The 110,582-nt window shown below is 43.4% G+C and overlaps 2 protein-coding genes across 5 annotated transcripts; one reads left to right on the top strand and one right to left on the bottom strand.

Moving 5' to 3' along the window:
* The first annotated feature begins 7,365 nt into the window (after positions 1 to 7,365).
* On the top strand, positions 7,366 to 8,821 carry SCGB3A1 (secretoglobin family 3A member 1). Its single transcript, XM_028528992.2, has 3 exons — positions 7,366 to 7,518; positions 8,025 to 8,320; positions 8,679 to 8,821. The coding sequence occupies exons 1-3, from the start codon at positions 7,464 to 7,466 to the stop codon at positions 8,700 to 8,702; spliced, it is 375 nt and encodes a 124-aa protein (XP_028384793.1). The 5' UTR covers positions 7,366 to 7,463; the 3' UTR covers positions 8,703 to 8,821.
* Positions 8,822 to 23,482: 14,661 nt separating this feature from the next.
* Positions 23,483 to 80,093, bottom strand: CNOT6 (CCR4-NOT transcription complex subunit 6). Of its 4 annotated transcripts, none has more exons than XM_036014206.1 (13): positions 79,824 to 80,093; positions 63,709 to 63,901; positions 56,910 to 57,023; positions 44,535 to 44,721; positions 42,583 to 42,668; positions 36,110 to 36,214; positions 35,960 to 36,028; positions 34,817 to 34,974; positions 33,624 to 33,778; positions 32,868 to 33,022; positions 31,724 to 31,954; positions 30,075 to 30,277; positions 23,483 to 28,096 (listed from the first exon to the last, which is right to left on the bottom strand). In XM_036014206.1, exons 1-13 carry the CDS (start codon positions 79,902 to 79,904, stop codon positions 27,884 to 27,886), a joined length of 1,950 nt encoding a protein of 649 aa, XP_035870099.1. In that variant the 5' UTR covers positions 79,905 to 80,093; the 3' UTR covers positions 23,483 to 27,883. The 4 variants fall into 4 exon arrangements, with proteins under 4 accessions (XP_035870099.1, XP_028383376.2, XP_035870100.1 ...); XM_028527575.2 differs by having other exon boundaries at positions 36,125 to 36,214; XM_036014207.1 differs by having other exon boundaries at positions 44,535 to 44,628.
* Between the last annotated feature and the right edge of the window lie 30,489 nt (positions 80,094 to 110,582).

Here is a 110,582-nt window from a genome sequence, read left to right as displayed (position 1 = left end):
GAGGGCTGGCACGGCGGTGACTGCAGACAAGGCCTGACACTGGCCATCTGCATGTGGCCTGTGAACACTTCCTGGGAAGGGCTGACCCAGCAACAGTCCCAGGGGCTCAGGAGGGAAAGCCAGCGATGACACCTGGACAGGGCCGTGGCTGCAGCCAGGCGCATGGGGCACGGGCGGGGCTGTCAGCACAGTCCCACGTGCAACAGAGCCCAGCCAAGGTCAGGAGCCAGAGGCCACCTTGTGGGCCAGGCCCTGTGCCTTCCCTACCCCAGCCTCTCCCACTCCTCTGGGGCCCAGGGCCTGCGAGGTGCCTGCCCTGCACCCAACCCACGCACCCCTGGTGTGACACCCACAGCTCAAGCCTCGTTTTCAACTCTAGTGGGAGGAGGTGGTAGATTTGCTGTTTTTACTTCTACAATAAATGTAAATGTGAGTACAGGAAAGACTGCCCTCCCATTGGGTTTGGACAGCTGGACTCTGCAAGGACATGGGCGGACTTTAGCCGCCTTCCGGGCCTGCATGCCTCAGCCCTGGCATAGGTGTTGGCATGGCAGCCCCAGCGCACCCTGCGGTGGGTCCACGCCCACGTGCCTGCTTCAGCTGGGCTGCACTCACACCTCAGGGCTCCTCAGATCCGGCGTGGGCTGGATGCTCAGGCTGCACTCGGAGTCCCAGCCACACCTCACTCTCACTCCCCAGTGAGACTCCAGCAGGACTCCAGTGAGAACCAGAACTCTGCCACCAGGAGGGGCGTGGGGGGCATGCTGCGCAGCCTCCGCTGCTCTCATCCTGCGGTCCCTCGGCTCCTCCTGCCTACAGGGAATCTTCTCCCCACCTCCCGGTCCTCCTTTCAGGCCCAAGCTCTCCAGGGGGTGCCCACCCACACCCCTCTTCTGCCAGAGACACGAGATTCCAGTCCTTCAGGAGAGGTCAAAGGTGTATTTGAACATCCCCTGATGCTGGTGATTCCATCCCCACCTCCCACTGCCCTAGGCATCAGGAGGGGTTCCTGGGCCCTGCTCTGAGCTACACATAGTGTCCTGGGCCCTGACGGAGTCACTGTCCCCCCAGGGAGCTCACAGGCCAGAGACCCTGCACAGGAGGAAGGGGCTGCGAAGGCCAGCTCAGGGTGCAGGAGGAGCCAGGACAGCGAGAAGGGAGGGAGCAGAGGAGGAGTTGGCAAGGGCCCATCCCAGAGGGCCTAGAAGCCCCGATTGGGAGTTGGATTCTTACTTGAAGGCCAGAGAGAACTCAACTCAGCCACCCACTCCTCCCTCAGACACCTTCTCATCCACCCATCCCCACATCCACCCATCCATCCACCCATTGCCCATCCCCCTACTCACAGACACCACCCCCAGAAACACCCTGTCAGGGACCACAGAGACCCTTTGGGACTGCAGCCATTGAGGATAAGGAAAGAGGCGTTCTCCGCTAATGTAGGGTCTTCGGTGAAGACAACAGGTAGGGGAGGTGAGAAGCCTGTTTCTTTTTCTTTAATTGATTCCAGAGAGAGGGGAAGGGAGGGAGAAAGAGAGGTAGAGAAACATTGATTGGTTGCCTCTTGCACATGCCACAATTGGGGACTGAACCCACACCCCAGACATGTGCCCTGACTGAGAATCAAACCCATGACCTTTCACTCTGCAGGATGACACCCAACCCACTGAACCACACTGGCCAGGGCGGGAAGCCTGTTTTTAGAAGGAAGTGCATTAAAGTGACATTAGTAGGGAAAATGCACTCCTTGTATGAGCCCTGCCAGGGAGTTCTGGAAGCAAGTGAACACCCCTGTGCTCCTCACAGATGTGGGAGTTGCTGGCTGCAGCTGGCACTGCCCAGCGTGTCACTGTCCCGGGCCTCATTGGCTGGCATGTCCCACTATCCTTCAGAGTCCGTGTTTGAAGGGAGAGAGACCCCTTTCCTCTCCAGCTGGAGCCAGAGGTGGCATAGTGTGCCCCAAAGCGCGTGTGGGTGTGGGGTATCAGAAGGGGCTACTGCAGGGGCTGAGGGAGGAGCTCACGAGAGCCCCAGGAGAGAGAATCGAGGGGCTAGGGAGGCGACGGGGCAGCCTCCGTGATGGTGCAGTGAGCCAGGGTGGGTAAGGCTCCCAGGGGCCACATCAGCCCTGCTCCAGCACCCCAGGACCCTGGGGCCCCTCCGGAGTCTGTCAGAGCTGCTTTTGTGCTTCTGGGCCACCAAGCGTGGCCCCCTCGGAAAGGTCTGCTCTTCTTCCCAAGAACAGAGGGCCTGGCCCCCTGGACACAGCCAGGTACCAAGGCCCCTTCTGCGGCCTCTCAGAGATGGAAATGACAGGGCAGGCTGCTGCTACCCCCTGCGGTTTAGTGAGCAGAATCAGCTTCGAACAGGTCCCGCTTCAGGGTGGCCGTGAGTACATCGCTCTGTGGGTGGGGCCATGGTCTGGAGTCTGGGCTGGGACACACGCCACTCACCTGGCAGGTGGCTCCTCTCAGCCCAGGTGCCTTCCAGTCCTGAGCAGCACCAGGCCTGGGAAGAGACCCAGGGGACCTTGTGAAGGTCACCAATGTTCTGAGCTCTGTTTCTTCCTTGGGAGGGTGATACAACCCACACCCCCAGCCCCACTGCAGCTAGGGAACGAGTGCTGGTGGCACCTCCAATCCATGGGGGGTGGGGCCCCACCCAAGCCCAGGCCGACACGCACATGTAAACTGGACCTAACTGTGCAGGACATGGCTTGGCCAGCACAGCCACTCAGAGTAGGAGACGCCGTGAAACCTCATGGGAGGCACCGGGGGACAGCAGCCGTTCCCCTGAGCCTGAACCGGCCCCACTGTAACCCTGAGGAAGACAGCTCTCGGTCTGCCCTGCAGTTAAGCCGCGCTGTCCAATCACATTCACCCGGGGCCCATGTGGGCAGCAGCGGGCCCCGCCCCGCCCCCCAAGGCAGGGCTCTGGTCAGGGAAGGGGCAGAAGGAAGCGCTCCCAGAGCCGGGTCAATATTGACCCAAGTGAAGGTGCCCACAGAGGCAGGAAGAGGACACGCCGGTGACACTGCCTAGAGCCCCAGGGCTCAGATGACCGAGCTATGAGGAAGAGGAAGGAACCGAGGTGGGTGGTGGCAAAGTCATGGTGTGACCCCTGGGCAGGGCACCAACTCTGTACCTGGCGGGTGAGCCCCGCCACCCTCCCACTCCAGCCCTGACCCTGGCCTGCTCCTCTCAGGGCCACATCCAGGCTCCATGGAGATGGCCTTGTCTCAGCTCCCAGGAGAGCCCTGCACATGCCCACAGGCCCCTCTGTCCTCGTGGCGATGACTCACGGCTGGAGGGTGGGTCTCCTCTTGGCTGCTGGCCTGGAAGGGCTTCCAGGGGAGGGCGGTCGTGTGACTGGGGGGGCGCTGTCTTCAGGCTGCCCCCACTCCGTGCCCACCGTCTGTAGCTCAAGGGGGTTGTTTCTAGGCCTGTGTGGGCCTCAGCCACACAGACTGAAACAGGAGCAGGTAATGCTTGAGTGACACTGCAGACTTGTGCCAGACCCCAGACCATAGCGCCGAGCAGGGCCGGCCACACCAGCCCCAGCTCGAGTGGCTGCACGGGGATCACATGAGGGCAAGTTACAGAGCGGGCAGCCGGGGAGGGTGCCTCCAGGACCCCAGGAAAACTCTGATGATGCTCACTAGCCAAGTTGATTGCCGGGACTGAGGGCCCACACCTGTGGCTCAGAGTGGCCACATCCTCACGAAGAGGGAAACTGGGGTCCTCAACCACAGAGAGGACTCAGAAGCAGGGACACGGGTCAGGCAGGAAGAAAGAGAAGAGGCCAGGAAAGTCCCAGGACCTGGGAGTGCCATGCCTGGCGGCCCCAGCCAGACAAAAAAGGTTTACTGGCCTTGCTGCCTGTGTCACGGAGCGGGGACCACTGCCACAAACCCTCTGAAGGTGCTTGCTGACGTCAGAGCCACACGGGAGGCCCAGGTTTTGGCTGCTGGCACGGGCCTCAGCTGCACCCCGCCTGAGCGCCGGCTCCCAGGGCCCGTGAGCCCCGTGGCCCTTCCACAGCTCAGTTTGGTGTTGGGTCCATGCCCCGGGGCCGCCGATGTTCTCATCTACCTCTAGCGCCTCATTCCCGGAGGGACAAGCCAGGGGCCCGTGTTTGCTTTGGCACCCTGCAAGGAGGCCCTGCAAACACTGCCCAGGATGGGCTGGCCGAGAGTCTGCAGGAAAGCACCTTGGGGTCAGCCCAGCCTCTCCCCAGTGGAGGGAAGCGAGCAGCAGGGACTGGGGGCCCCTGCGGCCACTGCCCTCCCTGCACCTGCTCCTGGCATCGGCTGGTGGGGATACCCACCCACTAGCCTGGAACGGGAGGAAGCCACCCAGCTTGGGGTGCGGTAGGCTTAGGAGCACCCCACAGCTATCCAGGACCAAACTCCTGAGCCTGTGCCACCGTTAACAGACAAAGAGTCTCGGCAAAGGTGAAGCTGTAATTTATCATGAGATGAGGTTATAGCCTCAATTATCCGGTGCACTCTGAATGCAATTACATGTGATCATAGAGAGGCTGAGAGAGACTTCAGAGACAGAGGTGGGCAGGGGTGGGGGGAGCACCCTGGGACCACAGAGGTAGAGACTGCAGTGATGTGGCCACAGCCAAGCAGAGGGGGGCCTCCATGAGCCGAGAGGCCAGAGCCCCAGGGGAGCCAAGCCTGAAGCCCCTCAGTTCCAGCCCGGTGACACTGGCTTCTGGCTCCAGCTCTGCAGGTGAGGAAGTGCGTTTAGTGTTCAGTCCCTGAGGGTGTGGTCAGTCATTAGCTGCCCAGGGAAACAAATGTAGAGGTGTCTCAGGGCCACGAGGCTGGCTCCCAGGCTCAACCTGCCCCCCAGCTGCCCCCAACCCTGCCGCAGATGGTTCAGAAGCGGCAGCATGGAGGCCTGGTGTGGGGCAAGGGGCTGGGCCAGCCTGGACTGAGTCCCAGCCTTGACCATCAGGACTCAGGAGCCAGAGGCAAGTCCCTTGGTCTCCTTGGTGGAGAAATGGGGACACAATGAGATGCACTTTGCTGGATATCCGGGGAGGAGGGGTGTACTGGTGGAATCAGAAATTTGGGGTGCACATGAGGAGGCTTACCATCACTGTGCAGGTTCACAGGAAGCCAGCGACAGGCCCCCACTAACCACGGTGGACGAGAGTGGGGTGGGGGTTGCTTTAGAGATAAAGAGGGCCAGGAAGGCTAGGCAGGGGACCGCTGGGCGCTTGCGACCAAGAGCCAGCGCTGCTGGGAACGCACAGCTGGCAGCCTCCGCCTCCTCCTGGCCTCTGGCTGCATCCTGGTCAGTCCCACCTGCTTCAGCTTTCTCTGGTTCCGTCTGCTCAGTGGCAGGTGTCCCAGGTCGGCTCCCAGTGAACCCCTGCCCTGATGTCTTCGGCCCCAGCATGCAGGGACTCGCTCCCAGGCAGGACTTGATCCAGAGGGGAGCAGTCCCACCCAGCACCCCCACACACGGTCCCTGAAGAATGCCTGACTCTGGTCCCCACAATGAAAGGATACCCCAGGGGTCTGAGGTCTATCAGCTGTGTCCCTGGGAGCTGCCCTGCCTCCCCCCAACCTCACATTGGCGGGGACCATGCCCCTTGCAAAGACCCTGTCCCCAAATTTCAAAGGGACAAGAGGACAAATGAGAACATTCCGGCACCCTCCCCACCTCCACACACACCCACTTAGGAAACTTACAATTCTCAGCTGCCCCAGCAGCTTCTCCTGAGGGCAGGTGCCCCCACCAAGCAGAGGCAGCGCTCCGGAAGGGGCCGCGGTGCAGGGCTGCCATAGCCCTGCATCCGGCCCGAGGGTGCTCAGAGACTTGTGTTGCCACAGGAAGAGGCAGGGGCCGGACACAGTCTCCTGGGTTCTCGTCGGGAAGAGCTGCTTGGCCGCATCCACGTGGTCCTCATCCCCCTTGTGCAGACATCTTGTCACCCCCGAACCAGCCTCCACCCTGGGGAGCCCTGCTGCCGCCGCGGGGCCACAGCGAACCCCCCCCCCCCCCCGCCCCCTGCCTTGCCCAGGCTCCAGGACCCCTGCTTATCGGGAAGACGGCAGCCACAAGGCTGGCTCAGGCTTTTCGGGAGGGCGTTGGCCAGAGCTGTGTCCTTCAGCAAGTGCTCCTGGAGAGGACGAGGCCGGGCACCATGGGTAGTGAGGCCACCAGACTGCCGGCCCCCACCCTGCTGCACCACGGCTGCGTCCTGGCCCTGCCTGGTGAGCAAGCAGCCTTCCCTCAATGAAATCCCTTAGAAGGTGAATTTTTACAAGTTGAAATGCATGTTCTATTAAAATTACTCCCACAGCAGCCAACAAAACACACATTTATGACGCAAACCTCCCAAACCAGTCACGGAAAAAGGACGAAAGGAACGAAGATGCCGTGCGCATGCACACACACGAGTAACCAGGGCCACCAGTCAGCCACGCCCTCTGCAGGCAGGAGAGCAGGGATGCCGGGCCCCAGGGGCTCCCGGCTGGGCCGGGGCGGGGGCGGGGGCGGTGGGGGGGGGGGGTGCTGGAGACCCCTGGTGACCTGGGTTGGGAGTGTCCTAGGACTCTCCCTGAAATGGCTTGTCCCCTGGTAAACCACATCATGGGTTAAGTATATTTTGCTCTGCAGGAGACAGATGTGTGAAACTCATCATGCCAGGGCTGATTTCAGCTCTGGCCGGGCAGCTCAGTTCATTACAGCATCATCCTGATAGGCCAAGGTTGTGGGTTCAATCCCCAGTCAGGGCACCAGAGCACATACAGGAATCAACCAATGAGTGCATCAATATGTGGAAAAACAAATTGACATTTCTCTCCCTCTCTCTCTCTCTCTCTCCAGTCCCGCAAAATCAATCAAGAAAAAAAAATACTACTTTCAAAGATGGAAAATGTCTCAGGTCTTTCTGTTGGCACTGATAGCTGCCCCATGGCCCCACCAGGGAGGCAGCCAGGAGGCCCAAGCACCCCACCTGCACGGCCTCCCCAGGACCAGCAGGAGCTGGGGGACCCCACTGCATGATCCTCCCAGGCCCTGAGAACAGGGAGGGTCTGGGGTCACAGCCCTGCCCCTTCCTCCACTGCCCATCCCCAACCCCAGACTGCGGAGGCCAGGTGGGGCCAGGCCAGGAAGCTCATGGGCAGGGCAGAGGCCTGGCTGGGCCCGGTGCAGACAAAGCCCAGCCTCGCTGCTGCCCTCACAAAGGACCTGGCCAAGAGGAAGTCCCGCACCCCGGGGCAGGTGAGGGGCGCGAACTTCCCAGGGCCCACCAGCCTGAGCAGGAAGTTGGCCAGGGCTTTGCCTATTAGCTGAGCAAACAACACCTTTCTCAGGAGGACTGGGTGGGGGAGGCCCGGCCCTGGGGAGGGGCGAGGGTGGGGTATATGAAGCCCACAGCCCCAGGCTCTGGGCAACGTCTTGGGTTCCAGGAGCATCCCCTGAGCCCCTGGCACCATGAAGCTCACCGCCGTGTTGCCGGTGCTCTGCGTGGCCCTGCTCAGCCAGTGCAGTGAGTGTCCTCCAGCCTCGGTCCCCACTCGCCATGGGCCCCGCAGCCCCAGTCCAGCCAGTTTTGACCCTGTTGCCTCCACTGGGGGTACCAGGCCCCTCAGGCCAGTCCTCTGGGGTATCCCGCCTGAGTCCTCAGGCCTCCTCTCACGGCCCTGCCTGCCCCGGTTTCTCTTCCTCCCCCAACCAGAGGCTCTCCCAGCCTTGGGCTGGTGTGAGCACTGGCCTGGGTGGGAACATCACCTGCCCTCTGCGTCACCCTCCAAGGCCCAGTGCCCTCCTCGGGAAGCCTGTCCAGGCCCCCCTCAGGGGGACTCTGACCCTGTGTTCAGCCAGCTCCCTGCTGGGCCACAGCTCTGTGCAGTCATTGAGCGAGGGGGAGGGTGGCTGCGAGTGCTGGCAGGTCCCAAAGGCCCCGGTCCCCTCCCGGAGGACAGGGGCCCTCAGCAGTTCCCCTGGGGGCCTGGGCAGGCACAGGTGGGCCACTCTTCTCTGTTGTGTTTGCAGCCACAGCCTTCTTCATGGGCTCGAGGATCAAGCCTGAGGTCCCGGCTGTGCCCGTCCTCACCCCTGCCCTAGAGGCTGGGGCTGGGGCCCTGGAGACTGGGGCCGGGGCCCTGGCTGGGGCTGGGGCCCTGGCTGGGGAACTGCCCGTTCCCTCCCTCAACAGCTTCGGCCCCCTCATGCTCCTGAAGCTCTTGCTGACCAATCTGGGCATCCCGGTGCATCATCTGGTGGAGGGCTCCAGGAAGTGTGTAACTGAGCTGGGCCCCGAGACTGTGGGGGCCCTGAAGTCACTGCTGGTAAAGGGGGCATCTGCCACCCCTCTGTGTGCGCTGCCCTTCCCCCTGGACACATGCCCTCCACTCCTGTAAACCCACAACAGGACCACCTTTTCCCCACCCCCGGGAGCTTGGTGGCCTCGGGTGGGAACCGGGTGGATCAACCATATCTGAACAATGTGGCACTGCAGAGGGCCCAAGGGGGTTAGGTGGGGATGCGCCCGTCAAGGGGACACCACCCATGTCTGTCCCAGCACAGCAGGCAGCGTGAGCCCCACAGAAACCTGGCCAGGGCATCAGCGGTGCCTCTCCCAACAGCCCCCAGCTGCACGGGCCTCCCTGCTCTGGGGACACACTCACTCTTGGCTTCTCCTTCCAGGGAGCCCTGACGTTCTTGGGCTGAGCAGCGGCTGAGTATCCCTGCCTTGGGGCAAGATGCTGCCACCTTCAGGCCGGGCACCCACACCAGCCCCAGCCCCGCACCCTTTCCTCCTGTCAATAAACAGTTAAGAGCAGCTCTGGGCTGATGCCTTCTTGCCTTCACCCTCCACCCCCCTTCATCCCTGCTGGGAGCAACAGTGCTGCAGGAGGAGGGGCCTGGGCCTGGGCCTGGACTGGGAAGGGGTGAAGACTGCCCCTACTCCTCAGGAGGGCCGTGTGTATGTGTGTGTGTGTGTGTGTGTGTGCCTGGTGTGTGTGTGTGTGTGAGAGAGAGAGACAAACCACTGATATTGGCATGGGGCAGAGCCAGCAATTAGAGGAGACAGATTGGGCAAGTATCAAGGTAGACTGGGTTTAAAAACTAAATTGAGAATTTTTTTTTGCCATTATGGTCTGTAATGGTTTATGAAGCACGGGAATTATCTAACTTTTGAAGAGTGGCAAGAACTCTCCCAACAAACAAAGCCCTTTGTTGCTAATATGTGAAAATGTTTTCCTCCCTTACTGCTGATTTCTCCCCTGGAAGGGGCAGGGCTGAGGCCCACAGGAAGTCTACCGAGGGTTTGCATCCCTGTTGTTCAGGGGCAAAGCCCCTGGCTGCGACCCCTCTGCTATGCCAGAGGGCTGACTGACCCTGGTGCTGGTGAGGTGTCCAGACACGGGGGTCTGTCTCAGGGAGCACATCCCACGAGCACGCCCCAGCCAACACCTGTGCCACTGATAAGTGACAGCCCTGTAAGAAGCACGCGTCCACTTCAGGTTTCCTGGGAAGGCCCCTCCCTGTCTCGCCTCTCAACACCTGAAGACAAACTGATTCATTTTACCTATTTTACATTAAAGCATGGGTCTGGCCTTTTTCTGTCCTTATTTTGACAAAAAAATTCAGGGATTTAATTTTTGGCCATTTTGACATATTCATAGTCAAGCTACTACAGGGAGGCCGCTTGGATCCAGATTCAGTGTAAATCTCAAAATAAAATAAAATAAAATAAATTTTACCATCATACATTGCCCTGAGACTCTCACGGGTCCTGAGTCTGCAAAGGTCTGGTCTAGACAAAGATGCAGCAGTGTTAGATGGGTCTCTGAGCATCTGTGGGGAAGAAGGTGGAAGGACAGGACCTGGCTCATCCATCGCTGCCAAGGTGTCACATCCGGGCTCTCGGCAGGTTGTCTGATATGAGCTTCACAGTTAACACAGTGGGTTAAAATACTCAGCAAAATCACTGAAGCACATCGTCTGCTACAGGAACTGTTGAGATTGCTGGCGGGCTTGGGGCCTAGATGAAGGTCCATCCTGAGACAGCCCGGCCACTGGCCACCTGGGGAGCCTTCCCAGGAAAAGCCTAGAGGGGAATCTCCCTGCCTCCCAGAGGAGGAAGACCAGGAGCACTGTTTGAAGCCTCAAGGCTACCTGCCACTGTCGATCGCCGATCCCACTGTCAGCAGATTCCCGAGGAGACGAGACCAACTGTGATCATGGGGAAGGGGAGATATGGGGGAGAAAAAGCTATTTAAATATCATAGTTTGCCACCCTGGCCAGGTGACTCAATTGGTTAAAACCTCATCCTGTGCAACAAAAGGTTGCAGGTTCGATCCCCAGTGGGGGCGTGTGTGGGAAGCAACTGATCACTGTTTCCCTCCCAAATCAATTAAAAAAAAAAGTCCCCAGGTTAGGATTAAAAATAAATACCTTATTTTGCTAATTTCACTTAGTAACCATGTAATGATTATACATGATATAAAAGACCAAAGAGACTTCCGGCCAAGAGGGAGGCATAGGTAGACACACTGGGCCTCCTCGCACAATCAAAAGAAGGACAACAATACATTTAAAAACAAAAAGCAACCAGAACTGACAGAAAGTCAAACTGTATGGAAGTTCGACAACCAAGGAGTTAAAGAAGGAACACCCACCCAGATGGCAGGAGGGGCGGAGACAGGCAGCAGCTCAGAGAGGACTGGAGGCAAGGCAGAGGCTGGAGTGGCAGCTGGAGGACCGGGTCCCACATTCGTGTGCAGATAAACCGGGAGAAACAACTGGGGAATGAGACAGACCCACAACCCAGGATCCCAGTGGAGAAATAAAGCCTCAAACCTCTGACTGAAAACACCTGTGGGGGTTGAGGTGGCAGCAGGAGAAACTCCCAGCCTCACAGGAGATTCATTGGAGACACCCACAGGGTCCAAGAATGTATACAAACCCACCCACCCGGGAATCATCACCAGAAGGGCCCACTTTGCTTGTGGGAAGCAGGGGAAGTGACTGAAAGCTGACAGAGAGCAGAGCAAGTGGCACTGTTCCCTCTTGGACCCACCCCCATGTACAGCCTCACAATGTAGCAACGTGGGGTGCCCTGCCCTGCTGAACACCTAAATCTCTACCCCTTTCTACATAACAGGCCTGGGAGGCCACCCCCCCAAAAAATTGCCCAAATGAAAGATCAGATCAAAGCTCTAGGAAAAATACAACTAAGCCATGAAAAGATAGTCAATCTGTCAGATGCACAGTTCAAAACACTGGTAATCAGGAAGCTCACAGAATTGGTTAAATATGGTCACAAATTAGAGGTAAAAATGAAGGCTATGCTAAGTGAAATAAAGGAAAATGTATACAGAACCAACAGTGAAGGGAAGGAAACTGGGACTCAAATCAACGATTTGGATCAGAAAAAAGAAAGAAACATTCAACCAGAACAGAATGAAGAAACAAGAATTCAAACAAATGAGGAGAGGCTTAAGAATCTCCAGGACATCTTTAAACATTCCAACATCCGGATCATGAGGTTGCCAGAAGAAGAGGAAGAGCAAGAAATTGAAAACTTATTTGAACAAATAATGAAGGAGAACTTCCCCAATCTGGCAAAGGAAATAGACTTCCAGGAAGTCCAAGAAGCTCAGAGAGTCCTGAAGAAGTTGGACTCAAGGAGGAACACACCAAGGTACATTGTAATTACATTAGACAAGATTAAAGAGGGGAGAATCTTAAAAGCAGCAAGAGAAAAGGGGATAGTTACCTACAAAGGAGTGACCATGAGACTATCAGCTGATTTCTCAAAAGAAACCCTGTAGGCCAGAAGGGGCTGGAAAAAAGTATTCCAGGTCATAAAGGGCAAGGAGGACCTACATCCAAGATTGCTCTATCCAGCGAAGCTATCATTTAGAATGGAAGGGCAGATAAAGTGCTTCCCAGATAAGGTCAAGTTAAAGGAGTTCATCATCACCAAGTCCTTATTATATGAAATGTTAAAGGGATTTATCTAAGAAAAAGAACAATAAAAAATATGAACAGTAAAGAGACAATAAAGTCATAGTTATTAACAGCCAAATGTAAAATAAAAACAAACTAAGCAAACAACTAGAACAGGAACAGAACCACAGAAATGGAGATCACATGGAGGCTTATCAACAGGGGAGTGGGAAGGGGAGAGAGGGGGAAAAGGTACAGGGAATAAGTAGCATAGATGGTAAGTAGAAGATAGATGGGGGAGGTCAAGAATAGTATGGTAAATGTAGAAGCCAAAGAACTTATATGTATGACCCATGGACATGAACTACAGGGGGGGGAATGTGGGTGGGAGGGGGTGCACAGGGCAGAGGGGAATAAAGGGGGGGGGAATGGGACAACTGTAATAGCATAATCAATAAAATATATTAAAAATCAATAAAACAAATAAAAGACCAAATAAACAATTTTAAAGCAATGGCCAGTTCCAGGTCTTGAGCAGCAAATGTTAAAGATGAACCTAGGACATTTCTTCACACCCGAATAGAAGGAGGCCTTCCATTCTGTGCTTGAAAGACACAGGGACCGGTTTGAATCAAGCTCCCACTGGCCAGTGATGGGGTAATTTGAACATAATAAGGCAAATCCTTTACCCACAGTTCATTGAATATGATTAAATATCATGTCTTTTAATACCATGTTTTTCATGCAGGGAATAAAGTCTGTATGGTAATTTTCAGAGAACACAAGGAATCAACCCATTATTTTGAAAACTGGTAAATATATTTTTAAAGATTTTATTTATTTATTTTTAGAGAGGGAAGGAAGGGAGGGGGAGAGGGAGAGAGAGAGAGAGAGAGAGAGAGAGAGAGAGAGAGAAGCATCAGTGTGCGGTTGCTGGGGGTTATGGCCTGCAACCCAGGAATGTACCCTGGCTGGGAATCGAACCTGGGACACTTTGGTTCCCAGCCCACGTTCAATCCACTGAGCTACGCCAGCCAGGGCGAAAACTGGTAAATATTTTTTAAAGAATGCTTAGCACTTTGAAATATACACAGAAATACTTACAGATGAAATGATAGGACGCCTGGACTTTGTTTCACAATAGCCCAGCGTGGGCACCACAGAGGGCTGGCTGAATCCAGGGGGGCCACTTGGGGGGAACGGGGAATTGCCAGGAAGTCGTTCTCTGCACTCTGGTGTATGTCAGAGACACTTCAAAATGCAACGTTTAAAAAGGAGAGATGAAAAGAAAACATGCACATGCGTGATAAGGGACAAGTAGTCTGAGAATGTAAAGAATTAGGAGTCAACTGGAAAAAAAGTAAAATCCTCAAGAGGCACAAAATCATAAGGAGAACCTAAAAGAGCCAAAAAATGTGCCTTTTATTAATAAGGGTAATATAAATTGAAATACTATTATACCTACTAGATTACCAAAACTTAAGTCGGAAAACGAAACAAGCATTGGCAAAGTTGTGGAACAATGAAAAAAAGTCCCGTGAACTGCTGCGGGGAGAGTAAAGGCAACACACGCTTTGGACGGGGTGAAGCAATGCAACAGAGCACCCTGTGCACGCCCCACCATCCAGCAAGCCCCACCCTCCCATTCATACTCCAGAGAAGCCCTTAGGGCCGCACCTACCAGGAGGTTCTGAGCAGAATCCTGTGCAAAGGGGCAGGGAAGGAGGAAGGAAATTATAAACCACTCAAGAATATTTGCAGAGAAGAACGGCTAGATACATTTTGGAATATTCATACAATGCAATATCACACTAGAAGGAAAATAAATTAACTATAGGTATTACAAATTCATGCATTTATGTGAATGAATCTCAACATATCAACCAAATAATTCAAGCCCCCACAAAAATGATACACACACAAGATTTCGTTTGTGTATGCTTTTTCATACTGTATATACCATCAACACCCACCTCTTCAAATGGAATTTAGAGGTTTTTAGACTACCCAGTGTTATACAACCATCATCACTGGCTAATTTTAGAACATTTTTTAGCACCCCAGAAAGAAACTCCATACCTATTAGTGAATTCTCTGGAGAAGTCACATACTTCATCCATTTTTAAAACTGGGTTATTTGTCTTTTCATTGTTTAATTATGAGTTCTTTATGTATTCTGGAGGCTAGGGTTATCAAATATATGATTTGCAAATATTTTCTCCCATTCTATGAGTTGTCATTTTACCTTTGAAGCACAGGTTTTCAGTTTTCTATTAAAGTTATTGGGGTGACATTGGTTAATAGGATCGCATAGGTTTCAGATGTCTATTTCTATGATACTGATCTGCACTGCATTGTACATTGCACTGTGTGCACACCACCCAAAATCAAATCATCCTCCATCACCATTTATTTGGCCCCAGTTACCCTTTATTGCCCACCACCCCCACCCCTCTGGTAACTACCATCCTGTTGTCTGTATCTTTGAGTTTCAGTTTTATATCCCAAATATGAGTGAAATCCTAAGGGTTGTTAGCTTTTTCTCACTGGCTTTACTACACTTAGCATAATGTTCTCAAGATCCACCCATGCTATTGCAAATGACAGTATTTTGTTTTTTCTTAGGGATGAGTAGTATTCCATTGTGTATATGTACATCTTTTTTATCCAGTCCTCTCTCAAAAGACACTTTGGTTGTCTGCATGCCTTAGCCACGGTAAATAATGCTGTAATGAACACAGGAGTGCATAAGTCTTTGTGAACACATGTTTTTCCAGGTTTTTGGGTAGGTACCCAGGAGAGGGATTGTTGGGTTACATGATAACTCTATTCTTAATATTTTTAGAAACTTGCCAGTGTTTTCCATAGTGGCGGTACCAGTCTACATTCTTACCAGCAGTGAAAATTAGGGTGTTTTTTTTCTCCGCCACCTGTCCAACACTTGTTATTACTTGTCTTTTGGTAACAGCCATTCTAACAGGTGTGAGGTGGTATCTCATTTGCATTTCCCTAATAGCTAGTGAAGCTGAGTATCTTTTCATGTATCTATCTGTTGGCCATTTGTATGTCTTCTTGGGAGAAGTGTCTGTTCAGGTCCTCTGCCCATTTTTTAATTGGTTTGTTTGGTGTAGATGTGTGTAAGTTCTTTATATATTTTGGATATTAAACCCTTGTTGGAGCTGTTGCAAATATCACCTCCCACTCGGTTTTTGTGCTGTGCAGATGCTTTTTAGTTTGATATAGTCCCATTTATTTATTTTTGCTTTACTTTTCCTGCCTTTGAGGTCAAATTCATAAAATGTCCTCTATGACCAAGGTCCATAAGGTTAGTGCCTGTTTTCTTCTAGGTAATTTATTGTTTCAGGTCTTATATTCAGTCCTTTGATCTATTTTGAATTAACTTTTGTTCACGAGGACAAACTGTAATCTAGTTTCATTCTTTTGCATGTGGCTTTCCAATTTTCCCAGCACCATGCATTGAAGAGGCTTTCTTTTGTCCATTGCGTATTTTTGGCAAAAAATTATTCATCCATATGCATGTGGTTTTATTTTCTGGGATCTCAATTCTGTTCCATTGGTCTGTTTTTCTGCCAATACCATGCTGTCTTGATTATTGTAGGTCTGTGATGTGATTTGAAGTCAAGTAGTGTGATACCTCCAGGTTTGTTCTTTTTTTCCCCCCTCAGGATTGCTCTGGCTATTTGGAGTCTTTTGTGGTTCCATTCAAATCTGATGATTTTTTGTTCTATTTCTTCAAAAAAAAGTGACATTGGGATTTTGATGGAGATTGCATTAAATCTGTATTTTGTTTTGGATAATATGGCCACTGTAACTATGTTGATTCTTCCAATCCATAAACACAGAATATCTTTCCATTTCATTGTGTCTTTTTCAATCTTTTTAACTAGTGCCCAAGTAAACTAGTCTTTTTCTTTGGTTGCTTATGCTTTAAGATGTCTCGTCTAAGAAACTAGTGCCAAAACCAAGGTCATGAAAAATTTATATCTATGTATTTTTCTAAGGATTTTAAAGTTTTAGCTCTTATATTTAAATTTTTGATTCATTTTGAATTTTTATATATGGTATGAGGTAGGGGTCCAGCTTCATTCTTTTGCTTATAGAATTCCAGCTGTCCAGCACCATTTGTTGAAGGCACTACTCTCTCCCCTATTGAAGTGTCTTGGAAACTTCATCACAAGTAAAGTGGCCATAAATATAAGGGTTAATTCTGGGCTCTCAATTCAATGCCATTGATCCATCCATACGACATCCTTATGCCAATATCACATGGTCATATAACACTGTGGCTTTCTGATAAATACATTTTAAAACCAAGAAGTTTACATCCTTCAACTTTGTGTTTTCAAAATTTGTCTATTTGGGGGAGGGGCTTTGAATTTCCACATGAATTTTAACATCAGTTTGTCAATTTCTACCACAAACAGCAGACTGACCAGCAGGGCTTCTGAGAGGTATTGCATTGAACCTGTAGATTAATTTGGGCAGTGTCACCGTCTCAATAGTATCAAGCATTTCAGTCCGTGAACATGAACTGTCTTTCCATTAATTTACATCTTCTTTCAATGTCCTATTCTTCTCAGGGTACAAGTTTTGTTTTTGTTTATTAAATTTATTTCCAAGTACTTACTCTGTTATTGCAAATAAAATTATTTTTCTTAATTTTTTTTCTGGTCTGTTCATTGCTAGTAAATGATTGATTTCTATGTATTGACCTCATATCCTCTAAACTTGCTGAACTCACTTATTAGTTCTAATACGTTTTCTGGTGAATGGATTACCTAGAATTTTCTAGGTACAAGGTCATGTCATCTGCAAATAGTTTTACTTCTTCTTTTCCAAGCTGGATACCTTTTATTTCCCTTTTTGGCCTAATTTCCCTGGCTAGACTCCCGGTACAGTATTGAGTAGAAGTGGCAAGTGGCCATGTTGTCTCTTTTCTCATCTTCAGGCAAATCCTTCCGTCTTTCGCCACTAAGTAGGATGTTAGCTGTGGGTTCTTTGTATATGGCCTTTATCAGGTTAAAGAAGTTCTTGCATTCCTAGCTTGGCATTTTTGTTATTTTTAAGTGAAGGATTGCAGACTTTTGTCAAATACCTTTTCTGTGTCTAATGAGCTGATCTTGTCATTTTGTCCTTTTTCCTGTTGCTACAGTATGTGGTGCTACAGACATTAAGTGGCAATACTGTGCCAGCTTTGGATCCTGGGACAAACCTCACTTGGTCATGGCGTACAATCCTTTTTTACAAATTGCTGGATTCAGTTTTGCTAGTATTGTGTTGAGGATTTTGCATCCATATCCATACATGATTCTTAGTATGTAGTTTTCTTTCCTTGTGATATCTTTGGTTAAGATAGCAGGGTAATATTGGCCTCATAGAGTTAAGAAGTGTTTCCTCTTCTAAAGTTTAGGGGAGTTTGTGAGGAATTGATATTTATTTATGGATTTGGTAGAACTCACCAATGAAGCCATTTGGGTCTACAATTTTCTTTCCATGTATTTTTCATTCCTAATTCAGTCTCATAAATTTGTTCAGATTTTCTATTTCTACTTGAGTCAGTTTTGGTAGTTTCTTTCTAGAAATTTGTCTATTTCATCAGTATAATCTAATTCACTGGCATACAAGTTGCCCATAGTATTCCATAACTCTTATTTTGGAAGGTTGATAATGTTCCACTTTCACTCCTGATTTTAGTAAACTCTTTTTTGTTGTTGTTCCATAGAAAGGCTCATCACTTTTGCCTGTCTTTCCAAAGATGTTGTTGATTTCTCTATTATTTTATGCTCTAACTAATCCTTAGTTTTCCTTCTTCCGCTTGTGTTTACTTTGTGCTTTATTTTCCAGTGTCTTCAAGTTAGGATATTGCTTGGAGATATTATTTAATGGAGGTATTTATAGCTATAAATGTCCTTTTAAGCACTGCTTTCACTGCATCTCGTAAGTTCTGGTATGTTGTGTCTTCACTTATTTCAAAGTATCTCCTAATTTCCCTTTCATACACTGGCTATTTAGGAGTATATAGTATGATTTCCATGTATTTCCAACTTCCCTTCTATTTTTACTTCCTTATAATTGGAGAATATTCTTTGAACAATTTCAATTCTTTTAAATCTGTTGAGGCTTCTCTTATGGCACAACTCATAATCTCCCGGGACACATTCCACATACACTTGAGAAGAACGCGTACTCTGCTGTTAAGGCAGTGTTTTCTAAGTCTGGTAGGTCTAGTTGGTCTATAGTGTTGTTCAAGTCTATTTCCTTGATCTTTTGCCTAGCTGTCCTATCAATTGACAATGGGCTGTTGAAATCTCCCATTGTCCACTTCTTCCTTTCACTATGTCAGTTTCTACCTCATGACGCTGAGAGTTGCTTATCATTGTTTAGCGTTGGCTATTATTATAAAATGTCCCATTTAACTCTAGTAACATTTTTTGTTTTCACGTGGCCTACAGTCCTCCGCTCTACCAGCTGAGCTATCGAAGGGCGCCATTTTTTGTTTTCAAGTCTATTTTGTCTATTAGTATAGTTATTCAAACTTTGTAAGTTTGCATGAAAGCTTCCTCCATCCTTTTACTATCAACCTACTTGTACCTTTGAATCTACATCTTCTGTACAAAGCACGTAGTTGGACTGCTTTTTATTCGTTCTGGTCTTTTGCTGGACTGTTAATCTGCTCACATTTAATGTTATTGGATTTATGTCTGCCATTTTACTTTCTTGAACGTCATGTCTTTCGTTTCTCTATTCCTCCTTTACTACTATTCTTTACATTAGTAGTTTCTAATGTAACATTTTTTAAAAAGATTTTATTTAGAGAGAGAGAGAAATGGAAGGAGAAAGAGAGGGACAGAAACATCAATGTGTAGCTGGTTTTCACACGCCCCCTACCAGGGACCTGGCCCACAGCCCAGGCATGTGCCCTGACTGGGAAACGAACCAGCAACTCTTTGGTTCTCGGGCTATCGCTCAATTCACTGAGCCACACCAGCCAGGGCTCTAGTGTAACATTCTAATTTTTTTATAAATTTTACACTCAGTTTAATAAAATATAATTGAAAAAGTAGATTCATATACCTTAATTGCACCAAATGTGCTCAAGTTTTTCCATAATGGAATTAAATCCTCAAAAATCATTAAAATCTCTTTTGGATCCATATCAAGGAAACTTTTCTCTTGTTCAGATAAATCTATTTAATTTTATAACAAAAACTTACCAATTTTTCTCCAAATTAAGAACTTGCCTATCCAAGTACTGATTCTGTCAACTCTAGATTAACATCAGATTCCAAGGGGCACTTACATAATTTGAAAAGCAACTCTAAACTTACCAAGTGTTCTTCAGACCTTTCTTGTACACTTTGCAGTCAATTTACAAAATGTTGTAAGTTAAAATCTGTGTTAGAAAATGTGTCAGTATTTATGATGAAGTTTTAACATAAAATTCTTCTGTCTGTGAAAGTGACAAGTTAGTATTTCCATTCTTTGGAGCTTTAATTTTAGCTCCTATGCAGTGTGATAGCAGTGAGAAAATGTGTTATCCCACTGACAAGTTTTGCTTTTGATTACTGGTACTTGATAAGCATTCCTTTTGTTTCAAGATAATCTTAAATTGGAATTGTGAACAAAAATAGGGCCACATACTAAACCTATAAAGCTCAGGAGAGGCCTGTACGGTGACCTTATAAATTCAGACACCAGAAGTAACCACACAGGATGGCCTGCACGTAAGAATGTCTAAAAGCATGTGGCAGTCATGTCCTCAGCCTGCAGCTTCCTTGACAAAGGTTAGTCCTCACCTGAAGTAGCCTATTGTCATTTTGCATCGAGGATAACTAACCCTAACCCTTTTCAGACCCCTCATTGCAATCTGCTCCCTGCATATTATCACCATGTGCTGTAAATGTAACTACCCTGTACCCACACATGTATGTGTTTCGCCTTTTTACCTTTTACCCAGTTCTTGAAAGTTCCCCGTTTGGCTCTCTCCTGCCTCCTTAACCTACCAATGGGTGTCATTAACCCAACCTTAGATTTCTTCCTTTGATTCTAATGGATAAAACAAGCAGCAAAACTGCTATTCTTGGGAGTAGTTTCTCAATCCATGGAGATTTTGCTTCCTGGCAACTGCCATCAGCTTGGCTCAAATAAACATAAAAAATTCTCTACAGGTTTGGATGTTTTTTACATTGACAGAACAGTAAGCCATGGTTAAAATTCCTTCATACTTCAACCAGGGAACGTTAGTGCAAAGCACAAAATCATTCCACTTGTCTTTCATTTCTATTCCTCTGAGCAGTTTCCACAAACTGGTGCTAGTCCTTGATGTAAACCTACACACACTGAACAATGTTAACAACTGTGACACTTTTCACAGTCTGTTCCAGAAAATTGAGTGCAACTATTTTCAGTAAGTATCATAAGGTTTTTAAAAAAGGGTGGGGGTATGTACGGGGTGCAGTCCCCATTAAACACCCCAGTCACTCAGGCTTTTTTACCTAGCATGGCCAGAGCACTATCCCTAGTGAGATGACTTTTTTCCATATTGAGCAGAAACTCTTTGGCAGATGTGAAGTATGCAAAATACTTAAGCCAGGGGTGTCAAACACATTTTCACCGGGGCCACATCAGCCTCACGGTCACCTTCAAAGGGTTGAATGTAATTTTAGGACTGTATAAATGTGACTACTACCCAACAGTTAAGCGAGAGCTCCGAGCTGCTGCCAGGTAGAAACAAGGCGAAGGGCTGGATAAAACAAGGTAGAGGGCTGGATTTGGCTCGCGGGCCTTCTGTTTGCCACCTGTCTCTTGTTAAATTACTTTAGGGTCAGAACTCACATTTCTTTATAAACTTGGAAGTGGAAGTCCTTTAAGACAAAATATATACCAAGTACCAACTGGACAGTGCCTTTTATATCACAGTGACTTTTAGCTCACCTAAACCTAACAAGTACTTTCAACTGCTAGCTTAACTGAAGAAATTTAGTCTTTTCCTTTTAATTTTCTAACAAAATTCCCATAATACTTAAGAAAAGCATCTCCATTAAATTTTTTCTGTACAAGAATACAAGCCAAATATACAAGCTCATATCCTGTTATAAATTGTTTAAAAGCTTTGTTGGACATTTCAGGTAATTAATTTCATCTATTCTCTTTTGAGGAAACATTCATTTTTCTCTTTTGCTCTGGTGCAACAAATTGCAGTGGTCACTCCCCATGAAATTTGTAATACACCAAATTCCAGTCTTTTCCAGTTGTGGTACTATCGCAGTTCTGCATCAGAACTGACTTTCAATTCAATTATTTGTCCATACATATCTTACATAGGTATGGTTAACCGATGCTGCTTGCACAAAATATTCAACTAGCACATTATAATGTTACTTCGGTAAGTAAGACATTGTTAGAGTGGAATCAAATATCTGACACCAACTGGTGACGTTTATGTGGAATACAAACAAGCAACACACTAGTTCCACAATGCAACAGGTAAAGCAAAATATGGCCTTATCAAAATAATGTTTCATGTAACAGAAACACATTCCACAGTCCCAGTCCCATTAGCCGTATTTCAAGTGCTCCAAATCCACTTGTGGCAAAAAGCTACCACATTGAACATCAGTCTAATCTGTTGCACAAGGGGAACTTAACTGGTTCTGGAATTCTTGGGCCTTTCCCATTTGTTGTGTGTTGTTTTATTAACAAGTACCTTGTAATGCCTAGTCTCACCTAGTAACCTCTGAAGGGCAGTCTTTATGCACTTAAATCATTTTCAAGAATATAAAAGAGTATACAGGAGACAGGCTAAAAAATTAAATTAGCATCAAATACTTTGTTTTCTGGATTTACTCAACTGTTTAGTAGAGGTATATTGCATGTTTTGTAGACTAAAATCTGAATGGAAAAAAAGGGAAATAGTTAAAATGTACCCCGAGAAACAAAATCCTTCGACCTCATGTTTTTGTCAGCTCAGCAAAGGAAAAACGAAAGCCTTACTGGTAGGGACATGAAATGTTCAGCCAGTCTGCCTGATAGTGCGCTCACATTCCTGTCTTTTCTCACACCAGGGCGTGAGGCAGGAATTGAAGTCCCTACTGCTTCTATTTCCTAAACATTTAAAATTCCCTTCCTTTCTACTTACTGCCCTGCAAGCTGTCCTCAGCTTATCTTCTCTCAACGGAAACATGCCAGAATCCAGCTAGCCAGTCTTATTCTTTTAATTTATCCTCTGCAGTGCTGCTACAGACAGGGACTTTTCTAAAAGGCATGGCTAGTGATGCTACTTACATTTCAAACTCAGTGTGGCTCTTTACCGCCCCCCATAGGATGCAGCAAATGGTTCAGGGTTTAAAGGTACCGCCCACTGTGCTCTGGCCACTCCGGTGACTCTCCACCAGAAGACCACGGCATACACAGGGGCACACGTTTCGTATATCCCTTTCTTGCACCACTGCCGGAGAGTGGGCCAGCTGCACCAGTGTGAATATTGAACAGGAAGCAAGTTCTGAGTTTTGCAGATTTCCTTAATCTGGCTTCGGTCACACCACTGTATCTATTTTCAGTGTATTTCACGGGCCCAGCTTTCAAGAGTCGGGTCAACTTTGGATACAAAGAGCACCAGCAGCAAGACTGCTCTGAAGGGGAGACAGAGCAGTCAGCAGGGCCGCAGGCTGGTGGGGAGAAGCCACCAGCTAAGGAGGCAGCCTATGGACCTGTAGGCCACTCTCCCCGCGTTGGAGGGCTCAGGCACCAGGGGTGGGGTGGGGTGATTGGGGTGAGGGGGCTCGAGGCTGCGCGCCATGGTCCTTGTGGCAGGCCCAGAATAATTTCAAGTGCTTTCAAGAAGATTAGAATGACTTTAAGGTTTGCAGTTCAAAGAAAATGATAAAACTGGTATCTCCTTACTCATTTGATCAAAAAATGTAAAGGTTGCTAAGGAAATCGTAGAAACTGGTCTTCAAGGTACCTTGCAATCCAGCAGTTTTCCCAATTCCTAGCTTTAGACTAGTTGGTTAGACTCATCTGGGGAAAAATCTATGTAGAACACGTTGTATTTTATTACGTGGAGGAAGTTAACTTACATGAATATTCCTCAAATTCTTGTGAAATTCTAGATTCTTCTAATATATAACTTGGATATACTAAAATGGTCTTTACAGTATTTGTGAATTATTTTAAAAATCATTCTAGATTTTAATACCTAATTACTACTCCAAAAAGAGAATTCTCAGTATATATAACATCGTTACCTAAAATCTGAAAACTTTATTCTAAATATATTCCAGTTAATGTTTCCTTAGGTATTTGTTCCTCTAAAGAACATTAACTAGGAATTTATAAAGTAATATAGAGATACTTCATTAATTTTAAATGTATTTTTTGACAGTTATATGGTGGAGCAAGACTTCTGTTATAGAGGTAAAATTATATATTAAGATACAGGTAGAAAATGACTACTTTAAAAACTGGACATGTCAGCAAACATTAATTTTATCTAAATTGTCTTCTGATTTGAAATAAGTTTTCCAGCCTCTACATAAAAATTTACATTTATTTGTTATAGAAGGTAGTTTCTATAAAGCAAATGGAGATAATATCCTGAAGAGTTGGGAAGTCACATATTTTAAAAGTTTATATACAACAAAACATACATGTAACAAGTAAAACATTTAATTAGTATAATCCCACCAACACAATGTTCGCTACTATATTTAAAAGCATTTATTTAAAATGTCAACCTCCTTCCAAAAGATGGAAGACTTACGAGCTCATTATGAGGTATATGGTAACAACAACAATCCTAAATGCAGAAGGACCATCAGTTGCCTAAATATAAAGCTGAACTTTGGCAAAGATATAGATGCTAACACAGAATAACACAGCCATTAAGGAAATCTTTACGTTTATACCATTTCTACAATATTATGGCCTGACCCAAATCACTCTTCCCTTTCAAAGGGTGAGTTGTAACCCTGTCCCAGATGACAGCATTTTAAGTATGTGGTCTGCTGATTAACATTTTTCTCAAACCTCAGTACTACAGCTATACAAATTACACTTAAAATATTTGAAACAGATACTGAATTTATTGGTCGGCTATGAGTAGGAAAATACATCGGTAAAGAAAAGAGACCCTGTATATAAATATAATACTAGCTAGTTACAATTTGACCAAGAAGGTTCTGCTGAAAAGAACAGTAAAAGCCCTTGTCACCTCTGGTCCATAGGTACATACTCGGTTTCCCATCACCCTTACCAAAGAGCTGCCTGGGCAAATGCGACATTCTTTGAGCTTTAGTGCAGATAATGTGCTGGGTTTTGTTACATGAATGGTAAACAAAAGTTAGTCCAGTGCATTACACAACATAATGTACTGTGAATAAAAACTAGATACTCTATTTTAGATACTACTTCAACACACTGGTTATTAAAACTTATGTAACCAACGAGAAGAGGAAAAGCGAACATCCTGAAATACTGTTTAGGAGTGGGGGAGAAACGCTTGCTAAAGGTGTTCTGTGAATCATCTGTAGCGTTTGTTCTGGGCACTGACCGGTTCGCTGAAAGAACAAGCTGCTGTGACTGCTTTGCCTTGGGTGGCTTTGTCCTCATATGACATGACCCCCAAACCTTAAAAATCACCATGGAAACAAATCCCATGAGTTTAAATAGTAAAAAATGGAATACTAAAACTGAAATTTATTAGTGAAAACCTGCATATTAGAAGAGCTTTGAAATTTTAATTTCAACATTTAGAAGTGCATTCACCCTATTATTAATGTTCTCAGGTTTCAAAGTGCTAACTCAAAATAAGTTTTCCTGGCTGTCACCAAATCAGGTAAAAATAAAAACACACATTTCTTGGAGATGTTCCTTGCCTATCTTCTAGGATGATTCAAGTTGCAACCAACATTCTATATCTACATCTTTAGTTTAAATTATGCCACAAATTAATTTTTATGAACATAATTTAAATTCTCAAAGTATAAATAATTACCACTAACAGGGTAAACTGTACTTCAAGAGATTTACAGCAAGGAACTGAGTGCCTCCAAATTTCTGATCATTAAAACAGAAAACACAGCCCAAGTTTTCTGTAAAACATTCATAAGATGGATTTATCCAGCAAGAACAATGAAATTACAGTATGGCAATACCACATTAAATGTATTTGTTACAGAATCTTTGAAAAAAATCTATACTGTGACAACATACTAGTTTTTCATTGCATTTCAGGGAGTATGGATTATTGGAAATTATTCAGGACACAGAAGTATTTAAAACACAAAACTCTGCTTAACAAAAGTATCACAATCTATTTTGGTGTTACTGTTTATTCCCTACAGATCCAAAATATTTCTTTCTCTTTTGAAGGTTATAGTTGTAAATCCACACTCTTGGTTCAATTTATCACTATCTCAGTAAGGTGGAGAAGCTGCTCAAACTGACCCACACAATGCAGTACGCCCAGAAGAGGCAAGAACAAACATTTTCAAGACATAACAGGCCATTGTATCTTACCATCCTGCCCCCCAATTCGAATATATTGAAGACAATTAACAAATACAGATGAAAACATTTTCCGTAAAGCTCAAACCTTTAGCATCTAACAAGTGCACTCTAGTTCCAGCATCTATGAAAAGAATACATCCTCCGCGAACAAATACAAAATGAGTAAGTGCCGCTCCCACCCCTTCCATAAAGCTCTCTGGACCTGTTATTACATAATGCAGATCAGAGGAAAAGCAGTCTCCTTTGTCTTCTCAGTCCAACCAGCTCCAGCTCCAGCTCGCCCTTGCTGGACATTGTCATGATGCACATTACAACACAGTGTTTAGGAAAAATGAGTAAACACACCTTTATTCACACTTTATAAAAAAATAAAACAAAAAACCCATAAAAAGTTATGCATTGGTTTTATATCAATAATACCAACTATTCAATGTACTGATTATAAACTGGACATGTTTGGTGTCAGCACAACTTAAACAAAAAGCAAAAAAAAAAAAAAAAAAATCCATCACAACAAAATCTTTAAAAAAACCTTAAAGAAGAAACCAGGTCCCAAAGATTCAAGATCAACAGTTTTAGGAGAATTTTTTTAAAGAAAAAAAAAATTCATTTATTTAAACAGTATGTAAATTTTATTTTCTCTTAAAAACAGAATAAGCACATTTAAGTGCTGAAAATTTTTTCATAAAATTTTAAGTCATTATCCGAAATGACTCATTCTCTTGTAAAAATTGTTAATTAACTCTACAGTTTTCCCTAATGTTCACGTGGTGTCCTTTTGCTGCTCCCTTGCCTGCAGCTGAAACAAAAGCAGGTGGAACAACTTCTCTCTGAATTCATTTGATTTTTGAGACAAAAATAAATGAATGTGACGAGAATATATACAAGTTAATTTTGCAAAATTAGAGCTGGCTTCAATCTCTAATCTATTAATGGCACTATGGGCAAAACACACAGGGTACAATGTAACTTTCATCTTGGTTGACATATTAAAATGACTTAGTCACTTAAAAACTGATCTGAAGAACTGTCTTAAGGACCTGTTTTGAAAAAAACATCTCATTTATACTGCTTCATAAACGGAAAATTAGTTAAGAAAAAAAAGAGGAATGATTAAAAAAATGAAACATGGAGACCAAGGGACTACAAGGATGACCAGGAGAATTCACATGATAGCGGTGTTCCGGGGACGGCACGGTGCAGTGACACCGAGACACAACGTGTGGGTCTGGGGAGCACAAACCCAGGGACTCACCCTGCAAACATGTCCCAAAATGTGATATTCGATGCTTCTCAATGGGAAGAAAGTCACAGCTCATACAAAAGCATTTTCATAAAATTCTCACAAATGTTCAACAGTATTTAAAAACTGTAAAAGAGGACGCACAGATTTTCTCTGCGTGCACAGGCAGTGTTTGGTGAGGACAATTCAGGCAGGCACGGTGGAGATAGACAGGAGGTGTCTCAAAAAGCAGTTAAAAAGCTGTACCTAAGCAGCTGTAATTTTTTAACTTAAAAAAGTTAAAAGTTTAAAAATATCAGAATGTACAAATATCAACCATTACATTCAGTCCATAAATGCCTACAGATCATCACTGCTCAGCTTATCTGTCCTGGTAGATAGTTTTTGTAAAAACCCAGGAATTCACAAATAAGGTTACCTCTGGTCTGAAAAAATGTCCTAAGCTTTAAACAGGTTTAAAAAGCAATCAATGTTCTCCATTTAAAAACAAAGTAGTACAAAAGGGCCAAGAAAACCCTAACAGTGCAAATCATCAGCAGAGAAAGTCTGTTGCAACTTCTTTTACAAGCTGGCCTTTAAAATACATGAAACAGGTAAAAAACAAAAAACAGAAACAAACAAACAAAAAAACACACCTTAGCCTTAGTACAATACAATCATTTCCAAATCTGATTTTTAGTACAAAATTTCATAAATCAGGTCTTCTGTGGATCATATACAATCATAAAGGCTAAATTCAAATTCTGTATTTTACAAACATGTCTGAAAAAGGAGGGAGTAAAGTATGGAACAATTGGTCTCTGGATGTTATTACTGGCCTCAAAAAAGCAGTGCTACAGATTTCTGTGCAAAGAGAATATGCTGTTCAAACATTTTCCTATTTCAAGGCATGAAAATATTATTTTGGATAGAAGAAACAGGAAAATTACTTGTAACAAATTAAAGACAGGTGCGAACACACCGATCCCTGTCTAACAGTATATAAAGCATACTGGGCTCAGAATTTGTCCACTGCTAGCACCTGGCTTTCTAACTACATCCTTATGGAATAATCAGACTGAGAACTCAAATCATCATCAAGAAAAAAAAATCCCTAGTGGCCATACCTCACTCCCCTGTATTCAGATTTTTTTTATAAGTTTACAAGTGAAATTGAGGTCATCTGCTGAAGGTACTTGACTACCTCCTGCTGGGAAGGTGAATGCCGTTAACTTGGGGCAGGAAAGGCAGTAAGAGCTCCAGTTGTGCAAAAAGTGAGAAGTGGTCGGAGGGTATGAGTGGGTGAGGGCAGCCGCTGATGTTGTTCTCAACTAGCCAATGGTGGTCCAGAGGTCCCAGGATGCCTAGTGTGTTCAGCTGAGGCTTAGAATAGAAGATGTAGTCAATTATACCCTGAAATCAGAAGGAAATAAAAGACAAGATTCCACATAAGACAAGTCCGAAATACTGAAGGCTCTCAAAACATACCCTTACAGTCATGTTTAGTAAACAAAGAAACTCAGCAGTGTGTAGGAACAGTACACTACCTAACACAAATGGTCCCCCAAACATCCAATCCCACAGAATGCAGGCAGACAGTTTAGGCATGGCACTCATGCATTCTTCCTCCTATCTGGATCCTTCCAGAATTTTTAATGGGACCTAAAGGATTTTTCATGATATGGCCTATGCTTCTGTTTGCTCACTTAATTGATGCCACTTTCCCTTCCTCACTACCACTTCTGGGGGGTGAGGGTGGGGTGGGGGTTAGGAACTGGGGGCACATCCTTCACACGTGCCAGTCTCCTTCCTGCCCAGGGCTTTCACACATGCTTCACCCTTGCCTCAAACACTTCTTCTATTTGTCACCTGGTTAATTCCTTCTCAACCTTCAAGTGTCAATCATTTTCCAAAGACCTTTGTCATCCACTTAATACCTCCTACCACCACCAATTCTCTTCCCTTGCCCACGTGCACCCCACTACACATTTCATTTATGTGGCTGAGTCTGGGCTGTCCCTGTCCTGCGTGTCCTCAGTAGCACCTGGCACACACAGCCCAGCACCTCTTGGTTTGCCCTGTCCTTCCCGTAACTCACCTCTCCACTATATATGTTCTTGGCCAAAAGTATGTAAGCACATTCAAATGTCCCCTTTCTATCTCTACACCACAAACAGGAAAAAGAGAAGAAAAATCCCCAATTTCTCCCATGTTCTGGTTATCGCCCTTACCTCTTTAAGAACCTCCGAATTGGTTGTTACTATCTCATCAGTAATTTTTCAACTCCTGCATGCTAGTCTTTCCGCCCAGCTCTCCAGGAAAATCTCTCTCACCCACATCTTCCTGAAACTTACTCCTCACTCGTCTTTCCAATAAAGGACTTATTTCTTTGGCAGTTAAATTCCTACAGTCCTGGTTTTGGTCCTCTTTGGTTATTGTCATTTACACGTCAGTTTTCCCAGGTCCACTCCAGCCTCTCTTCAACTTGACACACTCATCTGTTCCCAGGATTCAATCATTAGAGTACTGGGAATCCCCCAAAGGCAAATTAAAAAACCATCAATTTTCAAAAATCTTTAGAGTCTAAAAAGCTCTCTCCTCCAAAATTAAGAACCAGTCAACACCAGTTATCTGCAGTCTAGTAGACAATCTAACCTGAACAATTCTGGTTCCAGCAGGGTAGAGGTGGAAAAAGTAGGATTGAAGAAAGTAGAAATGCCAAAGTGGCTAAAAAGGACAATTGAACATAAGCCCTAAACAACCACTGATAGCAAAAATGAGAAGACTCACTAATGAAAGGCTCACACTATAGGCTGTTAACTGTAAGAAGGTCTATAAATATATTCTAGCAACTTAAAAACAGCCAATAAACCAAATGTCCTCACTCAAGGAGTAGGTTCCAGTTAAATTAACATTACAGACTGAACACATCACCCAAACTGACACCAACTTAGATACAGTTAAGTCCGTACTTAACAGCTTGATAGGTTCTGTGACTTGAAGCAGAACAACACATAATGAAAACAGTTTTAATACAGGCTAGTTGATACAAACAACAGTTAAGCTCCCGTGGCATCTCATCAACACTGTAATGAAATGATGTTGAGAGAACCAACATTCTCTGGGACCTGCTGTGCGGTGGCACTGCCAACCCAGCCATCAGTACTGAGTCTATGAGAAACACAATTGCCCCCAAAAGGTGAGACAGTTAACTCAGGACTTACTATAATTACTTCATCTGATTTCTTACCCTGGAAAGGATTCTAACATATACTAACTCAATATGGCCTACTGTGAACACACACTCACATTTTAAAGACATGACAAAGGAGCAAAACTCTCCTTAAAAAAAAATGGAGGTTTAAAAGTTCATCGATGTCAAAAAGCTCACCTTGAAATCAAACGTGTAGTTTGTGTAAGGCATCAGGCCACTCTCATAGGCACTCTTTAACTTGAAACCATGAGTGATCCTTCCATTGGTTGTCCCATTTTTCCCATTACAGCTGAAGTTTGTAAGACTTTCATTATATCTCAGTTCCTTAAAGTCCTTATGATTTGTTTCTACTCCACCAGTGCTCAAATATTCTACAACACCTAGAATGAAAATAAATGGACTCTTCGATTGTCAAGTATAACACCATACAAAACATAACTATGCATAAAATACTCCTACTTTTTAAAATGGTTTTATACATTTGCCAGACTTGTCTAAATCCATTTTACACGGGTTTCATAACAGTATACTGAGTATCTTATGTTTTGCTTTACTATTTCACATGAACTTATATGTGCTCTCAATTACCTTTTTAAAATGGTTTCACAATACCACAGGCAGGGCTGGTGTATAACATTTGTTAAACTAGTTTCTCATTTTCTTAAAAACAAAACAAAACAAAAACAAAAACAAAACGCAGGCTGCTTCTACTTTTTAAAAAGAGTTAATACCACAATCAACATCTTAATATGTAGATTTCTACTTATGCTAAATTATTTGCTTGGTATAATACACCAAGATTAGTATTCATTGTCCCATTATATAAAGGCAACTACAGAAGAGAATGTCAGTTGGTAACAGAGCAAGTTCACCATCCCTGAACACTATTTTTCCCAATTTCCTAAACACAACCATCCATGGAAAAATATTCAAGAATAAAGCTTTCTGTATTCTTCTACTTTGTGATTAAAAAAAAAACAAAACTTTTTTTTTAATCACTTGCCTGATCTGTATAAATGAAGAATTTCAATTTCTACCTGAGGTGGATTTTTCTAATGAAGACCTCCCAAATTCAAAATTTTGTAATATATGGTTAAATTTAAACTGGATAGCACATGTTGGAATACCAAAGAAGCTATCTCAAAGCCCCTGCAGTCTAGATCACATGCATATACAGGGGTGGGCAAAAGTAAGTTTACAGTGTGAATACATGGCAGAGTTTATTCTTGTACAATTTATTAATTATATGACTTTCCATATGAACAAATGTAAACCTACTTTTGCCAACCCCTATATACTGTGAACATAATGAAATCTAATTTTATGTTCTCTTTTGTTATTATCTATGCATTGTTATTCAAAGATGATTAACGTCCTTCCCCCTGAGGTTTTCATGACACCTTTTCATTTTCAAAATGTAACCACTACTCCACACAAAAAATTTTAAATCTGATTCCTGGCTGCCACTACAAACTGAATTTGTTTTCACCAACTTTGGAATTATCAGAAATAAGGCATTGTAAAAACATTCAAGTCTAAAAGCATTCTACATAAACTAACATTCTGCCCTGGCCAGTGGCGCTCAGTTGGCTGGGCATCACATCTCGCAAAGCAAAGAGGCTGTCAATTTGATTCCTGGTCAAGGCACATGCCTGGGTTGTGGGTTTGGTCTGGTGGGGGGTGGCGAGCAGGTGGACGGTAGGAGAGGTAACCAATCAATGTTCTTTCTTATATCAATGTTTCACTGGTTCTTTTTCTCCCTCCCTTCCCCACTCTCTAAAAATAAATAAAATCTCTAAAAAATAAAAATGACATTTTTTTCTTACCAGAGTCTGGCAAAGAATTGAGATCTGCACACAACACTAGTGGAATATTTCCAAATTCTCCCAATACACTGGACTGGAGGCTTCGTGAGGCTTTGTCAATAATGTTTTTCACTTCTGAGAGAAACATCATTGTCTGAACTAATTTCACATCAGAGTACTCAGGGTCCCAGTGCATATGAGCATTAGCCACGAGAATAAGTTGTTTCTCTGTTCCAAGATGTGGCTTTCCAGCTACACCAGATAAAAAGAAAACAGACAGAACCTGTCTATGAGTTCTCAGAGTATGAAAGCAAGTAGTATTTCCTTAGGGTCTTAGGGATAAAAAAGGACCCTAAAATTTACTTAATTTCTCACCCAATGACTGAACCTACCCTACAATAAACCTGAGAAATAGACATTTAAACTTCAGCATGTGTACTTTTAGCACTGAGTATTCATTACTTAATCAAAGACAGCTCATTCTATTTGGGACACCTTGTTTTTAAACAGCTATGTCTCCTTGAAGCTTCTGATCTTAGCCTAGATGTACTAAATTGACCCTCACAAAATGGAATCTACACGCCTTTCCTTAGCTATATTTAAGATGGCCACTAAATTACATCTTTCATCTTTCTATCCTTCAGGTTAAACGGCCTCAGTGCCAACTGTTCCCTGGGTGACAGAAATTTCAGTTCTCAGCATGATGATCACTCTAAATAACCCTCTGTCATTTGAAGTAAGTGGTAGATTTCTCCAAAACTTGAGACCTTTAAAATAATGATTACAAGTAGGCCAGGAAGAGAAGTTAGTTTACATATCCTTGCTGTCAAGAAATTATAGAAAATGCATGGAGTTCTCTCTGAGCAGTTATTTTAACAAATTATTACTTCAACCTTTCTTTTATGTGAAAAATTCTTGGGAACAAAAGAAGTGTTTGGTTTTTTTCCTTTGGCTTTATGCCTTTCACGATTTGAAATACTTTTCTTGGCAATGATTTCTCGTCTTAAGCTTTTTGGTAGAGAAAATGGGATACGGTATTTTAGAAAAGATTTACATTCTCACTGAGTTTCTTCAGGTGTTATACAACACTATTATTATACGAGTTATTTTTTTTTCCTATTAAATTTCGGAGGTCAATTTCACAGGAAGTGAAAAGGTCACTCACATGACATCTCAATCAACTCCTTCCGCAGCTCCAGCAGCACTGCGACTCCAATGTTATCCTTTGTCATGACTCTGTTCAGCATGGCTTCCGACCCTTCTGAATTCGCCATTGCCAGCTGATTAAACTCCACAGTGTGTTTCTGAACCAAAATAAATCTAAAACAAGACACACACCAATTGTGTTTACACAATTGGGAAAACCAGGATATTAGCTTTGTGACAAATGCAGATTTCTCAAACTCCTTAACAGATATATAATGGCATGTACATCACATTATAGAAAATCCTCCATACCTAAAACCAACTTCCCACACTCATTTAAAGTTCTTCTCAGTCTGTTACTGATACAAGTAACATCTTGATTTCAACTTTTACAACTTAATGTAGTCATCTTCTGTTTAGGTTTTGTATTGGAATATTTCATCTTGTAATTTTCAAACTTTCTTTTCCAAAGTATGGGTTTAAGAATTCCTTTACCATCCTGCAGGGAAGGTCACCTTGCCTGGAGGCAAGGTGTTTCAATGAACAATTGGAGTGAAATCCCACTAAACACATGAAGAAATAGCAGTATTTCCAACATGTCTCCAAAACAAGATTATTTCTGATGATTCAAAACAACAAGTATTGTCTAAGTCAAAAGTATTGTTTCCTTAAGTGCTAATACAATGCCTCATTCTCTTACTTTCCAACTAATTTCCATACTCTTGGTCCCCACTTTGCAAGGAAGATTTTCTGCTTTACAAGTTAAATGACTCACTTTTCTGTCTTGAAGAATATTGCACAGCCATCAACGTGCTTTCTTTCTTGTTCAGACATTGTCCTGGCTCTAGATTTGGGACTAAAGAATCCATTATAGCCACGTTCTTTCAGTTCTACCAGAAAAAAACTATAATACTGTTCTGTTTCAACCTCCTGAAAAATTGTAAACAGCAAAGTTATTTCATAAGACAGAATCAGTCATATGCATTAACTTTATACAGGTGGAAACTTAAAATCATGTCAAAATACTGATCTGCAGAATAAAGAATGAAGTACTATCTTCTCAATTTATCTGAAACCAATCAGAACACCTACTTATCGATTTGACAGATACCAGCTGACAAAGTCAAATCTTTGTTGTTTAGGAGTAAAGACTGGAAAGACATACATCTTTATGCATGTACATTTCCTTATATTTTAGAGGTGATATAGAACAAGAATTCAGAGAAGTAGAAGGAACTTCACAGATACTAATTTCAGGCCACAGGGAGAGAGGGACTGTGAGGTCCTGTAAGTTATAAGATAGACTAAGAACCCAAAGTTACTGTGTACCCAGGCTTAATGCTCTCTCCACTTCGCCCTGATTATTGCGTTATCACTGCTAATAAAACAAAGTCATACCTCGGCAACGTCACAATTTCAGTAACATTGCCACCCACTTCAAAAACAGTGTGCAGGGACATTTGGGAGGGAAAGGTGAGTACTTAGCTTTCATAGTAAATGCTTAAAACCCAGCTTAACCCATCTGCTTAATTTGGCAACACAGTGCTGCAGAACAAAGCAGGCAGGGAATGCTCCCAGGATTCACTGAAAACAGAAAAAACCACTGTTTTAAGAATTGCTGCCCTGGTATGCAATTCCTGGTATGGCTCAGTGGGTTGAGCCCCAGCCTGCCAACCGAAGGGTGGCCAGATCATTCCTGGTCAGGGCACATGCCTGCACTGCGGGACAGACCGCCCCCCCCCCAATTGGGGGTGTGAGAGAGGCAATCGATGGATGTTTCCCTCTCTTTCTCGCTCCCTTCCCCCTCTCTAAAAATAAACAAAATCTTCTAAAAAAGAAAAAGAAAAAAAGAATTGCTAAAGGCAGGACTTCAAATGCATCAATGCGATGCATTCCTAGGTTGCTCCTTGCTTTAATCAATGTTGGGGCATTTATGCAATTTAAACAAATACTTTTATGATGATTTACCTGAAGACTTATGATGTCAGCATTGCAGCTCAAAATTTCTTGAATAATGGCCTTTTTCCTGTAATCCCAATTTAGTGCCCATGATGGACAGTAGCCGTATAACTGGCGGGTCGCATATTTATCACAAAGAACATTATAGCACATGACAGAAAACAAAGCTGTAGGAAAGATAACTTTACTTATTCAACACTGGCAGGAAAAAAAGCACACAATTACTTTTCAATAGTCTTCACTTAAATGCTAAGTTTGACTTTATTCATTCAATATATATTCTCTGAAAAACTACCAAATGCCAGACATGGTGGATATAAATAAAGTTGAATGAGGAAGGACAGATACATGAACGTATTATGAAATGTGTGTTACCAGCTAGAGGTACATGTGAAAGGTTCAGAAGCTAACAGCCTGAGATCATGAGCCCTCAGCCTCTCAGCCCAGGGCCCCTCATTTCTGTGCCCACTCCACCACTTCATTCACTATCCACATAGAATGTGGAAATTAAACAGGTGTTTTCTCAGTGGATAAAAAGTAGGGGCATCACAGACCACATCTTGTTATACCTATCACACAAGCTCCCAGACTATTTCCATACAATTTAAGTTAAAAGAAGATTAAAGGTCATTAATTCAATCTTAAAGGTGTTGTGGCTGTCCTACAATTCTGTAGTATCAAATATATTTGGAACCTACTAGGGTTTAGAAACTTCCAATATAAAAAGATTTTTGTATAGTTATTATAACTGAATTTGATCAATACTTGATTGGTTTCTCAGCAGAGGCACTAGCACCATCGTGGGTGGTAACTCTGTGTTGTGGCGGTTGTGCTGTGCACTGTAGGGCGCTTCAGAGCATCTCTGAATGCCAGCAGCACTTCCCCAGTTGTGACAATCAAAATGTTTCTGGATATTGCCAAATGTCCCCTAGGGCATACAGTCACCTCTGGTTGAGGAGCACTGCTTTACAGCATACTTTCTACAGCATAGCTGAGAGGCTAGGAGAGCAAAAATTCTTTATTATTATCTCCCAAACAGATCAACTATAAGCATCCTACTGCAACACTGACCATCATCTAAAAGCATGCCAACAATACTGTTAGGTTTATAAAGATGAAGCAAAAAAGTAAAAAAAAAATAAGGTTACCTACCAGTTGGCCTTGTTCTGTCTGGTTCTTGTAACATAATCCAAGATCTTGGAGGTGGCTGTTCTGTTGAAACTAGTTGAATATAAAACACAAAATTAAGCAATATTCTTACATGTCTTACTAAAAACATGGTTTAAACAAGTGACCACTTACTTCTTTTTGCAGTACCTGCCAAATTATCAAGCAAATAGTTTAGTAGCCTTTTTGTTCCATCTGGTTCCAGATAGAGGTTCAATATATCCTGGGTAAGTGGATTTCCTGGAAATATTTTTAAAATAGGTAAAATGAAACCAAGTACTAAAATATTTCAAAATGGAAAAATATACCAAAGTCATCAGATCATTCATAACAATGTATATAGTTACTACTAACATACTAGGGAAAATATTATTTTTTCTGTTTTTGATGTGAAAAATGAAAATGCTCTACACTACATTCTACAGAGTATCCAAAGACAATTGTTGCCGGGTGATGCCAATGTGGGAGAGACCCCTCAGTGCCCTGCCTCAGCACTTTCACAGTGACCAAAGTGAGCGAAAGCGGACTGGGGAGGAGCAGAGAGAAGGACTGGGTGCAGTAAGAGTAATGGCCGGCAGGGAAAGTCAGAGAATCTACATTTAGGAACACAACAAAGCTACAAGAAGACTTCCTAAAAAAACAAATATAGTCTAGCACCTAGACTTTAAACAGTTCTACTGAATAGAGGGGGCAGACTTGGTTTAAGAATAAGTCACTAAAGAAGGGGAAAAACCCAGGGCTGTGACCCACCTATAAATCCAGTAACTGTTTTGGTGTTAATCACCAAAAGTGAAAGTAAAAGAAATGACTGACGTGTAGGAATCCCAATCCTCTCAGAACAACTTCTTACACACATGAGAAAAAACACCACACTGCACTGTTTACTGTAGCTCCCATTCACACCACACAAATGGTGCTTTAGTTCAACTCAAAGACTAATAAATTCTACAGATTGAAGGCAGCTGAAATGAAGGAACATCTTAACCATGCTAAATGAAAAACAACAACAAAAGGATGTAGAATATCAGAATGATCACAGCTCAGAGAGAAAAGGTTTTTATTTTATCTTCTTTTGTGAAAGACAAGACTCAAATGGCAGAATGAAGACCAAGGGAAAGGACCTAACAGAAAGCCAGCTCGGAACAGAGGAGGCTGGCAAACATGGGAACTATTTAAGATGCAGTGCCCTCTCCGTGAGGTAGCAAAGCAGCCTCTCTACAGCTGAATCACATAGAAGGGAAGAAGTTTCTAAGAATTAGGAAGGTGCAAATTTGCTCCTGCAAGTGCAGAGCCCGTCTCTGCAGGAAGACAGTTACAAAGGCACCACTCCTCACATGCACACAGTCCCCGACAGCTACTAAAGCCCTGAAACTTCCATGTACTCACAGTGCTGTGAGGCAGGCACAGTCACAACCTGCGAGTTAAGAGGGCCACCTGTTAAAGAGAGCTTGCAAAAATGAAGTCAACTACAAACTTCTCAGTAGCAGGTACACAGCCCACTCTAACCAGACCTATATTAATGTTATCTTTTTACTACTCTCTAGTAATATTTAGAGGCAATCACTGACTACTTACAACTATGTGACCCTCCCTTCTAAGATCTTTATGAATTAAAAACCACCCCCCAACACCAGCATCTATTTATGACTAATAAATACAATCGAAGCCAGTGTATTTCCCCCAATGTCTGCTTGCTTTTGGGGATTCCTTTAAATTTAAAACTAATCTGCTCTTCATTGCGTGGAAAAATAAAATACTGGGGTGGACTAAAGTAGGTTTACAGTTGTAACAAAAATAAATATAAATACAATAATTAATAAATAATAATATAAGAATAAACTCACATACAATTGTAAATCTACTTGTGCACGCCCACGTAGACAGGATAAAGTTAACAACAACAACACGATTCTAAAATTGAAACATGACCTTGAGGTGAATAACAGAAGTCACTTCTGGAACGATGGAGCAGCCCCACTCTTCCCTAGTCCTCTCACTAAACACAAGAAAAACCCCTGGACCTTAGGTGTAAATGAACATCAGGAGCCTGGCGTGCGGTGAGGCGGCGGAGTAGCTAGAGACCCAGGACCTGAGGAACACCGTAGTGATGGATTCCCTGGGTTTAACTTTTGCCTCAATATCCCAGACACAGAGCCGAGAAGCTAGCAACATTGAAATACCAATGAGTACAGAAAAAAAATGCCAGCAAAAGCCAAAGGACAGCCTAACAAGACAAAACTTTTAGATAATACCAGGTCTGCTCCACCTAAACACCAAGAAACATAGTTCCTTTGTCAATAAAGGCTAACAATCAGGGAACTCAGAACCACCCCTTGTGGGGAAGTGAGGAGGACCCAACATCCCTAGCAAGGGGGTAGCACCAGAGAAGGCCAAAGAGGGAGCTGGGGCTTCTGTCTCCTCTGGGTAGCAGGGCCTCCTCTTCCCCATCCTGTGGTGTCAGCAGACAGCACGAGCGGAGCCTTGACTTCCACCTCAGCCTGCCATAGGAGGTGGCTCTCCACATTCCTTCTGGGAATGATGTCAGAGGAGGCCGAGGAGAGTCCTCCCAGCAGTAATGAGGTCGCCTCCATGGAGTCACTGTGGAGACGCACAGAAAGCCAAAACTGCCACCTTCATCCAGCTGACCCTCAAGGGGAATCTGAACTCTGACCTCCCTTGGCAGTAAGGAGATAGTGTCCCGCACTTTCCCTGCCAGTGCAGTGTTAGAGACAGTCAGCAAAACCAGATCACTTAAATAACATAACATTATTACATCCAGTTTCAAATGAAAATCACTCATATCAAGAACCAGGAAGATTTCAAACCGAATGAAAAAAGGATAAAAAATTCCAACACTGAGATGACAGAACATAAGAACAACCCAATCAAACCAGAGTGAACATGGTAAAATGCTTCAATGACAAATTATAAGCATGCTTGAGATAAATGAAAAAAAAAAAAAAAAAAAAGAAAAGAAAGCCTCAGCAAAGAAAAAGAAAATTTTGACAAAACATTTTAAAAAATGAAAATATTAAAGCTGAAAAAAAATGAAATAAAAACTTCAAAGTCATGGAAGTAAAGGACAAAGAACACAGGACTGAAAAAGTACTTGAAGAACTAATGGCTGAAAACTCCTCAAATACATCAAAACAGGACAAACCCAAAGGAATCCACACCAAGCCACATCATAATTAAACTTTTGAAAACTAAAGACAAATAAAAAAATTTGAAGACAGAGAAAAAGAGAGGTGAGCCTATAGGGGGAAAACAATTTGAATAACAGCTGATTTGTCACCAGAAACTATGGTGGCGAGAAGAAAGTGGCACAATATTTTTCAAGTGCTGAAAGAAAAGAACTGTCAACCCAGAATCCTATACCCAGTGAAAATATCCTTTAGGAAGAAAGGAAAAAAATAAAGACATTCCCAGATGAAAATAAAAATCAAGAGAATCTGTTCCAGTAGATCTACCCTAAAAGAACCATTAATGGAAATTCTCTCAATAGAAAGGAAATGATAAAAGAAGGAACCCTGAAACATTAGGGAGAGATAAAAGAATATGGTTATAAAAAGGGGTAGGGTAGCAAATATAATAAATAGGTTTTACTTATCTTAATTTTTCTAAATCATCGTTAAAATTTATTTGTCACACTCATTTGTTTCTAAGTGTATGTAGAGAAAACATTTAAGAGTATCATAAATAGAGGGGAAATATTATAGAAGGCCATAAAGATTACAGAAGATCATAAAGACAGTTAAGGTTTCTATACTTCTAACTAGCAATAACTCCAGCAGACTATAAGTTGTATACATATATAAAGCAATACCTACAGCAACTACTAAAAAAAGATATACAAAAAGGTATTTCAAACACACTACCAAGTGAAAATGTAAAGGATATTTAAATAATCCACAGGAAGGTAAAAAACAAAATGAAACAACAGAAAAAGGGAGAACTAGAAAACAATATATATATAACGCAGACAAAGTCCTAACACATCAATAATTACATGAAGTGTAAATCATCTGAATATACCAATTGTAAAAGACTCGCAGAGGGGACTTAAAAACATAACCCGACTATATTCTGTCCATAAGAAACTTACTTCAAGTATAATAATATAAGTGAGATGAAAGGAAAAAAATGGAAAAAATGTATAAATCAACAACAACAAAAAGATACGTCATACAAATATTAACTTAAAAAGGTGGAAGTGGTTACATCAATATAAAAAAATTGAATTTCAGAGGAAGTAAAATTACCAGTGACAGAGTACCATCATATAATGTTAAAAGAAGACATAGCAATTCTAAAAGTGTATGGTGTTCACCAAACAGCAGAACTACAAAATATTTTAGACAAAAACTGACAACGGAAAGGACAATCATAATTGCAGATTTTTCTACCCCTCTCTAAATGGTTGACAGAACTAAACAAAAAAGTCCAGAACATCATTCTATTCATTTAGAGGCAAATACATAGTCTTGTCCAGTGCTCAAGGGACAAACACTAGGACAGACCATATCCTGGGCCATAAATTTAACAGAACTGAAATTATATAGAATATATATTCTTCAACTACAACAGACTCACACTAAAAATTGATAACCAAAAGACAACAGGAGAATCTGCAAACACTTTGAAAATTCTAAATAATCCATGGATGAAAAAGAAATTTTCATAGGAAATTTTAAAATGCATTGAGCTACTGAAAATAAAAATAAACTACATCAAAACTTGTGGCTGGACATAGCTAAAGCTAAGAGGGAATGATGATGTGTTCCATCATCAACTGAAACATTATTATGTGATGCGTGCCAGTAGTGGAGGAATTGGCCTATCCTATATCAAGACATCATTTCAAGGCGTACACCCTATTTCGAGTTTCAAGTAACCATGAGGCATTCATCTGCAGAGGGACACACACATAGCTCAATGGAGCAGAATAGAGAATACAGAAATAGATCCACACAGATATGTCCAACAACTTTTCAAAAAGTTGCAAAAATAAAACCAATTCAATTGAGGACAGACTTTTCAATAAATGGTGCTGAAGAAATTGGACCATCCATCCACAGACCAGGAGGGAAAAAGAACCTTGACGTACAACTCACTCCTTTCAACTTGATTTTAACCCAAAATGGATCACAGACTTAAATGCAAGGCATAAAACCATAAAACTTAATACAAAACATAGACTCTTTGGGATCTAGAGCTATTCAAAGAGTTCTCAGACTTGATATCCAAAGCAGAATCGATAAAAGAAAAAACTGATAAACTGGACTTCCTTGAAATTTTTGTTATGTAAAAGACTCTGTATTAAGCTGTGATTTTTATAATAAGAAATATACAGGGGACAGGGAAGCAGATTTACAGCTGTGAGTACACAAAACAGACTTTATTCTATATTATCTATCTATCAATCTCTGTATCATGGTCCATGAGAACTGTAAGCCTCCTTTTACCCCACCCCATCTATCTGGTCTTCCTCCAATGTTCCTGGTACAGAGCTCCTAAAACTTCTGAAATTTCCTATGTAATTCTATAATGTTCTACTTCTTTTGTAATAAAAAACTGACAAAATATTAATGGTTAATTCTGGTGGTCAGGATATGGATACGGGTATATTTTGTTACATTTTAAATTTTTGTTTATCAAATTTAAGAACAGAAAAATTTTCCATTTCATTTATTTTTGTATCATTATCTATATGACAAATGTATAGGAATAAAACTTCATTTTAAACTGTATTTTTTAAGAAATAGCCCTGGCTGGTGTGGTCCAGTGGATTAGAGTGCTGGCCTGTGAATCACAAAATCATGGGTTCCATTCCCAGTCAGAGTGCATGCCAGAGTTGCAGGCCAAGCTCCCAGATGGGGCGTGTGAGAAGCAACAGATTGATGATGTATCTCTCACACATCGAAGTTTCTCTCCCTCTCCTCTCTCTTCCTTCCCCTCTCTCTAAAAATAAATAAATTTAAAAAAAAAAAAAGAAAGTGCAATTTGTTAAGACTTCATTATGTGACTTCTAAAAGTAATCTATTATAAAATTAAGCTACAAGACTGGTGAAGAAATCAATGTAATAAAATATTTGTAGGTATTCATATATTATAATGTGACTTTTAATCTTGATGGTTTAAAAAATATACTTCCTAGCAGTTCTTACTGGATCAAATTATAATATATTAGGGAAGTCCTAATAAAGCAAGTTTAAAAAAAAATGCTCAAATACTTTATCAACAGGTCCAAATTTTCTACTCACTGTTTCTATACTTTGTGCGAGTTGCCATTTTTTGAGATTTGAACATAAGAAAGCTGCATGACGACATAAGTAAAGTCTAACCACCAGAATGTGTCACCAGAACAGAGGCAACTGAAACAATGGCTAGAACAGCAGTGCTGGACTAGAAGTACAACAGGGTACAAAGACTAGCAGACGGTTTACAGGTGGACAAGAGAGAAAAGCACTCAGTGTACCTAAGAAATGACTGAAGTTTGGGAAGAGTTAGCCTATAAATCCCCAGGTAAAAGGATTCCCTCTTATGGCATCTTCAGACTCAAAGACATAAATACAAACCAAAAGAAGCACATATATGGGAAGTTGTACCTTTCAGGCCTAAAGTCTGCAACTGGAACAGTTTCCCCAGCTCAAAAGGTAGAACTCGTAACAGGTTGTTATTTAAATGGAGTTCCCTGTTGATGTAAAAGTTCCAGAAAGTCAGAAGATATATTAACCTTTAACTAACAGCTAACATCAACAATATAATTTCTGGGAATATAAGATCCAAAAACTGACAAAATTTTATATTATCTTCCAGTGTCTAGTATAGTGCTTCTCAAATCATATGTAATAAAAACACACACAACCCCCCACCCAAAACTTCCATAAAACAATACATTTGTAAAAATACAGGGAAACAATGAGTTGCTAGAAAAATGAAATGAGGGAGAAAAAAAGACCAACAAAATACAAGCCTTAATTTTTTAAGAGTATTAGATCCAACAGGCACAAAACCTCTCCCACAGGCTGTATATGAGTGGGCACCCTGGCAGTCCACAGGCCCTCCTGAGGGTACAGCTCTCACCCAGGGGGGTCTGCTGCTGGACATGTTGAAGAAAGTGAAAATGATAAAACAGCCTAATGTGCATTGTTCAAAGAGAATGAAAACAATCATGTAATACCAATGGAAAACAGCTGATAGTTGCACAATGAACTTATGATTAACACTTCAAAATTACTGAAGTTTCACTTTAGAAATAATGGCAGCTATATTGACTACTAATGGTGATTATAATGATTTGTTTTGTACAGATAACCATAATATAAATATCAAAGGACTCTTCAATGGGGGGGGGGGGGTCCCCTACAAAGACCCAACATTGAGGTACTGGCAATTTCCTTCAAGTTTTATTCATTAATTTTTATTTGTGATTAAGAACAATTTTTCTAATCCTTGGTTCTTGGAATTTAAATAAACCTTGGTTACTAATGAGTAAACAGAGGTTGGTAAGGTCATAAAATAAATAAGAAAAATGTTCTCATTGGTTCCTGTTTATTTCCAAATATAAATGTATGGGAAAGAAGGTCCTTTAAGTAAATTTGGTTCAAGAGAAATGGTCATAATACATGCTCAATAATTAAGCCTAAAAAAATGTCACAGGGCTGGACTAAGAAGAGCAAGAGGTAAAGAAACTGTCACAAGGTCCTTACTCCTTTTTACTGCACAGCAAAAGACAGTGGGACTGCTGAGCACAGGCAGGCAGCATGAAATGGGGCCAGATTTTCCACTGGGGTTAATATAATAGCCAGAAATTGGCTTTATATTCGACTTGAGTAGATCTCACCTACCTTATAAAACACAGATAACAAAAACAATAGTGATTCCATTTATGAAATACCATATGCCAGGCTGTTTGCTAGTTGGTTTTTAGTCATTATCTCAAATATCTTTAATCTCAGCCTTGGCAGGATAGGTATTATTATAGCAACTCTAGAGAAGAGGAAACAGTCAGTGAGATTAAAAGCTGGCCCAAATCACACTACTTATGGGCGACTCCATATCCAACCTGCCTCTTGCACTTCTACATGACAATTCCCCAACTCAATGACTACTACTGGCTTTTTTCGAGTCCAGGCTTTATCACTATCATGCATATAAGCCCTGGAATGCCCCCCAAAATTTCCCTAACTGGCCATGGTGTCCAGGACCCTGTGTTAAGGACAGCCTGGCGCCCAACTTAGGGGGGAAAGCACCACAACTGTCTGCCACAGGTGAGTGTATATGTGGGGTTCACACAGGTGCCTTCTATTTGTTTACATTCACTTTCTCCAAAAGTATGTAACACAACCACAGCAATAAAACAAATTTTAGGCAATGGATCTATCTGAGTTATTTCTTAGCTGACATTCAGTTTTCTAGGAAACCTTCACATAAAGGATATAGTTATGTTTACTTTTGGTCAAATGCCATCACACTGACAGTGCTGCTTCCTAACACAGTGAGCACTCTGTCTCATTTCAGGGGAAGTGCAGTCAGGTACCGAGTTCAGTCTGCGCACCTGAGTGATACCATGTTTCCGAGTTCTGCTGGTAAACTCCGGATTTTGTTTGAAGACAGGTCCAGATACACCAGATTATGAAGCTTGGCAATATCTGAAGGAATGCGGGACAGGAAATTGTCACTCAAATGCAAAGCTGTCAGGTGAGTTAATGACCACAAAGATGAGCTTAGGCTTCTTACTCTACCTGTAACAAAAGAAAAACAGGGCGAGGATTATAGTATTCTCTATCATTTGGTTCCTGGATCAAACAATATTTAGGTGTTTTGATGAGTAATAATTTACCATACAAAAAGTTTTGAGAAAAGGGTTAGTTAGCAGGAGAAACCTTACCTGTTCTAGGATAATTCACAGCTACCATAAAGTTATAAATTATAAACTCTACGCTTAGCAGAATGAAAAACCCATTTGAGGCAATATATCAATATTTAGATTGTATCATTATTTTTAAGAGCACAAGAGCTAAGACTTTTTAGTGGCTTCAGCTATGACAGGGGTGTCGAAGTCATTTTCACAGGGAGCCACATGAGCCTCGAGGTTGCCTTCAAAGGGCTGAATGTAATTCCAACTCCTTAACAGTTAAGGAGTAGTTACATTTATACAGTCCTAAAATTATTTTGGCCCTTTGAAGGCAACCATGAGACTCATGTGGTCCCCTGGTGAAAATGAGTTTGACACCCCTGAGCTATGACATTAACAGAAAAAGTATGAGTAATTTATACAAATGATAAATCCACTATTTCAACATGGTTGATCTGGATTTATGCAAAAAAGAAAAGAATCAAATCCGGCATCTCAGAGGCTGTTCATATCTATACTTCAAAACAGGAATTATGTTGGTAAACAAGACATTCTCGGTTTAGCAGTTTTAAGACCCGATTACCCAAGTGATAACTGCATCGAGAACAGTGTAACTAAAATAATGAAGGGTAAAAATACTTGCCCAGAAACATTTCCAATATTAAGCCACAGCTACATAATCAAACAGCAGTAGTCACAAGAATCAATGACTAAGAACACAGTAATTTCTATCAATGCAATATCAAATCTATACTCGGACACTTCATTATAAGATGAAATCATTTCTACAAACTATCTAGGAACTTTCCCCATAATCTCTTTAAAGGTCTAGAACCTGGTCTAAGGGAAAAAGAAACACAGATGCAATGAAAACATACTAGTCTCTGAGAAGGGATTTCCTACTGACAGAAAACAATCCTGGGACTTCCACTTCTAATCAGGACGAAGTAACAGAGACCAAGTTTACCACCACCGCACGTGAACGACAGAACCAGACAACACACACAAATGAACACATCTTAGTCATCAGATGTCAGCCAGTGCAGGGAGTGAGCCCTGACGGAAGGAAAATGATGTGGGCCCTAAAGGGGTCTCAGCCGACTTCCTGACAGCCAGCGCAGGGAGGAGGTCCCAGGGGAAACCCAGAGACTCCCCCAACCCCAACACTAAGTTCAGGAGACAGAGAAGGTCCAGGGAAACAAAGATGGCTGAAGTTTACAAAGGCAGAGTACCAGAAAGGACAGATAGAAAGACAGAGGGGTCAGGTGGTAAGTTTTCAACTGAGTATTGATCCACATATGTATGTGAGAAACTGCCTGAGACAGAAAGAAAGAAACACTCAAAAGGAGTATAGGCAACAATCCCTGACTCATACACAACTGAGGCTAGCTGGTGTTGCCAGATGCTGAAGGGAAAATCCTGTAACTCATTAGACACTTAGTGAAACAACAATCAGCTCTAAACTAAAAGTTACTCTTATCACCCCTAAAAAAGTTTAAGAGCAAGTCTCAAAAAGAATCAAACTGTTTCCAAGTAACTGTATCCCAAAATAAAGCTCAATATTAACTACAGGAATATAAAAATATGCTTCACCCCACAAAGATAAAAATGCACAATATCTGGAATCCAGTAAAAAATTACCAGGCATGCAAAGGAACAGGAAAGTAACATTCATAATGAAGAGAAAAAGCAATCAAAATAAGCCCAGAAAAGATGGCCATGACATCAGCAGACAGACATGCAAAGCTGCTGTAACTGCTCTACACAGTTGGAGGCTAGATGACTGAGCATGCGCAGTAGGCACAAGACAGCGCATCCACCCAGACTGAACATCTGGAGTTGAACCCTATGTCTAAAACGAGTGTACAGCAACAGACCTATCCCAGATGAAACAAAGAAAACACACTGGGAAAATTGTATCAGTGAACTCTTGAACAAGTTGGAAAGTCTAATATATGTATGTGTAACCGGAGTCCCCAAAACAGGGGTGGGTTAGGGACAAAAACAAAAAAACCTTAAGAAATAAAGGCAAGAGTCAACTGGGTATCTACATGCAAAAGAATGAAGATGGACCCCTACCGCATACCACATACAAAAATGACCTCAAAAACTCTTGGAAGAAACAGACACACACACAAAAGAAATCAAAGACATAAATCTTTGTGACCCAGGAATAGGCAATGGCTTGTTAGATATAATACCGATAAAACATGAGCAACAAAAGATAAAACAGATATATTGTACTTCATCAAAATTAAAACCCTTTGTGCCTCAAGAGACACTATTAATAAAGTAAAAAACCCCAAGGGAAAAATATTTGAAAATCATAAATCTGATAGCACATTTGTATCCAGAATGTATAAAGAACATTTACAACTTAGTAAGAAAAAGACAAACCAATTTAAAAATAAGCAAAGATCTCACAGAGTTCTCCAAAGACATACAAATGGTCAATAAGGACATGAAAAAAATGCTCCATATCATCAGCCACTATGGAAATGCAAATCAAAACCACAATGATATACTACTTCACATCCATTAGCATGACTATCATCAGAAAGTATTGGGAACACGTACTGGCAAGTGTGGAGAAACTGGAACCCTGACAGGTGGATGGGGGTAGTGTAAAGTGACGCAGCCACTCTGGAAAATAGTAGAGCAGTTCCTCAGAAAAGGTTAAACACACAGTTACCACAGAGCCAGGAATTCACTCCTAGGTATGCACCCAAAAGAGATGAAAACTTGTCCACACAAAAACTCACACATGAATGTTCCCACAGCAGAATTATTCTTAGGAGTCTAGAGGTGAAAACAAGCTAACTGTCCATCAACTGATTAATAAATGAAGTGTGGTATAGTCATACAACAGAATATTTATTATATGTTTACCAGGGGCTGGTCGGTTGAGAGGAAATGGAAAATGACTGCTCACATGTATAAAACTCTGTGAATCTACAAGAACCACTGAATGTACATTTTACAGGGAATAGTGTGAATTACATCTCAAGCTGTTACCAAAAAAGAGAGGTAGTGTAAGAGAGAAGACAGTGAACAAAATCGTTTAATATACTAAAAAATATATATATACACCTGTCAACTTAGTAACTCAGCAAAAGTATCTTCCAATAATGAAGGCAGGTCACAAGATGACAGAAAACTATGGAGATTGATGCATAACACTAGGAATGCATTTGATAAAATCCTTCCCACAAAGAAAATTCTAGAACCAGTTGGGTTCATTGGTGAACATTGCCAAACATTTAAGAAGAACTAATATCAGTTCTCCAAAAATTCATCCAGAAAACTGAAGACAGGAAGATACTTCCCAACTCCTTCTACGAAGCCAACATCACCCTATTACCCAAACCAGGCAAAACTACTACAAAAAAACCTACAACTTAATATCCCTCATAAACACAAATGCAAAATTTAACAAAATCTAATAAATCAAATCCAACAATACATTAAGAGGGTTAACTACCAAGTAAGATTTGTGCTAGGGCACAACTGATCAATGTTTTTCTCCCTCCCTTCCCCTCTGAAAATAAATAAAACAAGCAAACTGAAAATAAATAAAATCTAAAACAAACAAAAACAAAACAAAACAAATATGTGCCAGGAAATTCAAGGTTCTTTGAACATTCAAAAAAAGTCATTCAAAATTTTTTTTTCTTAGATACGAAAATCATCTAAATAAATGCAGAAAGGGCATTTAACAAAAATTAATACCTATTCCTGATTTAAACAAACAAACAAACAAACAAACCTCTCAGTAAGCTAAGAACATAAGAGAACTTCCTCAATCTTAATAAAGGATATCTACAAAAAGCTTAGTGGTAAAGGAACGGCTGCCTTCCCCCTAAGATCAGAAACAAAGCAAGAACATGCATTCTCACTACTCTCATCCAACATTATACTGGAGATTCTAGCCAGACAGGTGACAAGAAAAATTAAAAGTTGGAAAGGTGGAAGAAGTAAAGGTATCTGTATTTGCAAATGGTACAACCATCCATGTAAAAATCCTATGAGATCTATAAAAATACTACCAATTAAGTGAGTTTAGAAGGGTCATAGGGATAGATCAATATACAAATATATCTATTATATTTCTATATACTAACCACTAACAATGAGAAATTAAAATTTCAAAATGGCAACATTTGCAATACCATCAAATTTATCAACTACTTTAGGGCAAATGTGACCCCCCCCCCCAAAAGTGCAGGACTTGTGTATTAATACTTATTTTCCTTTTTTGCTGTAACAGATTTTCTAAAACCCTTCTAAGGGTAACAGATTCTACAAAATGTGAGAAAGGTGAGAGTTTTTATAGTTTTAGGTGAATGTTTCACTCTTAAACTTGACTTTCTAAAATGGAAAAGAGATCATTTTACACTTCCACCTATCCACTCATTACACTGAAAAGTTTATGTCATCTCCAAGGAAGATAAAGAAATAGCCAGTAGACATACAAAGATACTTAATGTCATGAACCATCAAGGAAACACAAATCGAAAGCACAATAAAATGCTTCCTCACACCCAGTAAGATGGCTAAATCAAAAAGTATTGTCAAGGAGTCAAGAAATTGGAACCCTCATACGTATTGCTGATTAGAAAGTAAAATGATGTAGAAACTTTGGTTCAGGACAGGCCAATATTTAGATGTGGAAAAGTGAACTACTGATTACCTAGAGCTGGAGGGGTAGGGGAGAAAGGGGGAGTGATCGTTAAGGCATACAGGATTTCTTTTGGGGTGATAAAAATGTTTTAAAAGCAAAGCCATAACGGTTGTACAACTCTGAGTATAATGAAACCCACTGAACTGCACACTTTAGTGACTGAATTGCATGGTATGTAAATTATTTCTCAACAAAACGTATATAAAAATAATTTTTAGTGTAACAGAACAAAGGGCAAAATTAACATGAAAAACAGTATTTTGCATGTATAAAATAATCAGATGAAAGAACAGATGATAAGACCCTATTTATAGTAAGAACCTGAAGGTAAAATACCTGGGAATGAATGTAATAAGTATATTAGACTTAAGGAAACAAAAAAGGACAGAAAAACATAAATCATCCCAATTTATAAAATAACATGATTACTTAAAAAATGTCAGGACTAAATAAGTTGATTCTGAATTTCATTATTTAAAAAAATAGCCAAATATTGTATGTCAAAATTACAAATGCATATACCTTTTGACCCACAGATACATTAACAGAGATGCACGGTATCCTGCAAGGTCAGTACAGCACTGGGTGTTTTGAGCACCACTGAAACAAATTACAGTACACATGTGACAGAAATATTATGGAGCTCAAAAGTACAGGACATCTGTCTCTACATACTTATTTAGAAATCTCTCTAAAATACAACGTTACATGAAGAAAAGCTTATCTTTTCAATTAAAAACAAGCTGTGGAGTAAGAACCTGTGCTTGTATTGTATATGCACAGAAGGACTCCAGAGAGATGCAACACAAACAGGTAAACGTGTATGAGTGCCCAGTGCGCGTGTGAGCTGGGAGATGTCATGGGGGGTTGAGATACTTGCACTGTACACTTGCTTACACTCTCATGTGTCCCCTCTTCCTGAGATGTCCTTCCACCATGTTCCCCTGGCTCATACCATTAATTAGGTAGTTAGCTGTCCTAGGATGTGCTTCCCGTCCCCACCAAGCTGGCTAAGACAGTCTTAAAGAAAAGATAGTAGTTCAAGTTTTCTGTCCAGTATTGATAATGGTTTTTACATTCTATACTTGACCTCTTACAGTCTGAAAGGATCCTGAAAACTTGTCCTATCACCCATCATATCAGAAGTTTCAAAATGAGTAAATGAATATGTAAATGAGGCATGTAAATGTTTTCCAGTGATAAGCCATGGCCTCAGAACTACCATTCCTGGGTTCCCCCGTCTTCTCCTCGTGACCTGTCCACATCTCCAAAAAACTTCCATAAAGCAGACGCCAGCGTTATCTAGAGGGTGGGCAGTTCCACAAGCTGGTGACATGATTAAAAAGTTGATTGACTCAAGTTATACATATCATGATTATCAAAAAGAGCTAAATATCTCAGTCCTAAAAAAAAAATGAGAAGAATTTGATCCAGAATTTGAGCAACATGGCCTATCACTCTTCATAGAAAAATATCACAAAGCAGAAAAGGTTAGAGCCAAGGTACCTTATTCAAAGGTCATTTAACGACTCCCAAGGAGTCCAGACCCAAGCCCCTACTTCATGGGAAGGTCCTGAAGCAGCCCTGGTCAGCACTCTTCTCCCTGGCCTACACAGACACCTCAAGGGCCTAGAACTAGTAGTTATCTGGGCTACAGATGTGCATCAAAGCAGGCAGTCACAGTGTCCCCCACACAAAGGGCAACAAGAACAAGATGAAAATGAGACTTGTTTGTTATCTGCAGAATCCTTTTATTTTTTTAAGATTTTACTTATTTTGCCCTGGCTGGCATAGCTCAGTGGATTGGGCATGGGCTGCGAACCAAAGTGTTGCAGGTTCGATTCCCAGTCAGGGCACACGCCTGGGTTGCAGGCCACGGACCCCAGCAACTGCACATTGATGTTTCTCTCTCTCTCTCTCTTTCTCCCTCCCTTCCCTCTCTAAAAAGTGGATGAATAAAATCTTAAAAAAAATTTTTTACTTATTTTCAGAGAGAGGGGAAGGGAGGGAGAAAGAAAGGGAGAGAAACATCAATGTGTGGTTGCCTCTCACATGTGCCCTGACTGGGAATTGAACCGGAGGCCATTTTGTTCACAGGCTGGCGCTCAGTCCGCTGAGCTACACCAGCCAGGGCTGTTACCTGAAGATTCTTAAGCAGAGTTTCAAAATCTGTACATATATGAACTTTAGCTTCCTGTTTACAACAGAGTAATATGTTGTTGACCAATGATCCCACTAGAGGAAGAAAAGTAGAAAAAATTGGGGGGAACCCACAAAAATGAGGGGGAAAGCCTTGGAGAACTATAAAAACAGCACAGATATGAGCAAAAAAGAACTTGAAGAAGGGGGGTAAAGAGAGGGTAACAAGCAGGGCACACCCACCAGGTTAGTCACCTCTGAGAGAGCAGGTGCGACCACGAGTGGGGAGGCAGGCGGATGAAGTGGGGACTGCAGCTGAGAGGCTGAGGCGCTGGGCACAACCGTGAGCCCTTTTACACAGCTGGGCAGATGGAATAGGAATCCAGGAGCCACCAGAGGAGATCCTGATGAACCACTGAGGTTCCATTTAGGAAGTGCAAACAGGACACAGGTGACCTGGAGTAAGCCAGCCTCTCAACCACTGATAACCAGACTTAAGAGAGACGAACCCCTGGTGAGACCAGGGTCACCCACTTCTACAACTGCCTGGCACACATGAAAAGCAGATTCATTCCTAAGAAACAGAATACCATCTAGATCATCAACCTAATCTACCATTTCACATATAACCGCTAGTGTTCAATAAAAATTCTGAAGAACTAGAAATCAGAGAAAAAGAGAAACAACAAAATAGAACCACCAGGAGACTCAGATGTTGTAGTTACCACGTGCAGTCCTTTTAAAAACTGTGCTAGAACACTTCCAGCAATGGAGAGTAACAGGGTCTGGATCTACCCTCCCACCCTTAGCCACTGAAAAGCCAGAAAAACACTGTCTATGAAAACTTGGGTTTCAGACATTGGACACACAGCTGCACAAGACAGGGATTACTGATGGACGAGAAACAAACGAGGTAAGGCCTAAGACTGTTCAAGCTTGCTGCCTAGACAGTCTCCAGAGAGCAGTGCAAGGGGGGGCAAAGCCCAGATGGAGTATGGCTGGCCACTTCAAGTTGAGGAGATGAGGAGAGAGTCCAGAGATGCCAAGGTGGCTAGAGTTCACACCAGAGCGTCAAAAAGGAAAGAGCCTTGGAGATAAAAAGCTCTGGGGAGCTGAAGAGGATTCCTGCCCTAGAGTTTTTAGCTGAGTAGTAATCAGCAAGTACACATGAGGAACAACCCAAGACCTGGGTGGGGGGTGGAGGTGGAAACACAGTGAAAAGGCGAGAGGGAACAATACTTGGGGTCACACAGGACCAGGAACAGTTTGTGTTCCCACTGAAGTGGAAAATCTAACTCGTAGTGAACTCAGAAAGGTTATTATTACTTAAAAGCGAGCCTTGAGAGAATCAAACTGTTTCTAAAGAATTTAACTGTATCCTAGAACAAAGCTCAAAAAGTATTTATAGAAATAAAAGAATATTCAACATCCAAAAAAGTAAAATGCACAATGTAATGTGTCTAATAAAAAATTAACCAGGCGTGGGGACAGGTGGGAAGGCAATGGGGAGAGAGAAAAGGGTGGGGTGGGGAGGAGGACTAGTGGTGGTGGTGGTGGTGGTGGATGAATCAAACCCAATCAAGAAATGAAAAAGAGGTAGCAAATGAGGACAATAAAAGTCATAGAACTGTATTGCATTTGCTCAAAAAGGTAAAGGCAAAATGTCAAATAAAGGCACAGATGATATAAAAAAACACCCACATTTAACTTCTAGCTTTGAAAAATACAGTTACTATATGAGATCAACAGCAATTTAGATATTGCAAAAAAAAAGACTAGTGAAGTTGAAGACACAGCAATAAAAACTGTTCAAAAGGAAAAAAAGAAAATAAAAACAGGAGTTAAATTAAACAAACCATTAGTGAGCTATGGGGCTTCAAGACAAATAATTGTATTCCCTAGGGAACTGAGGATTGAGAGGAACACAAAAAAATTATTTCAAGAAACAGTGGCTTAAACTTCAAATTTCAAGAAAACTATAAATCCACAGATCCAAAAAGCTCAACAAAAACCTAAGCAAAAGAAAAAGAAAAAAAAGAAACTCCATTAAAGCATATCATAATCACACTGCTAAAACAGTGATAAAGACAACATCTTAAAGCAACCAGAGAAAAGAAACACATAAAAGAAAACAAGGATAGGAAGGAATGACAGCAGACTTCTCATCAGAAACAAAGCAAGCAAGAAAGACAGTGAAGCAGGATCTTTCAAGTACTGAAAGATAAAAACTGTCCACCTAGAATTCTATGTCTAGCAAAAGTATCTTGCAAAAAAACAAGGCAAAATAAAGATATTTTCAGACATAAAATTATATTATATAAAAATCACCAGCATACCTTCATTATAAGAAATATTAAAGGAAATCTTTCAATCAGAAGAAAATAACAGAAAGAAACCTGCTCACACACAAAGGAATGAAGTACATGGATAAAAAAACTTTTCCTACTATACGACTGTTTAAAGGAAAAATAACAACACTGTGTGAGATTTATAACAAATGTAGAAGTAAAATCTATGACAGCAACAGCACAAAGTTCAGAAGGAGAGAAATGGAACTGTAGTGTTGTTAAGGTTCACACTACACAGGAAGTGGTATGATACTACTGACATACTCTATATTGTAATACCTAAAGCAACCATTATTAAAGGGTTACATAAAACTAATTAGTCAACAAAGGAGATAAAATGTAATTTTACAAAAAATACAAGAAAAAAGGAAAAAAAAAGGAATAAACAGAAAATGCAGTTGTAGGGGTTAGGGTTGCCAACCTCCTCAACACAGTTCAAAACTGCATAAAACTTTCTTTTTTAAAGATTGTATTTTTTTTATTTTAGAGACAGGAGAAAGGAGGTAAGGAAAAAAAGGAGAGAAACATCAATCCAAGAGAGAAAAATCCCACAGACTGCCTTTCATAGACGCCCCATTAGGACAAACACACAACCCAGGCATGCTGTTCCCTGAAAGGCAGTCAGGCTGGCAACCTTTCACTTGGTGGGGTGACGCCCAACCAACCGAGCCACACCAGTCAGGGCTGGAAACTGAATGTAACTTTTGATTTCCTCAAAAACCTAAGTGACCCCTGGTACCCAGAGTGGTGGGGCAGGGAGGGGTGGTTCCAAACCAAAACCTCCAAAACCAGTTTTGGTGGAACCAAAACTGGCAGATGCTCAAGTAAGTCCCATATACAAAATGATGTAGAACAATGCATAGTCCGCCCTCCGCATCCGCAGACTCCCAATTGGAGACTGAAAACAGTATATGTGTTTACTTATCTTTAAAAATCTGTACACAGGCACTAACACGCTGGGAGGAAGGCATGTCCAGGGAGAGCACACAGGCTGCACACCCCTTTCCCACAGCTTGCTCTGTGCATCTCTTCTCTATGGCTATTCCTGAGATGTACCCATTGTAATAAACCACTGATAGCAAATGTAAAAAAAAATCTGTGTGTAAGTGGACGCACACAGTTCAATCCTGTGTGTTCCAGAGTTGACTCTAAATCGAGTGACAGTACACTTAAACCCACCCATATCAATAAGAGCATTAAATGCAAATCTATCTAAAGGAACTGGAAATAGAGAAAGCAACTAGTATCCACTGGAAACAACAGCCAGAGAACATTACAACTGGGAGTTCAGTGCAATGCAGTATAAAGTGCCAAGTGTCCACAATAAGTCTGAAAGCAGTCTAAGCCCTCTGGACTCTACAAACCGACCAGGCAAGGCCCCAAACGGAGGACAAAACTCCAAAAAACAGAATTAAAATTGAGTAGGACAGGAATAAAAGACATGGTGTGTATGTGGGGGGGAGTCCAGATAAAAATAAGAGAACAAAACCAGAAAGTCTCATATACTGCATAAAACAGAAGAAAAAGAAGAGAAAACTGGGTAGTTTTCTAGCTTATCCTGATGTTTTTAGGGGGAAACTTCCCTACATGCAAAGAACTGTAATTCAAAAACTGCTAATGAGGCTAAGAAAGAGAAATAAAGTTAAATGCTGGTCCTGCAGAAATTAAAAGAGCAAAGTGGGAGTAGTGTCTGCCTGTGATCTGAGGGTAACTGGCAAACCCAGAAGTCACAGAGGACAGGAAAAGGGAAAGAAGAGAGAAATGTCACTCTCCACCATGCCTACTTTGTAAAACTGCTCAGCTTAGTTAATGCCAGCAGTCTAAAGATTGGGAGAAACCAGGAGACCATGTGGGTACCAAATTTATGGCTGCAGAAGAGGTAGTTTGGGTTTACTAACTCATTAGGTTAACCAGAAATTCTGAGCTGGCAAGGGAAGAATGTTATCATTGCTTCCTTTTTGCTTCCTGTATTATAGTACTTTTCTACCTCAACCTTGCAGTTTTATTTTGTCTGTTAGTTATTTATACTAGTACACTTTCCCTTCTTACCCCTTAACATGCTATAAGCTCCAGAATGACAGGGACTGTGTTTTTTCATTTATGTATCATCCATATGACTAGTATAACACCTGGAAAAATGTTTTATACATAGCACCTGTCTGCTTCATTACATTAAGAAAAAAATCAAGGACAGAAAGGGAAAATTTACTGTGTTGTATCAGGGAAGTATCGGGAGGCATATTAAGCCAACATTAACGCAAAACTTGTTTAGCACTGGTTGCTTCAGAAGTAATGTCCCTTCACCACCTCTGAAGTATTAAAAAGGGGCTTCATGCCCCCTTGGCAGGGATGCTCAGGATATTCCCTGTGGATCCAGGGACATATATTTTTAAAAAAATGTCTAGGAAGCACTGAAGGTCGAAGAGAACTTTGAGATCTGCATTGAGATTCTGTGTTTCTGAGTAGGGCTGTCCTCAAAGAGTCAGATTAAAAAGAGCAGAGGAAGGAAGTGAGGAGAAACAAATCTATCCCAGAACTTACACTGGAATGAGCAGCTCCCACCCCATTAGAAACCTGTTAACTTGAAAATGCAAAAGCTCAACCCTGCTCCATCAGAGAATCACCAGAACACACCTGTGCACATGAGGCATTTCACGTGTTATTTTCATTTAATCCTTGATACTATTACCCTGATTTTATAAAAAGACACAGACACTGAAAGAATAAGCAATAAATGGATTTTGAACTTTGAATCAAACCATCTTCTTCCCACTGGACCTTCCTGCTTCTAAGATAAATAAGCAATGGTAAAATATAACATTGCTTCTTTTGTGTGCTGACATTAAAAACTTAATTTTCTACCATGTCTCAATCTCCATGCCATAAATTTACACTTGCATGCCTTACCACTTATTTCAAGCTCCGCCCAATGTGATTTCTTTCCATTTGCTGCTTCCTCAGAGGACATAATTGTGTACATCCTCCGAGGGTCAGGGGGCTCGTATTTTTCTTTGGGCATGCCTGTTAAATTAAGAAAAGAAACTGATCAGTATTATGAAGAGTTAAATAACTGAAAATAACAAGATCCTTTTAAAAGTAGACACCCACCCTAGCTGGTGTGGCTCAGTGAATTGAGTGTTGGCTTACAAACCAAAGGGTTGCAGGTTCGATTCCCAGTAAGGGGGCATACGAGAGGCAACCACACACTGATGTTTCTCTCCCCCTCTGTTTCTCCATCCCTTCCCCTCTCTCTAAATATAAATAAATAAAGTCTTTTTTAAAAAAAGTAGACACCTGTATTATGATCTCTAAATATCCTTCCCATTAGGAGCTTCTTGGAGAAATGAAGGATTGAACAAATTAACCATTAAAAAAATTTCTGAGAATCAGACAAATCTGAAAAATATGTTGATATTAAAGGACTACCATTCATTTCACTTGTTGGCTTTACAAAAAAACAAACCCTTATCTGTTATAGACACATTCTGAAATATTTAGGTGGAATGGAATTTCACACTCTTATGTATTCCCCAAAATGTCTTGCCCAGTCTAATATCACCTTATTCATCTGCATGAATCACATAACCCACTTTAACGAATTCTTCACCTACTCTGAATACCTACACAGCTAAACATAGCTGGAAAAAAACCTATCACCATATGAATTTAAAGAGAGCTAGTCAGTGATTATTTCTCTCAAATGGACTCTTTATACTGACCAGAAATTATACTGTTGATTCTCCCAGCCCCTTGTCCTACATGACTTCTCCAAATTTCCAACACCTATTCTTCCATCTCCCTGCTCTTCCATTTTCTCATTAAAACAGGAAACCACAAGAGGCCTTTGTACGAACTCCAACCTAGCCCATCTATATCCTCTGTTTTTTACCTGGGACAAAATGCCTGCCCTCTTGGCACATAATCTCACCCCATCACCTTGCCTATTCAAGGACATTGCTTGGCAATTTTCTCCAATTCAAATTTTCCCTCCATACTGGATCTTTACCTTCTTTTCACATACATGATATTATTTCTTCTATTTTTTAAAAGTCTTAACCCCATTTCTCCTTCCAGTCACCACTTTTTCTCTCATTCTCTTTACAAGCAAAAATTTCCCAAGTTGTACATGCTCCCTGTTTCCTATACCTACTCTCCCAGTTAAACCCATTCACACCAGTACATGCTTTTAACATCCCACCAAAAACTGTCAAGAAGACCAGTGACCTCACACTGTTACTGTATATCCCAGAGACTTAAAAAAATTTTTTTGAGAGAGAAAGAGGAAGGGAAGGGAGTGAGGGGGAGAGAGAGACAGAAACATCAATTTGTTGTTCCATTTATTTATGCATTCATTGATTGATTCTTGTATGTGCCCTGACTGGGGATCGAACCTGAGACCTTGACATATCAGCACAACACACCAACCAAACGAGCTACCCAGCCAGGGATATCCCAGTGATGTTCAACCTTTTTCATCCCACGGCACACACAAACTAATTATTAAATTCTATAGCACACTAAAAAATATGCCATATTTTTTGCCAATCTGACAAAAAATGGGTATAATTTTGATTTAGGCACACCTGATGGCCATTGTTGTGTTGACTATTGTCACTCTTTTGTTTGACAATCTAAGGGAAAGAGGTCAGTGACCCTAACTAAATAGTCAGGTATTGCATGTTTTAAACGTTCTTGCAGCGCACCAGTTGAAAATCGCTGTTATATCCAAAGGTCACGTCTCAGGCTGCTTTTTACTTATCCTATGATCAATACTTGATGTAGATGATCACTCCCTCCTAGAAACATTTATTTCACTTGGCTTTCAGGATATCTTTTCTCTTGGTTTTTCTCTTACTCTCTCTCTTTCAGTCTTTTGCTACTTCTTCCTGCAGAGTTGACACTAACTCCATTTTACCAAGAGAAAGCTGAAGCCCAAAAAGGTTTAAGCAATTTCACTAATATTACAACACTGGGAAGTAACAGAATCAGGCTTTGAATGTGTCTGATTAAAAGTTAAAGCTACTTTTTAAGTGAAATAAGCCAATCACAAAAAAGACAAACACTTTATAATTTCACTTATATGAGGTACTCAGAATAGTCAAAATCATAAAGACAGAAAGTAGAATGGACGCTGCCAGGGCCTGGGAGAGAGGCAATGAGAAGTTACTGTTGACTGGGTATAAAGTTTCAGTTTTACAAGAAAAGTTATAAAGATGGTAATGGTTGCACATTATGAATATAATAACAAGAGCACTACACTTAAAAATGTTGCTAAGATAGCAATTTTATGTTATGTGCATTTTCCCAAATAAAAAAAAATGGAGAAAAGTTAAAGTTACTTTCTTCCTGCTATTCTATCTCCCTACTGATGGGACTTGTGCTATTTTTCAAACACAGAAATGGGCTTTGACCATGTAGTCAAAACGCAGGAGGAAAGTCATCCTAAAAAACTGCTTGAAAAAAAGAATACGAATGGTGAGAATAATCATATGTATAAGAAATAGCACTGGTTTTTTTTTGTTTTGTTAAAAACTGTCCTCTTCTATGTTAATTTCTTCAGAATAGAAATAAAACAACTGAATTTATAGACCAATACAAAATACCCAACACGGAGAACTACACAGTCAAGAAATGTTCCCATTCAGTCCAGAGGACAACTGGTCAAAACCAGTAACCTTTTGGAACACTGTGACTACTTCAGTAATAACCTAGAAAATATAAAATGCTGTGTAAAGCTACCAGAATTTGGAAACATTCCTTAAGATCACCCAAATGCCATTTTTCTGATCAGATTCTACTTACAAAACAACCATTTGCTCTTTATTGCCTTTTCCGAATAGAATTTAATAATGAAGAAATTATTCTATCCAGCTAAGGTATTTAGGTCCTATTATTAATCAATTTGACTTCTCAGGGAAAGTTCAGAAGTCCGATTTACCAATATCATGTGAGGTGAGGGTGAATCAATATCCAGAGTTGATCACAGCTCTGAGAATCAATAAAAGTGTTACTGAACTAAGAAATCTGAAAACTGGGCCCTGAACCTGGAGTCATTCCATCAGCCTGAGCAGCCAACCACTCCCTTTCTTTGTTTTCTGTAACAGAGGATGGGCTGTCTTAAAATTTAAGACACAGGCCATTACTCTAAACTCGACAGCAGTGAGATCTTCTCTATTTCCCAAATCCCTGAGAGTGAGGATAGGCGGGAGGGCAGGGGTGAGGGATGGGGGAGAGGACATGTTAAAATAAAAAGGTAGCGTCCTCCAAGGAGCAGAACAAGCAGCACAGCCCCACCCATCTTCCTGGGAGTCTGACAGAACACAGCGCTGGAGACTAGGTAGAGAAAAGGATGTAAGAATACACATAATTTAAGATTCCCCCCATGGCTTTGAAATCAACAAAGCAAATCTTACTCTCTAAAAAATACAGTATGTCACAGTAGATTGTCATCTACAAAAAAAGGACGAACTTCCAAAATAGACGTGAAAACTGTCAAGGAGAATTACAAAAAATTTTGAAAAATAGCTAGGCCAGAGCCAGCGGGTATATGGCACCTGACTAGTCAACCTCCTGCTGCTCCAGTCCAGGGCCAGACAACACTACTAATACTGCCAGCACAACGCCACCCCAGCTAGATCTCAGAGAAACAGTTATTATATTAGAGTAATTATTTGTCTCGAAGAAACACAGGACATTACCTACCAGCATAGAAACATATGCTTTCATAGTTAAATATTTTATAAAATGGCTTAAAAACACAGAACTACCCTGGGAACCTTAGTGTTGCGAAGATGACTTACAAACCACTACACAATGAATAGAGGGCTACCCTGGAGCACTAAAACTAAGGGTGGACTAGCTGCACACCATCAACCTGGAAAAGACTATCCTCTCCCACAGGGAAGGACGTCGGGAACCCACAGCCTCTACCCGTTTCGAAGTGCTGTGTGTGTGTGTGTGTGTGTGTGCGTGTGCGGGGACAAGCTGGGCAGGATTCACAGGGGGGTTATACGGAATTTATCAGACTCCAAGGTAAAGAGGAAAGGTTTAAGACAAGAAGAACTAGCCCTGGCTGGCGTAGCTCAGTGGATTGAGCGCGGGCTGGGAACCAAAGTGTTCCAGGTTCGATTCCCAGCCAAGGGTACATTCCTGGGTTGCAGGCCATAACCCCCAGCAACCACACATTGATGTTTCTCTGTTTCTCTCTCTCCCTCCTTCCCTCTCTAAAAATAAATAAATAAAATCTTAAAAAAAAAAAAAAAGAAAGACAAGAAGAACTAAGGAAGCAGCCTGGAATGAAGGCCTCCATAAAGGCCCAGTGTAAAAAGTCACACCCCACCCCCACTATAGCCCCAAACAAACGAATAGTTCCCTAGCTAAAGCCCTCGAACTAAGCCTGTTTTGACCATCCTCTGACTAGGAGTGAGTGGAAAGGAAGAGCTGCTGGAGACAGGAACATAGGAAAGGAGACAGCAGCCTCTGGCCTATACTTCTGTCAGGAATCAAACTTATGTCCAACCAAAACTGGGGACAAATATTTGAATGTTTCCCATGGGAAAAGAACATGTAATGACAAATCCAGCACTGAAATCACCAATCACAACTGCCCACAGCCAAACGGGTGTGTCACAGCCTGCCTCTTGCCCACCCCACGCACACTCAGCCTTCCCATCCACACCATTACCTGAATAAAAAAGCAAGGCAACATGGAGCAGCCAATGTCAAACAAATTTAACACAGTATGACTGCACAAAAATCACCACCAAAAAACAAAATACCACAGAAATAGAAAAACACTTGGCAAAAAAGTGCTTCTTGTGCTAAAGAACATGAAACTCATAAACAAAAACAAGTAAAGTACTAGGGAACAAGACAAATTGAGATAAAAGGTACAGTGTAAACCTAGTAGGAAAAATATAAGCATCTGAATATTAGATTCTCTAAAACAAGACTGAGACCAAAAAAAAGGGGCAGATCACGGAATATACCAACATATTTCCTACTAACACAAAAGGCAAAAAGACAAAAGAAAAACAAACAAATGATCAATGTAACACTATGATAGTAATTCCCTATTCAGTAACTCAGCAAATCTATCCTTCGGTATTAACCCAAAAGAAATAAAAATGTCCACAAGGACATTTATACAAATGTCAGCCACAACACCATTATTCCTACTGCTAAAAATGGAAAACACCCCAATGTCCACCAACAGTGAAAGGATGATCAGACGGTGATGCAGCCACATAACCGAGCACTGCTTAGCAGTAAGCAAGGACTGCTGATATAACGAACACATATATGAATCTCAAATATTATACTGAATGAAAGAGACCCAAAAGATATTTCATTTACATGAATTTGTAGTGATAACAGAGGGTGCCCTTGTGGGGAGTGATGAAAATATCTGATATCTTAACTGAGGTGTGCTTTATATTGGTCTATATAGTTATCAAAACTCCAACTGTACCTTTGAGATTATACATTTCACATATATTTTATCTCAACTAAAAAATATTCCAATCTCAAAAACTTCGTCAAGTGCGAAGACAAACAAAAAGGCATTTTCAGACAAGCAATTACTAAGAGAACAACCCATGTACTTTTGTAAATAAGCATTGTTTATGACAAAAAATGCAAAAACCCTCAATCACCATCACAGAGAATATATGGTGAAATCAGTTACTGGGCAGCCATACTATGGAAGATCATGAAGCTGTGAAAGGAGGTATTAAGTAAACAATTGGTATTACACTGAATTACTTCATACTTAGGAATAAGCAAGTAAGTACTTAATGATGTTAAAAACCACGAGTTTCAGGGTAAGGGAATATTTATAAATAAATGGAAGTAAATGAAAACACCAATACTAAAAATGACTTGAGAATATCAGTATAAACTCATGATTTTTTTTTGTTTGTTTCTAAGTAGCCACTGAAGTGTTCTAGAAGCAATGTTACCTCTGGAACAATAGCACTCTCAATCCTTGATTTTGATCTCTAATATTAAGAAAGCAAAGAAAGTTCTTTGCAAAATGCCCAATTAGAGGATCGAAGCAGGAATTTTATAAACTGAGCCTGGGACTTCCCTTAGTGCCATGTCTAATGGGGCTGCCATGTCATGTCAACATTACACAGGAGCCAGCTAAGGGGCCCTCACCGGCCAAAGCTGTGACAATTTGAGCAAAAAGAACCATAATTATAATGGAATGAAATACACTAAATCAGTATTTGTGTTGCAGAAACCAGCTGGCAATGATGTAAAAGATGGATTAAGTAGCAGAAGACATGTACAGTAATCAAGGCAAGAAGAAAAGCAAGAAGGGAGGGAGTGAAGAGAAGGCCATAAGTACAAATCAGCCACCAAAATTGTGGCAGCTATTAAACCAAGACAATTGGTCATTTGAGAAAGATTTAAGTGTTTATACTTTCAGCAGGTACTGCATTTCAGAGCAATCAAAGAGCCCCAGTTGAAGGAAAAGTCCTACTTTACAAAAAAAAGCTAATAAACAAAGAATGAAAGAACTTTTTTTAAAAAGCAACATCATTTCATAATTCCTAGGGACCCTTTTTAAAGCAAGGATTATAAACTGGGTGAAAACCATTAGATGAACCACTGGTGCAATGCAAGGGTAACACCACCACCCAGGCTGTTTTCTGATCATAAAAAGGAGAAGAAAATGTTCAAGGGAGAAATAAATTGTTACCTTCTTCAACAATCTTTGCAACTGCTAATGGGGGGAGGTCCAAATACTGCTGTCTCTTGATGTGGGGGAATATGAAGTACACATCAACAATGCTTACAATGACACCAAAGCAGCAATCTGAAAAAATGAGAATGCAGGACTTTCTGCAGGATAACTGGTCTGCTGACTTCAACAAGCTAGTGCCAGGACTATTCTAGATTTGAAAAAAATTGAGAGATACCATCAGATGTAACAAGTAGTCCCTATATAAGATCCACAGATCAGCAATAAAGGACATTTTGTGGACAGTTAGAGAAACATTTCATACTTAGTTCCTATTTACAATATGTAATGATTATGCAATGTTATTTAGGCCATGTAAAAAATGTGTTAAAACAGCACTCTAAAGTTAAATAACCTATTTTAATTATACTACCCAGATTTTTTCAAAGGGAAATGAGGTTGAGTTACAGCCAATCTCAACTAACAAAATAAAATGCTATATTTAATATCTTTTTCCTTTACATGCGTTTTATATTTTCTCCTTCATTCTTTGTGCCATACTTCTTTCTCAAACGTTAAGGAGACAAAAAGAGGGGCAGAGGAAAAAGAAAGGGAAGCAAAACTCAGGTGCAGAAAGAACCTTTTATTTGACCAAGCTCCTCTCAGAGGTGCAAGTCAGGGTATATACAAAAACCTAGTGACGTTAACCTTGGTACACCAATTCACTTCTCCTGATCCAATTTTTCAATAGGTCTTACCCAATTTTTCACTAAATCTGACTGACTTTTTACACCTTCAGGACTTTTAACCCATTTTCTCCATTTTCAAAGCTACTTTAAGTTAATTTAGACCCTCCTCATGGCTCAGCTTCAAATATAAAACAATTTCCTCTACATCTATCTTCTTGACAGATGCTCATGTCCTTTCCTATTTAATAACCTACAGTGGCCCTTCCTGTCCACCTACCTAATGTCCAAACTTCAAAGTCCTTTACAATCTGGACTTAGCCAACAATTTTCTCAATTCAACTACAGCCACTCACATAGCACCCTATGAAATCCTAAGTTAATCAGAGCAAGCCTACTTCTAACACATAGCCTTTCAATACATGCTAATCCCTTCAGCAAAAACAATCTTTGCTCTCAACTCCTGCTCACCCTGCAAGGCCACTCAGGTCACACTGAGAGCCCTATAAGCCGTTCTCAACAAAGGCACCATGCACACTAACTATTCTCTCCTCTGCACGTCATACATTTATTCACTAGAGCATCTCTTTCCCAAGCAGTTCATATCTCCTGGGGTCCTATGTAAGGCCTAGCACATCACACTAATGAACTGATCTAAACATTCTTTTTGTCATGACCCAGAATCAGTTTCTATAGAAGAATGAGCAAGAAAAATCCAAAAGCAATTCAATCCACCTGAACCTTTTAAGGTAATTTTCTTTATAGAATGATTAATTCAACAAATTTTTACTAAGCACCTTCTATGTGCCAAGCACTCTGCCAATGTGCTAGGAATAAAGAGTAAGAAATTCATGATCCTGGATTTCAATCTACTAATGAAGCAAAGAAAAAGATCTCACGACCAACTACACTAATCACACTACAACTCTTTATTTTAGTAGACATCATTCTAATTTAGGACTTTCGTGTTTTAATTTTCTTAAATCCTCACCCAAGGACATTTTTTCGTTACTTTTAGAGAGAGAAGAAGGGAGAGAGAGAAACATGAAGCCAGAGATAAGCACCAATCTGTTGTCTTCCACAGGTGCCCAGACCGGATATGGCAGACCTGGTGTCTCCCATGGGTGCGCTGGAACTGGAGATGGTATGCATCCGGACTAGGGATCAAACCTGTAACCTAGACGTGCCCTGACCAGAAATTGAACCTGGTTATAGGACAGCACTCCAACCAACTAAGCCACGCTGGCCAGGGCTAATTTAGGACTTCAGTTCCCATTTTTTCAACTATTACAACTGCCTCTAATAATTGGTGTCTGTGCTTTAAGATTACATACAACTAACCTACATACCACTCTCAAATTATTCTTCATAAAGCCAAGTTCTAATTACTCTGCAAAATTCAGAAAAGAAAAAAAAAACCATTTTGTTGAGAGCAGACTTCAGAAAAAAGAATTGAAAAGCTTATCTGAATTACTTCTGGTCCTACACCAGCTTTAAAACTACAATTCTATGACATCCTCTCTCCCCAACCCGACTTACTACTGCTTAGAAAACAAATTCAAATTTTTAGTTTAGAATTCAAAATAGTCTGCCTTTCTAGACTTTTGTCCAATACTTAAAAAAAAAAAAAGATTTTATTTTATTTTTAGACAGAGGGGAAGGGAGGGAGACAGAGAGGGAGAGAAACATCAGTGTGTGGTTGCCTCTAGCACACCCCCTACTAGGGACATGGCCCACAACCCAAGCATGTGCCCTGACGGGAATTGAACCAGTGATCCTTTGGTTCACAGGCCCACGCTCAATCCACTACACCACACACCAGTCAGGGCGAATACTTTTCTTTCTCTACCTTTTGATGGAACTGGCAGATAAACTTCCACCCTTCAAGTATGTTCCATGTTTCCCTGTCTCCATGCCATTCTCACACAGAAATTCTACCCACACTTCAAAGCTAAGCCAGTACTATCCCCTCCCAAGCACCCCACCAAGGCCTCCACAGTGGGTCATACATAAACTGCTCACAAACTGTTTCCGATAGCACTAGAACCAGGGTTGCCTTTCATAAAGTCAGACCAGACAAGATAATCATTCATTCCATGTCCTCCAAAGACCAATCTAAAATCCACAGCTTTCTGAGGACCAAAAAATACCACATAATTCACGTTTCTAATAATCTGACACCAAGTTTATTACAGCCCTTTATTTCATATCTTACAGTAAAGACACACTTATAAGTCAATGAAAAAGTCTACAAATTTCAAAACAGATTAGTTCTGCATCATGCTTTTGATGAAAAGGGTAGTAGGAAAATGGTGATTATTTTAAAACAGAAAATATCCAAAGAAATCAAATTCTAAACACTTATTAAAAATAACCTATTTCCCATTATTACAAAAACACCAAGCCACTATTCTAATGCCACAAAATTCTAATACCACAAATGAAAAAAAAATTACTCCCTCTCTGAATACAACCCAAATGACATTTAGTCACAGGTACACTAAGAGATTTTGTGTAACAAATGCATTGCTACCAAGACATGAAGACATTTGAAATGTCATATAACCATAATAATTTGGTATTTTCTTTAAAAAGTGAAGACATTTGAAATGTCATATAACCATAATAATTTGGTATTTTCTTTAAAAAGTGATTAATATCCTGGGATTTTTTAATTGATTTTTTTAGAACGAGATAAAGGAACTACGAGTGGGGTGGGACAAGAGGGAGGGAGGAGGGGAGTGGGGGAGAGAGAGAGAATTTGTTGTTCCACTTATCTATGCATTCATTGGTTGATACCTGTATGTACCCTGACTGAGGATTGAACCTTAGTATCAGAATGACACTCTAACCAACTGATCTACCCAGCCAGAGCCTGGAATTTTAAATTTATACTAATTATGGCTGAGATAGTATATTTATGTTCTGTTTTGCCAAGTGTATTATTAGCTGAATTCTACAAATGAAAAATACGATGTAACTCCACTGTAAATAAAAACAGATGGCTCCCCTGGACTTCAGTTCCTAAGTCTTTCTTACAACCTCAATACAGTTAAGGTACTTCTACATCTCACTTAAACCCAAATCATCCTTATTCCGTGTCATCACACTTGTTTTCTCCTTTCTACCCAGCTTTCCACCACAATCAAATGGATGATAAACCTCATTCTGGAGCTGCTCTTAATGGCAAAATGTCTATCACTAGTACCATTGTGGCAAAAACAAACAAGTATTAAAACCTCTCCAAAAGACGACTACTCATCTAAAAAGCAAAACTTAAATCCTAACTGTGGATTTCTGGACTTTAAGGCTACTATTATAAACAGCCAATGACACTATGGCAGGTACCTCACACAACTCATGATCTCTCTCAAATCAAGGTACTTGAACTGCACCAGACAGGTAGAATAAACAGCTAGTGAAAGAAAAAAGATTATCAGTTAGATCTTACTTAAAAGTGAAATTGTCATCTTGCTTTTCAAACCTGCCCCTCCTCCTATAATCACCACCCAGTTTTCCAAACCAGAAATATGAGCATTATCCTTGACTCTTTCCCAGCTAACCAAAGCCTTCACATCAGTCTCTAGTTCTGGCCCATTTTACCTCCTCAACCTTGTATCCACTTTGCCCTACTTTCCCAGACTCCTACCTGAGCTACTCCACCAGTCTCAAAACCTTCTTTCTCCTACTCTCCCCACTTTAATGCATCCTAGATCCTGTCCAAAATGATCTGCTAAAAACACAGGCACTTACCTCATGGTTCTAAACCCACATCTCCTTCATTTTTGTATCCTTGGACTCTAATGAAGCATCTGACACAAAAGAGGTTCAAATATGTGTTGAACTAACTAAACCCAGACATCTTTACAAAACAAAGTGTATCCCTAACCATGTCCTTGTGTGACTCTCCAGTCTCATCACTGGGTCTCCCCAGCTCTCAGTTACCTCTAACAAACCACCACGCCTTAGCATATGCTATTGCTTCTGCCTTCTCTGTCCCTCCCCCCAAAACTTCAGTGACTAATCATCCTCCTAGTGGCAACTCAAGTAACCAGCTTTAAAAAGGCCTTTTTCTTCTTTATCCCTCCCAAACACAGATTATTATTCCCTGCTTTGAGTTGTTCTGAATCTTGAGGATAATTTCTACAGTTCTATTCTTTAATCACACCGCAATTTTTTTCTCATGTCTCACTTACTGATCCTCTAATACAGGCATCTTGCATTTACTCATATTTTAAATACTTTTATGTCTTCAGAGCCTGGCAAATATTAAATACTTGATGAACACTTATAATAATTCAAGGGGAGAGACTGTGATAGGAAAAAAACAAAGGAGGAAACATTTTGCAAGAGACAAGTGTGCTTAACAGAAGCAGTGCCTATCTTACCAGAAATAAAAACTAATATCTAGGCTTATATTCTTGAAAGCAAAATCTAGTGAAACCAGAAAGATCTCAGCGACCAAAGACAGAGAATCTTGGTTCTAGGATAGCCTGGGATAAGAAACAAGGGGACAAACCTAAAGGTTAAACTGTATAAAAGTAATCTTAGTGACATGCTATGACAAAACAAGAGCAAACCTCAGATGAGGATAATGGCAAAACTATGTTGGGTGTCAGTCTGCCCCACTCTGCCCTAGGCACAAGCTAACTTTTCAGCACTCACCACCTGGCAGGCCTATCAGGCCCTTCATACGCATTATCTCATTTTAATCCTCTGAACTCCAGCAAGTAATTTCTATTGGGTTGGCCAAAAGGTTTGTTTCTTTCTGTAAGGAGGATCTTAGTAGCACTTAGTTGTCTTTAACTTCATTCGAAACAATTTTGTTAGATTGTATTATGACAGCTGTCATATTAGCATGTATTTTAAAAAAATTGAAATTGGTGAATTTTGTGTAGCTATTTTAATATTGAAGATGGAAGAAAATAAGCAACATTTTCAGCATACTATGCTTTATTATTTCAAGAAAGGCAAAAATGCAACTGAAATGCAAAAAAAAAAAATTTGTGCAGTGTACGGAGAAGGTGCTATGACTGATCAAATGTGTCAAAGGTGGTTTGTGAGGTTTCATACTGGAGATTTCTTACTGAACTACACACCATGGTTGGGTAGGCCAGTTGAAGTTGATAGCAATCAAATCGAAACACTGAGAACAACCAATGTTCTAACACCCAGGACAGAGTCAAAATAATCAAAGTGAGTGTTGAAAATCATTTGCACCATCTTGGTTATGTTAATTGCTTTGATATTTGGGTTCTACATAAGCAAGAAAAATCTTAACTGTATTTCTACATGCAGCTTTCTACTTAAATATAACAAAAAATTCCTTTTTTTTTTAAAGTGTGATGGGCGATAAAAAGTGGTGTACTTTACAATAATGTGGAAGGAAGAGATGGTGGGGCAAGTGAAACGAACCACCTCCAATCACATCAAAAGCTGGTTCTTCATCCAAAGAAGGTGATGTTGTATACACGATGGGATTTGAAGGGACTCCTCTATGATGAGCTCCTTCTGGAAAACCAAATGATTAATTTCAACAAGTCTTGCTCCCAATTAGACCAACTGAAAGCAGCACTCGATGAAAAGCATGCAGAATTAGTTAACAGAAAATATGTAACCTTCCATCAGGATAATAATGCAAGACAGCATGTGTCTTTTATGACTAGGCAAAAATTGTGACAGCTTGGCTGGGAAATTATGATTCACCTGCCATATTCAGCAGACATTGCACCTTCAGATTTCCACTGATTTTGTCTTTACAAAATTCTCTTAATGGACAAAATTTCAATTCCTGGGAACACTGCAAAAGGCACCTGGAACAGTTCTTTGCTCAAAAAGATAAAAACTTTTAGGGAGGTGGAATTATGAAGTTGACTGAAAGATGGCAGGAGACAGTGGAAGAAAATGGTGAATATGTTGTTCAATAAAGTTATTGGTAAAAATGAAAAATGTGCCCTTTATGCTTATGTAAAAGTGAGAACTTGGCCAACTCAGTATTATTCTCCTTACATAAAGGGAGACAACTTGCCTGAGGTCAGATATACGAGGGCCACAATTGTGACTTTTAACCAAATCTAATCCAAAGTCTGTGCTTTCACACCCAATGCAATAGTTTACCTGATTATCTCAATTCAATTCTCACAGCAACCCTCTGAGGTAGATACTATCCTCATTTTATTTCAGTTGAGGAGACTTGAGACCTAAGGTTTAAATAATTTGCTCAAGGTCACACACACTTGGTTAAGTACCAGAGCTGGGATCTGAACCTGGGATGATCTAACTGCAAAGCTATAGTCTATTACATATTACACATCACTGCCTCACACACGTGTCTAGTATTCTGTCCCTGACAAAACCAACATTTCATCTTAGTCTCTCCAAATCTTATGTTGCTGAGACCACAAGCCCTCTAGTTTCCTTTTCAGATGTATCATTCTTTTTCCAAGCTACTCTCCACCTGTATTCTCCCAAATCTGCCTAATACTCTAAGACAGGCGATCTTATCTGTCATCTCAGGACCCTTACACATTCTTAAAAATTGAGTACCTCAAAGAGCTTTCATTTATGAAATATTTATCACAGTAGAAATTAGAACTATAAATTAATATTTATCACAGTAGAAATTAGAACTATAAAATTTTAAATTATTTGTTAACGGCAAATATAAATGTTAATAAACATTTTAAAAACTATTTGTAAAAACACAATTGTTGTGAACAGAATGACATCATCTTACATTTTTGCAAATCTCTTTAATGTATGACAGACTAGAAGACAGATGGATTCGCTTATCTGCTCTGAATTCAAACTGATCAGACACTACACATTTTGCTTGCCCCTGAGAAGCTCCACCCATGAAGAGAATGAGAATGAAAAATGCAAATAACACTTTGGCAATATGTCTAAGAACTCAAGGTTTCTTAAAAAGGGTGTATTTATGACATCCAAAAATTACCCGCCCCCAAAATATCTCATATCAATTTCCAGAAATCCTTTCCTGAAGTAGTACAAAAATAAATTTCAGACCAAACTGATTTAACTAAGACCTCTGTGAAAACAGAGATTTTTAGATTGTGGTAAAAAATATTCTTCCAAACAGAGAGCTGAGAGAGCAGGTGTCGTAGTCAGTGAGACGCAGTAACAGCACAACGCCCCACCAGACTAGCTTACTGGACTGCTGTTAAAGTGCAATGCTACCTGCACGTGTGCCCAATAACACAAGTCGTCACGAAATGCAGTTGAGGAAGCACAGGGTGTCCTGCAACCATCCCAGTTTGTAGGGTCAAAAATGGTCAAAACTAGCAATTTCATTAAATCCAATAAATTAATTCAAATACAACCACAGGTCACCCACAAATTCCTACTCAAAATAAACAGAAGTGTTTGTTACCTTAGCAATGTTAATTTTTATATTTTAAGTCAAATACAATATTTGCTCTATATTTTTGTATAGAGCAAAAAAACATTATGACAGAATTTGTTAACTCATCAGTGAAAGCTGGACTGCACACTATAATTAATCGTGATTTGTGTGCTAACACCTCACCAAGGCAGTCCTGGCCAGTGTGGCTCAGCTGGTTGGAGTGTTGTCCCATAAACCAAAAAGTTGGGTGTTCGATCCCCAGTCAGGGTATGTACAGGAGGGATGCAACCAGTCTCTGTCCCCCACCCCTTCCCCATCCCCAAAGCAATTAAAAAAAAGTCCTGGCGTGAGGACAAAAAACAAAAAACATGTAGTGAGAATTTTGACCTTTTGAGGGAGTCAGCATTTATTCTAGCTTCTAATTCACACATACAATCATTTTACACACTAGTCCTTTTCCCCTGTTAAAACTAAGAAATAAAATTATTCATGAAATGATGACCTTACAAAATAAAAAAATCAAGAAGCCTTTAAGAACACTACAATATTGACATAAAGCCTCTTAGGGATGTGTTGGAAGATGTAAGAAAGAAATCTGAAGCAAATGTGTTGTTTGAATGCAGTTCTGTTGTACAGTGCTTTTTGACAACAGATGTGGAAGTGACTACCTTTCCCTACAATAGTGAAATGCTTTAAAACTGGATTTTTGACCAGCAAATAGTATTCTTACATGAACTCTCATGAGGTTTTTGATCTATGGCCAAAAAGAGAATCAAAAATACTAAGAAAGACCCCGCCCATTAACTCTACTACATCAACATGATCAGCTGCTAACGTTAAGTGCTTTTGCACGTGTGGCAGCAACTGGGCCTCCCCACATCACCAAACCTGAACTGAAGATCCACTCCCAGGTGCAGCACCGTGGCAGCGTGTCAGGAGGAAAGAGAGGAGCACAGTACAATGTCATTAAGGACACAAGCTAGAGCCCTAGCTGGTGGACTGTCCCATACACCAAAAGGTTGAAGGTTTGATTACCTGTCAGGCAAATACCTAGGTTGTAGGTTCGATCCCTGGTCAGGGAGCCTACCAGAGGCAATTAGTTGATGTTTCTCTCTCACATTGATGTCCCCCGCCTTCCTCTCTCCAAAAGCAATGGAAAAAATGTTCTCAGGTGAGGACTGAAAAACACACAAACTAGAGCCAAGTGGCTGTATATAAAGTCCCAGCTCTGCAAGCACGCACCTTCGTCTTTAAGGCTAAAGCTTTCTCATTTATAAAATACCCACCTCACAATTTTGGTGTGAAGGTTAAATGAGGGAACATAATGTAACGCACGGTGCCTATCACATATTTTCTTTCCATGACTATGAACCCCTAAATGACTTTCTGTAAATTTCCCTAAAATTAGAAACCAAATAACAACTCTTTAGGTGTCCCAAATAACTATAGTTTCACTTACAACAATTTTAAATCAAAATACATTAAGTTACTGGTCTGAAACAAGGCAGTTAGCCTCATCAGATACTGCTTTACAATAGTGTGGTGTCTGCAAACAACTACACACAATCTTAGGGAAGAAAAAAAATTGCCCCCCAGGGAGCTAAGTGCAAATATATTTTTTTACTTTATTTTTTAAATATGTTTTTAAGGTATTTATTTTTAGAGAGAGGGGAAGGGAAGGAGAAAGAGAAACATCAATGTGTGGTTGCCTCTCACAAGCCCCCCACTGGGGACCTGGCCTGCAGCCCAAGCATATGCCCTGACTGGGAATCGAACCAATGACCCTTTGGTTCGCAGGCCCATGCTCAATCCACTGAGCCACACCAGCCAGGGCTTTACTTTATTTTAATAAATCTTCATTTCTGTTTGGTCTTTACTTAGTAGGGACTTGAAATATCCCCCATGCAAAATCTGCCTAGTTTAAAAAATAAATCTAGATGCAACTTCTTCAGGTATCTGGAGAAGTACCAGTGATCCTCTTTCTAGATCTGAAGACCACTGGCTAATGTTTCTTTTGTTAGATCACAGGTTTACTTTGTGAGCATATACTGGTAACAAATAACTCTGAAAGCAAATTACTATGTCTAATGATGCCCTTTTTGCTACTATTTTACATTTTAAAGTGCATCAAATATTTAACTGAACTTTTTGGACTATTACACACAGTGCAAGTACAAGCCTAGCACAGGGAATATGAAAAGCAAATTTTATTCTTCTAGTAACTGAAGACTGAAAGTTCTAATATGATTTTACACCAGATAATCTCCACCTCCAATGAGCAAGAATTCCCTTTACTATTTCTAAAATAACAAAAATCCCACAAAGTTTATGTGACCAAAGAAGAAGTCAATCATTTCAACCAATATATCTGGGAAAAGTTTGAAGTATACATATAATACATATCAGAAATTTATTTTATGTTTTGGACTTAAAGGAAACAGAAGGCTGACACCTAACATAGGTGGCCTACCTTCTTTCATGCCTGGCTCCTCTGTAAACTATTACCTTTTTTTCCTTCTCTTTCACTTTAAACTTTTCAAAATATAACCTCCCAGTTGCTCCCAGCCCAAATGACAACATGACTTCTACTTCTCTGGTCCCAGAAAAAATCTGCTCTGCATATATTTACCTGACAAATCCCACCAATCCATTCTCAGAGCTCATCCTACCCTAAACTGGGCACCACATGTCACCACTGACAACTCCCCCCTGCTCAGAACTCTACCTCTCTTAGCATCTCTCTGTAATGTCCTCTCTCCTGTTCCCCTACCTCTTTAACCCCTTTTACTGCATCATATTCCTAAGGGTTCCCTCAGTTCTCTTCTTATATTAACCTGTGGTCCATGAGCAAGTTTTGTACCTGTTTGTGTACATACATTCATTCTCTTCAGCAGGGTCCAGAATTCTCAACTGATTCTCAATTGGGGACCCTACATCCCCCCAAAATGTGAAAAACATTTGTTCACACCTTCTCTCTGAATCATCTCCTAACTCCCAATGCCAACTATTCAATGGCCAAATGTATCAAGTCCCAACCACCCCTGGTCCAGATACCTATCAGACATATCCACGTAAATATCTGACAGGTACATCAAAATTAAAGTAAAAAAACCTCAAACCATACCACTTTCCTCGTCAAATCTGCTCTCGGTCTACTATTTCCCAAATGAAATTACATGAATAGTTCCCTAAGCTAAAGAACTTCTGAATCCCATCATCTCCTTCCTAATAATCCATCAGCTCACTGCTTATCTGCCCCTAATTCTGGTATCTTTCATATCTATCCTTTGCTTTTCTAGCTCTTATGCTGATGGCCTTGACCTCTCACAGGGACTAAAATGAATTCTCTGACCAGTATCTTGTCCCCTTCCATCTAGCCTCCGCACTTCTCTTGTGTCTTCTAAAGAAAAAGTGTGTCACACACACAATTTCCCCATCTAAACTCTAAATGGATCCCCATTAAATACATACGGAATCCCCAACACATTAAGAAAAACCCTGAGTATTTATAAACTGTTTCTGAACCACTCCCCCCATCCCATATCCTTGTGTCCTATGTTCCACAGCTGAAGTTGTACATAACAGGACTTTGCACATACTGTTCCTTTCACCTGAAATGCCCTACTCACCTGACAAACTTATTTGCCCTTCAAAACTCAGCTCAAAGGCCTGAGCCAACTTCTTCAAGCATCCTAATCAGGAGTTAGTTGCTCTTTCCTTAGCTTGCTCCCAACTTTGTATATTCCTTGTTACTACACAGCCTGATGAAGGCTTTATTGGTTCATCTGTCTTTCTCTCTATAAACATTATTAACCCACCTGGGACAAAGACCATAAGCTCCATAAGGGTAGCAAATCTACATGATGCCTGACACAAGTGTTCAAGTATTTCTGGAACTGAGTTTTACAGTACTATTTTAAAATGCTGTGTTCAAATATAATCAGGTCTATTATATTGCTTGTCCTGAAAATTTGAATTTGTTCCAACATGATTGATAGGTCAGGGAATCTGCACATAACACAGACTTCCCAATTACTTGTCTGTGAAAATCACTAGTCAAAGGTAGAAAACTACAACCCAATAAATTGGGCTGCACACACACAAAACAGAGACCTCACACACCAACCACGTAGATCAGTTCACTGAGTATGTGTGTGTGTGTGTGATGAGACACGCTTACCCACATCTGTTGTTGATGTAACATTCCACCTGAGTTCAGGTCAACTTCTATCAGTTCACAGTAACTCACAAGCAGTAAACATTCTCATGACCATTTCCACAAGCAGTCCAGGTCTTTTTCAAGGAAAAGTGCCACATTTACTGCAGTATTTATATACTGCTCAACCATGTAGCATGCGAAACTGTGCTACCATTTTTATCAGGGTCCCTTTTTAAAAACAAGTCACTGACAAAGTTGTTGGGAGTGTTGGGCCCCAATCCCATTTTCCCCCATAAGACCTGTAGTTTTTCTGCACAATTTTTCATACCATAATGATATTTAGGAACCTATGTTGCTTTACAGCAGATTCGACTATATAGAATTCTTAGGCTTTAAGGAAGTTTCAGTATCCTAATTCCAGTAATTTATTGGGGAAAAATTTGCCCAGCCCGCGACCTTCCGAATTTCACAAAATGAGAACCTTTAGGCTTGGTAGCTCTCACTCCTGGTGAGCAGAGGGTTGATTTTTCCACTGTAAGGTCTACAGCTTGCCTAAGCCTAACTCAGAAGAGAAGTTCTCAACACCTGAACCTTCATGTGTACCATTCTATGGGTTTCACTGTTTTGATTGCTTTTAACTTCTTCCAAAACATCCTGGCATTTTCATTTCTGATTACTCTGTATTATAGAGCAATTGGGCAGATCCCTCAAGCCTACTGTAAAAGGTACCACAAGACACTATATCCAAGTTAAAATAGATTCAGAGTCATGAACTCCATGTGACTTTTTAATATGTAGGGTTTCCACATGATCCTCCACAGTAATGCCAAAGTGATCTCTAAATCACCTTATTCCCCTACTAAAAACATTTTGGTTCCCTCCTGTGATACAGGATAAAGATACAAACCTCACTCTTAGCTTACCAAGCAAAGTCCTTCAAAACCTAAAGTGGAGACACCTTTGCAGGTTCATCTCCAGTCACTCTCCACACTCTAGTAACATCTCACCATTAACTGGCCTTACTCCAGCATGCCCACCGTTTCGTTTGAAATGAGCTCCCCACAGTTCGACAAACACCTCCTCTGTGTTACTTTCCATAAACTGCTTGCACACCTTCCACAGGTTTAATCATTCATTCTTCTTCTACAGAATTTTGCACACCTAAGCCTATAAACTACAAGGCAGAAACCTGAGTATTAACCCCACATACACTATTCCCTCATATGTAACTTATCAAGAAGATATAAAGGGATATTTAGGAATAGGTAAAGCCCAGAGAGCAGTAAAGTTAAGGGAGCCTCAATGAGTCCCCATCTTGGATGCAAATAACCTTCTCCTCTTTAATTACCAGTTAAAATAATAAAATACAGTGCATTCCATTGTACTCTAATGCACACAGGCTATGCATACAGTAAGTTTTACAGTTTAATTTATACAGCATTTTAAAATTCCACACAGTATTTTATTAATCACACTTTGTCGTAAAATGGCTACCTTCCTAAAGTGAGTGGCACGTTAAATAAGACTACATCAGTAAAAGATTTCGTGGAAGCTAAGATTTGACAATTAAAATTGGAACTTTTCCCAAACATTAAGTTCCAATCGCAAAAGTGTAAATAACAGCATTACATATCCACAAATCCAAATCTTTTCTCCACTAAAATATGTTCTTAGCTGAACCTATTTGGACTTTCCCAAAGTGATAAACATTTTAAAAGCAGAATCTCCGCACCGGTGTGCTCAAACACAGGAGAGTTGTAAGTGTGCTGAATGAAGGCACTGGTCTCCTCACTCCCCATAGCCTCGCGTGGCCTTGTTGTCCCTTTAGTCCAGTGTGTCCTACATGCACCCTCCCTCTGTTGCACCCCCGAGAAAGGTTTATGCTTTAAATATAAGTGCCCTGCCTGGTGTGGCTCAGTGGACTGAGCGCTGTCCTGTAAACCAAAGGGTAGCTGGTTCCATTCCCAGTCAGGACACATGCCTGGGTTGCAGGTCAAGTCCCCAGTAGGGGGTGCGTGAGAGGCAACCACACATTGCTGTTTTTCTCCTTTCTCCTTCCCTTCCATCTCTCTAAAAAACAAAATCTTTAAATAAGGCGGCTAATTTGGGCATAGCAAGATACCTAAGCATTAACCAAAATGCGCATCTATAAGCCACAATCATAGCAGTTAGATTCTTACAATGCCTTTATTTCTGGTCAGGACCAAGTTCTGTAAACGCCTTCTGTAAACATCTATTCAAAAGGAAACAGTCTGAAATATCCCAATAACCTTACTTTGCCACTAAGACTCCAAAAACCAAGAAACACCTACAAATCGAATATGCCTTCAGATGAGCTTCGCCATCTACATTCCCACATATCTAGACACTCTTGAAACTGTGCGAAGACGGACTCCCACAGTGACGCTTCTGAATCTCGTAAGAAAAACTGTCTTTTGTCACATCCTTGTTTTTAGAGACTTCACTAGGTGTCTCATTCATCTGCTGACATGTGACCAGAGCCAACCACCTCAAATAACTGCAACGCCCTCTGCCTGGCCCTGTGCCTCCGCTGCCCGGAGCGCCACCCGACCCGCCCTTTCGGGGCACAAGAGGCAACGATAAATGCATCGATAGTGGGACAGCCGATGTTCCTCTCTCTCCCTTCCTCTATCCAATCAACCAATCAGTCAGTCAGTCACTCTCTGCCCCCCTCCCCAGAACTGTCACCCCAACAACCACACCGCACTCTAGGGGGCTCTCAGGTCCCGGTACACCCGGCCCCGCCCCCCTGGTTGCTGCGAGTCTGGGCGAGTCCTTTCAACCTTTCCAGGCCTCCGCTTCCTCGTCGGCAGCTATTCAAACTATTCAAACGTTTTGTTTAGAGCAAGTTCACTGGACTAGGTCACTGGTCAAAAAATAGTCAGCAACTTTTACTCCAAGTCATACATTCTAAAGACTGTGACTAACTGCTGACAGCAATTACAAAAACAAACAAAGTCTTCCAAGTCTCCAGACTAGCGGCCTCACCCGCGCCCACGGCCCCCAGCACAGTCCGCAGCGCGAACGCCAGTTCGCGGCTCGGGAAACGCACGACGCGCCATCGCAGGCCGCCCTGCCCTTCATCCGCTCGTGTTCAACCCCAGCCTCTCCAAAACTCAACTCCCAGGAAAAAGCAAGACGCCTCGCACGAAGACTAACAGGACTAGCCACCTGGCAGGCACGTAACCATGGAAACTCAAACCCGAGCAGTTTATTGAAACAACGCCAGCTCCGCGCCCGGCCGCGGCCAGGCGGGCGGTACGAGAGACGCCCGGAGTCGGCGGGTGGGGGACAGGGGCCGGGGAAGACGTCTCCGGAGAAAACGACTGGCTTTCAGGAAAAAACACCTGTGACTCGGTAACCGGAGAAAACCGCTTTAGGCCATCAGGCCGCCCAGCGAGGCCGTAGCAACACCACTTTTCTCGGCGTACTTCTAAGTACTTCGTTAGCCATGCCAACCCCGCCCCCCACCAAATCGGCGTTAAACTGAATTTTAAGCATTCGGGGGGAGGGGGTGCAACAGAGGGTTTCCCACTCGGCCGTAACTACTGAGTCCCACACTCCGCAGTCCACACACACACAAACACACACACACAGCCACTCCTCCAAGTAGCCCCCATCCCGGCCGCGAGTCCCAGACACCGACTCGCCTCGGCCGCTCGACCCGCGCCGGGTCCGAGAGCCAGGGCGCCCCCCAACCCGCCCCCGGCGCCCCCCCCGGCCCCCGGCGGGATGGCGACCGCGGCGCATCGAGGGGCCCCCCAACAGCCTCCGGCTCGGCCCGCCTGCGGGCCCGCCAAGCGCGAGCCGTCCCGGCCGCGCGCGCGACGGGGACACGGCCGAGCGGGGCCCGAGAGCGGCCAGTGCGAGAGCAACCCGGCAGGCCTCGGGCCGGCTCGCTCACCTCTCGGGGTGCGCCGCCCGCCTCCGCCGCTGCCGCCTCCTCCCAGTGAGTGCAGCGGGGTCTGACCTGTGGAACCACCATACCAGTCCCGCCCGCTGCTGCAGCGCCGCCGCCGCCGCCGCCGCCGCTCCGCGTCGCCTCAGCCGCCGCTCTTTGTTCCCCCTCCGAGCGCCACCTCCTCAGTCACCCGCCTCAGCAGCCCCGGCGGGCCGCCGCTACGCCCTCCCGCTCTCTCGACAGTCGGCCTCGCCCCCCTCGCTGCGCCCTCCGCCGCCTTCGCCTCCCCGCCGCCGACGCCGCCGCCACCGACGCCGCCGCCTCCTCCTCCGCGCCCCCCTCGCTTTCATTGAAAGCAAACAAGCATCATGGCGGCGGCCGCCCTCCCCCAGCCAGCAAGTACCCCCCTGCCTCCACCCTTCCAACATCCCGGCCGCCCATTGGTCGCCGCCGCTGGGCGCGACCACTCGGCGCCGAGGGGGTCTCTCCTCGCACGCCGCGTCCCCTAAGCCCCGCCCCCTCACCCCCGCGCTGGGGTAGTGAGCCGTCCCGGCGCGCTGCGAGCCCGCCCTCCGCTCCGCTTCCCGCTTTTCAGGCTCCGGTGCTGCTAGTGTTCTCTTTTCTCCGCTTCTCTATATTTCTCTGTTTTTGCGCCCTGCTCTGTTTTGTTTGTCTTGAGCTGTTCACTTTTGTCTTCTCTTTTCCTTGTTTTTCCTTGGTCTTCATACCCTTAGTTTTGCCTGTCAATCATGTGGAAACACGGACAAGCTCTGAGTTTTGACCTTAGCCAGTATCTTAATTTGCCCTAAAGGCCAGACATTATTCAGTTGTCAACAGTTGCTTGATTCTTCCTGCCTGACATATGCAGAAAAAATTACTTAATGGCCCGTTTCAGTCCATTAATAGTCATTCAGTCCCGTAAATTGAGGAACAGTTCTGGTGGTGGGATCCGAGTCAGAATGCCATCCAGTGTCCTATTCAGGTGGTGACTGAAGGTGCACAGAGGAAGGGCTGGCTGCTGATGGTGTGAGCACCTTGGTGGACTGGGGCCTGGGCTGGGAGGTGCATCAAGCCCTACCCTACCCTGAGGAAGCTCACACAGTCTAAGGCAAGAGAAACATCCGGCAGACTTGAAGCCCACTTGACATACCAGAGCACAAGCACAGCCCGAAGGAAAAGAAGTAGCATCTGTCTGCTCACCGGAATGGCAAACCAGGCGGGGCTCCTTCCTGAAGTGTCCACCCTGAAGAAATGAGAGTGAACTGGTTCCCGTAATTAACAACACCGATAAAGTGAGACAGCCCTTGGTGGAAGGCTGTCGGGGAAGAGTACTCGGGATATGGGTGGCTTCTACAGCAAGGGAGGGCTGAAAGGACAAGGAAAAGACTGAAGGACAAAAGTCCCTTGTGTTCACTGCTCGTTTCTCCCCATTATGGCCCTAACATGGTCATTGCCTGCCATTTGCCAAAAAATCAACAAGACAGCCCAATCCTCCAGTGCCACAGGAGGACAGCATGGAAGCCCAGCAGGGATAAGGGGCTGACAAGAGAAAGTGCAGACTGACAGCCGCCTTTGGGCACCCCCTTCCCAACATCTCCAGCCCCCAGGCACTGAGTGAGCCCTGGGGTTGTGTGGCCTGTGCAGTACCTCCAGCTGGGCCTCTTCCCCCTGTGTGAGTGCTGTATCCTGGCGACATGTACTCCCACCTGGAGAGAAGGGTATCTGTTTGTAATTCATCTTACCAGAGGAAGCTACTTTTTATAATTGGAGGAGAGGTAGTCCAGCTGCATAACAGAAAACTTAGCGGTATAAAACAAGTTTACTATATCTCATAATTCTAGTGTCCAGCTAGATAGTTCTGCTGGTCTCACTTGGGATCTCTCATGCCTCTAGTGAGATGGTGGCTAGAGGTTGGGCATCTGTGAGGCTTCTCTCTGAGCAGCATCTCATCCTCCACTTTTCTCTGTGGGTTCTCCCTCCAGCAGGTGATCCTGGACATCTTACATGGCAACTCAGGGCTCTATGAGGAAGGAAGTAGAAGCTTCTAAGCCTTCCAAAGAATACCACTTCTGGAGTCTATCAATCATAGAGCCAAGTCCAGATTCAAGAGGAGAGGACATAACCAACACAGGAGCTGCATGCACAACAGTGTGGGGCAGGCTTATTTGGGGTCACCTGGGTAGATTGGGAGTGGCCTCAGGGAGGGTACCAATGGTGTCCCTGCCTGTGCACATCCTGTTCTTTCTAAATATCTGAAGAATATTCCAGCAAATGCCTCTAAGCCTTCCAGATCCAGATCAACATGCCCCTCTTGTCATGCAAGACCTCCTATTGCAAGATATAAAACCCCAACTCAGGTAGAATTGATGCACAAAGAGGTCATTTATGTATCCAGATGTCACATAACTGAAAAATTTGGGTGTCATAAGATACCATGAAGAACCAATCTCACAGCCCTAGCTGGTGTGGCCCAGTGGATTGAGTGCTGGCCTGCAAACCAAAGGGTTGCCAGTTCAATTCCCAGTCAGGGCATGTGCCTGGGTTATGGGCCAGGTCCCCAGTAGGCAGCATACAAAAGGCAACCGTACACTGATGTTTCTCTTCCTCTCTTTCTCTCTCTCTAAAAATAAAGAAGGAAAGAAAGAACCAATCTACCATATGATTTTATGTGTACATGGAATTTAAAGAACAAAATAAGCAATGGAAACAGAAACAGACTCATGGATACAGAGAACAAACTGATGGTTGACAGAGGGGGAGGGGTGGGGAGCTGGGTGAAGAAGGTGAAGGGATCAAGAATACAAGTCGGAAGTTACGGAACAGTCACATTGATGTAAATGACAGCACAGGGAATACAGTCAATAATATAATGACTATGTGTGAGGCCTGGTGGGTACTCAAAGTATCAGGGACACCACCCTGTAAAGTGCACAATTGTCTAATTTAATCACTATGCTGTCCATCTGAAACTAACACGGAATAATGTTGAACATAACTGAAAAATAAAAAGAACTGACCTCAATCCTCTACCCTTTACTCTGCTCTCCTCCCTGCTGGCTTCTTCACACAGGCTATGTGACCAGGGGAGAGGGCTACTCCCAGCTTCTCCACTTGCGTAGAGAGTCCTTCTTTCCTAGTCATTCTAGCAACAGCTCTCACTGGCCTGGCCAGAGCCCTGTCCCTACCTCTGCAGCAAGATGTGAGGTCAGCCCCACATGTGCTAAGAGCGGGAGAACTGAGGGTGGACTGAAGAAGGGAAGCAGATTCCACCTCACCCCTCCCGCTGCTCTGCAAAGGCTTCCCTGGCACTGCTGGTCACTGTCCCCTCAGCCTCCTAGCCCCTTTCCCACCCTCACGCCACTCAGCAAGCCCTGCAGTCGTCTCCCCTGCCAGGCTGGGAGCTGCTCAAATCTGAATCCTGCTGCCTCCATGCTGCCAGCTGGGACTGCTTTTGAGTCTTTTCCACTCACAGGCTTTCCCAGCTCCTTCCTCTGTCAGGAGCACCCTGCCCCAGAGGCCAGGGATGGGCATGTACCAACCTGGGATTGCTATGTAGGTGTAGGAAGGGAGTTCTTGCTCCACTGGGTGCTAAGCTAGGACAGTATGAGTTGGTGGCAGCCAGTCTGTCTTCCCTACCATGTGGAGAGATGAGAGGTGGTGAAGAGAGACCGTCTCGGTGACAGAGACTTGGTGCAGGTGTCAAAGTCCTGATTTCAGTAGTTTTTCCTTTTAGCCTATGATCTACCCCAATTACATGAGCTAATAAATTCATTTTTGGCTTTAGCTGGAGTTGGGCTTCTGACACTTGCAGTCAAAATACTTCTAATGTGTTGCCCAGTAAACACTGGATAGTAGATGGGGGGATGAGTAACAAAGACCTAACACCTGAGCGGTGGCCATGGCTCTTGACGTTGCTATGCTGTTTATTTCTCAGTCGTGTCTGGGGTGCCAGAATTCAAACTCGGGGGCAGTATAGGGTGTGGACCATAACTGTGTGGGTCCAGCAACTGGAGTTGCTGGGGCCCCCAGAAATGGGCAGGGCTGATCAAAGTGACTACAATAACTAGCATGCACAGGAGACTGCCCAATGAAGCAGGTTCTAAGGTTTATTTGCCAGACAAACCCAACCACTATATGACCAGGATACTTGCAGTGGAAGATTCATGCATTGTCTCCCAGGAGGAAAGCACAGGACAAACAAAGTGATGCTAGAGTTTGCTCAGTGAGCCTGAACTATGGGCCCTGCAGAGCCTCTCAGCTCTGACAGTCTGATACCTCCTCTGGAGGTGGAGATTTGCTGGCCAGGGACCAGCACTGGTGACCAAGATCCCTCACTTCTACCCAGTGCCAAAGACATGGACATGCCCTAGCCATCTGTCTTCCCTTCTCTGGGATCCAGGCCTCCAGTTTTCTTCAGAGAGGGCCCACTATGACAGGTGAAGTAACAGGTCCCAGTCAAATCTCCCTAGGGTGTCCTCTGTCTCTGGGTTCACTGTGTTATCCTGCAACTGATTGAAAAACCATCTCAAACAGCTTTAAAAAAAAAGAAAGAAAGGTATTAGTTGGCTCAAATCACCGTAAAAAGCCAGAAAGAATCCATGAGCTTCAGGTGTGGCTTGATCTGGGGCAATCTTTGGTCAGGGCACATGCAAGAATCAACCGATGAATGCATAAACAAGTAGAAAAACAAACCCATGTTTTTTCTCTCTCTGTCTCCCTATAATCAATAAATGCAAAAAATTAAAAATAATAGTTTTTGGTCATGGTTTTTAAAAAAGTAAGAATAAACAGCAGAAAGGCACGAAGAAGAAAGTGGAGGTGTCGTTCCTGGCCCCACCCTAGCCACACCCTCAAATATTTGAATTGATTATGATGCATTGTTTTTTTCTTTCTTTCTTTCTTTCTATTGATTTCAGAGAGAAAGGAAAGGAGAGAGAGAAACATCATTTGTTTCTCTCTACATATCCATACATCCATTGGTTGTTTCTTGTATGTGTTCTTCCTGGGAATCAAACCCACAACCTTAGAGTATCAGGGCAATTCTCTAACTGAACTCACCACCCAGCCAGGGTTATGATGCTTGGGTTTTAAATAGCCAGTCAAACAAACAAATCAAACACCTTCAGACATACTGGGTGAATAAGGATACTGACTGACTCCGTAACTAAAAGTACAAATGTGGGGTAGCTGTTAGAGGTGTTTGATTTAAGGCCTATGGGCAGATTTATCACCTCTGCTGGGCAAAAAGGCCCAGGAGAGGGACTTTTTATGGAATATGGGATGTTGGAATGTGAAAGGGACATTGAACTAGGAGGGGAATCTGAAGGATGTTTCTTCTGGAAATTGACCTTCAGAAAATGTGGGGAAGGTTGACTCTTGCTTGAGACAGGTAACATGAGGCCTGTAGAGTTTCCAAAAACTGACCTTGTCTGTGGGCCTTCCAGGCACCCGGGAAACCGCGGTGGATGGTGTTCGTCTAGAGGACGCCCACAGGGCACTGCCTTTGGACTGACACCCCCACCCTGGGTTGTTCCTCTGCCTCTGTGGGCATTTTTATCAGCCTAAGAGGAGCCGTTGAAGTATCATGTTCACTCATGTACTACTTTGAACATGCGGCAGACATTAGACTCACCAGTAGGTCTTCTTTGATATGCTCTTTAAGTGCATAAATATTGTTATTATCATAATATTGAAAATATTTCAATATAATTAGTTTCCTTTGTCCTCCTATGTGTTTTATTCTATGATTCGAAGCAGCACTATTCTGAGCAGGGGTCTCTCAGCTTTGCCAGATTACCAAGAGGGCTCAGGGCGTAAAAAAGTGTTGAGAACCCCCGCGCTGGGCCTTGGAGTCCTTCCCGCCTGGTGCAGGGGGTAGAGGTGGGCGGAAGGGACAAGTGCTTCTTAACCAGCTCAGCCCAAAGTCACCCTTCACACGTCTTCTCACCCTGCATCAGCAAGAGCTAGCTAGTCACCTGTCCCTTCCAAGTGCAAAGAAGACTTGGCAAAGAGTGCCACCAGCTTGGAAATAACTCACTCAATTCTGCCTGAGCAGCTGCTCCTCAGCAGTAAATCTATACAACAGAGGGAACAGCAGGAATTTCGTTGAAGAGGTAACCATCTCTGCCCTGGTCCACCCCTCTGCCTGCCCAATACCCTCATGGACACCTGTTCCAATAAATGGTACCTCTTCTTCCTGCCCCCAAGGAAGCCTCCATCCATCTCTGCCTCCTTCCCTTGGCCCTTCCTCTACCCTCCTACCTGAAGCATGGAGATGCCATCTTGGACCATGGGAATGAGGCCTAACAGAGCAGAATAAGAAAGGGAACTGGATGAAGCCTGTTTTCTGAGCACTCCGTGGAGCAGAGAAGTAAGGAAGCTGCCAGTGGGATCCTTCTGCTCGCCACAACAGGTAAAAATTCTGGAGGCAGAGCTCGGCAAAAAGGGAAAAGAATCTTTTATTCAAAGACTAAACAGTTTGAAATAATGGCAGGTTTCTGCCTCAAAACTGGTTTCTTCTAAGACGCCCCCAAAAAAATCACCTTGCCACCCCCTGCTGGCTCAGTTCAAGGCTGTGCCAGGAACTCTTCTCCCCCCCCCCCCCCTCCGCCAAAAGCACCTCCCTTTAGGAAACTCTCCTGGCTCAGCTGGGTTCCAGTCACTGTCTGGCTTCGGGCATCTTGGAGTCTTCGTCCCACACCGTAATCAGGGCACTCTGCCCTCTTCCTCCTGCTGCTGCCCTCCAGTGCATCTGTGTGCCTGGCTGAGCAGGACCCGCGCAGTGTGGCTCAGGCGCCAGCACCACCGCGGCTGCCTTTGCAGGGGAAGAGTGTGGGGCTTGTCACCTGGCCATGGGCCTTCCACGGCCAGCCGACCCGGGGTTCCTCCCTACCAGCCCAGCACCTACTGTGTTCCAGGCCAGGCAGGCCACGGGCCACGCAGTCTCCAGTGTGGCCCAGGAACTCAAGCCCTCTCCCCGACAGTGAGGGGGAAAGAGGGGAAAACAGAGGGCGGTGATTCCGTGCTCTCTGCTGTACATAGTCTGGCTCAAAATCCTCCGCAGGGCAGAGGCACTAGGTGGGTATTTCCCTCTATCACATGTGCTGCCCTGCCCAGTCCCTGAGGTAACTGCTCAGGCGCAGTCCTCAGCGCTTCCTAACCCCTGCCTCATCTGGGCGGGGGTTGGGGTTGCGGGGTGGTGTGCAGCCTCTTGTGCTGCTCCTGGGGTCCCTGCTCCCCTCTGCCCAGTGATCCAGCCAGAGCCCCCGCCCCTCCCGCCTCACCCGCCCTGCCCTTGCAGAGAAACGCACCAGGTGTGGGCTGAGCTCCTCTAGAATCCAGGTCCTGTTGGGCAGGACCGAAGACTGACGAGCAGCAACTGGAAGTATGCTGGCAGAGAGTGGATTGAGGGGGTTGCCTTTCAAACTAAGGTGATTATTTCAAAAATGGCCTCAGGCTCATTAATTTGTGAAACTGGGTGGTGAACAGACCACAAAGACAAATGACCCAAGTATTAAAATTTAAAAGTGATGTCCAGGCAAGATCTTTGGCCATGGGCACTTTCCCCTGGAAGTGGTGGGACAACAACAGGCTGGAAGCCTACTAGGTTTTGGAGGGAAATGTGAGAGAGACCACCAGTGTGGCCTACAATTCCATAATTAGTTACCCCCCAACTAATACCCAGTCCCCCAAATCCGCATCAACAAGAAGCAGGTACTCTAATTTCCAAGTCTCATGTGAACATGAACCGGAATGAGCCTTCCGGAAGGCGGGGACAAAGCCATCCAGGCCGGTGGATGAAGGACGTCAGGTGGGCTGACAAATAACTTACTCTGGCTCCGAGAAGGGAGTCCCCAGTGTTCCTGGAAAACCAGACAGGCAAGAACCTGTGATGGTTGTGCATCCACCTCCTACCACGATCTGAATTCGATTGTGTTTCCTGGTTTGCTGCAAGGGTGCTATTTCTACTGCCAGTATGTATCTGCCTAGGTTACTGGACCACAAAAAGCCATATTGGGAGCTACTCGCTACTTGAGCTGTGAGGCCCTGTGAAGGCCAGGGCTATACAGGAGGCCAAAGGGGTAAATTGTACCAGGACTGCAGAATACCTCTTCTTCCAGAATGAAAAGGAATCTCCCAATGTCCTTTTACTTGCCAGCATCTTTCGAGATGAGTAGGAAGGAACCTCTAGAAATCCTCCGCTGTACTGTCAGCAGAGGACAAGCCCCTGGGTGGGGGAGGGGCAGACACCTGGCTGAGCAGGGTTAGGGGTTAGGATCTGGGGTCTAATTTCTTCTCAGAGAGCTTTCTCCTGTCCTTGATTTTATCCTCCCCACACTTTCAAAAAAAAAGTGCAACTTTCAGCTGTAGATAATACCAATTTCTGAGACTTTTGAAAGGTTTTTATTTTTTCATTTTTTTCCTTCTCAAGAGTCCTCTTCCCCTTTTTAAAATAATAACTTTTCATTTTGAAATAATTATAGATATACATAAAGTTGCAAAGAAATGTACAGAGAGGTCCCATGTACGCTTCACCCTACTGACCCGATATTATTATCCTGCATAACTGTAGTACACTATCAAAATCAGAAAACCGACATTAGGTGCATGTTGGGAACTGCCCTGTTTGGTTTCAGAAGTTGTATTCCCCCATGCCTAAGGCTGACTAAAAGACCTTGGGACCATAAGCCACTAAGGAGACAAAGCTTATCTTCCCAGCTGAGGCACTACCTCTGCCCCCTTTATTTCACCCTGCTTGGCCCCGGGCAGATGACTGGTTAGCCAATAAGAGGTAAGATTCCTAAAGGGAGGGATGACCTAAAACAGGCATGATCATGGGGGGCCCCAGGGAAGGATTTGGGGGGCTATAGCAAAAGGGGGTGATGGACCCTCACCTCTCAGCTTTGACATAGCCTGAATCCTCATTCTATCTGCAAGAAGTCTCCTAATCTCTCGGCTGCCTTATTTCCTCTGCCTGACTTAAGCCTGAAACAATGCTGGAGGTGGGTGCAGACCTGGGCAGGAACAGGCAGTTCCCTGGGGCTATCAGACCTAAGAAAGAATACATAAAATCCTGTGAAACCTGCTTTGCTAAGAATGTCCTCAACTTAACTGATAAGGGGCCAGGCATAAAATGAGTTTGTTTCCCAAAGTTTTATGGCCCTTTAGCTAACTGACCCTGACTCAGAATAAGCCCTTACAGTTCTTTGAATGTTATCTATTGTTTGGTCATTACTCCTGACAATGATTGATGAGCTTTACTTGTATTCCTGTGCAAATTGAACCTAATAAAAGCCCACTAAGGAACAGACTCAAGGCCCTTCTCCTTTGAGAGACTGGCCACCTTTCCTCCCCAAGCAGATCATGTCTTGGTAGACTTATTCTTATCCATGGTAGAAGGGGGGGTGGGGGGGGTGGGCTCTGTGGGTGCAGCCCCTCCACACACAGGTAAGAACTATTGAACTTATTCTGATCTCACCAGTTTACATACATTGTGAGTGGCTCTGCAATTTTGTCACATGTATACTTTCATGGAACCACTAGCACAATCCAGACATCACCTGTGGAACTTCTGGTCAAGATGGAGGCACAGATAGACATGCTTTGCCTCCTCACACAACCATAGAAAGAATTACAACCACATCTCAAAACTAACAATACCCAGAACCATCAGAATATCGAGCTGTACTTAAAGAAGCCACATTCATCCAGACAGGTAGAAGAGGCAGAGTCGCAGAGAAGGGTGGAAAGGTGGTGTGGTGCAGAGGGGTGGGGCAGTGGTGGAACAGACGGCCCCAGAGTCACGTGTGGTCGGTGAAAATTGGGAGGGATGTCTTGGAAGTGAGCGATCCCAGCCCGAGACCACACCACACAGCCCAGGGTTCCAGCACCAGGAAGGTAAATCCCCAGTAACTCTGGTAAAAACCAGTGGCAGTGGGGTGGTGAAAGAAACAGCTGGATTTTCACCACTTGAAGGGCCCTGCACAGATTTAGAACATATGCAAACCCACACACTCTGGGTTTCACCACCAGGGCAGGAGCTACAGGAAGTGGGTGAAGTGACTGGAAACAGGGCAAGTGCCGGGCAAACCTCCAGGCAGCACCATCCTTTCTCTGAGCCCTCCCCACATTCAGAGCCACAAAGTAGTAAAGCAGGTTGCCCTGCCCTGACAATTACCTAAAGCTCTGCCCCATACAATTTACAGGTGTCTTTTCTACTTAGGCTACGCTACTAAGAGAGGGAGTAAAAGCAGCACTACCTAACACACAGAAACAAACACAAAGAGACTGCCAAATTGAGGAGACAAAGAAATATGGCCCAAGTGAAAGAATAGAACAAAACCCCAGAAAAAGAACTAAATGAAATGGAGATATGCAATCTATCAGATGCAGAGTCCAAAATACTGGTTATCGGAATGCTCAAAGAACTCACTGAGTATGGCAAAATCATAAAGGAAGAACTGAAGTTTACACTAAGTGAAATCAAGAAAAATCCACAAGAAACCAACAGCAAAGGGAAGGAGTCTGGAATTCAGATCAATAATTTGGAACATAAGGAAGAAAGAAACATTCAACCAGAACAAAATAAAGAAACAAGAACTTAAAAAAATGAGGATAGGCTTAAGAATCTCTGGGACACCTCCAAACATGCCAACATCTGAATCATAGGGATGCCAGAAGAAGAGGAACAGCAAGAAACTGAAAACTTACTTGAAAAAAATAATGAAAGAAAACTTCCCTAATTTGGTGAAGGAAATAGAGATACAAGTCCAGGAAGCACAGAGAGTTCCAAACAAGTTGGACCCAAAGAGGACCATGCCAGGACACATCATAATTAAAATGCCAAAGGTTAAAGATAAAGAGAGAATCTTAAAAACAGCGAGAGAAAGAGGGTTACCTAAATGGGGGTTTCCATAAGACTATCAGCTGATTTCCCAAAAGAAACCTTACAGGCAAGAAGGGGCTAGAAAGAAGTATTCAAATTCATGAAAGGCAAGGACCTACAACCTAGATTACTCTATCCAGCAAAGCTGTCATTTAGAATGGAAGGACAGATAAAGTGATTCCTAGGCAAGGTAAAGCTAAAGGAGTTTATCATCACCAAACCATTATTACATGAAATGTTAAAGGGACTTATTTAAGAAAAAGAAGATCAAAGCCATGAACATTAAAACGGCAGCAAATTCACAGCTATCAACAACTGAATCTAAAACAAAACAAAACAAAACAAAACAAACTAAGCAAACAACCAGAACTGGAACAGAATCATAGGTATGGAGATCACATGGAGGGTTACCAGCTGGGAGGGGGAAGGGAGAGAATGGGGGAAAGGCACAGGGAGTACGAGGTACAAATAAGTAGGTACAGAATACACAGGGGTTTAAGAAGAGCATAGGAAATGGAGAAGCCAAAGAACTTACACACATGGCCCATGGACATGATCTAAGGGGGAGCAATGGTGGAGGGAAGGGGGTACTAGGAAGAGGGGGGACAGGGGGAAAATATTGGGACAATTGCAATAACATAATCAATAAAATATACAAAAAATAAAAATAAATAAATAAATACTGCAAAGCTTTTAAGGGCAAAAAAAAAAAGGACAGTTAACTGTACCACCACCTCAAGACTCCCTTATGCTCCCTTCACAGCCACATCTTCCCGCCCCCTGGTTAACCACCAATCTCATCCCTACAATTACAGTCCTTCATAAATGTTGCATAAATGGAATCATGCACTATGTATCCTTTGAGATTGGCTCAGCAGAATTTCCTTGGGTTTATCAGAGCTGCTGCATGTATCAAGAACTCCATTCTTTTTATCACTGAATAGTATTCCATGGTATTGGCATACCACAATTTATTTAACCATTCATCAATAGGGAATTTCTAGTTTGGGGTTATTGTATTTTAAAATTATTTATTTATTTATTCATTTATTTTTTAAACAGAGAGGAGGGGAAGGAGAAAGAGAGGCTGAGAAACATCGATCTGAGAGAGAAAAATTGATTGGTTGCCTCTCATACATATCCCAGCCTGGGACTGAACCAGCAACCCAGGCATGTGCCCTGACCAGGAATCAAAGTGGTGACCCCTTTCTCTGGAGGATGATGCCCAATCAACTGAGCTTCACCAGTCAGGGCTACTTTGGGACTATTATGAATAAAGCTGCTACCACATTCATGTACAGGCCTACTCACATAACCAACAGAAGGACAACAACAAATTTTAAAAAAATAACCAGAACTGCCAGAAAATTAAACTGTATGGAAGTCCGCAAGGCATTAAAGAAGAAACATTTCATCCAGACCAGTAGGATGGGCAGAGATGGGCAGCTGGAGTGGAGAGGACTCCCAGCAAGGCAGCAGCTGGAGGACTGTATGGTCCCACCTTTGAGTGTGGGTAAACCAGGAGGAACAACTGGGAAGCAAGACAGACCACAAAACCCAGATTTCTAGCACAGGGAAATAACCCCTCAAAACCTCTGGCTGTAAAAATCTGTGGAGTCTGTGGCAGCAGGAGAAACTCCCAGCCTCACAGGAGAGTTTGTTGGAGAGACCCACAGGGCCCTAAAAGGTACATGAACCCACCCACCCCAGAATCAGCACCAGAAGGGCCCAATTTGCTCGTGGGTAGAGGAGCAAGTGACTGAAAGCCTGCACAGAGCTGAGCAAATGGCACTGTTCCCTCTCAGGCCCCTCCCCACATATAGCACCACAATGCAGTGACATGAGTGGCCCTGTCCTGGTGAAAACCTAAGGCTCCACCCCTTACTACATAATAGGTGCACTGAGACCAAAAAAAATGGTCCAGATGAAAGAACAGATCAAAGATCCAGAAAAGATACAACTAAGTGATGAAGAGATAGCCAACCTATCAGATGAAGAGTTCAAAACACTGGTAATCAGATGCTCACAGAAATGGTTGAATATGGTCACAAAATAGAGGAAAAAGTGAAGGCTATGCAAAGTGAAATAAAGGAAAATGTGCAGGGAACCAGCAGTGATGGGAAGGAAACTGGGCTCAGATCAATGGTTTGGACCAGAAGGAAGAAATAAACATTCACCCAGAACAGAATGAAGAAACAAGAATTCAAAAAAATGAGGAGGAGAGGCTTAGGAACCTCTGTGACAGCTTTAAACGTTCCAACATCTGAATCACAGGGGTGCCAGAAGGAGAAGAGGAAGACCAAGAAATTGAAAACTTGTTTGAAAAAATAATGAAAGAGAACTTCCCCAATCTAGGAAATAGATTGGCAAAGGAAATAGACTTCCAGGAAGTCCAGGAAGCTCAGAGAATCCCAAAGAAGCTGGACCCAAGGAAGCACACACCAAGGCACATCATAATTATATTAGCCAAGATTAAAGATGAGGAGAGAATCTTAACAGCAGCAAGAGAAAAGGAGACAGTTACCTACAAAGGAGTTCCCATAAGACTGTCAGCTGATTTCTCAAAAGAGACCTTATAGGCAAGAAGGGACTGGAAAGAAGTATTCAGATTCATGAAAGGCAAGGACCTACAAGATTATTCTATCCAGCAAAGCTATAATTTAGAATGGAAGGGCAGATACAGTGCTTCCTAGATAAGTTCAAATTAAAGGAGTTCATCATCACCAAGCCCTTATTATATGAAATGCTAAAGGGACTTATCTAAGAAAAAGAAGAAAACCAAAAATGTGAACAGTAAGATGACAACAAACTCACAACTATCAACCACTGAACCTAAAAAAAAAAACCACACACACACACAACAAAACCCAGAAACAAAAACAAAAAGAAACTAAGCAAGCAAGTAGAACAGGAACAGAATCACAGAAATGGAGATCACATGGAGGGTTATCAGTGGGGAGGGGCAGGGGGGAGAATGGGGAAAAGGTACAGGGAATAAGAAGCATAAATGGTGGGTACAAAATAGACAGGGGGAGGTTAAGAATAGTACAGGAAATGGAGAAGTCAAAGGACTTGTATGTACAACCTAGAGACATGAACTAAGGTGGAGGAATGCTGGTGGGAGGGTGGGTACAGGGCAGAGGGGAATAAAGGGGAGAAAAATCGAACAATTGTAATAGCATAATCAATAAAATATATTTTACAAAAACAACATTCATGTACAAGTTTGTGCATGAAAATGTTTTTATTTCTCTGTGATGAAGTCCCGAGAGTGTAATTGCTGATTCATATAATAACCTTATTTTTAGTTTTTAAAGGACCTGCCAAACTAATTTCCAGAGTAGCTGTATGTTTTAACCATACATACCTTGAGTGAGGTCAAGAGAGAAAAGCTGAAAAGAGTTTTACAGTTTTGTTACTCAATGTTCAGCGGGAAGTACACAGCACTCCACGCAGAAAGCACCGGGGCCGGTCGGGAGGCAGAAGGAGGGGAAGCTGTGAGGTAGCACCTTTACCGTAGTTCCCGCAGGATGGAACGGGCAAGGTGGGGTGAGCAGTTTAGGACTGCCTAACCCGAGTGATTTCAGTGGGCTCGGGGGACTAGGGGCTATCTTTGGTTGTCTGGTACTTGGCCTTGGGGTGAGCAGGGCTGGTGAAGAGTAGGCAGCAGTGTGAGAGCCTAGTAAAGAAGGTGCTCGGAGTAGGGGCTTAACTGGCTGCTGGAGGAGAACTGACCAGCCTCTAACCAGGGCTTCAAAATGGGGTCAAGACAGCACTTAAAAATATTATGTTACACTGTATTATTTTACATTCCCACCAGGAATGTGTGTGTGATCCAGTTTCTCCACATCCTTGCTAGCATTTCTGTTATCACTAGTTTTTATCTCGGCCATTCTGATAGGTGTGCAGAGATGCTCATTGTGGCTTGAATAGGTAGGCACTTTTCTAATGGCTAATGACACTGGACATCTTTGCATTTGCTTATTTGTCATCTGTATATCTTCTCTGATGAAACGTTTATGCGTGTATTTTACCCATCTTCTAATTGGATTGATTTTCTTTTGTTGTTGTTGTTGGGATTTCAGAGTTCTTTATTTTAGGTACAAGTCCTTTATCAGATATGTGATTAACAGGTATTTTCTGCCCATAAGGAATTTGTGCTCTGACGGGGTCTATTGTTGAGTAAAAGTTTTTAAATTTGATGAAGTCCAATTAGTTGGGTTTTTTCTTTTATGCATCATGCTTTTGGTTTTTAAAAAAGAACTCTCCACATTATTTTAGGTCCTGAAGAGTCTTCTATTTTTTTCTAGAAGTTTCATAGCTTTACATTTTACATTTAAGTTCATGGTCCATTTTGAGTTAAAATTTGTATAAAATGGGAGGATTAGTTCACAGTTTTTTTGGCTTTCATTTTGCTATGGGTATCTAGTTGCTCCAGCATCATTTAATGAAAAGGTTACCCCTCCCTCATCGAATGGCTCTGTTCCTTCATCAAATATTAATTGAGCATATTTGTGTAGTGCCTATTCGCTGAACTGTGTGCCTCTCTCTCTGCCACTCTTTTGATTCCTGTAGCTAACAGTAAAGCTTTTTAAAAAAAATATTTATTTTCAGAAAGAAGGAAAGGGAGAGAGAAAGAAAGGGAGAGAAACATCGGTGTGTGAGAGAAACATCAGTTGGTCGTCTCTTGCATGACCCCAACCAGGGACATGGCCAGCAAACCAGGCACGTGCCCTGAGTGGGAATTGAACTGGAGACCTTTCAGTTCAGGTCAGTGCTCAATTCACTGAGCCATACTAGCTAGGGCAAAGCTTTAACATCTGGAAGAGTGATTACTTCTACCCTATTTTTCTTTTTAAAAATTGTTTTGGCTATTACATGGCCTTTCCTTTTCCATATAACTTTTTAATAAGCTTTTCTATATCTATGAAATTTTATAAGAATCGTGGTAAATCTGTAGATCAATTTGGGGAGAATTAACAATTTTTCTGTGTTGAGTCTTTCAAATCTTGAACATGGTATGTCTCTCCAATTATTTAGTTCTTTGTGGACAGCTTGCATCAGCACTTTATAAAGTTCGTTGTGTAAATTTTGTGCATGTTTTGTTAGGTTTATACCTAAGTATTGAGTTTCTTTGGAGAAATTTCAAATGGTCTTTTTGATTGATTTTGATTCCCACTCATTCATGGTCAGCATATAGAAATACAATCGGTTTTTGAATGGTAATGTCATATCTTGCCACCTGACCAAACTCACTTATTGGCTCTAGATGATTTTTTATACATTTCTTGGAATTTTCTATGTAGACAATCATGCTGTCTGCAAGTGGAGGCATTCTTCCTTTCCAAACTACATGCCTTTTTTTTCCTTTTTCTTGTCTTTTCACCTTGGTAAGAACTTCCAGTTCTCAATCTTAGGGAAAGCAGCCTTCGTCATTAACTGTGCCGTTAGCTGCGGGCTTTGTATGTGCTCTTTGTGGGTTAAGGAAACCCCTCTCTACTTCTGGGTGCACTGAGCATTTTCATCATGAATAGCTTGGCTGCTGAATTTAGTCAAATGCTTCTCCTGCATAAATCGAGATAATCATACGATATTCCTTCTTCATTTTCAAATGTTGAACCAACTGGAATACATACCTGGAATATAAACCAACTGAATTTATGTGCCCGGAATAAATCCCACTTTGGCATGGTTATTATTCTTTCTGTACATTCTTGGATTTGTTTTGTTAACACTTTCTCAAGGACTTTTGCATCTAAGTTCACAAGAGATATTGGTTTGTAGTTTTTCTGGTGTGCTCTCTTTGACTGGTTCAGGTACCAGAGTAATACTGCCTTATAAAATGAGTTGGGAATGTCCCTCCTTTCCTGTCTTCTGAAATGGGTTGTGTGAAATTGGTATTAACTCTTTGAATGTTTGGTACAATACTGCAGTGAAATTATATGGCTTAAAGTTTCTGTTTTTCCACACTTTTACTTTGAACCTACCTATCCCATTATGTTTGAAGTGAATTTTTTATAGGCAACATACATATGGTTAGTTTTTATTAATTCATAGTTCCAAAGCTCTGTCTTTGAGTTGATGCACTTAGGCTGTTTACATTACACAGCAGTTATTGCTGTGTTGGGACTAAGTGTGTTGCTTTATTGTTTTCTGCTCGTTTCCTCACTTTCTCTTTTCTCTGCTTCTTTTTTTCTCTCCTGTCGGTCACTTGAACATTTTTTAGAATTCCATTTTCATTGACTAATAAGGTTTTTGAGTGTATCAATTGTATAGTTTTCTTAGTAATTTGCTGTAGATATTATCATATATGCAAGTAACTTAATCATAACCTACCAGTATTGACGGTTCACTATTTCAAGTAAAATGTAGAACACTTACCTACGTTTACATCCTTTCACCCCCACCCCCCGCCCCGTAAAACATAAGGTTCTTAAGGATTTGCTCTGCATACACTGAGCATCACTTTAGGTGCTGCTATAACTTTTGCTTCAACCTTAAATATGGTAAAGGAGACTCATGAAAGTGAAGCATAATCTGTTGTGTTTAATTCTGTTTATCCATTTGTTTGCTCTTCCTTCATTTCTGAGGGCCTCTGCCTCCTATTATCATTTTGTTTTCAGAGAACTTCTTTAGCTATCCTTTAAAGAGAGGATTGCCAGCAACAAATTCTCTCAGCTGTCCCTCATTTGCAAATATCCTTATTTCCCCTTCATCAGATTTATGCTTCAGAGTCGACGGTTTCTCCGTTAGCAGTTGGGAGATGTTGTGCCGCTTCCCTCTGGCCTCCGTGGTTTCACAGGAAAGAGCCACTGTCATTGAATTGCTGTTCCTTTCTAGCTGTTCCTAGGACTTCTTTTCCCCTTTGCTTTTAACTTTCAGAAGTTTAATTAAGTTGTATCTTGTTGTGGATTTGGATTGCTCTCTGATTCTTGAATATATAGATTTATGTCATTCACCAAGTTGGGGAAATTTTCAGCTGTCACTTCTTTGAATACCTTTCAGTCTCACACGCTCTCTCCTCTCCTGAGACTTCAGGGACATTTCTTTACGATGGACCCACAGGTCCCTGAGCCTCTGTTCACTCTTTTTTTTTTTTTTCAGTCCATTTTTTGTCTAATGTTCTGACTGAGTAGTTTATCAGTCTGTCTTCAAATTCACTAATGCTATCATCTGTTATTTCCACCTTACTATTGAGTCTACCCAGTTCATTGTTAAATTTAGAGTATACTATTCTTCAATTCTATAATTTTCATTTAATCCTTTTGTTTATATAACTTCTTTCCTGAGATTTTCTTTCTTTTTTTTAACTTGTTTCAGGAGAATTTGTAATTGATTGCTCAAGCATTTTTATGCGCTGCTTAAAAATCCTTCTCAGATAATTCTATCAATTCCAACATCTGATTCATGTCAGTTGATTGTCTTCTCCCATTTAGATTGTGGTTTGCTTGGTTCTTGGTCCTACAAGAAATTTGCTGAAGCACCCTTCCATTCGGGTTGTCATGGGAAAGGACTCTTAACCCCACTTAAATTGTCTATGTCAGCAGGCTGTCACTCAGGTCAGCACGCAGGTTCTGTCTGCTTTTGTGAACTCTAGTTTTTTTAAATTATATTTTATTGATTATGCAATTATAGTTGTCCCAATATTTTCCCCTTTGCCCCTCCTTCACACTCCCCTTTGCACCCCCCACTCCCTCAGGCAATCTCCACACCATAGTTCATGTCCATGGATCATGGGTATAAATTCTTTGGCTACTCCCTTTCCTGTACTGTACTTTACATCCCCATAGCTATTCTGTAACTACTAATTTGTTCTTCTTAATCCCCTCACCTCTTCACCCATTCCCCCCAGATCCCTATCCCCTCTGGTAACTGTCAAAACATTCTATGCTGCTGTTTCTGTCCTGCTTGCTTACTTAGTTTGTTTTTTAGATTTAATTATTGATAGATATGTATTTGTTGCCATTTTATTGTTCATAGTTTTGAACTTCTTCTTTTTCTTAAATAAATCCCTTTAACATTTCATATAATAATGTCTTGGTGATGATGAACTCCTTTAGCTTTACTTGTCTGGGAAGCTCTTTATCTGCCCTTATATTCTAAATGATAGCTTTGCTGGATAATCTTGGCTATAGGTCCTTGCTTTTCATGACTTTGAATATTTCTTGCCAATCCCTTCTAACCTGCAACATTTCTTTTGAGAAATCAGCTGACAGTCTTATGGGAACTCCCTTGTACGTAACTAAATTATCTTCTCTTGCTGCTTTTAAGAACCTTCTTTATCTTTAACCTTTGTCATTTTAATTATGATGTGTCTTGGAGTGGGCCTTGTTGCATCCATCTTGTTTGGGACCCTCTGTGCTTCTTGGACTTGTATGTCTATTTCCTTCACCAAATTAGGGAAATTTGCTTTCATTATTTTTTCAAATAGATTTTCAATGTCTTGCTCTTTCTCTTCTCTTTCTGGAACCTCTATGATGTGAATGTTGAAACACTTAGAAGTTGTCCCAGAGCTCTTTTCCCTATGCTCTCTTTTTATTCTTTTTTCTTCTTGCTGTTCTGATTGATTGATTTTTGCTTCCTGATGTTCCAAATCATTGATTTGATTCTTGGCTTCATTCACTCTACTGTTGTTTCCCTGTACATTGTTCTTTATTTCAAATAGTGTATCCTTCATTTATGACTGGATTTTTTTTTTATGCTGCTGAGGTCCTCACTGAGTTCCTTGAACATCCTTATATCCAGTATTTTGAACTCTGTATCTGACAGATTGCTTATCTCCATTTTGTTTAGATTTTTTTTCTGGAGTTTTGTTCTGTTCTTTCATTTGGGTCCTGTTTCTTTGTCTCCCCATTTTAATGGCCCCCCTGTGTTTGTTTCTATGTATTAGGTGAAGGTGCTATGATTCTCTGTCTTGGTAGCATGGCCTAACCAAGTAGGTGTCCTGTGGGATCCAGTGGCACAGCCTCACCTATCACCTAAGTTGGGTACTCAAAGTGCATCCTCCACATGGGCTGAGTGTGCCCTCCTCTTGTAGTTGAGCTTTGATTGCTGTTGGCTGGTCAATGGAAGGGATTCACCCAGGCCAGTCAACTGCAAGAACTAGTTGTGACCACTGACCACCAACCTCTGCCCTCAATGGTGGATCAGCTGTGCCAGGGCCCACTCCACAGAGGAGGACTTACTTCATCAGGGCTCTGGTGCTCACTGAGTCTGCCTTTGAATGTGTCACTTGTGGAAATGGTTGGGTGATGGTGTTTCGACGTTGTCTATAGCTATCCACTGAGTGTGCAGGCTCTGGGTTTTCCCAGGAAGCATAGGCCAAGGTCAGCCACTGCCTGTGTTCTATCTGGGTCCACTTAGCATAAGATGTAAAGTGATCTGAAGATGCCTGGTACTGGTGCTGGGCTTGGAAGTGCCTAAGTATGGCCAAGCTGTGAACCAAGGCCAGCTGCTGCTAGTGCCAGGCCTGAGGCCAGTTAGTCAGAGGTACGGGGCTTCACTGAGGCCAGCTGCTAAACGTTTGAGAGGATTTAGAAAGATCTGAAGCTTGAGCGGAAACAAGCCATTTGTATGGGAAAGCCACTGTTAACAGCTTGGATGGGCCTGTAAGTTGAACTCTGGTGGGACAGAGTTTCAGGGAATCACCAGGGTGGGGCAAACAGTGTGAGCCAGGTTGATGGAGTCTCAGATATGGTGCCCACCACTCTGGCTCTGTGGGGGGAGGGCTCAGAAAAGGACTAATGGCCTCTGCCTGCCTTTTTGTCTCAGAGGAAGCTCTCCTCCAGCTCTCACCTTGATGCCGGACACGTCAGTTCCTCCCTGTATGCCACTGGTGCTTTTCAAGCCGCTGCGCCAGTGCTGGAGCTCAGAAGGAGTGAGTCTGTGTGTCTGTGCACAGGCCCTTTAAGAGGAACTGCTTGGGAATCCAGCAGTTTCTTCCACAGACTCAAACCCCATTGGTTTTTACAGTCAGAACACATGGGGACTTACCTTCCCAGCACTGGAATCCTGGGCTGGGGTCCTGGTGTGGGGCTGGGTCTCCCTGCCCCTGAGCTATCCCTCCCGGTTTTTATCTGCCAAACACAGATGCCAGACAAGCCTGTTCCATGTCTCTGCCCCTCCTACCAGTCTGGATGGATGTGTTTTTTTAAAATTCCTTAGTTGTCAGACTTCCATTCAACTCGATTTCTGGTGGTTCTGAGTGATGGTTGTTCTGTAGTTTAGTCGTAATTTTGATGTGGTTGTGCAAGGAGGAGGTAAGGTGTGTTTACCTAGGCTGCCATCTTGGAGACTCAGGTGTGGATTTTAGTTCTGACCACAGCTTAGTTTTCTGGTCCTCCTTGTTCTCCTGGTGTCCATGGTGCCATCTGTGGTGGCAGGATGCATTCTCAAAGTGTTTCTGCTCTTTCTGGGTAACCTGTTTGCAGGGGAGGAGGATGAGCAGCAGCCACCAGGCCCTGGTCTCCTTGTGCCTTTGGGTACAGAGCACAGAACATTGCTGCTTTGTTGGTGGGGCCATTGTCTGCTTGTGGAGCAGGGTCCAGGCTCCAGGACACCCTAAGACTTACTGCTGCTGCTACAGGCAGATAGTGTCATCATGGTGTCCTGGTTTCAGAGAGGGAGTTGGAGCAGCTCGACTTCACTGCTGCTGCTGGAGCGTATGGCCCGCGATGTGGTGCAGGGGCTAGATTTTGAGGCTTTAATATGCTTTCTCAGCTATCTGCAATCCTCATTTAGTTTCTGTTGTCTGGAGTCTAAGCCAGTTATGACTCAAATATCTGCTTTCCAGCTCCCACATTTTATTGCTTTTCCTTCCATTCTGTTCTCTCCATTTTGTGTTTTGTGAGCTCCTTCGCCACTTCTCATCCCTTTATTGTGACATTTCATGGGGGTGCAATCAGGCAGTTGAAGTCAGTGCTCTATCTGCAACGGAATTCTTATGACTTCAATTATATACATAAACATACATATGTGGTCATATCTTATTCCTCATTCCCAATATTGCTTATTTCTGTTTCTAGCTTTTTCCTCTTAAAGACACCCCTCTCTGATTTTTGTCCATTTTATCCACATTTTAAAAATAGTTTTTTTTAAATTGGGACTACTTCTTTTCTTATTTAGTTCATTTATTTTTTATTTTTATTAATTTCTTCCTACTTCTCTCTTGGCATTTATTTCATTGTGTTCTTTCCAAAATGAATGCTTAGCTCATTTTTTAAAATTTTCTTTATTTTCTAAAGTTTCATGAGACTATGGTTCTTTTTAGTTTTCCTTTGCCTGTATTCAATGGCTTTTAATATATAATATTATCACTGATATTACTTTATAAATTATATTTCACTTCAAGTCTTTAAAAAAAGTTACTTGTGCCCTGGCCGGTGTGGCTCGGCTGAATGGAGCATTGTCCTGAGACTGAAAGGTTGCAGGTTTGATTCCAGGTCAGGGCCACACCTGGGCCGGGGTTCGATCCCTGTTCTGGATACGTACGAACCCACACCTGGGCACGTACGAACCCACACCTGGGCACATACTGGAGGTAACCAATAGATTTTTCTTGCTCTCTTCCACCCTCTCTAAAACAATGAGAGAGTATCCTTAGGTGAAAATTTCTTAAAAAGTTACTTGTGAAATTTAAAAATTCTAGATGTTCCTGGAATTTCGTGGGAGGGGATGGGCAAGCTAAGAAGAAGCTCTCCTTCTGTAGCCAATTTCTCAATTACTGCTTCACGGTAAGAATATGCTCCACACGATTTCTACCTTTGTAACTTACTGAGGTTAACTTACTGCTCTTGTGACTGAATAAAGCAGCTTTGGTGAGTGCTACATGAGTATCTGACAGCAGTGATCGTCTCCTTGAGTCTCACGGCTGTGCATAGAAGATAAGAGGACTTTTGTTGGAGCTCCTTAGAAATAACTGGTGTTTACTGAGTGCTTATTTTGGGCCGTGCACCGTTCTCTACTTTGGCACCACTGGCATTTCAGGCTGGGTGACTCCTGGCACGTGGGACTGCCCTGAGCACTGCAGGGTGTTTAGCAGCATCCCAGGCCCCTACCCACCAGATGCCAGGAACGGCCGTGGCCTCCTCCAAGTGGTGACAACCCCAAATGCCTCGAGGCATTGCCAGAGGTACCCCAGGTACAAAACTGACCTTCGGTCAGACCCACTGACATTGTCCATTCAGGACTTCATTTAATCCCCATCAGAAACCTGAGTGTCAGGGTCTACTCTCACCCCATTTTACAGATGTGCCTGTACACCGAGTAAGTGTCCGTAGACAGAAGCCCAGACAAGTTCAAAGTAACTTTCCAAAGTCACAGGGCGTTATTTGGAATTGCAAAAACAAAACAAAGTAGAACAGAATCAACTTCAATTTAATTCAGTAATTGTGGAACATGCGTACAAAGGAATTTTGGAAAAATTAACTACTTGATTTATTCATAATGAATAAACCTCAGTAGCAACACTGAGAAAAAAGAGCAAGTTGCAGACAACTTTTTTTTTAAAGATTTTTATTTATTTATTTTCAGAGAGGGAAGGGAGGGAGATAGAGAGAGAGAGAAAAATCAATGTGCGGTTGCTGGGGGTTATGGCCTGCAACCCAGGCATGTACCCTGGCGGGGAATCGAACCTGAGACACTTTGGTTCCCAGCCCGCGCTCAATCCACTGAGCTATGCCAGCCAGGGCTGCAGACAACGTTTAAGTGAGGATGAGACACACAATATTGTCTGTAACCACTGTGGGGACTCTGACTGGATGTACCCTTGGAGACCTCTTTCCCATCCCTAGCACCGCCCTGTGTTTGCAGGGGTCCTGGTTCCAGTTCCTGATGAAGCTGGCTTTCCCGGAGTGTGGCTCTTGGTCTTCTGTTCATGTGCAAGGAAGAAAAGGCTGGGATACTAGGGACAGGGCTTGCTGGCTGGCAGCCATCACCACAGTCCTGCCTTTGTCCCTGGAGCCCAGGGTTGCTGAAAGCAGATACATCTGACCTTGGCCAAGCTGGCAAGATGAGTCCCACCACACAGTTGAGGGGGCCACCTGAACACCTGTGGTTCCCATGTGGTTACTGTGGTTCCCCTGTGGCCTTGAAAAAGGCCACTGTGGTTACTGTGCCACACCTGTGGCCTTGAAAACTCCACAAGGTGTGGCTCCAGCCCAATTCACCCCCTTCCCATTCCTTTGTGGAAGCCTTTAACTACCAATACCCGCTTTCTGAAAAGAATTGAGACATAAATGCTCTGGCTGGTGTGGCTCAGTTGGTTGGAGCGTTGTTCTGTAGACCCAGAGGTCCCAAGTTTGATTCCCAGTCAGGGCACATGCCTAGGCGGTGGGTTCGGTCCCCAGTTGGAGCATGTGTGGGCAGCAGCAGATCAGTGTTTCTCTTCCTCTTTCCCCCTCCCTTCCCCTTTCTGTAAAATCAGTAAGCATGTCTTCAGGTGAAAATTTAACAAATAAAATAAAATAGAGGTATAATCGACATATGACATATTAATTTCAGGTGCACAACATAATAATTGGATAATTATATATATTGCAAAATGATAACCCCAGTGTGCCTAGTTAATATCTGTCACCACACACGGTCAACACATTTTTTTCTTGTGATGAGACCTTTTGAGATGTACTCTTTTAGCAACTGTCATATATGCACCGTAGGGTTGTCAGCTGCAGTCACCACGCTGCACACCACGTTCCCGGGACTTGTTATTACATAACTGGAAGTGTGTACCTTTCAACCCCTTCACCCATCTGCCCACCCTATTCCCATCCTCTGGCAGCCACCAGGCTGCTCTCTGTATCTGTGAGCTCAGGGGGGGTTGTTTATTTGTTTGTTTTGTTTTGTTTATAAGATTCCACATATAAGTGAGGTTATACAGCATGTGTCTTTCTCTGTCGGACCCATTTCAGTGAGCATAGTGCCTTCAAAGTTGATCCACATTGTCTTAAATGGCAGGGTTTCCTTCTTTTTTATGGCTGAATAATGTTCCTTTATGTGGACACCACACTTTATCTACTCATCTATTGACGAACACCCTCCTTTCTTTGTGTTAGAGTCTCATAGGGCTTTTATTCCTTTGCTCTCACATTAACAGGGTCTTGGGAGAACACTCAGCCAACGTAGACTGCTAGGTCAGCTGCCACTCAAGTATCTGCTTCCCAGCGTCCAAAATTGGGTTGCTGTCGTTCCCTCTTTCATTCCCCCCATGCTTTAGGCTCGTCTCTAAGTATATGTTATATATAATTTACATGTTATGTTATATATAATTTATATATAAAAATCAATATAAATATAGATGTCAGTTTGGATATGTACATACAGTTGTTAAAATGCTGAAATATTTCCTCTGTGGTTGATAAACAGAGGTTGTTCAGAGCCCTCAGGTATCCCTCACAGGTCCTTCCCTGAGATCCCCAGGTCCCTCCAATTCAGCAGCTCACGGGGTAAGGCCTGGCTTAGCAGGGAGGGGCCCTGGAGCCCCCAGACCCAGGCCAGGCTCTGCCCTGGGTGGTTGCAGCCTTCCTGCCTTTGACTATACTGAGTGTCACTCTTGTGTGGTAGGGTGAAGAGCCACATGCTTGAGGCTGATCCTGCAGCCTCATTTTTAGTTTGACGAGGCTCCCCCGGTGACTGGCTAGCAGCCAGATTTCCAAGCTATCAGCAAGGCAGGGCCGGGGTTCAGAGAGCCTCGAAACCTAGCCCTGACTCCTCCGCTTTCCACATGTGACTCTGGAGACGCGCTCCCACTTTCTCAGTCTCAGTCTACCCATCAGTGAAATGGGGATGAGGGTCTGTCACGCAGGGAGGTGCTGGGAAAATGAGAAAAGATGCTGTGTGTAGAGGGCTTATCCCACGTCCAGTCAGGGAATGCACTAGTAACCTCCCTTTGGGAATGCTTGTAACTCGCCCAAAGACCGCCAGGTGGCGCCATTGGCTTGGTGATGAAGCACAGCCCCACTGGGACTAGGGTGGGCCTGCATCTCCTGAGAACGTTTTTGTTTGTTTTTCCTTTGAAAACGAGGGCTCCCCAGGGAGACAGCATCAGAGTCTCTGAGGTTGGGGCTAGGGTGTCTGTATTTTTAACAAGTGATTTTAGTCTGTGCCTGACAGTCTGAGACCCACTGATTTAGAGCTTCAGGTGTGTGGTCCAGGCCTCCGCTGCCTCCTCTCGGGAATGGGCCCTCACACTTGGCTCTCCATTGTGTTGGCCCAGGACCTTTAAGCCCACTGTGGAATGAGAGAGACCCCACGGTTGACTGGATGGCCTCATTAGAGCTCACTGCCCGGCTTTGAACTTGGTAGTCCCTCCAGGTGCTGCTGCGCGTCTGTTCCCCAGCCCCACGCACAGGGCCTATACTCAGTCTTGGACCCTGCAACCTGCCCTTATCCTGGACACTCCCCTCCCCACACTGGAAGCTGACTGAGCAAAAACCTACCACGGAACGTTCAACCCCTCCCAGCAATACCTCTCAGCAACAAGGACCAAGGGGTGACAGGTCAAGAGGTGGCCACAATGATCCAGGTTAGGGAGGAAAGGACCTGGTGTGTGCATGTGGGCGGGGGGATTGAAGGTGTAGGGGAAAGGAAGAGAGGGGGAAGTCTGGAACAACTACAGGCTTCCAGCTGTGCTGCAGGAACCACCAGCAGCAGCTGCAGCAGCACCTGGGGGGCTTGTCTGAAAGGTGGGATCCCAGGTCCCCAGACCTGCTGGGTCAGAACCTGCTCTTTAACAAGACCCCGGGTGGTTCATGTGTACTCCAGGTCTGAAAGCCCTGGCCACTGTGCAGGCTGTGCTTCTGGCTGCTGTGACATCGCTCCTGGTAGAGGGCGCAGGCAGAGGAGCAGGGTGACCGGGGTGTGGGAGCCTGGGCAAGTCCCATTCTGGCTGACAGGGTTTGTGGGTGCCTGAGGACGCCCAGGTGTGGAGCCTAGGAGGAGCTGGGCGTGTGCTGGGAGTGGGTGGGATTCAGCAGGGGGTGGAGGTATGGGAGCTGGGATCACAGCTATGGTGGCTGAAGTCTCGCAGACAAAATCCCTCTGCGTGGTGGGTGGTAGTGTATGGGTCCCAGTGGCCCAGCTCATGTGTGGTGGAGTAGACTTGAACTTAGCCCTTCTGATTCTGTGGTGAGTGTCCTCCCAAGTTCATGTCACCTGCCTGGAACTCCTTCTAGAGTTGCAAATCCTTGTCACAATTACCTGCCATCTCCACCCACTCCTTGACTGGCACACCACACAGCTGTGGTCCCGAGAGAGCGGACAGCCTGCTCAGCTCACACTGCTCCAGGTTTGCTGTCGTCTGAGCTTCCCCTCCGTGGACACAGCTGCACTGGGAGCTCCCCTTCCTTGACCCCAGGTCTTGCTGATTCCGCTCCCCAGGTCCATGTACTTCTGGTTCCCGCACCCACCACCTGGTCCAAGAACACCACCTTAAACCAGATGACTAGCACCGAGTCCAAGTGGTGTCCTGGAGTCCACTCCTGGCCTCTCCAACCTGCTCTGCCCATGGCAGCCAGAGGGGGCTCCCCACACACAAATTGTCACTACACACTTCCACATACAAAACCCAACCCACCACTGGGCCCTGGCGCCAGTCTCCCTCCCCTCCGCATCCCAGGCCTGCCCCGTATGTACCCCAGTCTCCACCACAGCTCCTGCCCACCTGCCCAGAGAGGCCACAGCCACCGAGCACTCCCTTTCTCACAGACCCAGGGTTGCTCCTGCCCCTGGTGGCACTCCATCTCCCTAGGACTGTCATCTCCGGGAGGCAGGGACTGTGGGTGCCCAGCATTCCCTGGTATTTCTGCAGACGTTGAGGGACTGGCTGACTTGTTCCAGGACCTAGAGAAATTCCTGGTCCCTGTGGCCAGCGCGGCCAGGAAGGGCTTCCTGGAAGGCCTCCCTGAGGTGGAGCTGAACGGAGAGGCCTGCGCTCAGGGGGCTTCAGTGAGCTGGGTGTGCATGGGCGGGCTCTCCTAGGTGGGTCAGCTGTGAAAGGGGACTGTGAAAGGGGACTTAGAGAAGGTAGAGACTGGCAGCCTGAAGGGAGGGTGAGGGCAAGGGATCCCGACCACCAGGTGACCAGGCCAGGCCCAGGAAGCCGGGAAGCCCCTGAGGCAGTTCAGGCAGTGCTCCTCAGCCACCCTGCTCCGACCCTGATGCTCGGCCTCCGGCCTCCAGGCCGTCCCTGCCCTCTAAGCCAGTCCACAGCCCAGCCCAACCTGACCTCCCCTTGGCTTCTCTGCCCTGACTCCTGCTTGGCCTTCCTCCCTGTCATCCTCTAGGTCACCATCCGCACCTGCCCCACCCAGTGCCATCAGCCACCAGCAGTCAGCACCCAGGGCCACGCCTGCCACCCAGCCCTGAGGGTGTGCTGTCCTCTCCCTGAGCCCCAGTTTTCTTATCTGCAAACTGGGTGAGGACGTCTCCTGCCAGTCAGTGAGTATGAAATGCTTCCTCCATCTTCCCCACTTCAGATCCTCCAGGCCAGTGGGTCGAGGACCTGTGGGGCTGCCCAGGACCAGAAAACAGCCCCCTTGGGCCCTGAAATCTGACCAGAGCCCTGCCTTCCGTCTTGCGCAACAGGCAGAGGAAGAGGCGCCAGCTTCGCCCTCTCTCCGCCGGCCTTCCCTGTTCTTATCTTGCGTGCAGAGCCCATCCCTGGTCAGGGGCCCCAGGGTAACTCCCTTCCCTCCCTTTCATTTTCCCCACTCACCTCCAATCTCTGCTGACAGCACAGTGTGCCAGCTGCCCATGGGCACCGCCCAGGGCTTTCCAGCTACGGCCAGTGTGGGAGTGATGAGATGGGTGCACAGCCCACTCCACCCTGGCTCTCTGGCTTCCAGGAAGCCCCAAGCTGCCATACCCTGCCCCCCCAACACCATCACAGCCTCCCCACAAACATGCCTGCTGCTCCCCATCCTCTCAGCCCCAGGCCTGGCTTCTGCCAGGGGGTGTGGGAAGCCTCCTTGATGACCCCAAGCCCCCGGGCTCTCCCCTCCTCTAAGGACGAGGCTCCAGCTGTCCATGCCCTTGAGACAGCCCTTCAAAGCGGTAATACTGGGCCTAATGAAGAATTTCAGTTATTGATTTGGTGCTTTGTGGGGTGTAGGGTCTCCCTTTGGTACCTGGCCCAGTGCTTGGTTCTTGGGAGCTCCCTCGAGCCCCTCTCCAGCCCTCCAAGCACAGATGAGGCCTCCTGCTCTGAGCAGCCTGCAGGCCCTCCTGCTGGCGGGATGATCAGAGCAGGTAGGAGCAGCCAGGTAGGCCTGGGCTCTGCTAGGGGAGCAGTTTGGGAGTCTCGCCCCTCCAGTCCTGATCTTGGGCCAGAGTATCAGCCTGAGATTTAGAGTGTTAAAGCTTGAGCGGGTGCTGATCAGCTGCGGAGCCCAAAGCAAGCAGTGCTGTCCCTGCCCTGCCAGGGCCATGAGGCGAGGCTCCAGCCAGCCCTCCAGTGGTGGCCTGTGCTGGACCGATGTCTTTCTGAAAATGAACAGGTGAGCACCTGTTTCTCACGGACTGGGGAAGCCTGGAGCTGCTGGTCTGGGACCTCGCCCAGGTCCCAGGCACATTCTCTGAGCTCAGTGCTGGTTTCGGGGAGCTTCCCAGGGGCCTGTTGGCCAGCCTGCATTTTGACAGCGTCTTTGGCCTAAAAGCATCCTCTGACAGCTATCCTTGCTGTGCTCGAACAGGTAGCAGGAATGACTACCTCCCATTTTGAAATCGGAGAGCTTGTGACTGAATTTTCCAGGGTGTTAAGTGGCAGATGTGTCTCCCTGTCCTGCTACCCTGCATTGCCTCTTCCAGCTGGGGAAGGTGAGGAGGGTCCCACGGTTTCTTCAAAGGGCTGAGACTGTTGAGCAGAGGCTGGGGCAGGTGTTGCCAAGAGCTGTAAGGCCCTGCAGCATGCCTGGCATACCCAGTGGCCAGGTGTGGCCCTGCAGCCCAGTCCGGGCAGCCTGACAGTGGGGACATGGAGAGTGCAAGGGAGGCCATAGTGGCACACAGCAGCTGCAGCATCGTTTGGTGAAACACCTGCCTTCTCTGCCCACCCAGCACCCTCTCTGTCTTAGTGGGTTTCTCTTGAGAATTGTCCCTGCCCACTCTCAGTAGAGGAGGCTCCTCCCCTTTCGCAGCATCTCCACTCTGGGCCCTGGCCTGAGACGCACAGGCTGACTCAGAGAATTCCGTGCCCTGCCTAAGTTAGTGCTTCTGCTTGGACAGGAGCTCCACCCAGGACAAGAGGACACCATGTAGGGACTTTTGTGAGGACTGTTTCCAGTGGGTTTGTAAAGCTGGGCACATGAAGTCTGAGTGCGGGGGCCTTCCTGAGAGTGCAGCCGGCACCGGGCTGGCGGTGGGCAGAATGGCAGGGGCATGCACAGGCCTGGGCCAGAGGCCAGCCCTTGACAATCAGTGCCTACGGGCTGCTCTCAGGGCTTCAGCTAACTCAAGCCACCCGTGTCCTAGAATCCAGTCTGTGCTGGGCTCTGCCTTTTCCCAGAGGAGCCCAGTGGGCTGAGGCCAGTGCTTGGGTGTCCCGTGGCAAGTGTGGAGCACGGCTGTGGGAGCTCACAGGAGGGTTCTGGGTGAGGCTGGGGGCAGGAGGGTGGCCTTGGAGTGTGTGTGCGGGGCAGGAGGAGACAGGGCCCGAGACAAGAAATAAGGGGGGCTGCTGATGGGGCCAGAAACCCTGGAAGGGGTGCTGGGGAGGTCCAGAGAGTCCACTCAAAGGGGAATGCCGGGGTCCCCACCCCCTTCCGGTGCGCAGGTCTCCAGGTGGAGGCAGAGCTGCAGGAGGGGCTCAGACTGAGGAATGGGAATGGAAATATGGTCCTGATGCTTTCCTGAATAAACCAGCTTCTAACGCTTTATTTATT

The sequence above is a fragment of the Phyllostomus discolor genome, chromosome 13 (assembly GCF_004126475.2).
Source record: "Phyllostomus discolor isolate MPI-MPIP mPhyDis1 chromosome 13, mPhyDis1.pri.v3, whole genome shotgun sequence".
In the NCBI taxonomy this organism is placed as follows: domain Eukaryota; kingdom Metazoa; phylum Chordata; class Mammalia; order Chiroptera; family Phyllostomidae; genus Phyllostomus; species Phyllostomus discolor.
Note: the sequence above shows the minus strand (reverse complement) of the source record. Positions and strands in the feature narration are given on the sequence as shown.

What these genes read in the sequence shown, in the direction of transcription:
- SCGB3A1 (XM_028528992.2), top strand. Translation starts at nt 7,464, where the DNA reads ATGAAGCTCACCGCCGTGTTGCCGGTGCTCTGCGTGGCCCTGCTCAGC. An exon ending in GGCCCTGCTCAGCCAGTGCA is followed by an intron (nt 7,519 to 8,024) that starts GTGAGTGTCCTC and finishes TTGTGTTTGCAG; the next exon opens with CCACAGCCTTCTTCATGGGC. An exon ending in GGGCCCTGAAGTCACTGCTG is followed by an intron (nt 8,321 to 8,678) that starts GTAAAGGGGGCA and finishes TTCTCCTTCCAG; the next exon opens with GGAGCCCTGACGTTCTTGGG.
- CNOT6 (XM_036014206.1), bottom strand. Translation starts at nt 79,904, where the DNA reads ATGGTGGTTCCACAGGTCAGACCCCGCTGCACTCACTGGGAGGAGGCG. An exon ending in GCAGACTTTAGGCCTGAAAG is followed by an intron (nt 36,215 to 42,582) that starts GTACAACTTCCC and finishes AAATATTTCCAG; the next exon opens with GAAATCCACTTACCCAGGAT. An exon ending in ACTACACGTTTGATTTCAAG is followed by an intron (nt 28,097 to 30,074) that starts GTGAGCTTTTTG and finishes TTCTGATTTCAG; the next exon opens with GGTATAATTGACTACATCTT.